This window comes from Schistocerca cancellata, chromosome 4 (genome assembly GCF_023864275.1).
Source record: "Schistocerca cancellata isolate TAMUIC-IGC-003103 chromosome 4, iqSchCanc2.1, whole genome shotgun sequence".
NCBI classification, from domain to species: Eukaryota; Metazoa; Arthropoda; class Insecta; order Orthoptera; family Acrididae; genus Schistocerca; species Schistocerca cancellata.
In genome coordinates, this window is record NC_064629.1 from 407,918,443 (window position 1) to 408,062,621 (window position 144,179).

Genomic DNA, 144,179 nt, shown 5'->3' on the forward strand with positions numbered 1-144,179 from the left:
GGCTGCAGTCTAAGGACACATGGAAAGTGGTCACTCAAGTGTGTATCATCAAGGGCGAACCATTCGAAGCGCCGAGCTAGCGGAACAGTACCGACCGCAAGGTCCAAATGAGATAAATTTGTCGTGGAGGCAGCCACAAATGTAGGGACCCCAGTGTTGAGGCAAACTAGATCCGCTTGGTGGAAGACTTCTAGCAATAGTGAGCCACGTGGACAAGGATGTGGAGATCCCCTAAGCGGGTGGTGGGCATTGAAGTCCCCAACCAGCAAATAGGGGGGTGGAAGCTGACCAAGAAGATGAAGGAGATCAGCTCGTGCCATTGGTGTAGACGATGGAATGTATACAGTACAAAGAGAGAGGGTGGATCCAGAAAGGGAAAGACGGACAGTGACAGCTTGGAAGGAAGTGTTTAAGGGGATTGGGTGATAATGGAGAGTATCATGGAGAAGAATCATGAGTCCTCCATGGGCTGGAGTGCCTTCAACAGAGGGGAGATCATATCGGACAGACTGAAAATGAGGGAGAACCAAGAGGTCATGGGGACGCAGCTTTGTTTCCTGAAGACAGAAGATGACCGGCGAGTAGGATCGTAAGAGGATAGACAATTCATCCCGATTGGCTCGAATGCCGCGGATATTCCAGTGGACAATAGGCATAGGGTGAACAGAAAATGGAGGAATGTGACCAAGGGTGCTGTCAACTCAACGACTGCTCAGATCTTGCGACCGACAGCATGGAATGGCATTCAGCCGAAGGCAGAAGATCCTGATCAATAGGTTGTTCAGGAGCAGCTCCCGCCACCAGTGATTGGCCGGTTGATCGGCCGCCAGCATTGCGCCTCGGCGACACAGAAGATGGCCGAGGGCGCTTTCCGCCAGGTGGTGCTGTAGATGGGACACGCCTTGGCGGAGGAGATGAACTGGGTTTCTTTGTAGCCTTCTTGGAAATATGATGTTTAGATGAAGGAGGAACCGATGGTTGTGAAGTTGGGGTACGTAAAAAATCTTCACGAGTATGCTCTTTTTTCAAAGTCTTTGTGTCTGACTTTTGGGCTCGAGATTTAGCAGAACCCGATGAAGGGTGAGCCATAGAGTGGGCAGGCGAAAGTCGAAAGTGGTGATGTTGAACGGGCGATATTTGCGCTGGCCGATCTGACGATCGTGGCACTAAAGGCGAGGTCTCAATTCTGCGTGGCCGCCTCCTTTGTTGGCCGAGGAGGAGCATGGACAGCGCTGTATTTACCTGTCTGAGGCACGGTGGGCTGTCGACTGGCGAATAATTTTCGAGCAGCAAAGGTAGACACCTTTTCCTTCACTCGGATTTCCTGGATGAACTTTTCGTCCTTAAAAATGGGGCAATCTCAAGAGGAAGCAGCGTGGTCACCCATACAGTTGATGCAGCGAGGGGATGGAGGTGGACAAGCACCCTCATGGGCATCCTTGCCACATGTAACACATTTGGCCGGATTGGAACAGGACTGGCTGGTGTGATTGATCCGCTGACATCGATAGCAACGCGTAGGGTTTGGGACGTAAGGGCGAACGGAAATTATCTCACAGCCTGCTTTAATTTTCGATGGGAGTTGAACTTTGTCAAATGTCAAGAAGACAGTGCGGGTTGGAATGATGTTCATGTCAACCCTTTTCATAACTATGAACAGCCATTACGCCCTGGTCAGACAGGTAGTGCTGAATTTCGTCGTCAGACAATCCATCGAGGGAGAGTGTATAAACGACTCCACGTGAGGAATTTAAAATACAGTGCAGTTCCACCTGGACAGGGAAGGTGTGTAGCAGTGAAGTACGCAGCAATTTTTGTGCCTGGAGGGCACCGACTGTTTCTAACAACAAGGTGCCATTCCATAATCTGCAACAAGACTTGACAGGACCTGCAATTGCGTCGACACCTTTCTGAATACTGAAAGGGTTGACCATGGAGAAGTTGTGTCCATCAGACCGAGGAACAACAAGGAACTGTGGCAACGATTGAAGAACTGTCTGTGGCTGAGACTCAGTGAACTTATGCTTGTGAGCAGATGTAGTGGAAGGTGAGGAAACCATTGCAGAAGAATCCTCCATGATTACCTGGCGTCTCCGATGGCGCGCTCCTCCCTTTTGGGGGCCTCTCTGAGGGCACTTCCGCCTTAGGTGATTGTTCACACCTCAGGTCACACCTCCCGACAAACGGACGGAGGGACCAATCGGCACTTTCGGAAGGTATCAGCTCAGGTAATCACCCCTCCCTGGGCCTGGCCGTTACCAGGGGGTACGTACGTGTCCTACCTGTCTACCCGGGGCGGGGAGTTACGCGTTACCCCATCACCGGCTAGGCACAAAAATGCGGGGGTCGGCCTTCAGACACGCACAGGGAGGAAGAAAGAGAAAGGAAAGAAGAGAGGTCTCAAACGCCACAGCGGAGAAAAGGGTAAGGAGGTAAGGAAAAGAGAAGGACAAAGGAAGGATGAAGACAGACAAGCAGAGAAGGCGAAGAATGCATTACATTTACGAGCGTCCGTCTCCGGACGTAGGCACAAACCATACTCCCAGATGGGGAGAAAGGGAAGGAAAGATCCTGAGGTGAGGGGAGGAGGGCGAAGATGGGGGACGGGGAAGGATGCGGAAAGGGAAGGTATGCAGCCTGGAAAGGAAGGAAGGCGACATTAGCTCGGGGTCCCGTGGTTGCTACGCACGTATCCACAAAAGAGTTGTGGACCCCCTGGGGGGGCCATTCTTCCTATGTCCCTCCACCACAGATAGCAGTAGGCGTCTTCTTTGTCATACGGCGCTGTCTGACTGTACGCAGAGATTGTGGTTGTAGGACTACCCGGCGAACACTACTCCGTCCGCCTCGTGCCCTGATTTCACTGCTGGCGTGGTTGTCCGTTGACCGGAATGCCATGTTTCCCACAGAATACGATCGTACGGGCGTCTGTTGACAGATTGTATCATTATATCGTGAATTAGACAGGACGGAGAAACAGCGGCTTGTTGCTTTGATTTTGGACACCGTTGTATACAGAGTTTTGTCTGAAGACAGTTATTAGGCAGAACATTGTAACTACTGCCCGCTGTGAGGATTAATCCTGCCTTTTGACACAGAACTTTTCATGGTAAGGAAAGAGTGTAATCAGAGCCGAAACAATTTTATGAACTTCCTAGTGACGATAAGGCCGTAAATGGGGAATCCACTGGCATAAGCATGTTTGACCAATTAAGATTTTTATGGCCCAGCACATGGGAATTAGCATGTGCTAAATGGCGAAGCTGGCCGGTTGTTCATGTGCTACCGTAGTAAGCATTTCTAGATAATGATTGAATGGCAGTGAAACCGCGAGTGGGTGACGGTCTTTGGCGTCCACATCTAATAACATGAAACTCTGAAGCTACCCCGCTTTATAAAGCAGGATAGACGGCGATCTCTGGTACATGACGTCAGACAAATGCTGATGCAGGTTGAAGTGGGTCAGTGAGCACTGTTCAGCGCAAGTTTTTCACCATAGGTTTCTGCAGCAGTTTATTTCATTACGTTTCCGCCATCCAGCTGAATGGCTGCTCGAAACATGCATCACACCACAGACACAGACTAGACGGGCGTATTATGCTACAGGGGACTCACCTTTGCTCACACGGAACCTGTTTTAACTAAGCACCATGAAAATGGACTACATGCCTATTGTGGATCACCTGCATCCCTTCATACAGGATGTCTGGTCTGAAGGCCAAGACATCATCCAGCAGGGTCCCTCTCCGTGTCAGTTCCAGAATTTTGTTATAGTGGTTTCAGGAGTATGTGACGAAGATAACGATGAAAGATCAGCCAAAGATAACATGATTGAATCTGATTACACTTCTGGGCCACTACCAGGCGTTAGCTCCACACCTACGAACCACCTGCCCATTATTACCAGAATTGCGTGATTTGTGTACAGATACTTTGCGACACACAACCTACACGTTACCAGGGACTTATCGAATCCATGCCACGCATAGTAGCTGCTGTATTGCATGCCAAAGCAGGACCAGATTATCAATGAGTTTGTCTTTATGTTTTAGTCATCAGCGAAAGTAACACTTATTCCATTTCATTGTGATAGAAATAAGAGTACATTGCAATATCCCCAAGCTATCGTCTGCAACTGCAACTACCGGCACTACAGATGCGACCAGCGCCTCACAGCACAGTCTGGACTTGTACTAACAACGACTCACCAAAATATGCTGGTCTCTTTCAGAGTTAGACTTAACGGAAGCGTGCAGCGCCAGCTTTGTCAGCAACAGCATTAGACTTGCAACACTACTCGCCTCTGCCTACCACATGTCCCGTGGAACGTAGGGCAGGTATTTATCTTCTGATAATGTACTTTCAGGATGCCTTGTCACAAATCGACTAGTTCAGATCACTGAGCCGCAGTTTGACCTCACCACGTTCTCGGTTGTTCCAAATACAGCACCCCTCCCCCTAACATGGCAACAGCACAACGCCAACAGAACGTCGACCCCACCCTCTCGTCCACAGTTTCATAACAGTCGTTACCGGAACTATCACCTCCACAGACCTCAGCAGACATTGCTCCTTGTATGGTATTTCTGATTGTACTTTGACCGACCGAAATAACTATTAGTGCCCGACATCCGGCCATACAATCCACGTCTGGCCGATCTGCACACAGACTGAAGTGAACTTAGTGACTTACCATTTTTCTTGCAGATCCTCTCCAGAATATATATTTGTGTTGCCTTCAGACTTTATTGAAGTTGCGTCCCTGACGACATTTAATTGTGGATTACTTACATTTTCCGTGTTTGGTATGAAGTGTGTTATTTGATACCCATAGAAATCATTTAGCCTACGCTCAGGCTGCTTCTTCGAACACTTCAGTAGTGAAAGTTGGTAATTCGTTCAGAAATTTCGTGCCACAGTTAATGGCGACAAACGTATTGGGACAATTTTACATATATTCATAGTGTAGTTAGCAAATACATTTTCGGAACTTTAGTGCGATGTGGCTCAGTTTCGAAATATCAAGTTTTCTTATTTCAGTATGGCAACGTACAAGCTGGACATACGCCGCTACACTTTCCTTTCAGCACCTTCTGTGGAAACAAATGGTTGTTCTAAAAACTTGCCCACCTCTTACCCTACCCCAAGCGAGGATTTTATTGCTTTTACCATTTCAAGACTTCACTGAAGTGTTGCAGTTTATGCCTATTATGCTTCACATAAAATTGTCAGTGCACGTTTACACAGGAAACAGACATCTCCGACGTTACACGTCTCGCAACCAGTCGCTCATACTGATCAGCAAACTCATGGCCCAAACCAATCATCACAACAAGGCTTATTCCCACTCTCTGGACACAAAATACCTGTTTCCACTACTATATGCCGTCACAATAACATTTATTCAACACTTGTCCCTCTCAGTATCTATTACCTAACAATCATATTACTAATAATCAAATCTATCAATCCTAATGACTTATTTTCTACATCAATCATATTTTCATACAGCGTCCACTGCACACACTAGTAGTTGACTCCACTCCTTTAGTAGTATCAACCGTGGGTTCGCCTTACTGCCAGATGTCGGTGAGTCTGGACCTCACCTGATGATGGTAACACCATAGTCCCCATCTGAGTACGTTCAAAATGCATCTTCCATTGAATCATCAATCTTAAATAACTGTACGATGTGGGATGTGTAGGAAGCAATGTCCGAGAGTACATCGAACACATACAGCCTTTCAGGTCACAGCATTCAGCAGACTTCTCTGGGCTATTAGATATCACTGAGGTCATTTTCAGTGTTGACAGGTGGTGATATGGATTAAAGTCTTTATACTACAGCAGTGAGCTGTACCATACAGGTACCAGAACTTGTGCTTTACAATACTGCAGATTAATTGGATCCTCTGAGGAGACTATTACCAACATCGTATGAAACAACTGGTGCGTTCCATTTCTGCAAAACGGATTCTGCAAACTTCAGGTTGTGCTGTTACAGAACACCATAATTTGGATGCAGCTGATCATTTGTCAATCGTTGAAAGTGACGGTCCCTATCTTTTTTATATTTCAGGTTCAGCCCCGAGATATGTAAACATTTGTACATTAACACTGCCGAAAAGGTAGACTCGCTGCAACTGCTACTGTTCATCGGGGACTGTACAGAGGCCAGGGAAAACCATTGACGGTTCCAAAGGGGTCAGCTAGGCTGTCTTAGTGTTGACACTGTCTCGCGCGAGGCACCTTTGCGATCTGCTACAGGCTGCTGCTGCTACTCCTGTACCTCTCCAATTTTCACATTGACGCCAGGCAGTGAGACATGCGTGTTGTTCCGATTTAGTGGTACCCTCTTGTGGAAGAAATGCTCTTCTTACACCATTTAACTACAGTTACGTGTCAAACTGAAGGACAGAAGTAACTTTCGCTTGTTTGGTCACTGGCAAGTAACAAAACTAACCATTCAAAGGAAGAAATGATACAGTGGAATGCAGAAGGTAACTGGAAACTGCATGCAACGAGCAACAGAAATGACACTTATTCACAGACCGAAATTACACGGAAGTCACTGCCATGTACGACTGGTCCTGGGTATTACGAAACACGTATATGGTTCTTAAGAGAGTTATCGCCACGCACGGCATTGCATTGCATTCTATGCAACGTGCACCCACGCTGGCCGCGAGGTTGGGAAGGAGCTCTCGCGATGGGGCATTCCATTCCTCCGAAAGCACAGTTGGTAACAGTTGGTAGTCAGTGTACGAACGTGCAGCAATACGTCTCAACAAAGCACCCCATATGTGCTCGATTTGATGTACGTTCAGAGAAAAGGCAGCGCAATCCATTTAACACCCTCTAGTTGAAAGAGCTTCACTTGGGTCCATTGCGATCGCTTCTTAAACGAAAATGAAGTCAGGGCTGAAACCACATTTTAAAAGTGGTATCTGGGTAAGGAGCAGTGTCACAATGACTCATTAGTATACCACGAACTAACATTTATAGGTCAGTAGGCCCATGCAATATTATGACTAAACTCCCACACCTGGACACCAAACCTATGATGTTCGACAACGCTGGACGTACTCTCATATGAGGAGAGATGGGAATACACAGTGCTGCCAGAAACAATGTCAAATCTGATCGTTTTTGTGCTCCAGGTGTTACAGCATGGAGAAGCTTAATGTTGCACTGGCGTGCTGATCACATTTGAACACTGTACACTCGCCAGTCAACATTATGACACTTTCTCTGTCTACATTATTTCAGGGAGCATTCGGCCTTTATTTCATTTTTACGAGTGACAATGCGCGACTGCATCTAACAGCGCTGGTGGAGCAGCTCTTTGAATGGGAGGACATGCGGTGAGACTATCGTGCCCGTTCCCGCGATTTATACCCGATTATGTGTGGGATGCATTGAGGATACTTACTGCAGCACGTGAACACGCACGAGCGACATTACAGCAGTCCTCAACCACGCTGATGAATGAACGGAACGTCCTACTACAAAACTCGTTACCAATCTTTTGTCAGCACGGACGCATGATGCATATAATGCAGTGCCGTCCGTGGTGATCTCTCACGCTTAAGAATCATGTCCAGCAGTTTCTAATGGCAGGGGGAACAATCATAAAACGCGGTTGCTTAGTTGAAATTATTGTATGAGTAAGTGCCTTGCTGTTCATGTCACTGCGTATGTCTTCCAGTTACCTTTTGCACTATACCGTATCAGTTATTTCTGTGTATGATCCTAGTTTTACCGAGCTAGGTTCTTGGAAGTGACAACATACGAAAATAGTAGTTGTCCGTAAGCTCTTTGCACCTGTGTATTTTCAGAGAGAGATCTATGAAAGAGCACGACATGTGACTCAACTCCATGGAACACCTATCTGCCCGAATCCAAGATTCTTTAGTTTGATGGTCGCACAGTTGACCATCGGGAATGGTCAGTCCTTGACAAAGTTCGTATTGCACAATGTTGCGGCGTTCTTTAATTTCAGATCTGACCTGAACAGTACCCATCCAGGCCTGCCCCAGCTTTCGCGGCCACTTCCTGAACGACCGGTGAATAGACAGATGGCTCCTCAAGGTCACACGTCCGCATGTCCAGGAGCAAAGCCACGGCTGCCTAGGGCACCCACAGCCACAGACATCTCCGAGGACACTGGCGCCTCATCCAGGTGGACGTCCCTGTCAACACAGATCTAAGTCATCGACGTGGCGCTGCCACGTCTCCAGTAGTGGTGGAGGGATTCTGGATCATTAGGCGCCAACAGGGCTCTGCCACCTCGCCCTTACGGGAGGAGGGAGACGTGCAGGCTATCGCCTGCTACTACAGTTCTACACTACTGATGCGACCATGGGGTTGCTGTATCTTACAGCCCCCACTGGCCTTAGGACGCAGTCTGGACTGTAACTCAAACGGACTTGCCTGTTTTGTTCATCTGCTGTGTTAGTACGCTCCAGCCGACTTCATAGAAATGTATGGTGCCAGTTTCATCATAGCACTTGCGTCGCCACAGGTGGCAACACTACTTGCCTCTGCGTATCACAAGTCCGATGGAGAAGAGCGCTGGTATCAATCATACACGCTGGTACGTGGAAGACCGTCGGCCACAGGGAGACCAGTTAAGTTCGCTATGCTTCAATGGCTTTACTACTCGCAAAATGCCCAACAGTCCCAGCTGCAGCACTAACGGAGGATTGTCACAGTGGCACCGCACCGAGCAGCCAGTTGTTACTTCTGGAGCGTTCACGGATCTCGGCCTTACGAGACATTTCTGTTTGGACGTTGTATAACGCCTGAACTTACGCTTTGTAATTGTGTGAAGTAATTATCAGCGCCAGATCTGAGATCAGACTTAGAATGAAGCAGATGTGGCCAGCCTCTACATACAAATTGAAGTAAACTCAGTTACGATTTCTATTGTGGATCCTATCTAGGAGGATTGTGCGTTTTGTCCATACCACCTTTGAATTTGGTCTTTGTGTACATTTACGAGGGTTGGTACTTTAAAAGTGGCAACTATTTATTTACGGCTCCTGCAAAATCTATACGTCTTTCAAAGTTTTATTGACCTTCAAAGTAGTCACCAACATTGTGTATAACCCGTTGCCAGCGATGTGGAAGTAGGATGATACTCTTAGCACTGCCAGTTGTGTTGACAATTCGAGTGGCGTGCTCATTGCCCGACGAATTTGTAGCAGTTCTGAAGTGAATGCCGTGAAGTGTTTCCTTCAGTTTAGAAATCGAGTTGAACTCACGAGGGCTTAAGTTAGGGCAGTTCAGTGGGTGGTATAGCACTTAGCAGCACAATCAGTCAAATCAGCAGCAGCTTGCACTGTACGTGCTTTAGCATTGTCCTGCAAAACGATAGTCAGGTCCTGCAGAAAGTGTCCACTTCTGTGTCTATGCTGTTCACTTTTGGAACACAACCTGCGACCAGTTATTGGAATGCCGATCTCTACAAACGATTTACGCGTAGCGTGTTTGGCCAGCCTGTCAGCAAGTTCGTTGCTTGGGATTCCAACGTGTCCTGAGGTCCACATGACCACCACTGAACGACCGGACCGTTCCAGGGCATAGACGGACTCCTGGATGGTCGCTACCAAAGGATGACGAGAGTAGTACCGGCCGATAGCTTGTAGGCTACTCAAGGAATCAGTACACAGAACAAACGACTCCCTGGGGCATGAACGGATGGGCTCAGGAGCAAGAGATATAGCCACCAGCTCTGCAGCCATCTGGCAAAGAATGCTTCTCAATGTCTCTTTCATGGACATAGGCGAAGTCGACGTGACCATCAGCCATCGAGCCGTCGGTGTAAATCACTTCATGGCCTCGGTACATGTAAAGAATCAAGATGAAGTGACAACGGAGGGCTGCAGGGTGAACCGAGTCCTTTGGGCCATGTGAAAGGTCCAGGTGAAGCCACGGCCTAGGGGTACATCATAGAGGTGCACGCGATTGGACCTAGAGTTTAGCTGGTGAAGGCAAGGACTCCAGTTCAGATAGAGATGTGACGCAAACTTCAATCGTAAGCCCTGACCTGGGCCGCCGATGCGGAAGATTGACTGCCGAGGGCGGTAAAGGAGACTAATTCGGATGTTCAGGAGAACTACGAATGTGTTCAGCGTAACTGGTGAAACTGGCAAGCAGCTGTGCACGTCTGATCTGCAATGGAGGGACCCCAGCCTCCACCAGTACGCTGGTCACTGGACTCGTCCTAAAAGCTCCTGTCGCTAGTCGAACCCCGCAGTGGTGCACAGGGTCGAGTAAACGCAACATTGAGGGCGCTGCCGAACCATAAACCACACTCCCACAGTCAATTCGGCATTGGACAAGGGGTCTGTAGAGCCCCTACAGCATAGAGCTATCTGAAACCCAATTGGCGTTGCTCAGCCAACGGAAGGCATTGAGATGCTGCCAGCACGTCTGCTTAAGCCGACGAAGATGAAGCCAAGTCAATCGAGCGTCGAAAACCAGTCCTAAGAATCGATGTGTGTCCACCACGGTTAGGGGACCGTCCTTAACGTAAATTTCTGGTTCTGGATGAGCGGTACCACACCGACAGAACTGCATAAAGCATGACTGCGGCCGAAAACCGAAAGCCGTGGGGTAAAGCCCATTATTGCGCCTTGTGGATGGCTTCCTGTAGGTGCCGCTCATCAACACCAGTACTGGTGTAGCAGTACAGAATGCAGAAGTCGTTTGCATACAGAGAAGGTGAGACGGACGGCACTACAGCTGCTGCTGCTGCTGCTGCTGCTACACCGTTAATGGCCACTAGAAATATAGAGACTCAATACGGAGCCCTGTGGGACCCCACCCTCCCGGATATTGGGGGGAGGGGACTATGGGAGATACCAACTTTGGCACGGGAAGTACGAAGAGACAGGAAATCTTTGATAAAAATCTGGAGTGGGCCTCAGAGACCCCCCACTCGTATAATTTGGCAAGGATATGATGTCCCAAGGTCGTGTCATACGGTTTTCGTTAGTCAAAAGAGACAGCAACCAGGTGTTTGTGTCTGGGAAAGGATATTCAGATGGCATACTCGAGGGAGACAATATTATCTGTGGCCAGCGACCCTGGCGGAAGCCGCCCTGACATGGAGCCAGTAGGCCACGTGACTCCAGGACCCAACCCAACCGCCGACGCACGCCATACGTTCCAGTAGCTTACACAGAACGTCGGTGTGGCTGATAGACCAATAGCTATCCACATGAAGCGAATTTTTGGCGGATTTCAGCACTGGTATTATGGTGCTCTCCCGCCAGTGCGATCGAAGGACGCCATGGCAGCAGATCCGGTTGGAAATCACGAGACGTCGCTTGGAGTCAGATGAGAGATGTTTAATCATCTCACTGTGGATCCGATTGGACCCAGGAGCTGTGTCTGGGCAATGTGGAAGGGTACTGAGGAGCACCCACTATAAATAGCGTATTTTAGGGTTCACTGTAACGTGTAGTAAACGAGAGTACTTTCCCTTCCAGCCGCTGTTAGAGTACAAAAGGCTGGCGGTAACTCTCCGACGCAGAGGCTCGAGCACAGAGCTCAGAGAAGTGCTCTGAAATCGCGTTTGCGTTTGTAGATAACACGCCGGGAACTTGTTGGGGTCTGTTCCCAAATTCTCGTTTGACCTTTACCCAGGCTTGAGAAGGTGACGTATGGCACCCTATGGTCGAGAAATGTGTCTCCCAACACTCCTGCTTCCGTCTCTTGACAAGCTGGCGAACTTGAGCACGGAGCCACGTACAGCCTATGGGGTGCTCCAAGGAAGGTTGCCAATTATGCCACTGTTGACCTCGTCGACATTCCTTAATTTCTTCAGCGACTTCCGGCGACCACCAAGGGTCCACCTTACGCCGGGGGCACCCAAAAGAGCCAGGGATCACGTTTTCTGCCGCAGTAACGGTTGTCACCTGCTGAACCATCACATCGATATTACAATGTGGGGGAGAGTCAGCGGTGACCGCAGAGATGCAGGTTTCACGGTCCGCCTTGTTTAAAGCCCATCTGGATAGACGTCCATGGGCCTGACGTCGGGGCAGTGACAGGAAGGTGGGGAAGTGGTCACTAACACACAGGTCGTCATGTGCTCTCTAGTGGGTAGATGGGAGAAGTCCTGGGCTGCAAATGGATAAATCAATGGCCGACTAACTACCACAAGCCACACTGATGTGTGTGGCTGCCCCCGTATGTAGGAGACAGAGGTCGAAATGAGACACCAAAGTTTCGACATCTCTGGCTCGGCCAGTAAGCAATGTGCCATCCAAAAATAGTTATGGTCATTAAAACCTCCCAAAAGCAGGAAAGGTTTAGCTAATACATTCGGGGATGCTGCACTATCTGGAAGAAGATATACTTTACAGGCAGTTATTTCCTATGCCGTCATTCTGACAGCCACAATTTTCTAATGCTGCAACTTCTGTATTGAGAACAACATGCTGTGTTCTGTTTGCTAAAAACTCTTCAATCCAGCCACACAGCTGGTCTGATATTCCGTAGGTTCTTACTTTGTTTATCAGGCGACAGTGCGGAACTGTATCGAACGCCTTCCGGAAGTCAAGGAAAATAGCATCTACCTGGGAGCGTGTATCTAATATTTCCTGGATCACATGAACAAATAAAGCGAGTTGGGTCTCTCACGATCGCTGTTTCCGGAATCAATATTGATTCCTACAGAGTAGATTCTGGGTTTCCAGAAACGACATGATACTCGAGCAAAAAACATGTTCTAAAATTCTACAACAGATCGACGTCAGAGATATAGGTCTATAGTTTTGCGCATCTGCTCGATGACCCTTCTTGAAGACTGGGACTACCTGTGCTCTTTTCCAATCATTTGGAACCTTCCGTTCCTCTAGAGACTTGCGGTACACGGCTGTTCGAAGGGGGGGGCAAGTTCTTTCGCGTACTCTGTGTGGAGTCGAATTGGTATCCCGTCAGGTCCAGTGGACTGGGAGGGGGGGCTGCGCTCGTAAGGTAGGTGGTAGAGGAGCAACGGGGTGGAAGTGCCCCCACCATCAAAGGGGTAGGTGTAGCCTTCTGGCTCAGAGCAGACTGAATTCGCGGAACTGATGGGGCTACAATTTTTTTCGTAGCGGCAGCGTATGAGGTGGTCATAGCCATAGGATGTAGGCGCTCATATTTTCTCTTGGCCTCACTGTAGGTCAGTCGGTCCACGGTCTTTTATTCAATGATTTTCCTCTCTTTCTGTAAAATCCTGCAGTCTCGCGAGGAAGTTTAACAATGCTTCCGCAGTTGACACAAATGGGAGGCGGGGCACGTGGATTATTGGGATGTGATGAACGTCCACAATCTCGACATGTGATTGAAGTACAGCGGGAAGAAATATAACCGAACTTCCAGCACTTAAAGCACTGCATCGGGGAGGGATATATCGCTTGACATCACAGCAGTAGACCATCACCTTACCTCCTTGGGTAAGTGTCCCCATCGAAGGCCAAGATGAAGGCCCCGATGGCAACTTTATTATCCCTTGGACCCCGATGGACGTGCCACACGCAATAAACACCTCGCCGCACTACAATGGCGCGCAGTTCGTCGTCAGACTGCAAAAGAATGTCCCTGTGCAAAGTAATACCCTGGACCATATTTAGTCTTTTATGTGGCCTGGTGGTAACAAACATCCTGAACTTGTTACAAGTGAGTAAAGTCCGTGACTGGGCAGAGGATGCTGTTTGATCAGCACTGACCGACATCCCATATTGCACAAGCCCTCCACCTCCCCAAACTTGTCCTCTAAATGCTCTACAAAAAACTTTGGCTTCATCGAAACAAAGCAGTCCCAATCAGCTCTCGTATATACGAGGTACCGGGGTGAATAAGGTTCGCTGCCATCCTTCGCCAGGCGTTCCTCCCATGGTGTAGCTAGGGAGGGAAATGATTTAGGGTCGTACTTTCTTACGTTGTACTGAAACTTGGAACGCTTAATGACTGCTGGTGTTTGATCACTAGCAAGTGATTATGTGGTACGCCTCATCGCGCGTAACCCGCCTGATGCTATCCATTCCGACCAGGGACCTTCCCCACAGGCGCCACCCAGCCGCAGAGAAGGCCACCTGGCAGTATTGCAATTGCTGGGAGTCAAGATGCCCCAGGATGATTGGCATCTACTCCTTAGCATACGCGAGGAGTTAACCGCGCAGGAATCAGCAGAGCGATCCCTGTGTTGTCAGGGGGCTACAACCAACAAGGTACATGGTGGCCCCACTGCAACGGAATGGCTGCCGTGCTGGATATCAGGCGCAAAGAAGTCCATCGTCATTGTCGGCGCAAAAAGCGACACTGCATAGTGCGTGATGGAAAACGCACCCAGGAAGGCGTCCTCGCCCAAGAGATGGAGAATGAGCTGAACTGCAGTGCGACGACGAGAAAGTGGGCTAAAGATCTGAAGGCACGATGGACACGATGCACCATGAAGACGCATTGGCTCGCTCTTCGGGAAAATTTTGAAGAATGGAGAGCAAACCCTACAGCGGACCATTACATGAAGGCCGAAACGGGTGAAACTCCTTTTAGTCGCCTCTTACGACAGGCAGGAATACCTCAGGCCTATTGTAATCCCAGACCCGCAAGGGGAGTTCACATCAGGTTTATTTTTATGATGGAGTATAGTAAGTGGTGTAACTTATCCAGGCGATATGAAATAATTATCTTGCTCTTTAATTATCTGGTTTTAATTTAGGTAAACCACAGTATTCGAAACAATTTTCTTCAGAAGAAACAGTCTGCCTTCCAGTGAAACGTCACAAAACCATATTTCCTTTTAATAAGAAAGTGAAATGGGCTGGTCGAGGACAATGAAACAAGCATATAATAAACGTATCTCCCTAAACTGATCGTTTCCCCGATACGGCATAATGCTACTGAGTCCGCGAACTGGAAGTCCTAGAGGATCCTAATTACAGATATGCACTGAAGGACAAGTATCCACATGGCTCTCGTTTACGTGAAGGTGGCATTCAGTACGTCTCATAGAAGCCAGTAGATGGCAGAGAATAACCAGTCGTGTCCCGGGTGCTTTAACAACCATCCACAATGCCTTCCCAGAATTTATGGACACTGTCACCAAGGGCTGGAACACATCAAACTTAAATATTTCACATAAAACCCTGGCAGGCCAAGATATTTTCCTGCTAGCATTAGACACTAGGAGTCTTGTAATAGGTGCATTATATGCATTTTTCATTGTCCTCTACTCTCCCCTTTCGTTTCTACGTATGAGGGAACACCCTTTATATTTAGGTCACGTTAATACTTGTTTAGGCAGCGTAAATCTGTCTTACAAACTATTTTATTCATGATTAAGTCAATATATCCTTATTGGAGAAGAACAATTCTAAATTTGTGTTTACTGCAATATAATTACATTCGACACATCGTAAAATTCGAACACTCGAAAACGAACTTTGCATTATGTTTATATTTTTAATTACTCATTTTGACTCAGAAAATACGTTTCATCAATAGCAACGTATTGAGTATTATTAAGTCACTTACTGCTGTAGCCAGTCCGTAATCTGTTTTGCTGCTAGGCGCCCAGTTCTCCACAAGAGATTTCTGGCGTGCAATCTCCAGCTCTCTGAGGAATTCTTCGGTGTCAGATGGTGGAGTGCTCCAGCCAACCTCTTTCTTTCCCTAGAGAAATGAAATTTATGTGATCTCATGGCGAAAGAAGAGGTTTATAGTAGTTTGAGAGATGGACTGTTTTGCAAATTTTGAACTATTTTCACAAAACAGACCCAGATTCTGCATCAGCATCAATAATCTACAAGTATTGTGAAGTGCAGGGAAGAGGGTATTTTCCACAGTACTTGGTATAAGGGTTTCTTCCCGTCCCATTCGCGTATGGATAGTGATTTGTTTAACGCGTCACCCAGCGATCTTACAATATGATTATTTCCGTTTAAAGCTGCAGCGTTCCCACGCTCAGTACCTTTGAAATGGGTGCATTGTTGAAGACCCGTTTATAGGTAACGTCAGTTTAACAGCTAAACAGAGCAGCAGGACGTTGAAGTGATTTGGGGTATAACTGTCCACCACGGGCCTATCTACGTAACAATTTCTGAAGGTAGGTTTTTTAAACATTTCATACCTAATTCGTTTTAAGTACAATTTTTAAAATTTTTATTACTCTGAATAAAGTAACTATGTTAACTGAAGTGGTTACTTATGCAGTCTTCAACATGCACTACAATTTACAGAAACAAACATTTCATTTTAGTGATGTCAGATCCGAAGGAAAGTGTGAATGTGTCTTCCGACTCTGAAGTGTGGATGAGTTGGCTAGAAGAAGATGCAGATAGTGACGAAAGTGACGTATTTCATTGTGAAGAATTTATTCAAACGATGATCAACTAATGGAAAGATCATGATACTGAAACTGAACAGTCTAAAGATGACTACGATAATAAGGACGGTGGGTAGTATTTCTTATCTTGGGAAGGACAGTTGAACTTTTCCTAAAAGAAACGTAAGAAAAAGTTAATATCCAAGATGCAAGTATCAGCAATACTTTCTGAAGGAAAGTTATTAGATCTTTTCTTAGACAGCAGTGTTTACTGAGTTATAGTAAACTGCACAAATATTTATGTAAGAAATTTAAAAAGCAAATTTCGGAGACACAGATTCTAGATTTACTGGTAAGACTGAAATAAGCACTTTTCGGTATACTCTACTCAATAGAAACACTAAGCAGCTCTAGAAAGAACACTACCATGCTCTGGGAAAACTAGAGGAAACGACTTAGAAGCCTGTTACCTAACTATTAGTGAAAAAAAGATTTAAATTTCATCTGATATGTGTAAGTGTTGATGACGTAAGGAACTGAAGCCTTCGAAAAGAAATTGATAAATTAGCCCCAATTAGAGACTCTTGGAGACTCTTTCATAATTTTTCAGAACACTTTATTCCAAGTGAATATTTGACTGTCTACGAACAGTTACTTTCTTTTCGAAGAAAAAGTTCAGGCAGTATCTTCCTAAAAAGCCCGCCAAATGAGACATTAAGACCTTTGCTTTGGTAGGTGCAAAAACTGCTTATACTCTCAGCTCACAAACTTATGCTAGCACTCAGCCAGAGGGTCCTTTCAAGCACAGTAATTCTGCTACAGATGTAATGACTCACCGTAACATTATTGATTACAAGTGGTTCAGCAGTATACCACTGTAAGAAGCTACTGAAAGACAAGGGACTGACACGTTGGAGCGCTCCGGATAAACAAGAAGGAAATCCTAAGTTTTTACCTAGTAAGCAAGGACCTCAGTATTCTAAGTTTCGTTTCATTGAGAATTGTACGCTAGTTTCATACCGTCCTGAAGTTAATCAAGCTGCTGTTCTGATATCTATATTACATTATGGTACCATTGGTAAAGATGCGAGACTCATTGAAACCAGAAATTTTTAACTTTTTGCAATGTGACAGTCTGGAGTTGATTTACTTGATCAACTAAATGTTGCGAAACACTTGTTGGTGGCCTACGAAAAGAATGAAGTTTCTGCAGAAGTTGGCCTGGGAAATTTTGAAACCTCAAGTTCAGTACAGATCTGGTGTCCCCCAAATTCCCATTGTTCTGCTAGGGGGGGCATAAATTCAACAGTTACACCACAAAACAATCCCAGGAGGTGGTTCCGAAGGCCGTTGCTACGAGTATGGAAGGCAGAAAGACAAGTCAATTAGAAAACGGTTTCATAAATGTAAAAGATGAGTATGTGCCTCATTTGCATACCGCATGTGTTAACTGTCCCTGAAATAAATTATTGAAATACACTCCTGGAAATGGAAAAAAGAACACATTGACACCGGTATGTCAAACCCACCATACTTGCTCCGGACACTGCGAGAGGGCTGTACAAGCAATGATCACACGCACGGCACAGCGGACACACCAGAAACCGCGGTGTTGGCCGTCGAATGGCGCTAGCTGCGCAGCATTTGTGCACCGCCGCCGTCAGTGTCAGCCAGTTTGCCTTGGCATACAGAGCTCCATCGCAGTCTTTAACACTGGTAGCATGCCGCGACAGCGTGGACGTGAACCGTATGTGCAGTTGACGGACTTTGAGCGAGGGCGTATAGTGGGCATGCGGGAGGCCGGGTGGACGTACCGCCGAATTGCTCAACACGTGGGGCGTGAGGTCTCCACAGTACATCGATGTTGTCGCCAGTGGTCGGCGGAAGGTGCACGTGCCCGTCGACCTGGGACCGGACCGCAGCGACGCACGGATGCACGCCAAGACCGTAGGATCCTACGCAGTGCCGTAGGGGACCGCACCGCCACTTCCCAGCAAATTAGGGACACTGTTGCTCCTGGGGTATCGGCGAGGACCATTCGCAACCGTCTCCATGAAGCTGGGCTACGGTCCCGCACACCGTTAGGCCGTCTTCCGCTCACGCCCCAACATCGTGCAGCCCGCCTCCAGTGGTGTCGCGACAGGCGTGAATGGAGGGACGAATGGAGACGTGTCGTCTTCAGCGATGAGAGTCGCTTCTGCCTTGGTGCCAATGATGGTCGTATGCGTGTTTGGCGCCGTGCAGGTGAGCGCCACAATCAGGACTGCATACGACCGAGGCACACAGGGCCAATACCCGGCATCATGGTGTGGGGAGCGATCTCCTACACTGGCCGTACACCACTGGTGATCGTCGAGGGGACACTGAATAGTGCACGGTACATCCAAACCGTCATCGAACCCATCGTTCTACCATTCCTAGACCGGCAAGGGAACTTGCTGTTCCAACAGGACAATGCACGTCCGCATGTATCCCGTGCCACCCAACGTGCTCTGGAAAGTGTAAGTCAACTACCCTGGCCAGCAAGATCTCCGGATCTGTCCCCCATTCAGCATGTTTGGGACTGGATGAAGCGTCGTCTCACGCGGTCTGCACGTCCAGCACGAACGCTGGTCCAACTGAGGCGCCAGGTGGAAATGGCATGGCAAGCCGTTCCACAGGACTACATCCAGCATCTCTACGATCGTCTCCATGGGAGAATAGCAGCCTGCATTGCTGCGAAAGGTGGATATACACTGTACTAGTGCCGACATTGTGCATGCTCTGTTGCCTGTGTCTATGTGCCTGTGGTTCTGTCAGTGTGATCATGTGATGTATCTGACCCCAGGAATGTGTCAATAAAGTTTCCTCTTCCTGGGACAATGATTTCACGGTGTTCTTATTTCAATTTCCAGGAGTGTATTTTTTTGGAAATTTGTTTTATTTCCATCCCTATACTTAAATGTAGAAAAAGCAACTAAACAACATTCGATAATCATTTAACAAGTAATTAAGGAACGAATGTGGGGCGGACAGGAGTCCATCACACTCATGACCCCGTAACGATAAAGCACGCGCCTACTGCATGGTTAAAGAGAATGAACTACTGGTGCATCAGTCCATTTCGTGAGAAACACACAAAAAGGCAAAAAGCGGGAAAGTGAGGACACACACACACACACACACACACAAACACACAAACACACAAACACACAAACACAGAAACACACACACACACACACAGAAACACACACACACACACACACACAGAAACACACACACACACACACACAGAAACACACACACACACACACACAGAAACACACACACACACACACACACACAGAAACACACACACACACACACACAGAAACACACACACACACACACACACACAGAAACACACACACACACACACACAGAAACACACACACACACACACACACACAGAAACACACACACACACACACACACACAGAAACACACACACACACACACACAGAAACACACACACACACACACACAGAAACACACACACACACACACACACAGAAACACACACACACACACACACACAGAAACACACACACACACACACACAGAAACACACACACACACACACAGAAACACACACACACACACACACAGAAACACACACACACACACACACAGAAACACACACACACACACACACACACACACACACACACACAGAAACACACACACACACACACACACACACACACACAGAAACACACACACAGAAACACACACACAGAAACACACACACACACACACACACACAGAAACACACAGAAACACACACACACACAGAAACACACAGAAACACACACACACACAGAAACACACACACACACAAACACAGAAACACACACACACACAAACACAGAAACACACACACACAGAAACACACAGAAACACACACACACACAGAAACACACACACACACAAACACACACACACACAGAAACACACACACACAAACACACACACACACAGAAACACACACACACACACACACACACACAGAAACACACACACACACACACACACACACACACACTCACAGAAACACACACACACACTCACTCACAGAAACACACACACACACTCACTCACAGAAACACACACACACACTCACTCACAGAAACACACACACACACTCACTCACAGAAACACACACACACACTCACAGAAACACACACACACACTCACAGAAACACACACACACACTCACAGAAACACACACACACACTCACAGAAACACACACACACACTCACAGAAACACACACACACACTCACAGAAACACACACACACACTCACAGAAACACACACACACACTCACAGAAACACACACACACACTCACAGAAACACACACACACACTCACAGAAACACACACACACTCACAGAAACACACACACACTCACAGAAACACACACTCACAGAAACACACACTCACAGAAACACACACTCACAGAAACACACACTCACAGAAACACACACTCACAGAAACACACACTCACAGAAACACACACTCACAGAAACACACACTCACAGAAACACACACTCACAGAAACACACACTCACAGAAACACACACTCACAGAAACACACACTCACAGAAACACACACTCACAGAAACACACACTCACACACCTCTAACACCAAAGTGGAGTCTTATTATTTTTGTGTAAAATCCGCTCTCTCCTCCCTGGAAATGAAACGCTTTGGTAGTGGCTGTCTTGTCATCTGCAAGAATTTGACGTGGCCACAGTGCACTCTACAAGAACACGCACAATCGTCAGTTGACTATAGCAGATGCAAATAGGACACTCACAACGAAGAAGGAATCGTGGGTGAGTCGTGTGTAGGCGGCACAACATAATGGCATCTTTCCGAGAGTGGTCGAAAGATGTTCGCCACATGTCAGTGGACCCATTAATCGCTCTTACCTTTTTTTGCGTAGTAGTAGCAGTCGCTCCAATTCCCAGAGCATCAAAATATTGCAAAAAAAAATGGTTCAAATGGCTCTGAGCACGAAGGGACTCAACTTCTGTGGTCATAAGTCCCCTAGAACTTAGAACTACTTAAACCTAACTAACCTAAGGACAGCACACAACACCCAGCCTTCACGAGGCAGAGAAAATCCCTGACCCCTCCGGGAATCGAACCCGGGAACCCGGGCGTGGGAAGCGAGCAAAATATTGCATCAAAGTTATAATCTTAAGTCTGTGCCCTGTATTTCGACGTCAAGTTGCGTAGTAGCGTCTTTGGTTAGACGGTCGGCAATTTTCATTTCTGGAGTGCCTATGTGGCTCAGTGTCCAGATGAAGGTCACTAAATTTCCAGCTGTCCTGGATGTTTGCTACCGAAAGATTTTTAGGCTAACAGGGATATGCCTTTTTTAATAACTTAGGGATTCGCTGCAGATCAGTAAGTTTATCGTAGCCAGGGATTTGACGTACTGCAAAGCCTGACACATGGCCACCGTTCTGCATTGTATACATTGCTGGTACTCTGGAGGGTGCTTCCCATGTCCCCTTGCATGTGCAAAAACGTAACCAACGCTGTCTTTTACTTTCGATCCGTCCGTATAGATGGACACCGAATTAGAACAATCGCGGAGGATCGAACGAAACATGTTTGAGAAGGGTAGGATCATCGTCGTCCTGGGGGCCACAAAATAGGTCCACCCGTACCACAAGGCAGGATACAGACCACAAGAGGTGTCGAGAGGGAGCCCTAGAAACAAAGCCTGAAAGAGGCTTTTATAGGTCATTCAATAGATTATCGAGTTAGATGCCAGTTGGTCTACTCAGTTTTGAGCGATGCGCAAACTGACTGAACTGTTTCTTATGGAAAAGAGTTAAGTGACATGGGTGAGTACTCATCCGACAGATTGTGACTGCGTAGTAAGTCATAAGCTGATGTCTAACCCGCAGTGGTTAGACGTCGGCTTCCGCCACAAGACTGTCCACAGGGCTCGTACGGGAGGCCCCTGTTGCCAAACGCACGTCCATGGGGTGAATAGTTTAGAGCAAGCTGCCGATCCATTAGGTAACACTTCCGTAGTGCAAGCGGGATCAAAATCAGCACTTCGTAAATTCTCTGAAGTACTACGTGGTCTGCGCCCCTCGAGGGTTTCCTAAGAAAACAGACTTATGACCATAGATGTTAAGTCCCATAGTGCTCAGAGCCATTTTGAACTAAGAAAACAGAGCATTTAGTGTCCTCATTCAAGTTGCCTTAGGCCAGCAGACATGCAGCAGGAAAGTTAGCTTGTTGTCAAATGCAATACGTAAGAATTGCAAAGTTTCAACGACTTCAAGTAACTTGGCGCCAATATAAATTTCTGGGTGTGGATACACAGGCTAGAGTCGGCAAAAATGCACAATTCGTGATTTAGCAAGAGAAAATTGATAGCTGCGATTTAGGGCCCAATCATGTACTCTACAGACTGCCCCCTGAAGTTGGTACTCAGCAGGGCAGTGATGCGGAGGCATAGTACAGGCAGAGATCATCCACATATAGCGACGCAGAGACTGTGGGGCCAACTGCATTTACGATACCGTTTATGGCGATAGCGAACAGCATTGCGCTCAGAACCGATCCCTGAGGGACTCAAGTTTCCTGTCTATGTTGGTTGCTTGGAGTCGAACCTATCTAGACCACCATGAAGTCGGAGTGAGGAAATTCTGGATAACAAAGGGTAAACTGCGCACGAGACCCCCACTCATGCAGTGAGTATGTGATGTCGCCAGGTGGTATCGAATGCCTTCTCCTATAGGTCAGAACACACAGCAATAAGATGCTGGTGATGGACTAAAGCATTGCCTGCTACAGATTTCAGGTGAATCATTATCTGTGACAGGCTGGAAAGCAGGAAAGCCACTTTGGAATCGGGACATTTGTCTTCCAGCTGGAAGGCACCAACAAAGACTGCGGTTGACCATTCGTTCAAACAGCTTACACAGCTGCTCGTCAGCGATTGGCCAGCAGTTAAAAATGTGGGTCGTTTCCCAGTTGCAGGAGAGGAATAATAATTACCTCGCGTTGTTGAGGGAAATTCTCCTTCCTCCAAATACGATTGAAAGGCCAAAGCATAAATTTCATGCTGTCGGCACGAAGATGTTTCAGCATTTGGCTGTGGATTTTGTCGAGTCCAGGGGTCCGTATTTATACGCGCTGCCAAAGAGCTGCAAAACTCCCTTCACTGAAAGGGGGATTGTATGACAGAACCGTGTACATGAAAGGATAGTGGCAGGCGTTCGGAGAGAGGTTTCTGGGTCAGGAAATGAAGATGGTAATAACTGCAAGCGGACCAATCAGCGAAGTGTGTTGCTAAACATTCTGCAAGTACCACACGATCAGTGCAGATGTTACCATTGACAAGGATGCCAGGAACTGCCGTGAATGGTGGATTGAACAGATGCGATAGGGTTTAGTCCATACTTGGGACGATGGGGTGTGCGAGCGCACAGGGGACATTGCTTCGGAAACACTTGCTTCTTTTTCTTTATTAAAACCGCTCTTACGCCTAGGGTCTCACGAATGCTATTAAATTACACTTAGAGAGACGGCGCTTGTGCCGTTTAAGCACCCTCCAGTGTTGCCTGATAGCGGTGGCTGTATCTTTGAACCACCATGACACCAGCAGTCGTCGAGATGCGGTGGAGTACACTATTGATGCTACGGCAGCATTAATAATAGTACCAACAGTATCCTGTACCACTTTGTCGATATCCGACACATGTATGGCTTCAGAAGTGACTTTAGAGGAGAAAGCCTGCTTGTCAGCTTTCTGAAGCGACAAAAGTGGAGCATGTTCCAGATGTCTCAGCTGCAAACCGCGAGAACAACAGTTTAGTGTTCCGTGGGCCACACTTCAACGTCTTTTAGCTCCAGTATTGAGTAGGCAGACGTCCAGCTCTGAAAGGAGGGGCTCTAGTACCCGGATCTCTGCTAGACAGTGTTGACGTTCCACAAAGGATTATAGGCACTAAAGTCGCGCAAGTAAGAGGAACGGGGAGCTGTTCCACTAACAGCAAGTGATAATGGGAAGATCCATCTAGAAGTAGATGAACATCACGAATTGTTATCCTAACTGACGGACACTAACAGCCACGGCCTCTAGTGCAGTGGTAAGGGATACCTAGTCGCTGAAAATAGAGCGTACGAGAGAACAGACCCTGCCAGACGCTCTCTCAACATTAGCGCTGTTGGTACAGTAGGATTTGTAGTTTTTGTGAACAGTGAGATGTGTTCCAGCGAACAGTGTTTCCTGAAGTGCTATGCCAATCACGGAACATGCAGCCAGTAAAAGACGGAGTTAGGTCAGATGGTGATAGTAGCCATTACAGTTCCATTGAAAGAGCGTTTTAGTCAGGTCTGAGAAAGTGGCGGATAGAAAAGATGGGTGGGATTTCTTCGCTACTAGGTCACAGTCCGCCAGATTGTGAGATACATCGTGAAGACGCATAGACTACCTGTTGAGGAGTGGGCGACGAAATATTCGAAGACTCAAAGAAGTTTATCTTTCTGCTTACTTTTTTTATCCTTGCAAGACTTCAATTTCTTTGAAGATTTTCCCATATTGTCTTCCTGGAGGGAAGATGACCGTACTTTTCTTTGGTCCACAGCCTGTTGGTTTAAAAGAGTGTTGGGGGGAGGGGGAGGGACCAAACTACGAGGTCATCCATCCCTTGTTCCGAAGGAAACAATGCCAAAAGGGTGAGAATGAGAAAATGAGACTTCCAACATGAAACAGAATGAAACGAAGAACCACAACGACGACTGAAGGGCAACAAAAAATGGTCAAGAGGGGACAAGAAAACCACAAAGACGCAAGAAACAGGTGGAATAGGTTAAAACAAGTAAGCAGGTACACATGGGTGGCTGACCATGAGGATAAAAAGGAAAAGCCACCCACTCTGCAACACATTAAAACTTCCACCCTGAAAGCGTAGGTGTGGAGGACACACTGGGACAAAGGACATATGCTAAAACTTAGAGCAAATGGTAAAACTTACCCTCACGAATAAAACTTAAAACTAAAGCTGCTGTTGAGGCACTGTAGTCCAACACTGAAGGTAGGGTGCTGGGAAAGTTAAAAGTGGTTTTCGTGATGAACAGTCCAAGCAAGAGATGGACGACAGTCATTCGTGAGCCACAGTAACACCGAGGGGCGTCTTCACAACTTAGGTGTTTTGTTTTGTTTTGGTTTTAGGGCGCAAAACTGCTATGGTCATTAGCGACCGGTCCGTGACTTAGGAAACAGTAAAAAACCTGAAATGGAAACCAGCAGAAATGGGAGCGAAAGTCATAAAATTGGAGAAACTAAAAACAGAAGGAAGGCTTAAAAATCCTCTACAGAAGGGGTTGGTTGTCCCCAAAGAAAGCTTCAAATGACTGACGTCATTTCACTGGCACTAATAAACTCGAGAACGCGATCGGCTGAGCGCGTGTCATCTGCTAAAATCGACGATATATCAGGCGACAGCTGTAGACAGGAGCGTAACTGATTAAAATAGGGGCACTCAATTAACAGGTGTCTTACCGTCCACAACTGAGAGCAGTGGAGAGAGTGGGGGAGGATCGCCGCTTAAAAGATTTCGATGGCTAAAGACAATGCCCTATCCGGAGTCTAGTTAAAATTACCTCCTCCCGACGACGCGTTCGGGAGGAAGAGGTCCAAGCACAAGGAAGAGCTTTCACGTCCCGCAATTTATTATGGGGAAGTGTCTACCAATGTGCGTGCCATAAAAGAACAACACGACGACATAAAACGCTCCGTAGATCGGCGAAGGGAATCGATTGAATAGCTGGCCGAAGAAGAGAGACTGCAGCCTTGGCCGCAATATCGGCCGCCTCATTTCCACAGATACCAACATGTCCCGGAAGCCAGAGGAACGGCACCGAGACGCCCCCCAGGTGGAGCAAGCGCAGACAGTCCTGAATCCGGTGGACCAGAGGGTGGACAGGGTAAAGAGCTTGGATACTGAGGAGAGAGCTGAGATAATCTGAGCAGATAACATACTGCATCCGCTGATGGCGGCGGATGTAGTGGACAGCCTGGAGAACAGCGGGAAGCTTCGCAGTACAAACCGAACAATGGTCGGGAAGCTGAAAGTGATTTGGGGTGTCGCCAACAATATAGGCACTCCCTACACCTAACGATGTTTTCGAGCCATCAGTGTAAATGAATGTGGCTTCCTTCATTTGTGCACATAAAGCAGCGAATGCCCGACGATAGACAAGTGAAGGGGTGCCATCCCTGGGAAATTGACAAAGGTCACGGAGCAGGCAGATCCGGGGACGGAGCCAAGGCGGTGCTGTACCCCAAGTTGTCAAGAAGGTTTACAAAAGCGGAAGGAAAGATAATGGAGCAGTTGACGGAAGCGGACTCACGGTGGTAGTAGGGAGGAGGGGCGGCCTGCATACCCTACATCAAAGGAGGCGTTGAAAAAATCTCATGGGCTCGATTAGCAGGCATCGAAGACATGGCTAGCATAACGACTCAGAAGGACTGCTCGCCGATTGGACAGCGGAGGTTCAGCAGTCTCAGCATAAAAGCTTTCCACAGGGCTGGTGTAAAAAGCTCGACACACTAAACGTAATCCACGGTGGTGGATAGAGTCGAGACGCCGAAGAATAGACGGCCGAGCAGAGGAGTAGACTATGCTTCCATAGTCCAATTTCGAGCGCACTAAGGCGCGATAGAGGCGGAGAAGGACCACTCGGTCTGCTCCCCAGGGGGTACCATTCAGGACACGGAGAGTGTTGAGGGATCGCAGACAGCGGGCCGAAAGATAGGAAACGTGGGAGGACCAGCACAGTTTTCTGTCAAACATAAGACCCAAGAATTTAGCGACGTCCGAAAACGGAAGGTTGACAGGTCCTAGATGTAAGGAAGGTGGAAGAAACTCCTTACGTCGCCAAAAATTAACACAAACTGTCTTACTGGGAGAAAAACGGAAGCCCGATTCGATGCTCCAAGAGTGGAGGCGATAGAGACATCCTTTAAGACGTCGTTCAAGAAGGCTGGTCCTTTTAGAGCTGTAGTAGATCGCAAAATCGTCCACAATGAGGGAGCCCGAAACATCAGGGAGGAGACAATCCATAATTGGATTTATGGCAATGGAGAACAGTACAACACTTAGCACGGAGCCCTGGGGTACCCCGTTTTCTTGGGAGAAGGTACAGGAGAGAGTAGTGTTCACCTGCACCCTAAATATGCGCTCAGCCACAAATTCGCGAAGAAAAAGGGGCAGCCGACTTCGAAAGCCCCAAGAGAATAGTGTGCGGAGGATGCCTGTCCTCCAACAGGTATCGTATGCTCTCTCCAGATCAAAAAATATTGCTACTGTTTGGCGTTTCCGAAGAAAATTGTTAATGATATAAGTGGAGAGAGCAACAAGTTGGTCAACTGCAGAACGATGCTTTCGGAGTCCGCATTGGGCAGGTGTTAAACGACTGCGGGACTCCAGCCACCAAGCTAAACGGCAATTCACCAGACGCTCCAGAACCTTACATACACTACTTGTGAGAGAAATGGGGCGATAGCTAGAGCGGAGATGTTTGTCCTTTCCAGGTTTCGGAACAAGAACGACGAATGCTTCCCGCCATCGTCTAGGAAAAGTACTTTCGGTCCAAATTCGATTATTAATGCGAAGGAGGTAACGCAGACTATGGGTTGATAAATGCAGCAACATTTGGATGTGGATACCATCCGGTACTGGGGCGGAGGAGCGAGAAGAAGAGAGTGCATGTTGGAGTTCTCGCATGGAGAAAACAGCATTATAGCTTTCGCGATTTTGAGAGAAGAAAGAAATAGGTTGCACTTCCGCTGCACGTTTCTTCGAGAGAAACTCTGGCGGGTAATTTGAAGAGATCGAAATCTCAGCAAAGTGTTTACCCAAGGAGTTAGAAATTGCGACAGTGTCCACTAACGTATCACGCGCGACAGTTAGCCCAGAGACCGGGGAGAGACTAGGCGCGCCTGATAACTGTCGAAGACGACTCCAAACTTCCGAGGAGGGGGTGAAGGTGTTAAATTAGCTAATAAAGAACTTCCAGCTTGCCTTCTTGCTATCGCGGATGACGCGACGGCTTCGCGCACGGAACTGCTTATAGCGGATACAGTTGGCCAAAGTACGATGGTGTCTGAAAACACGAAGAGCACGTCGCCGCTCACGTATTGCGTCACGGCATGCCTCGTTCCACCAAGGAACTGGGGGGGGGGGGGGCGCCGGGACAATTCGGAGGTGCGTGGTATTGAACGTTCCGCAGCTGTAAGAATAACGTCGGTAATACGTGTGAACACATCGTCGATGCTAGGAAAGTGTCATCGAAATTCGCTAGAGACGAAAAAAGTGTCCAATCGGCTTGGGCAAAGTTCCAGTGTCGCAGGCGCAAATATGGCAGTTGTGGCTGCAATCTAAGGACACGTGGAAAGTGGTCACTCGAATGCGTATCAGCAAGGGCGAACCATTCGAAGCGCCGAGCTAGCGGAACAGTACCGACCGAAAGGTCCAAATGAGAGAAATTTTTCATGGAGGCAGACAAAAATGTAAGGACCCCAGTGTCGAGGCAAACGAGATCCGCTTGGTGGAAGACGTCTAGCAATAGTGAGCCACGTGGGTAAGGATGTGCAGATCCCCAAAGCGGGTGGTGGGCATTGAGGTCCCCAACCAGCAAATAGGGGGATGGAAGCTGACCAAGATAATGAAGGATATCACCTCGTGCCATTGGCGTGGACGATGGAATGTATACAGTACAAAGAGAGAAGGTGCCTCTAGAAAGGGAAAGACGGACGGCGACGGCTTGGAAGGAAGTGTTTAAGGGGATTGGGTGATAATGGAGAGTATCATGGAGAAGAATCATGAGTCCTCCATGTGCTGGAGTGCCTTCAACAGAGGGGAGATCAAATCGGACTGACTGAAAATGGGGGAAAACAAAGAGGTCGTGGGGATGCAGCTTTGTTTCCGTAAGCCAGAAGATGACCGGCGAGATGGAACGTAAGAGGATCGACAATTCATCCCGATTGGCTCGAATGCTGCGGATATTCCAGTGGATAATGGACATAGGGTGAACAGAAAATGGAGGAATGTGACCAAGGGTGCCGTCAACTCAACGACTGCTCAGAGGTTGCGACCGACAGCATGGAATGGCATTCAGCTTAAGGCAGAATATCCTGATCCATAGGTTGTTCGGGAGCAGCTCCTGCCACCAGCGATCGGCCGGTTGATCGGCCGCCAGCAGTGCGCCTCGGCGACACAGAAGACGGCCGAGGGCGATTTCCGCCAGGTGGTGCTGTAGATAGATCACGCCTTGGCGGAGGAGATGTACTCGGTTTCTTATTAGCCTTCTTGGAAGCATGATGATTAGATGGAGGAACCGATGGTTGTGAAGTTGGGGTACGTAAAAAATCTTCACGAGTATATTCTTTTTTCGAAGTCTGTGTCTGATTTTTGGGCTCGAGATTTAGCAAAACCCGATGAAGGGTGGGCCATAGATGGGGCAGGCGAAAGTGGTGAGGTTGAACAGACGATCTTTGCGCTGGCTGGTCTGACGATCGTGGCACTAAAGGTGAGGTCGCAAGTCTGTGTGGCCGCCTCCTTTGTTGGCCGAGGAGGAGCATGGACAGCGCTGTATTTACCTGTCTGAGGCACGGTGGGCTGTCGACTGGCGAATAATTTTCGAGCGGCGAAGATCGACACCTTTTCCGTCACTCTGATTTCCTGGATGAGCTTCTCGTCTTTAAAAGTGGGGCAATCTCGAGAGGAAGCAGCATGGTAACCCATACAGTTGATGCAGCGAGGGGATGGAGGTGGACAAGCACCCTCATGGGCATCCTTGCCACACTTAACACATTTGGCCGGATTGTAACAGGACTGGCTGGTGTGACTGAACCGCTGGCACTGATAGCAACGCGTAGGGTTTGGGACGTAAGGGCGAACGGAAATTCTCATAGCCTGCTTTGATTTTGGATGGGAGTTGAACTTTGTCAAATGTCAAGAAGACAGTGCGGGTTGGAATGATGTTCATGTCAACCCTTTTCATAACTATGAACAGCCATTACGCCCTGGTCAGACAGGTAGTGCTGAATTTCGTCGTCAGACAATCCATCGAGGGAGAGTGTATAAACGACTCCACGTGAGGAATTTAAAATACAGTGCAGTTCCACCTGGACAGGGAAGGTGTGGAGCAGTGAAGTACGCAGCAATTTTTGTGCCTGGAGGGCACTGACTGTTTCTAACAACAAGGTGCCATTCCGTAATCTGGATCAAGACTTGACAGGACCTGCAATTGCGTCGACACCTTTCTGAATACTGAAAGGGTTGACCATGGAGAAGTTGTGTCCATCAGACCGAGGAACAACAAGGAACTGTGGCAACGATGGTAGAACTGTCTGTGGCTGAGACTCAGTGAACTTATGCTTGTGAGCAGACGTAGTGGAAGGTGAGGAAACCATTGCAGAAGAATCCCCATGATTACCGGCGTCTCCGATGGCGCGCTACTCCCTTGTGGGGGCCCTCTCTGAGGGCACTCCCGCCTTAGGTGATTGTTCACACCTCAGGTCACACCTCCCGACAAACGGACGGAGGGACCAATAGGCACTTTTGGAAGGTATCAGCTCGGGTAATCACCCCTCCCTGGGCCTGGCCGTTACCAGGGGGTACGTAAGTGTCCTACCTGTCTACCCGGGGCGGGGAATTACGCGTTACCCCATCACCAGCTACGCACGAAAATGCGTCGGTCGGCCTTCAGACACGCACAGGGAGAAAAAGAGAAAAACAAAGAAAGGGAAAGGAAAGGAAAGAAGAGGGGTCTCAAACGCCGTAGTGGAGAAAAGGGTAAAGAGAAGAGGTAAGGAAAAGCGAAGAACAAAGGAAGGATGAAGACAGACAAGCAGAGATGGCGAAGAATGAGTTACATTTATGAGCATCCATCTCCGGACGTAGGCACAAACCATACTTCCAGAGGGGGAGAAAGGGAAGGAAAGAGCCAGAGGTGAGGGGTGGGGGGCGAAGATGGGGGATAGGGAAGGATGCGGAAAAGGAAGGTATGCAGCCCGGAAAGGAAGGAGGGCCACATTAGCTCGGCGTCCCGTGCTCGCTATGCACGTATACACAAAAGAGTTGTGGACCCCCTGGGGGGATTTCAGGAATGTATCTTCCGGCCTGCTTCAGAGAGCCAACCAACTCCAGAGCACTGCGGTACTCGGGAATCAGGATACACGACCGAAATATTAGAAAAACAAGAAGAAATTATGCGGCTGAAGTCCCCAAATTTCGGAATCAGATGGAATCTGGTGTTTTCTATTTTCTGTTCCATAATGAAATTTATACTGGTCATTTTTGTATACCATACGCTAAAAGCACAATTTAATTAGGTTTTTAAATTTGACATAAGACAAAATTTTCTGCACATTGAGCACACTAATAGTATTAAACAGTTACACCCTAGGAACAGTACAGTACGCTGTAAATTATCTTTCTTCATGCAAGCGTTACGTTTCAGAAGTTGGCATTACAAATAAATCAGTTTTGTTTATGGCACTAGTTAGTATAAAAATATTATCCTAGTCAGAATTTTTACCGTGTACTTGCATGTACTGCCCGTTTGTGTGTAAAATGGCTAAGCGTAAATGTATATTTAAAAAAGGCAAATTTGTGGTTAATATTTGAGACCTGAATTTGCGTTTGAACTTTCATAAAACACATCTGCGAAGAGTGAAGTATGCTGGATTAAATGGTTGAGTTCTGTCGTAAGCTGCTTTGAGAAGTATTTAATTCTCAAGTGTGACTAACTTCAGATATCAATGTCCATTTTCAAACCATCCGCACATTACGTGTGACAATACAGGCGATCGCCTATGTACAAGAACTGCCCCTGCAGTGATCAGAGCGACACTATGACCGACTCATCAGTTAACGTATCACATAGTATGGACATTAGAACTACCTGCTAGTGAAGTACCAGCTCCAGGATGTCGGGACGATTACTAAATGGTGCAACCCAGGAGAGGCGCTAGAGACGTAATAGCAGAGAGAGCAGATTGATGGATTCACTGTGGCACAGGTGACTAGTTCTGCATATCTGAGCCATAGGTGTGGCTTAGGTAATAGGAACCAATTCTGTATGAAAACAAGGACAGGCAAAGTCAATGTAAATACTAGTCATTTTTAGCAAAGTTTATCTCAGTCTGCCAGCCACCAGTTCCCACAGGGCGGTTGGGGGGGGGGGGGGGGGGGGGGTTGTCCATGACAGTCTACGAATCGACATGGATCGCTTAGTCTCCACCTACGGACTTCTAATGCTAGCTGCCGCCCTGCTGCTCGCGCAAAGTCCGATACTCTGGACTTTGCTACCTACAACTGGCAGGCTACCTGTGGATCTACTACAGGCGCCGCTTGAAGCTAACCGGCCACCTACTTGCTTCTGTGCCTCCCACAGGCCGTGTACAACTTACGTCCTGGGGATTTTGACTGAGCATCATCACGATTCTTGTTTGCGAAGTAATGAATTTTCCATATTGATGTGTCATACGACTACTGAGCATAGACACGCCACTCCAGCACTCCTCCACCCAAGCTGTAGGACTACTGGCTTCCCGACACTAAGTTCCACCACCCACTTCAGTGGCCATCTATTGCCAGCCATTAGATATCTAATCCATGCATCTTTTGGCTGAAAAGCATTTTGATCAGCAGCCAGCGCTCTCCTTCATGGAGGAAATCCAAATAAAAGCTGTCACGACAGCTGCCTGCTCTTTAAGACGACAGTGGAAATTTTCGAAAGCTCGACTGTTTATCTAGAATTGACACAGTAAGGCGGTTGAGAATTTTATACATGACTATCCGTATGAGAAACTTCGTTCTCAACCTTAGACTGATTTGCACTTGTTCAGTAGTTTTGTTACTTATAAGCAAATCGGGAGATGCCAAATGAAATGCGTTAGGAAATAAGACAGCATGTATGAGAGGAGTTTTGATATATAAGCAGGAAAACAATTCTTAATAGCGGAAGTATCGAGGATGTAATATACCAGATGACAATATAAAGAACAGCGATACTGAAGAAGAATTTGTTAACATCGAATGTACGTTTAAATGGTAGTTCTTGTGACCTGTACAGACGTGAACTATGGATAATTAGAAATTCATACAAGGGAATAGAAACTTTTGACATGTGAGAAGAATATTGGAAATTGTATGTAGACAAAATAGGTAATGAATGTAAACAGTGAAAAAGAATTGGGGCACAAGTTGATTAAACTACGCATGCATTGACAAAGCTGCTTATGTCACTAAGGAGTCCTCGAATTGTGAAAGGGTGGAAATGTGGAGGGTATAAACCGTGGCGGGACACTAAGGTTCTAATGAGGTAAACATTCAAATGGACTTCGGTTTGCCGTAATTATGCGGAGATTAATAAGCTTGCGCAAGAGTGGCATGCATTGAGAACTGCGCAAAACTTATCTCCGGTCTCGAGACGCGAACCGTACAGAAATAATTTAGCCGCAAATTTGCGGCTATCTAACGTTGCTCACCCGCTGTGGCTGTGGCACTTTGTCTTCGGGATCCGGGTGGAGCAGCGCCTCGCGGGCTGGACGCGGTGGCAGCGCAGGGCTGCGCTGCAGCGGCTTCTTGTTGCTCGGCTTTTGGCTGTGGCGGTGAGAAGGCACCTCTTTACCATTCCGCTCGCTGTGATCCTTCTCGGGACGCTGCCTTCTCGGCACCTTCTTCACCGCGCCTTCGCCGACCGGGCAGCGAGGGATATTGTCTACGTCAAAATCGTCGCTATGTGGCGAAGCGCTCGTATCCCCTCCGCAGTTTTCACTCGACACTCCCGCATTCTCTCGGCAGCTTCCAGCTGAAACGCGCTGCGCCCAAGTTCTACCCTGTGACAGCCTTTGCAGAACCTGCAACATTTTTCATTGTTTAACAGCCTGTTCTGTGGTAAGTACTCTGAACATTGTTTAAGTTCGGGTAGTTCGAAAATATTTAATCACTTTCACAAAACAGGTGGCTACACAGAAGTTTCAAGTCAGATTGGAAAGGGAGGAAGAACTTGTTGCTATCTTATAGATATGACCATTTTAGAAGCCGCAATCTTGCGTGTAACTTAAATATGAAATGGAAACATGTCATGTGACTTACTGGTTTATCAGCGTAATCTTCGCCATTTATGGCTCAGATTAACGATGAAGCTTACGTGTGTTTTCCGTTGACATTGTTTTCTGTTTGTAAACAGTACAGAGATCTTACGTTTTATGAGTGTTTAGGAGTCAAACTTACACGCGTCAAGTCATTACCACGAGTCAATTTTCGCAGTAAATAAGCCGGGCATTTGCTGTTTCATTTTATACCCACTGGCAAGTAACCATTGACTTATCTTCTCTCAGCAATGTAATCTTTGAATATGCGTACTGCTGACTTTACCATGACATGCTGTATAGCTACTCGTTGATATTACAAAACTTGAGACAGTTAAAATTAAAGATTTATGGCACCACTTCATGTGGCGTTTTCTTGATATGGCTTTCGTCAGTAGCACCATATACTTCAGCCAAATTAATATTTGGCATCAAGTCTGGTGGAGGCTACTGTTTGTCATTGCAGGGCATGTTCGGGTAAGAAATATGTTCGTAAAACAGAAGAGCAAATAAAGTATCTATACAAATCGTACGTGCCAAAAAAATAAGTAGGGGCTGCACGTATACCTGCAAAGGGAACATCAAGGTGGTCTGTATTGACTGAGGAGACCTGTACTTAACAGATGTACTAGACGTGTGGTGGTCTACTTCGTAAGCAACAGGAACCGTTATGGCCGCACTGAATTAGCCGCTGCAGCCATGGACTGGGTGGCTGGTCCTGGCGGAGGTTCGAGTCCTCGTGTGTGTGTGTGTGTGTGTGTGTGTGTGTGTGTGTGTCCATAGGATGATTTAGGTTAAGTGTGTAATCTTAGCGACTGACGACCTTAGCAGTTAAGTCCCATAAGATTTCACACATTTTTTGAGGAACCGTTATGCAGAGTGCCAAAGAAAGAAAAATCCTTCATTTAATCCTTTGTTTATCTGTGAAATCACAAAATACTGTAGGACGCGTTCTGAAAGTACTTATGTTCATTTGATGTGTACTTGATTGTACGTATGTTAATTCCAACAAAGCTTTTATTGCTGATTAACACACAGTTACAGGCATAGTTCAGCACACACATGCAACAAACACCGAGGACCCTTACTGCTGTTCATGCGCACTGCCAGCAAGCCTGAAATTGCTCAACGCCATAACATTGGCTGGTAATTAAGTGCAGTAATGTACCCAATGTACATTTCGGCCATCAACCCTCTAAGTAACGACCACAGAGGAAAGCGTTGCAATTCATCATTAACCAAATTTGTTGTTTTTAGATACTTACTTTCTACTGTTCAGAGTGAGTTATTTACACACTTTACGAAGGTTAGCTGCTGTCAGTTGATCTGTAGTTTAAAACGATTACTCGTAACGAAATAAGGCAAATTTTAACAAATTGCACATATATAAAACAGCTTTTCAAGCTGGATAACTAATTCATTACCTCACGAAAGTTTCTCGACGCGTACTGAAGTTTCAGTAGTAATTTTCAGTCTGTTGATTCTATGTCCTTTGTCAATACCGGTGTTTTATTGTCTACTTTCATCTTAATTTGAAGGAAAGCAGAGACTGTAATGCGTTCGAAGGAAGTGTCAGCTAGTGAAGTTCAGTTATTATTTTGACGTAAGGGACAAATTTACAAAGATACCAGAAAATTTGTAATATATGAATTCAAAATTTTTTATATGTGAAACGATTTTGCTAAATATTAAAAAAGTCTCGACTAAGAACCTAACCAGAAGCTTGTGCAATAGAAAATGGGGACACACCAATCTACAGAATTTCACGATACTACTGAAGAGGAGCACTAGCAGCAGAAAGGAAAACATACTTGAACATTACAAAAAAGAACTGAAGCTTTGCAGAGAAGAGCGAGATTAAGAAAATATTAAGTGTAGCCGATGACGTTTACACAAAGTTATGTCAAGTCCACAACTCTTAGTCTACTGATTAGCTGCGGTACCTCTGGGCCGCAAGGTCTTTGATTAGATTCCCAGCCTGGTACGACATTGCCTTCGGTCTGGGATTTGGTGTGTGCTGTGCGTCTTTGTGATGAAGTTAATATGAAATAAGGGCAAGTCCTCTAAATGGTGACAAACAGAAAGACGCACCACGGGACCGAACAGATCCAGACGCGCTCTCCTGTCCAGTACCAGTATACGATATTTTCAATATAACGTAAGATCGGACGATCAAGCATACAGAATAGGCAATCGCTGCCAAACTGGAGCATTGTGAATGAAAGAAGCAGGACACCCGCAAATAGGTCAACTCCTGTAGACGTGCAGTCACAATCATACATGCCCTGCAGAAATGCAAACCTGAAAGTCGTTTTAGAAATATCGAGGCACATCTTCCAGTTAAAGGTATCATTAAGGCATATAAGATGATTCAGCCTATAAAGCGAAAGAGTTACTATGTGATATACAGTGGAGAAAGTATTATGACTTCTCTGAAAGGGTCATCGTACTGGAGTATCTCGATGCAAACATCTGTGGAACATATGAATGGTGGGCTACATGTGGTTCCCAAGTCGTGCAGCGACCGTTTTACAAAATAATCATGTTTTATTTATTGACCTTTGCAAATCGATTGCAGCTGATTAACAGCCATCATCGGTACTTTCAACGAGTATGTGCCGTGAGTAGTAATACTGTCTTCACAGTATTACTACTCAGGGCACGTATTCGTTGAAAGCACCGATTATGGCTGTTAATCAGTTGAAATCTATTTGCAAAGGTTAATAAATAAAACATGTTTTTGCGACTGGTTGCTGCTTGTTTGGTAATCTGTGGAACAATCTTTTACAATCAGAATGCAGTACGTCTAGGCCGAACTGTCAAGCTGCAATAAAAGGGGCACATTTTTTATGTTACAGTCAGATACGAGACAGTATTAAAAGACATTAGATCATTACAAGACCCTAACACGTGTAATAGTTTCCATAAAAGTAATACATAAGAACATAAGAGGGTTGAAAACGATAGGTCTTATGATATGCGTAGAAGATGTGGAAAATTCCTAATTAATAGATGTTCTGTGTGTGTCTCTGAACACCATATAACCACAGAGACGGAAAAGTTAAGCATCGAGGAAGAAGTTATGTATCAGGAGATATAGACATGCGTAATTTTTATGTAGAGTTAACAAGGAGAAGGGCGGAGTTGTGTAACTTTTACATATATTATAAAGTAAAATATTTTAACTAATAGTTGTGTTAATCGCTACCTAGAAGTATGTGCTTGAGAGTTTTTACTGCAGAGTACATCTGACAATTTTAAAACAGTCTACAAAGCCCTCATAAAAACTTTCAGATTATATATAACCTACATGCATTATTCAGCTCCCTGCCAGACAAAGAAAATTTGTTGTGATTCCGATAAAGATTTCTTAAAAGAATTTGACAGGAAAAATTAACTAGACTCTTAATTTCAAGTGTTAGTTTCAGTAGCCAATTTTGCAACTCGTGTGCAGAAAAATAGGACACTGTTTCAGCCTGAGTACCGTGTACAAGTTATCAGTATTTACACAATTGCTAATGGACAATTTCATCATGCTGCACAATTAATGAAATGAACAGCACGAAACCTTACAACCGTGAGGCAGGTTCACACTGAAGAGTGAGGCTGGTTAATGAGGAAAGGTAAACTGCTTCGAGTTCGAGTTAGAGAGAGAGAGAGAGAGAGAGAGAGAGAGAGAGAGAGAGAGAGAGAGAGAGAGAGAGAGAGAGAATGAGGTACATGTAGAAAGATGTCAAATTCATTCCACAGTAAATGTCAATATTTCGAAGTTGCTTTCCTAAAGAATTGTCCAGAAGTTAACTGAATAATGGAATTAAAATCTCATTTAAGAGGAAATTCATGTAAAGGCCTGAGTAAGCCACAATCCAACATTACCCGCATACTAAAAAAAAAACTATAGCATTTCAAGGAAAGTCATTAACGTGCCCATTAGTATGCATCTCCTGACATAATGCAGGTAAACTACGAGTATGTAGGACATTTTCGAACACCGAAAACACGACAGCTAGACGATGTACAAGAGTCCCTAAACTAAATGAATGATGATTCATAAGCTGCAAGTACTTTTAACGATCACTTTCTACATGTAGCAGCAAACATAGGATTAAACGGTTCAATTGAACAAGCAAGATACTTTATTAAAAACTACATTCCATACAACATTAAGCAACTAGAAGTAACACCAACATCCTTCATTGAAATTAAGACAATTATAAATATTCTGGAAAGTTAAAGCTTATGTGAGTTCATCGAATTTCAAATAATTCTGAAGAATTGTTTAAACGTAATAGGTAACGTCCTTAGTAACATGCAATATATCACTACAATACCGAATATTTCCAGCACAGGTTAAAATGTCATTGTTAACCACTTCATGAAGATGAAAAGTCAATTATCGTCCAGTTCCCTTACGACATCTTTTTCCAAAATATTCGAAAATGTTATGTACTCTATACCAGTTTCACAGTTAAGTGGAAACGATTTAGTCTATCATCATTTGGATTCCAGAAAGGTTGCTCAACAATACTGTTTATACGCTCATTCAAACAGTACAAGCCTTAATGCATCGCCAGGTTATGACTTGTGAGTTGCGACTTTTACAATACATTTAATGGTGTAGATCATGTTACTACCTCAGAAAAAAAAGTTGTGTAATTTATGGATTTACACACGGCTCACTTATCTTTCCTATCTGGCCACCCTCGGCCAACTCTTGTTCTTTTCCGACCCTGACGCTATTAGGTTTCGAGGGCTAGGGGTCTCATTTTCCAACCTATACTTCTCATGCAGCGTCTGACCCGGAGCGGGCGGCTGCAAAAGGCGTCTGTATCCCATGTTAGGGGCGGCCTCCAGAACTGCGGAAGGCAACGGAATACCACCGCAGATTATCTTCCCTGCATAATGCAGCCTCCATTTTATGCACAAAAAAAATCGCTTCCTCTCATGTTAAATCAGTGTCCGGAGGTAAAATAGTCCCCCATTCGGATCTCCGGGGGAGGGGGGGGGACAACTTTAAAGGAGGCAAAAAATCAAAAACGAGAATTGGTACCTGGAATGTCAGAACTCTGCTACAAGCAGGAAAACTAGAAAACCTTAAAAGAGAGATGGGAAAGAATCATATGGACCTCGTAGGAGTTGCTGAGGTAAGATGGAATGGACATGGAGAGTTGCAGTCAGATGAATATATATTCTACTACTCAGGAGGAGAAGTAAAAGGAATTAATGGAGTAGGAATGATTATGTCAAAGGAATTGGCTAAATGTATGGAATATGTAGACTATGCAAATGACCGGGTTATTGGTGTAAGGCTGAAAGGAGCACAAAAAGATTTACTGATTGTCCAGGTGTATATGCCAACTTCAGAACATGACGACCAAATTGCAGAGGAAACGTAAAATGTAATAGAGAGAATAATGGACGAAAATAAAAAATGCTGCAAAATAGTAATGGGAGACTGGAACGCCATTGTGGGAGAAGGGAAACATAGTAGGCAGTCATGGTCTTGGAAAGAGAAATGACTAAGGTGAATGGCTAATTGATTTCTGCAGGGAAAGGCAGCTGATAGCGGCAAACACATGGTTCAAGAACCATAAGAGGAGGCTCTACACTTGGAAATCACCAGGGGATAAATACAGAAACCAAATCGATTTTATACTGGTAGAAGAAAGATACAGGAATGGAATCAAGAAGGTGCACACATTACCAGGTGCAGATATTAATAGTGACCACAACTTACTTATGGTAGAAATAGAAATAATGAAAAACTGAAAAAGGCGACAATGGTGAAGTGGGATCTAGAGAAGATAAGGTTCAACAAAGAACAAATTACAGAAATGCTGTCTCTGGACTTTCTAAACACATTACGAGACAAAGAAGCACCTGATAATGCCAACGAGTACTGGAATATGCTGAAAGAAGGAATCATTAAAGCAGGACAGCAAAATATAGGATATGTAAAAGGGGAAAGGTCAAAAAACCATGGGTCACACAAGAAATGATTTCCAAGATGGAGGAGAGAAGAAAATTGAAAAACAAGAACACTGAAGATGCAAGAAATATACCGAATGTTAAATAATGAACTGCGAAGAGAAACAGAGCAGGCTAGGAAAAAAATGGCTGAGAGAGGAATGTGATGAAATTTAACTGGACAGGAAGGGAAAATACGACTTACTATACAACAGAGTAAAGACTATGACATGGGAACAAAACAGAGCAGGAAGTGCTACTATGGAAATTTTGAGTAAAGACGAAGAGGTAGTGTACAGAGATCGTGACGATGTCCTCCAGAGATGGGAAGAATATATAAAAGAGCTATATGACACAAATAGCAAACCAGAAACTCTGGAACTTTAATCACACAACAGTGTAAGTGATGAAGAGAAAGGACCCACCATCATAATGGAAGAAGTAAAATCTGCCATTGCTGCAATAAAAAATGGCAAAGCAGTAGGTACAGATACAATACCGGGAGAAATACTAAAATACTTGAACCACAATGGAATAAGAGAAATATTGAGGTTATGTAATAAAATATATGACAGTGGTGAATGGCCTGAGGACTTCGACAACAGTAATGATTCCATTACCGAAAAAACAAGGAACCAAGAAATGCAGCGAGCACAGGACAATCAGCCTCATTTCACATGCAGCCAAAGTGATGTTAAGAATAATTAATAAGAGACTTGAAAAAGTAATAGAAGAGAATCTCGGCGAGGAGCAATTTGGCTTTAGACGGAATACGGGCACCAGAGATGCAATAGGGCTCCTACGAATCTTGGAAGAAAGGTTTATTGAAAAAGGGAGAGACCTATATATGTGCTTCATCGATTTAGAAAAGGCATTTGACAATGTGGTTTGGGACAAGCTGGCGACTATTATGAGAGAAAAGAGAGTGGACTGGAAAACCAGAAGACTTATAAACTCATTATACCTTAAAAAGTTTCAGTTGAAGTGAGAGGAGAAAGTACAAATTGGATCAGACTAGGGAAAGGAGTAAGACAAGGATGATTATCACCTACTCTTTTCAACCTGTACTTGGAAAATTTGATTGACCAATGCTCATTAGATGACAAAGGAGTAGAAATTGGAGGAAGAAGAGTAGGGTGCTTGAGATTTGCTGATGACATTGTCCTTCTAGACATAGGGGAAAAGAATTACAGGATTTGGTGGACACCATTGCAACTAACGGAAAAAAATATGGAATGAAAATTAACACAAATAAAAGTATTGGCAATAGGAGGAAATAAGGAAATAAAAATTGTGCTGAATGGAGAAACACTAGAACAGGTGCAAAATTTTAAGTATCTTGGAAGCAGGATAGACACCGACTGGAAGTGCACCACAGAAATTAAAACAAGGATAGCAATGGCAAAGAGGCGTTTTATAAGAAAAGGAGAATCTTCTGCAGCGGTCTGGACAGAGAACTCAGAAAGAGACTCATAAAATGTCTTGTATGGAGTGTTGTTCTATATGGCGCTGACACTGACTATGAGGAAAAAAGACAAAGGCTGGAGGCTTTTGAGATCTGGACATGGCGGAAGATGGGAAGAATAAGTTGGATGGACAGAGTAAGAAATGAAGAGGTACTGAGAAAAGTGGGAGAGGAAAGACAGTTACTACATGTAATAAAGAGAAGAAAAAGAAATTGGATTGCGCATATATTAAGAAAGAATGACGGACTGATAAAAACAGTTTTAGAAGGTTATTTAGAAGGGAAAAGGTAGCGAGAAAGGAAGAGATTCCAGATACTGGATGACATGATGGACGGTACAACATACAGCAGCCTTAAGAAGGAAGCAATGGATCACAGAAAATGGAGAGGCAAAGGACCTGCTAATATAGCAGATAACGGATGATGGTTTGAATTTTACTTAAACAGAAGTCAAAAGGTTGTGCTGAATAATTCAGGGTTTCAGAAAGATTGAAATTTTTAGTGACTGCAGAAAATTAAGTCAAAGGGTGTGCCAAACGATTCAATTTTTGGTCCACTCTTGTCCTTACATAGGTGAATGACCTTCCTTGTAACGCTCAACAAGCTAAATTTTTGTACTTTTTGCAGATGATATTGGTGTTATAAACACTATTAGAAGGAGCAACAGAAGAGTTAGTGAATGATATGTTCCAAAGAATTATAAATAGTGCCTGAAAACTGAGTCCCTAAATTTTGATAAACATTACATTCATTTCTGTACAACAAATGGTCGTAGTTTACATAGCACGTGAGCAAGAGTCAGTAAGTACAGTATAATAAATTGTTGGGTGTACTGATGAAAACTTTAAAGGGAAGAATCTTATTAGTGAGCTTCTCAAGTAAGTTCAGCTACTTTTGCTCTTCTACATAATTGCTAAACTTTGAAAGAAATGTATCAACCAATTGATGTTGCAGAAACAACTAAACAAACATGCCAAATTTAAACAGATGCAAAATCCTCAAGATTGGCAATCTTTCACAGAATCTCTAAAATTAGCGCGGACTTCAATGCGAGATGCTTATAACAGTTTCCACAACGAAACTGTCTCGAAACCTGGCAGAAAATCCAAAGCGATTCTGGTCGCATGTGAAGTACGTTAGCGGCAAGAAACAATCAACGCCTTCTCTGCAAGATAGCAATGGAGATACTACAGAAGACAGTGCTGTCAAAGCAGAGTTACTAAACAGTCAAACACAAAAGACTACGAATTAAATACTCCAGAATTCGAATCAAGAACATCTGCCAACATGAGTAACGTAGAAGTAAATATCCTCTGAGTAGTGAAGCAACTTTAATCACTTGATAAAAGCAAGTCTTCTGGTCCAGACTGTATACTAATTAGGTTCCTTTCGGAGTATGCTGATACAGTAGCCCCATACTTAATCATATACAACCGTTCGCTCGACGAAAGATCAGTACCCGAAGACTGAAAAGTTGCACAGGTAACATCAATATTCAAGAAAGGTAGGAGTAAGCCACTAAATTACAGGCCCATATCGTTAACGTCGATATGCAGCAGGATTTTAGAACATGTGTGTTCTAACATAATGAATTACCTCTAAGAAAATTGTCTATTAACACACAGTCAACATGGGTTTAGAAAACATCGCTCCTGTGAAACAACTAGCTCTTTATTCACATGAAGTGCTGAGTGCTATTGACAAGGGATTTCAGATCGATTCCGTATTTCTGGATTTCCAGAAAGCTTTTGACACTGTACCACACAAACATCTCGTAGTGAAATTGCGTACTTATGGAATATCGTCTCAGTTATGTGACTGGATCTGTGATTTCCCGTCAGAAGTGGCAGTTCGTTGTAATTTACGGAAAGTCATCGAGTAAAACAGAAGTGATTTCTGGCGTCCCCCAAAGGTAGTGTTATAGGCCCTTTGTTCCTTATCTATATAAACTATTTGGGAGACAATCTGAGCAGCCGTCTTCGGTTATTTGCAGATGACGCTGTCGTTTATCGACTAAAAGTCATCAGAAGATTAAAACGAACTGCAAAATGATTTAGGCAAAATATCTGAATGGTGCGAAAAGTGGCAGTCGACCCTGAATAACTAAAAGTGTGAGGTCATCCACATGACTGCTAGAAGGAATTCGTTAAACTCCTGTTACACGATAAATCAGTCTAATCTAAAAGCCACAAATTCAACTGAATACCTAGGTATTACAGTTACGAAGAATTTAAATTGGAAGGAGCACACAGAAAATGCTGTGGGGAAGACTAACCAAAGACTGCGTTTTATTGGCAGGACACTTAGAAAATTTAACAGACCTACTAAGGAGACTGCCTACACAACGCTTGTCCGTCCACTTTTAGACTACTGTCGCGCGGTGTGGGCTCCTTATCAAATAGGACTGAATGAGTACATCGAAAGAGTACAAAGAAAGGCAGCACGTTTTGTATTATCGCGAAATATTGGAGAGAGAGTCACAGAAATGATACAGGATTTGGGATGGACATCATTAACAGAAAGGCGTTTTTCGTTTCGACGGAATCTTCTCACGAAATTCGAATCACCAACTTTCTCCTCCGAATGCGGAAATATTTTGTTGACATCGGCCTACATAGGGAGGAACGATCAGAGCTCGTACGGAAAGATATAGGTGTTCATTCTTCCCGCGCGCTTTACGAGGATGGAATAATAGAGAATTGTGAAGGTGGTTCGATGAACCCTCTGCCAGGCACTTAAATGTGATTTGCAGAGTATCCATGTAGATGTAAATGTATTTCCACCCAGTGTCTTATGGAATAATTTTCTGGGGTAACTCATAACTGAGGAAGTATTGATTGCACAAAAGAGAACAGTAAGAATGCGTGTTCACTCACAGACGTTATGTAGGTATATTTTTAAGACCTGGGCATTTTAACTGCAACGTCACAATACTTATATTCGCTAATGAATAGCGTCATAAATAATTCATTACGATTTGAGAACAGTTATGTCCACGCCCATAACACTGAAGGGGGAAATGACTTTTACCCATTGTTAAGAAAGCTGTCAGTGCCTCTAAGCAGCTCAGTTTGCAGCAACAAAAACTTTTGATCATTTTCCCCAACATAAAATTACAGATAGCACACACACACACACACACACACACACACACACACACACACACACACACGATTTATTACTATCCAGAGGTTTGAAACCGAGTACGAATAGATGAAACTGCTATCATTGAGGTTTCTGGCATAGTGAATTATTTTGTTTGTGAAATTTAAGTACGTGGGGGCACGTTCATAGAATACGTTATAGATACTTACAAGTAACAGAATTAGCACTAAACTCTTAGCACATAATTATTTTCCTGTTTAACAATGAGTTATGCAATGCTGAGTAATATTTAAGAAAGCATACCTTAATTTGGAACGAATATCAATTTTTACCTTTTTCTCAGGTGTTGCACCATTGCGGAGGGAAGTTTGAGCCAGGTTCTGCTTGAGGACATCAACCTCCTGGCGTTTAAGGTCTGCACGAATTTCGGTGCTCACAGGGTCGTCCTTAGAAAGCGCAACTGGTCTGCTCACCTCGACCTGAATCTCTTTCTGCAAAAAGATGATTCTAGTTTACCCTCAGTAGGTTAACGCATAATCTTAGTCCGTTCTTTCCAATCAAACTAAAATTTACGTTTATGAGGCTACCTAGATAAATAAATCTAATCTACGTGTTTTCTAGATAGAGACGAACAGTACCGAATGCTCTTAACGTACCTTCCTGTCAGGTAAACCAAGCTAGCCTAATCAATATTGAAGTCTCGTCGACGCAATATAAGACTACCACAATGGAGGTAGTCTTCGCAGTTCAAAACTTGAAGACAAGGGTAGGAGAAATGACACCACACCAAACATATTCTGGGAATAAACGTGAATAGACAATTGCAGTCTATAATTATCTGTAACTGCCGCGAGATTCCAGTCCACTCAAATGTTTCCTACACATTCAGTCGGAAGGATGACGACCGCTAAACGAAAGGCTTTTTCTTTGCTACAATTTCCAAAAAGGTTTGACTGCAGTTCAGCGTATCTTTCATCGGTGTTTTGGTATTGCGCCCGCTAATAGTGAAAAAACATTTGTCGTTTGCATCGTCAGTTTGGTAAGACAGGATGTCTGGGCTACTCGAACAGTCCACGTCTCCCTCAGTTCCAATTAACTAGTGGAGAGCATTTGGCAGCGTTTTTATTTGAGCCCACGAGAGCCGCGCTACCAGGAAACTAAATTCCCAATCCAGCTTGCTGGCGACAGTGGAAGGTACATTTGGTCTGCCCGTCCAGCTAGCCGTGCGGTCTAAGGCGATGCTTTCCGAGCGGGAAGGAGTGCCGGTTCACGGCGGATTCGTGTCGAGGTCCGGTGTGCTGACCAGCCTGTGGATGGTTTTAAGGTGGTTTTCCATCTGCCTCTGCGAATGCTTATGGTTCCCTTATTCCGCCTCAGTTACACAATGTCGGCGATTGCTGCACAAACACTGTCTCCACGTAAGCATACACCATGATTACTCTATCACACAAATATTTTTGTTTACACTCGTCTGGTATGAGACGTTCGTGGCTGGGGGGAGGGGGGGGGGCGAACCGCACAATAACCCTGGGTCCGGTGTAGGGCGGCTGGACTGCTGTGGCCTGTTGTGAACCACTGAGGGCTATGACAGGACGAAGCCCTCCGTCGTTTCTAGGTCCCCGGTTTAATACACAATACAATACTCATATTTGATAAACGAAGTATACCGACTACAATTAGTGGAGAACCATGTATAAGTCAAAAACGCTCTCTTAGGAGCTGGAAAATAATTTCTATAACGGTGAATTAACTTACTTGGCAACATTTCATATTAGCTTTCAAGTTAACAAGCGTAATGGGTGTAACAGGACTCCAGAAACCTCTGAAAATCTTTGAACATGAAATAAATTCGACTAAAATTAACGCGTTTTGTATCATCCCCTATGGAAATTGCGTGCGAGCCATTCTTGAAAAGACACTGGCTGGAAGAAGCAATCTGTAAGTGCTAGAAACTTTTCTACAGCTTCAAGATGGCTCATGAGTTCTTATTCTAACAGTATGGACCCACTACACTTTCACAACGTACAAATAGTTTCGAAGTGTCAACACACAGTGCACAGGAACAGTTCTTGATGAACATCTTCAGACATGACTCCCATACAACTGTCTTGGGAAAACAACGTCACGAATATGTTTTCGTTCCACTTTAACTTTCGACAAATGACCACAATAATAGAACAGCGGCAGCAGTGTTGGTTGTTGGGAGACCGAACAGCTTCGTCATTTGACCTGTGATCTAAGACAGCAGAAATCAAGGGAGGAAAAAACAGCTGTGTCCAGGCAAGGGGAAGGATAACGAGCCAACAGATGGAAAATGGACATCAGGATGGCAGACAGAAAAGAACACAAGGGGGAGTGGGTGGGAACAGAGCAGGGGCGCCCCCAGAAACGCAACGCACAGTGGGGCACCAGCACCGCCACCGACCCGTCCTGACACCCTCACCATACTATGATCACGACAGTGTGACAATATCAGGGGAAGAAGAAAAAAGGAGAAAATGTTTCACAACTGACCACACAAAATTTAACGAAGACGAGAGGAAAACTTGGCCAGTGTGGAGGCGACATCAAGGCCTCCATAACCAATCCCTACGCTGACTCCAGTTACAGAGGAAAATATAAGGGTCTGAACTGAGAAACCGCTTTCGCGAAGAAAACCGAGGGCAGATTTAACCATATAAGTGTCGTCCTCTAACGCCCAAGATAATGTGGGAGGGCATAATTAGTATTAAGGGTGAAAAGGTGAGCGCAGTCCAGCAAAATATGGATCGTTGTGAGGGGAGCCCTGCAACTACAAATAGAGGCGGCTGATTCTGGAGTAAGGATCCATGAATCAACCTTTGTAGCCATTACGAGGATGGCTAAGGATAGTAGATACCTGCTGGGGGGGGGGGAGGAGGGAGAGAGAGAACGTCACATGATGGAAGTATCTGTGATGGCATGTAGTTTATTAGAGGGTCAGCCCACTATTGAGCAAAAACATTTTATGTAAGGCCGCAAATCCGCCTCTGGAGGGGTCACATAATAGGGAGAAAGTGGTCACCCCCAGTCAGATGATCAAGTACATTACCGAGGATACCTACATGGCCAGGAACCCAAATGAAGTCAACTAAACAAGCAGCATCACCAAGAGGTACTGTGGAGGACTGAAGCGTTTAAGAAATTTATTACAGATGGAATCATGGCCAGGAGTTTAATCGGGGAAAGGAAACAGCCACAAGAACCTTCCACTCAGTGAAAGGTGCATTGAAGGATTACACTTGATGATGGGAAAACATAAGCAGAAGTTTCAGGTCACTGTTTCCAGAGAAATGAGGTGGCTGGGTAAGAGGCTAACTCAGATGCCATCTCAAAATTGGTTGCGAGATGTTAAGCAAGAACTGATGCAGCTGCATGAAGGCCACCTGGAAGGTCAAGGCCCAGAAGGGAAGACTACACTAACAACCTTTGAGGGTGTGGGCAGCAACTCACACAAAGGCACAGAAGACTCTAGAGAAGAGGAAGCATTCGCAACACACTTGCCCTGTTTAAGTAATGGACTTTGGCACTGATATGTTTAATGGTAGTAAGACCAGAAGAAAGCTAACGGCACTTTAGATGTTGCAAGGCGTGACAACGGTAACAGATAGCACTGGCAATACCCATTCACCACAAATCTGGTCGACAGTGAATGGGGCTTGTCAACAGAGTAACAGCAATGGCGGTAGTGAGGATTTTCTTATTAGACAGACCATGGACAACCTCCTTTAAACAACTTGATGAAGGTGTAAACACGAACTGGGAGGCTGAGAGGTGGCAGATGGCCCCTCTCATATTTCTATCTTACTCTGAGTAATTCGATTTACCCCTCTAATTGCATGTGGTGAAAAGTTGCTATTCCTTCACACACGGACTTCCCACGCAGTGTCTCTCGTCACCCGGGTGGTCCAGTGACAGGCGGGCTATGCTGATCTTGCAAGGGTTAAGCCAACGGGTGTGAGGGAGTCGAGTGAATGCTTTCCAGACGCCGACATTGTCATAACAGCGGCGGGGAGACGCCCGCAGGGGCTTGAAGGAGCGGCTGGGCTAGAGATTCCGTTACTTTGCAGAAACTTAGCGAAAACACTTTCTGGCGGGCTACCAGCGAGGCGTGGGAATGACTTTTGTTCCCAGGCAGTCTTGACGGGAAAATTCCCGCTTTTTCTGCAAAATCGTAACTGTGATTGGCTTGCTCAGGGCATAGCTCTGTGACGTAGCAAAATCGGCGCAGAAATTGGCGCCAAGAATCTCCATTGGTGGAATGGTAGTGCTTTGGCAATAGAGTGGAATTTTCCGTCGGTTTTCGAGTTGCTGATTGGAACATTTAACCACAGCCACTGTCGTAGGGGCGGGAATGTTCTGTGTTCGGCTTGTACGGGTGCTCTTGAGAGGGTCAGCTCTTGCCTTTCAGTCGGAGTAGGTTACAAGACTCAGCTCTCGCTCTCTGGACAGCCTGCCTTCCGTTGGCTGTCTAATATACTTTTATTTAATTGTAACTGTTTGACGAAGTTGCTGAAGTTTCGACTTCAACGTAACTTTCCGAGTACAGTTGGCAATTGAGCGTTCTGCGTACAGGCGGCCTATGTTGTCTGTCTTGAGCAGTTTTGACTAAAGTTCACTGTATCTGAGTTACTGTATGACTTCGCTTGTTAAAATCAATCATTGTACCGTCAGTGATTGTGTGGCGAGCCTTTTCGTCTCCCTCAGAGGCGCATTTGTATTGATATGAAGTCTTTAGTCTGGGACAACCAGACCAGGATAATTAGTTTCAGGCTATACTCGCTACATCATCATCACCACGACAGGACGTCGAAGCAACCAGCCATCGCTTCCGGTACGCCAGATGTGTTCTTGCAGTTAAGACAGCTTGGTAATCTATGTCCGCAGCACCGGCAGCTTAGGGAATTTTGGTAGGTGATAATCAGAGCTCAGCAGAGCGCGCCTGTTCGTCTTTTCTAACTTTGTTCTGTCTTGAGTGTTCATTGTCAGTTCTCACTACTGTAGCAGCAATTAATGTTGGGTTGGCTATGTGTTTCTCTTAAGATTGGAGTTGCAAGGAACTGGCTCCACATACCACTTCGTCATAAATGTCACAATCCAGTTTATGGACAACTTCACCTTCACAGCATTTATTTGAGTATCCAATTTGATGTAAATGTTTCATGTGTTTTGTTTATTATTTTGAGTTTCGTCATAATAAATCCAATTGTTATTTTGGACAGAACTTTCATTCTGTTAATCGGTAGAGCAACCCTTTCATTTCTCACTACGTTAATGAAACTTCCCTTAATTTCTATCCAATAAAATTATTGCAGGTGCCAAACTCTTCTACTCCACTTGCAGGGTCGATTACAGTCAGTTCGCGTTTCTCCTTAATCCATGTGCAACAGCAAAAGTAGGAGTTAGAAAAGGGGGGCTTAAATCATCATTTCCATATGAAGATTCGAGAATTTGGTGTTAAATACACTGCTAGCCCTGGCACATCGCAAGGCATATAGAAAACAATCAGTACGATGGAAAACCCAGGGGTAACCATGTCATTGGGAGAAGGAAAGGGAATGAGAGAATCAATGGGAAGTGGTCACTATCACAGACATCGTGTAGGGACCAGCGTAAGGAAGAGGGAGAGTGAAAGATTAATGGCAGATGAAGTGCCATATGTGGCACTAAAATGAAAGGGTAACCTCCAATCGAAAGAGACAGGTCGTGGTCTGCAAGAACTTTGTCAATGAGAAGCACCTGACTAGAAATAAGTGCTTCCCCATAAAATGTGATGGTTATTAAAATTCCAAAGGAGGAGGAAGTGGGGGGGGGTTGTTTAAATATGGCAGATAGGGCAGAAGATTTAGGTGGCAACTGCTTCCAATGTGGTATGAAGAGGGATCCTCATACTAATAATACCCACACTGACCAACATGCAAAACCACCAGAAGCCCTGGAAGGTGGAACTCTTCAGGCAAAGCACAGAATCCCCGAAGGGGTGGTGAGTGAGCATCAGTGAAATAAGATTCCTGGAGAACAACGAACTACGAAGTTAATGGCAATAAGATATTGCAGCTCTGGGTGGTAATAGTAGCATCCATTATAGTTCCATTGAATAAGCATGGAGCAGATATCGAAATGGGGTGTGAACAGCCTGGAATTAGTCACTGCCTGGTCACCATCTGTCCCTAATGAGGACAGGGTGACATACATAAGTAAGACCTCACACCCTGGTAGTGAGAGGGAAGACTACCTCCATAGGCTCTGGAGGAGGGGGGAGGGGCGTGCGTGGGTTGCCCTAGGACAGGTTTTTTGTACTCTTTCATAGGTTGAGGAGGGCAGGGCAAAGATGGAGAGCAGGCATCCGCAAGAGCTGGGAACAAAAGGGAAAGGGCAACCTTGAGGCGCACAGACTATGTCCTGTGGTCGATTTTTGGTTGCAGGCCTCCAGCCTGAGACATGCCAGGGAGAGGGGTCCAAGGAAGAACACTTCAGATGGAGAGGTGGAGTGACATAGGAACTGCTGGGAAGGGGGAGAGGAGAGGGGGATGGGACAGGGTTAAGGAAGAGGAAGGATGGGGAGAGGATGCAAGAGGCGAAAGTAGAAGCCATTCACACAGGATGAAGTCTGTCATTTTTTATGAGCCTCAGTTAAGGTAAACGATCAAGGGACTTTTACTCCAACTTTTCACAACAGGGAATCTTCTGGCTGTGGAGAGTGATGGTCATAAGACACAGATAGTTAAATACAGGGGATTGCTTCATGAAGTGGGTGTCTATGTTCACCACAGACGGTCCACCGTATATCGGGAAGATGTGCCCAAAATGAAATCACTAAAAGCGCCTCATGGATTGCGGGATGTATCACTTCATCACACTGGTAACGCACAACCTTGACCTCCAGGAGGATATCACCCTCAAAAGCCAGAATAAAGGCGCAATTATCCTTACGACATTTCTGTACAGACTGGACAAAATGAACTCCGTTTCTCTCCAGACTAAACTGGAGTTGTTCAGTTTGAAGGATGAGGTCACCATGAGAAAGAGCTCCCTAAACCACATTCGAGGGCTGGTGATGTGTCTCGACATAAGGATGTCGCAAAGATGAGCTGCAGATGTTCTGATCAACAGACACCAACTGCATCTTACTGCGACTCCACTACGCCAAACTTGACTTCAATGTTTTCCACACAAAAATAACTGCTTTGAGGCGTTTAATATATCTCAGTACATGCTAGCACATACCAGGTAGTGGGGAAAGTGTTTCACAAGAAGCTAGCAAGCCTGGCCTCCTCCTAGGGTGTAGTCAGGCAGGGGAAGGCAGCAGGGATGTTAAGAAGCTTCATTCAATGATCCATTACCAAATGAAGAAATGGCTGAAGGACAGCCTGTTTCTTTGGAGCTTGATACGTTTCGTATGTAAACCATCCACCCTGATACCACCACTCCAATCAGGGTCTCTCTCCATGAGCGCCACCCAGCCACACCGGAAACCATCCAGCATGACGTCTATTGCCAGGTGTTTTAATGCTACAGAACGACAAGCAACTACTGCTAGGCATACGTCAGGTGACAAGAGCTCAGTTATCGAAAGTGTGGTCCCTATCTTGACACGGGGCACAGCCAGATGGGTACATAACAGCCCCACGACATGGCCTGTCTACACATGCTTGTGACCTACCTGGTCAGACAGGGTGTACAGCTGGAAAACGGAAAGGGGAGAGGGAGGGAGACAGGGAGAGGGAGGGAGACAGGGAGAGGGACAAGTATCCAGGTCGTAGGTGCTGGGTAAAGGGGGGAGGGTCTTCCTTAAATAGTTCACACTATGGAGACGAATTTAAGTGGGTGTCATACACCAAATGTAGACCAAAAATGCTAAGAACGAAGGAGAAGAAACTAAATCCAACACAACCGCAAGTCTCAGGACACCAGGTGGATAGCTAGGTCGACGTTACTAAAAACACCGAGTTAGGGGGAGGGGGCAGTGGGGAAGAATTGTGGGGCACAGCGAAGGAAAGGCAGCTAAGGAAGAGGAGCTACTAAAACTCAGGACCCCGTAGATGCCACGCACTATCTCATGAAAGAACGTTGAGTACTGAGGGAGGTGGCAGCAGTGCTTTTTCTTTAAGGAATATTTTGTAAATTGTCACGCATTTTCCATTTGGTTTTCGTTTTGTTTTGCTTTATAGTGCAGAAACAACTGGGGTCATATGCCCCAAGCCAAAACTATAGAACACGAAGATGGTAGTTTAAAAAACGACTACACGTCAGTCCCAATTGGCATAAAAGAAGACAACTAGAAACATGCACGAGGAGAAAGAGCTGAAAGAGACCATATAGAAATCGAGGTAAAACTAAAAATTAAATGGCCTTCACCATAGTGCTTTGGCGGATAAAAAGTAAAACGCGGTAAACCAGCCCACATGTCATTTGCTAAAACGGTCGATAACTCAGACGGCAAATCCGAAAGAGAACCTAGGTCAAAAAAATGGACATCCCATCAGAAAGAAGGGAACAGTTAAAACTTCAGCGCAATGTGTACAAAGTGATGGGGTAGCGCCACTTATCAAATGGAGATGGCTACAAAGGCCCAATACAAAGCCTAGTTAAAATGAGCACCTCCCGGCGGAAGCGCTGAGAGGCGGTCGGCCAAGTAGCTGGGAGAGGCTTAATAAGCTGGAGCTTATTCCGTGAAGGGTGGGCCATTGGCGATGACAGAGACACCACAACCTGGCAGACGGCAACACTGATCAGTGGGGATGTAAGAACTCGTGGGCTGAGATACGAGTGAGAGGTGGCCATTGTCTTCGGCAATGGCAACTCTCACTTAGATTCCTAATAATGGAACAATATTTAGTGCAATTGATCGTGTTGTTCTGAGACGAGTTTGATCGTAAAAATATCATTTACTTTATTTAACACATACTTACTGTGTGACTGCAAACCAACACCAAGTTATAAAAAGAATGACCATAGGTATCTTATTGATTGAACGAGTTAAGAATGTCCTTTATTTCCTTATCCTACTGAGTCCACAGCAGGAGGGAGAAAAATGAATATATGAAAATAATTGCAGGGAGAATGTTTAGTGAGAGAATAAGTATCTAACGACATTTAGCGATTGTGGGTGTACGATAGGGAACAATACTCAATAGGCAGCGATTATGTAAGCTCTGAAACTTCAGTCTTTGGCTGTAGTGAGGTGTAGGAAGGTTGGATAGTCTGCAAAACACGTTGCAGTCTTTGGGAGGCAAAGGGCGGTATCTTTCCCATTGTGTAGAAGGGAGGTTTGACCGCAAATTTAAACCGGGGAAATACTGAACTGATGATTGGTTGGGAGTCGCCCCCACCATGAGCGGTCAGGTGACCAGAACAGTAGCGTTTGTCAGAGTCATTGACTGCTGCTGAAGACTTGGGTCGAGCGATGTTTGATTTAAGTGTGGGAAATGTGCTATATTTATGATTAATGGTTTCACATTAGGTTAACAACCCTCTTTCTGCAGCTAGACCTAATGTAATAATATTTTGGGGGAACTATATTTAGGTAGGTAATGTGCAATAGTAAGTGATGTAGAAATGTTGCTTTGCTTTGTGATAGTAATTCGCAATTTTGGGGTTTTATAACAATTACCCAATGAATAATCTTTATTTGTTGAGAAAGAAAGTTAATTAGGAAAAATTAATATTTCAAGTACGTGTGGCAATTTAGTTTTACACCTGGCACTCACCACGTGGGGCTGATCAAGAATCATAACTAGTGGAGGCACGAGTGCTATGGACCTATACAATGTAAGCAGGGAGCGTGCTATTACAATAAATATGCGTGTGGAATTAAGCACTGTTATAATTTTTCAATTTTCTTACGTATCTGCAATCTTTATTAACGCGAATCCTTTGTGAAGGACACGTGGTATCTCGTGTCAAGGCGTGTGTCGAATTTTAGGAAACCAAGTGAAGATAATGCTTGCTTATTCATGTTTATTAAAATGTAGAGTCACGTGGGGAAATTTTCTGAATAATTAATATTGCAAAGCGGGGAAAGATTAGTAAACTGGTAACGTAGCCATGAACTCTGGCTGCAACAAAGTAAGCAGTTCAACTTGAGTGTGCGTATTTTGTGTAATTATGGAAGGGTTTTCATATTTCAATAGGTGATAGGTCGGGAGTAGGCAGCAGTACAATAGTGGCTATTAAAGAGAATGATTAAATAGGTGCGAATTATGTGATAATTTTGGTTTTCGGTGGGATAATTTTGAGTAGAGAGAGTTACTGAATGGTGAATATCGTAACTGCTAACAGCTCGATCCATACGTTTCTCCTGTGCATACGTTGGTGCAGTAATTGTGTGCATGTTGATTAATGGATACAGTGGTGGAATACCCTTTTCTTCCGATCCAAAAGTGGGCATTTGTGGTAATAAGAGATACCATTCTGTAGGATACCACAGTTTTAGTAAGAAAGAGATGCGTTAAGATTTGCTTAAAGATGAAAATTTCTTATAATGATCTGAAATGCTTAATTAAAAAACCAGTTTGTTATATGTAATTCAAATTTGAGCCGGAAGATTCTTTCTATAGCAGTAGACAAAGCTTTCATTACTTTATTTCATTATCTGTTGACAAAGAAATTTTTATTTAATGATTTTACTGTATGTTTGAATGTCAATCATTGGGCCAAGCAAAATTGACAGCTTTAAAGTTAGGGCATTTATGCAAAGGTCCAGCAAATAAATTCCTTGCACGTAGTGTTAAACTGAAGTAGCAGAGGTAACTTTTCACGAGGACTGCAGCCTTGGCTGCAGCGTCAGCAGCCTCGTTTCCTGGCAGTCCGACATGACAAGGAACCCACAGAAATATCACACTGGCTCCACCAATAGCGAGCAACTGACTGTTTTCCTGAGCCCGCTGCAGTAGGGGATGGGTGGTGTATAGTGCAGACACTGAAGGGCGCCGGGTGAGTGCATAGGACAATTGAAAAGGCTGTCACCGGACTTACTCCATCCCGGGATACAAGAAGTAAAGCTCGGCTGTAAATACTGAGGAACGTGCCGGAAGCCGATGTCGAAAGACACTGGTGGCAATGAAGGCACACCCGACCCCACGGTCAGTCCGAGAGCCATCAGTGTATACAAAGATACTATCGCTAAGTTCCATGTGAAGGTCGCGAAACTGAAAGCGATGCATCGAGGCTGGAGTAGTGTCCTTAGAAAGCGAACGACGGCCAACATTAACACGGGACACTTCACTTCACGGCGCCAAAGTAGTCAAGGATTCACACCCACTGAGACAGTTGAGGTAGTGTGAAGTTGAGCAAGTGGCTAAAGTGGACTCCAGGGGGTAATAGAAGAGGGACGCGCCCCATACTGGCGATAAATCATCCAAGAAGGCGGCATAGGATGGGTGGCCATGCATGGCAGACAAACGGCATGCATGCCTGCTGAGCAGAAAGTTACAGCGGTAGGACTAGTAGCTCAGCAGCTTCAGCAAACACTCAACTGAGCTTGTGTAGAAGGCACAAGTGGCCAAACAGATGCTACGATGGTGGATAGTGTGGAGACAGCGTAATAGGAATGAACATGCAGAAGCATAAAGAAAGCACCCATAGCCGAGTTTAGAACGGACAAGGGACCGGTACAAACAAACGGAGGAGGAGGAGGAAGAGGAGGAGGAGGAGGTAGTTCGATCGGTACCCCTGGAAGTACCATTGAGGACACGTAGGACATTGAGGAATCGGGTGACGTGGGCTGCCAGGTAAGACACATGAGAGGACTAAGTGTTTTCTATCGAGCATGAGCCCCATGAATTTCGTAGATTCAACGAACGGAAGGGCAACAGAACTAAGACGTAAAGATGGTGGGAAAACTGTTTGCGTAGCCAGAAATTCATGCAGACGGTTCTGTCAGTGGAAAAGCGAAAGTAATTGTTGATGCTCCAGGAGTAAAGACTCAAGACATAGCTGATGACGCCGCTCAGTGAGACAGGTCCGTGAAGAACTGCAATAGACAGCAAAATCGTAAACAAAAAGGAAGCCAGAGATGCCCGGCAGTAGACAGACTATTATAGGGTTAATGCCGATAGCAAAAAGGACGACGCTCAGGACGGAATCCTGAGGAACACCGTTTTAGTCCGACAAGGCAGAACCCACACGCATCTTTAAAACTCACTGTATAAATTCCTGTAGGAAACAGCAGGCGGCCACGGAAGCCCCATGTGTAAATACTACAGAGCATACCAGTTCTCCAGCAGGTGTCTTACGTCTCCCCCAAATGGAAAAAGCACGGGCACAGTCTTGGATGTCCGCAGAAAACAATTCATTACATGGGTGGACAAAGTAACAAGATGGTCAACTGCAGAACGCCTTGCTCGAAATCACACTGCATTGGTCAGTAAACTGCGAGACTCTAATCAACATACCATCTGGGGATGAATCATACGTGCCATCATCTTGCAAACGCAGCTGGTAAGAGATGGGACAGTAGCTAGAAGGAAGGTTTGCGTCCTTACCGGTCTTAGGTATGGGTATGACTGGCTTCACACCGACGTCCGGGAAATGTGCCCTCTGCCCACATGCGGTTGTACATGTGAAGCAGAAAGTACTTGCCAGCAAGAGCGAGGTGCTGCACCATCTGAATGTGGGCTGCGTCTGGCCCTGGGGGCGGAGGATCAGGATTAACAGAGCATGATCTAGCTCCCTCATAGTAAAGGAGGCGTTGTAACACGATTCGGAGCAGAGAGGGGTATCACGCGAGCCGCCTCCGCTCGTTAACGATTGATGAAGGCAGGGTGATAGTGGGAAGACCTCGAAATTTTCACAAAATGGTGGCCCAAGGTGTTTGATGGTTGGTTGGTTGTTTGAGGTTTAAGGCACCAAACAGCAAGGTCATCAGTCCCTTGTTTCAAATAGGCTCCATTCCGCTAATGTGACATCTCAGTAAAGTCAGAAAAATAAAACGGAAAAAGGAAAAACGTAAAAGGGCAGTATATTGTCATTGGTAAAAACAAAATGAGGGAAGTCGCAAGAGAACGAACCCAACACTATGCTGAAGCAGCTTAGGCAAGACCACCTGTGACGTAAAAGGTACAGCAGCCAGAATGTAGAAAGTACGTATGGGAATAGAAAGACTAACCAAGCCTTAAAAAAAAAGGGGGTAAAAACAGATTAAAAGGGGAAGAAAAGAGGATTTCGGTCAGGGAGGGGAATCGGGAATCTCCGAACACTGCTTACAGTGGGAGACACCCAAACACTCACCGCCCTACCCAAACACCAGTAAGATTAAAACCTTAAAACTGAGAATAAAAACCACTTTCCCGGAGGAAACCGAAAACCAGAGAGACCATCTGGGAATCGTCAGCCAACATCAAAGGTAAAGTGCGGGGAGTCTGCACTTAGCACGCAGAGCCAAAAGATGGGGCATTCAACCAAAATGTGGGCTACTGACTGGAAGGCTCCACAACCACAAAGTGGGGGTGGCTCGTCACGCAAAAGGAAACCATGGGTCAGCCTGGTATGGCCAATGCGGAGACGACACAGTGTGGTCGAGTCCTTTCGGGAGAGGCGGAAGGAAGAACTCCACGGGCCTGGTGTCACCTTAATTGCACGAAGTTTATTAGACAGGTGAGTAGCCTCCCAAGAATTGGCCCATGACTGTGCGAAGTGGGATTTGATGTGAAGCCGTAAATCCGCTGCAGGAGGGGTTACAGAAAACGGGGGGTAAGTGACTGCTCCCCCAGCCAAACGATCAGCGAGCTCATTACCCGGGATACCCACATGGCCAGGGACCCAAAGGAAGTCAATGGAACAAGCAGCACGGTGAATATCAGCGATTTTTTTTTTTTTTGGTTGGGTTTAAGGGCGCTCAACTGCTGAGGTCATTAGCGCCCAGTCACTGTTGTTTGAGCACATGGAATCTGGTAAAACTCAAGGGGATGGAGGGGACACCAGAAGGACCCGACAAAGATGCAGACAAAATAAGTAAAAAGATTAAATGTCCTTGGACAAGCCAGTTAAAGTTATAAAACGCAGAATACGAGCAGCTGCTCGAGCGTCATCAGCTAAAACATCCGGTAAAGTAGATGGCAGGGACAGGACAACACGAAATTGACTAAAGCGGGGACACGACAATAAAACATGGCGCACTGTTAATGCCTGACCACAAGGGCACTGCGGGGCTGGGTCACCGGAGAGCAGGTAGCGGTGGCTAAACCGGCAATGCCCAATCCGCAACCTGGTCAGAAGGACCTCCTCGCGCCGAGATGGTCGGGAGGATGTTGTCCAAGCAGTTGGTAGCGGTTTTACTGCCCGGAGCTTGTTTCCTTGGAGGGATGACCAAGCATCCCACCACAACGACACAAGCCTCTTACATACATCCCCACGAACGTCGGATGACGGGACACAATGGGAGGCTGGCCGAGGCAGGAGGACTGCAGCCCTGGCTGCAGCATCCGCAGCCTCATTCCCAGGCACTCCCACATGTCCGGGAACCCACAGAAAGCTGACAGAACCACCATTATCAGCCAAAGAATGGAGGGACTGCTGTATCCGTTGTATCAAGGGATGGACCGGATAGGGAGCTCCAAGGCTCTGAAGAGCACTGAGTGAATCAGAGCACAGTACATATGATGAATGGTGGTGGCGGCGGGCATACTGAACGGCCTGATGGAGAGCAAAAAGCTCGGCCGTAAAGCTGGAACACTGGTCGAGGAGCCTGTATTTAAATGTGGCGGCCCCGACGACAAAGGCACAGCCGACACCATCGTCAGTTTTGGAGCCATCGGTGTAAATAAAGGTGTGACCGGCAAGTCGAGCACGAAGTTCGGCAAACCGTGAGCAATACATTGCAGCCGGAGTACCATCCTTCGGGAGTGAGCTGAGGTCGAGATAAATATGAACCGGAGCCTGGAGCCAAGGTGGTGTCGGGCTCTCACCCTCTCTGAAGGTGGTAGGGAGGGCAAAATCCAATTGTCGAAGCAGGCGACGGAAGCGGACTCCGGGGGGCAGCAGGGCAGACACATACAACCCGTACTGACGGTCGAGAGAATCGGCGAAGAAGGACTTGTAAGTGGGGTGGTCGGGCATAGACGACAGCCGGCAGGCATACCGACACAGCAGTACGTCGCGCCGGTAGGTCAACGGTAACTCGGCAGCTTCAGCATAAAGACTCTCGACAGGACTAGTGTAGAAGGCTCCGGTCGCAAGACGTAACCCCCGATGGTGGATGGAGTTGAGCCGGCGTAAGAGGGACGGCCGAGCGGACGAGTAGACGAAGCTCCCATAATCCAGCTTCGATCGGACTATGGACCGATACAAGCGAAGCAGGACAGTGCGATCCGCTCCCCAAGATGAACCGCTAAGAACTCTGAGGACATTAAGGGAACGTGTACAACGGGCCGCCAAATAAGAGACGTGTGGAGACCAACACAGTTTCCTGTCCAACGTGAGCCCTAGAAACTTAGTTGTGTCCACGAATCGGAGAACAACGGGACCGAGATGTAAGGATGGCGGAAGGAACGCTTTATATCGCCAAAAGTTGATACAAACCGTCTTTTCTTCGGAGAACCGGAAGCCATTTGCCACGCTCCATGAGTAGAGGCTGTCTAGACAACGCTGAAGGCAGCGCTCCAGGAGGCATGTTCTCTGGGCACTGCAGTAGATCGCGAAGTCATCGACAAAGAGAGAGCCTGAGACATTAGGTGGAATGCAATCCATAACGGGATTGATCGCGATGGCAAAAAGGGCTACGCTCAAGACGGAGCCCTGAGGCACTCCGTTCTCCTGGAGGAAGACGTCGGACAATACGGAGCCCACACGTACCCTAAACATTCGTTCCGTTAAAAAAGAATCAATAAAAAGGGGCAGGCGACCGCGTAGGCCCCACCTGTGCATAGTGCGGAGGATACCTCCTCTCCAACAGGTGTCATAAGCCTTCTCCAAGTCGAAGAACACGGCTACCGTTTGGCGCCTTCGCAAAAAGTTGTTCATGATGAATGTCGACAAGGTCACGAGGTGGTCAACAGCGGAGCGGCGGCGACGAAAGCCACATTGGACATTAGTAAGGAGCCGTCGAGATTCAAGAATCCAGACTAACCGAGCATTAACCATGCGCTCCATCACCTTACAGACACAGCTTGTAAGAGAAATGGGGCGGTAACTAGAAGGAAGGTGTCTATCCTTCCCGGGTTTGGGTATAGGAACAACAACGGCGTCACGCCAACGCATGGGGACTTGACCTTCGGTCCAGACGCGATTGTAGGTACGGAGAAGGAAGCTTTTGCCCGCCGGAGAAAGGTGTGCCAGCATCTGAACGTGAATGGCATCCGGCCCCGGAGCAGAGGACCGGGACAGTGCAAGCGCACGTTCGAGTTCCCGCATAGTAAAGGGGGCATTATAGGTTTCCAGATTCAGCGAGTGGAAGGAAGGTCGCCGAGCCTCTTCAGCCTCTTTCCTGGGAAGGAAGGCAGGATGGTAATGGGCGGAGCTTGAAACCTCCTCGAAAAAGCGGCCAAAAGCGTTGGCGACAGCCACCGGATCAACAAGGACCGCATTACCTGAGGTCAGGCCAGGTACCGAGGAGTGGGCCTTAATGCCCGACAGCCGGCGCAGGCTACCCCAAACGACGGAAGAAGGAGTAAAACTGTTAAAGGAGCCGGTGAAAGAGGCCCAACAAGCTTTTTTGCTGTCTTTGATGACTCTACGGCATTGCGCTCGGAGTCGTTTGTATTCAATACAATTCGCCAACGTAGGATGGCGGCGAAAGGTGCGTAAAGCACGTCGTCGAGCACGGATAGCGTCCCTACAAGCCTCGTTCCACCAGGGGACGGAAACGCGACGTGAAGAAGTAGTACGAGGAATGGAACGTTCGGCAGCATGGATGATAACAGCCGAGAGGTATTCGACCTGACTGTCAAAACTGGGAAAATCGTGGTCCGGAAAGGTTGCCAGGGATGAGTAAAGTCCCCAGTCAGCTTTCAGTATGTTCCAGCTCGAAGGACGTGGGGATGGGGTGTGGTGCAGGAGACGAACGACACAGGGGAAGTGGTCGCTCGAATAGGTGTCAGAAAGGACATACCACTCGAACCGACGGGCAAGAGTGGTAGAACATATTGAGAGGTCCAAGTGGGAGAAGGTATGAGTGGAGTCCGAGAGGAAAGTCGGGGCGCCGGTATTGAGGCAGACAAGATTGAGATGGTTGAAGACATCTGCCAAGAGTGAGCCTCTTGGACAGGATGCAGGAGAGCCCCAAAGGGGATGATGGGCATTGAAGTCGCCAAACAATAAAAACGGCGGGGGAAGCTGAACGATCAGGTGCATCATGTCAGCCCGACTAACGGCAGACGACGGTGGAGTGTAGATGGTACAAACTGAAAAAGTAAAAGCAGAAAGAGTAAGGCGGACAGCTATTGCTTGGAGTGGGGTGGTCAATGGGATGGGATGGTAATAGACGTCGTCCCGAATGAGCAACATGACCCCACCATGAGCTGGGACACCGTCCACAGGGGTAAGGTCATACCGCTCCGAGGTATAGTGGGTAAAGGCAATACAGTCAGTCGGGCGTAACTTGGTTTCCTGGAGTCCAAGGACGAGCGGACAGTGCAGGCGGAGGAGCAGTTGTAATTCCTCCCGATGAGATCGAATACCTCTTATGTTCCAATGAAACAACGCCATCGCTAGTCAAAAAGTTGTGGGAACGAGACGGGGGAAGAGCTGGTCACCTCGACGGCCGCGGAGGGCCAGGTTGCGAGGGAACAACGCTACAACCGACGGGAGGCGGATCCGGTTCCATCGACTGGTCGCCAGCTGCGGCCGCTGTCCCTGGTTGTGTAGGAGGGGCAGCATCATTTGCCGACGAAAGGCCAGCTGAGCGCCTGGCAGCAGAGCGTCCCGGCGAAACTGAGGACGGCCGGGAGCGGCGACTCACGGATGGAGCGTCAGTCGAAACGCGCCGGGGTGGAGAGGGGGATAAAGATTTCTTCTTGGAGGCCTTCTTGGAAGGCCGAGGAGGCACAGGGACGGTGGGCTGGACCCGAAGAAGGTCCTCACGCGCGGGGTCCGTTTTGGAACGCCGGACCTCGGAAGCCGGGGTCCGGAACGTTTCCCCGATGGACGCCTGAGAAGAGGATCGCTTCTCAGGTGGCGTGTGGGGGGAAGGAGGAGGAAGGATGGCCCCTGGGGCAGAGGGGGTGGGGGCCACGGGGGAGGAGGATTTGGAAGGGAGGGATTTGGGAGGCGGAGGCAGAGCCCCCTGATGGGCGGAGGAGGCGGAGGGGGGATAGGAGAGGGGTGAGGATACCGCGGAAGGAGTGGACACAACTGAGGCAAATGAAGTGGTCAATGGCACGGGATGGAGGCGGTCGTACTTCTTCCTGGCCTCAGAATAAGACAGCCGATCCAAAGTTTTGATTTCTTGTATTTTCTTCTCCTTCTGATATGCGGGGCAGTCTGAGGATCTAGGCGAGTGGACGCCAGGACAATTAACGCACCGAGGTGGTGGGGTGCATGTATGTTCCTCACGAAGAGGACGGCCACAATCGCCACAGAGGGGCTCAGCCTCACACCGTGACGACATGTGCCCAAAGCGCAAACACCGAAAACAGCGCATAGGAGGCGGAACGTAGGGTCGCACGTCACACCGGTAGCACATTACCTTTACCTTCTCTGGGAGAACGTCCCCCTCGAAGGCGAGGATAAAGGCCCCAGTGTCGATGCGACGGTCTTTGGGGCCGCGCTGGACTCGCCGGACGAAATGCACGCCTCGGCGCTCCAGGTTGGCCCTGAGCTCCTCATCAGATTGTAGCAGGAGGTCACGATGAAAAATAACCCCCTGCGTCCTATTGAGTGCCAGATGTGGGACAATGGAGACTGGGATGTCCCCTAGGCGGTCGCACGCCTGGAGCGCCGCCGACTGTGTGGCGGACGTGGTCTTGATAAGTACGGACCCTGAACGCATCTTGCTGAGAGCCTCGATTTCCCCGAAGATGTCCTCAATGTGCTGAACAAAGAACATGGGCTTGGAGGTGGCGAATGTCCCCCCATCGGTCCGAGAACAGACTAAATAGCGGGGGAAGTACTTCGCTCCAAGCCGGCGGGCCTGTCCCTCCTCCCATGGAGTGGCCAAGGGGGAAGGGGCAGGAGAACCAGAACCAGAAACGGTACTTTTTCTTTTAAAAGACTCGGCCGCAGAGCGACCCGATACGTGGTGACGTTTCATCTGCGAAACGTCCGCCCCGATACCACCCACTCCGACCAGGGGCTCTCCCCACGGGCGCCACCCAGCCGCAGCAAGGGCCACCTGGCAGGATGACCATTGCCGGGAGTCCTGATGCCCCAAGGAGACGGGCATCTACTCCTTGGCCAACGTGGGGAGGGTGCAGCTCAGGTATCGGCAGTACGATCCCTGTGTTGTCAGGGGGCTACAACCTAGAGGGTACATGACGACCCCACCACAACGGGCTGGCTACCGTGCTGGATTTCTGGTGCCATGGAAAGTCCATCATGATCGCTGGTGCAGATGGAGACGCACTATGGGCGTAACTGGGACAACCCAAAAGGCGTTTAGGCCCAATTTGAGCAATAGTGGGTATGGTTACAACGCCGGTGCAATGCTGAGTGCCAAGGTCTGAGTGCACTTAGGACCAGTGGTACACCACGTAAGGTGTCCTTCCCCAAAAGGCTCGTACTTCTGTAGAAATTTAGAAAAATGGAGGTCAAACCCCAAGGGGGACCATCACATGGAAGGCCGAAACGGTTGAACTCCTTTTAGTCGCCTCGTACGACAGGCAGGAATACCTCGGGCCTATTCTTACCCCGGACCCGCAGGGGGGGAATATCAGCGAGATAGTCATGGATGGCAGAGACCAAGGGATGGCGCGAAAAAACACTGGTCAATAGCAAGAAAGCCTCTCATCGAGTCCGTACATGACAAAACGCGGTTGTGTTGGGACTATTTAATAAAGGTAAGGGCCTGGGAAATTGCCATCAATTCCGCAGGAAACACCCCACATGTAGGTGGCAGCAGATGATTTTCCGTTCCAACAGAGGACGTGAAGGCATACCCAACATGATAAGCAGTCATCAGTGTAAAAAACAGCATCCCGAAACTCCCATAAAATCTGGCGGAAAAAGGAACGGAACACCACCGGGGAGATGGAATCTTTCGGACCTCGGCGGAGATCCATCCGAATTCGAGGCCGAGGAACTAACCAAGGAGGGGTAGAGGGTAGGGAGCGAGGAAGACAGGACAAAGAAGGAAGCTGAAAATCACGGCAAAGAGACGCAAGGCTCAGCCCAACCGATAAACCCGCCCGAGGGCGGGAGTCGGGTGGGTGACGTCCATGGTCTGGGAACAGGATAGAATAGGAAGGATGAGTGGGAGAGGAACGTATAGTGAGTGCATAAGACACCAGAAGCTGGGACCGCCGAACAGAAAGGGGGGGGGGGATCCCAGCTTCAACCAGGAGACTATCAACAGAGCTAATAGGGAAGGCACCAGTGGCCAAACGGATACCACGATGGTGGACTGGATCCATCACGTGCAGTGTCGAAGGAGCAGCTGAACCATAAACTTGACAACCATACTCCAAGCGAGACAGAACTAGAGCACAATAAAGATGGAGGAGGGAATGGTCCGCACCCGAAGAGGAGTGGGCAAGGAAACGAAGGACATTGAGTTTACGGAAACATCCTACCTTCAGGAGTCTGATATGAGCTTGTTGTCGAAAACAAGACCCAAGAAACGAAACTGTGGGACCACAGGCAATCTTTGTGCAGCGAGATAGAGCTCTGGATCAGGGTGGATCGTAGTACAGCGACAGAAGTGGACCACTCGCGATTTTAAAGGAGAGAACTGAAACCCATGTGAGAGGGTCCATGCAGAGGCACGCCGTATAGCTACCTGGAACTGCCGTTCTGCAGATGCCATCGAGGAGGAACTAACCCAAATGCAGAAATCATCCACATACAGGGCAGGGGCGACCAAGGGACCGACAGAGGCCCCGAAGTCCATCGATAGCAATGAGGAAAAAAGACACTCAAGACAGAACCCTGTGGGATGCCCGTCTCCTGGGTCTGTGGAGAACTAAAAACAGTACAAACTCGAACTCTGAATGACCGATGGAAGAGGAACTGGTGGATAAAAATCTAGAGTGGGCCCCGAAGACCCCACTGATGAACGGTAAGGAAGATGTAATGGCGCCAGGCTGTGTCATAGGCCTAGCGAAGGTCAAAAAACACTGCAACCAAATGGCGGCGCTGGGAAAAAGCCTGCCGAACTGCGGATTCCAAGCGAAGTAAATGATCGATTGGAGACCGTCCCTCTCGAAAGTCACACTGGTAAGGGGACAATAGATCACGAGATTCAAGGACCCAATTGAGCCAATGGGCTACCATCCGTTCAAGTAACTTACAAACAACATTGGTTAAACTAATTGGCCGATAGCTGTCAACAGATAGGGGGTTCTTACCAGGCTTAAGGACAGGAACCACAAGCCAGATACGGTTAAACACCCGAAGATGATGTTGCCGTTGTGGAGCACTGAGATGTTGAAGCAGTTGGTTATGAATGGAATCTGGGCCAGGGACCCAATCATTAAAAGATATAGCAGAAAGAAATTCCCATTCAGTAAAAGTTTCGTTGTAAGATTCTGACTCACAAGGGGTGAAACATAAGGTGGAAGCTTCAGCCCGCTGTTTTTGATGAAGGAAAACAGCTGGATAGGAGGCTGATGCTGATGCCACTGCAAAATGGGTCGGTAGATGTTCTGCAAGAACTAATGGGTCCATACAAATGCCATCTGGGAGGGGAAGGCCTGCGAAGGTGGACTGCCAATGGCAACCTTTGAGAGAGCGTAGTGTAGCCCATACCCAGGACAGTTAGACAGTAGAACCAAGGGAAGAAACAAATCGTTCCCAACATATCCGCTTGCTCTGTTTGATTAAATAACGGGCTTTAGCGCGAAGGCGTTTAAAGGTAGTAAGGCTGGCTATGGATGGGTGCCTCTTAAAGTGTTGCAAAGCTCGACGGCGATCACCGATGGCAATGGCAATAGCCGTACTCCACCACGGGACTTGCTGACGACGAAATGGTCCAGATGAGCGCGGGACAGCAAGGCTAGCTGCGCGAACAATCGCGTCAGACACGTCACGTAGGACGTCATCAATAGAACCCGACAAAGAGGGAGAAAACGCAACCTGTGCAGTGTATAGAGGCCAATCGGCGCGTTGGAAAGACCAACGAGGTAACCTGTCCATCGGGGAGCGGGAAGGGAGCGAGATAATCAACGGTAAATTGTCGCTATCACAAAGGTCGGGGTGTGGCGACCAGTGTAATGAAGGGAAGAGAGAGGGAGAAGAAAGAGAAAGATCAATGGCAGAAAGGTACCATGACTGGCACTGAAATGAGTAGGGGAGCCATCATTAAGAAGGCACAGGTCGGGGTCTGCAATAAATTGGTCTATAAGACGACCTCGTCTAGATGGAAAGGCACTGCCCCAAAAAGGATGATGAGCATTAAAATTCCCAAGGAGGAGGAAGTTGCTGAAGAAGGGCGGTTAAGGTAGCAGGTGTGAGTCCTGTCAGGAGGGAGATAAAGATTGTGAACTGTGACCGCAGAGTCTAGGTGGACCCTAACAGCAACCGATTCCAACGTAGTTTGAAGAAGAATCCACATGCTAGCAATGTCTGTACGGACCAACGTACAAACGCCACCAGAAGCCCGCAGGGGTCCGACCCGATTTCGACAGAAAACACGGAACCCACGGAGGGTCAGTGAGTGAGGATCAGTAAAATGAGATTCCTGGAGAACCACACAAGCTGCAGACTAAGACGAAAGAAGGGATTTCAATTCCGGAAGGTGACTATAGTATCCATTACAATTCCATTGGAGAACAACAGAACGATGGTTTAAATGGGGGCTGAACACGCTACATCCAGTCATACCGCCAGGTCCCCACCCGTCACCGACAAGGAGGGGGCGACATCCATGAACGACGGGTCAGAATCCGGTTGTGAAGTCGGGGAAGGGACCTCCGGTGACACCAAAGGCTCTTTGTCCCGGGACTTACGTTTCTTCTTCCGTTCAGGCTGAGATCGAGGAGGGCTGTGTGGCATGAAGGAGCTAGCTGCAGCAAGATCAGGAACGGAAAGAGACCGGGCGACCTGGGAGCCGACAGACCGTGGCTCTCGCGGTCGTCGCACAGCAGCAGACCTTTGGGCTGGAAGGTGCCAGGAAGGGGCATCCTGGAGAGGCGCCCTTGACCGGCAGACGCCGAAGGAGTGGTACACTTCTCCGGCTGGGGGGGGGGGGCGGAAGGGGGCGGAAGGGGGCGGAAGGGGGCGGAAGGGGGCGGAAGGGGGCGGAAGGGGGCGGAAGGGGGCGGAAGGGGGCGGAAGGGGGCGGAAGGGGGCGGAAGGGGGCGGAAGGGGGCGGAAGGGGGCGGAAGGGGGCGGAAGGGGGCGGAAGGGGGCGGAAGGGGGCGGAAGGGGGCGGAAGGGGGCGGAAGGGGGCGGAAGGGGGCGGAAGGGGGCGGAGATGTAACCAAGGCATAACTAGATGTCATGTACACAGGGTGGAGTCGTGCATATTTCTTACAGGCCTCTGTGTAGGTTACACGATCGAGGGACTTATACTCCTGTATCTTCTTTTCCTTATATACTGGGCAATCTGGTGAATGTGGGGGGGTAATGGACACAGGTATTATGCCAAGATGGGTACAGGCACGAAGGGCTGCAGATTGGGCAGCTGAAGCAGTTTTTATCAGCAACGAACCCGACCAGAACTTGCTCAGGGAGTCCACTTCGCCAAACTTGTCTTCAATGTGTTCCACAAAGAATAAAGGTTTGGTATTGGTGAAAGTTTCTCCATCAGTCCTGGTGCAAACTAGATAATGCGGGGAAAGGTTTCGCCCCTAGCCGGCGAGCCTGACCCTCTTCTCAGGGAGTAGCCATGGAAGGGAAGGCCGAAGGGGGCAAGAGAAGTAGCACTTGAAGAATCAGTTCCACGCAGAGAGACAGCAACAGAAGAACGGACAGTTCTGGACCCGTATGCGTTTCATTTGCATAGCGTCCGCCCTGATACCACCCACTCGGATCAGGGGCTCTCCTCAGGCGCCACGCAGCCACAGCATGGGCAGTCTGGCACGGCGGCCATTGCTGGGAGTTCCGATGCTCCAGGATGACGAGCAACCACTCCAAGGCATGCATGAGGTCACAGCTCAGGTATCAGAAGTGTGATCCCTGTGTGTTCAGGGGGCTCAACCAAAAGGGTACATAGCGACACCAACACACGGGCTGGCTACCGTGCTGGCTATGCACCCTAGCATCAGACAACGACATGAAAGAAAAGGTGGAATGTACTAGGAGGGCGCATGTCGGAGACACTAGGTAAGGTGCTCTTCCCCAAATGGCTCACACTACGGAGGAGAAATTTTGTAATGGAGGTCAAACCCCACAGTGGGACCAAGGAATTCCAAAAGGAGGGGATGATTATGCAACAAAGCCGAATTGGAAACCAACAGAATCAGGAGGATAGCGGAGGCCAACATAAGCAAGGACACCAGGAGAGGGCGAGGGGGAAAGGAGCATGGAGGGGCATGGAGGGGAGGGGAAAGGAGCATGGTGGGGAGGGGGAAGGAGCATGGTGGGGAGGGGGAAGGAGCATGGTGGGGAGGGGGAAGGAGCATGGTGGGGAGGGGGAAGGAGCATGGTGGGGAGGGGGAAGGAGCATGGTGGGGAGGGGGAAGGAGCATGGTGGGGAGGGGGAAGGAGCATGGTGGGGAGGGGGAAGGAGCATGGTGGGGAGGGGGAAGGAGCATGGTGGGGAGGGGGAAGGAGCATGGTGGGGAGGGGGAAGGAGCATGGTGGGGAGGGGGAAGGAGCATGGTGGGGAGGGGGAAGGAGCATGGTGGGGAGGGGGAAGGAGCATGGTGGGGAGGGGGAAGGAGCATGGTGGGGAGGGGGAAGGAGCATGGTGGGGAGGGGGAAGGAGCATGGTGGGGAGGGGGAAGGAGCATGGTGGGGAGGGGGAAGGAGCATGGTGGGGAGGGGGAAGGAGCATGGTGGGGAGGGGGAAGGAGCATGGTGGGGAGGGGGAAGGAGCATGGTGGGGAGGGGGAAGGAGCATGGTGGGGAGGGGGAAGGAGCATGGTGGGGAGGGGGAAGGAGCATGGTGGGGAGGGGGAAGGAGCATGGTGGGGAGGGGGAAGGAGCATGGTGGGGAGGGGGAAGGAGCATGGTGGGGAGGGGGAAGGAGCATGGTGGGGAGGGGGAAGGAGCATGGTGGGGAGGGGGAAGGAGCATGGTGGGGAGGGGGAAGGAGCATGGTGGGGAGGGGGAAGGAGCATGGTGGGGAGGGGGAAGGAGCATGGTGGGGAGGGGGAAGGAGCATGGAGGGGAGGGGGAAGGAGCATGGAGGGGAGGGGGAAGGAGCATGGAGGGGAGGGGGAAGGAGCATGGAGGGGAGGGGGAAGGAGCATGGAGGGGAGGGGGAAGGAGCATGGAGGGGAGGGGGAAGGAGCATGGAGGGGAGGGGGAAGGAGCATGGAGGGGAGGGGGAAGGAGCATGGAGGGGAGGGGGAAGGAGCATGGAGGGGAGGGGGAAGGAGCATGGAGGGGAGGGGGAAGGAGCATGGAGGGGAGGGGGAAGGAGCATGGAGGGGAGGGGGAAGGAGCATGGAGGGGAGGGGGAAGGAGCATGGAGGGGAGGGGGAAGGAGCATGGAGGGGAGGGGGAAGGAGCATGGAGGGGAGGGGGAAGGAGCATGGAGGGGAGGGGGAAGGAGCATGGAGGGGAGGGGGAAGGAGCATGGAGGGGAGGGGGAAGGAGCATGGAGGGGAGGGGGAAGGAGCATGGAGGGGAGGGGGAAGGAGCATGGAGGGGAGGGGGAAGGAGCATGGAGGGGAGGGGGAAGGAGCATGGAGGGGAGGGGGAAGGAGCATGGAGGGGAGGGGGAAGGAGCATGGAGGGGAGGGGGAAGGAGCATGGAGGGGAGGGGGAAGGAGCATGGAGGGGAGGGGGAAGGAGCATGGAGGGGAGGGGGAAGGAGCATGGAGGGGAGGGGGAAGGAGCATGGAGGGGAGGGGGAAGGAGCATGGAGGGGAGGGGGAAGGAGCATGGAGGGGAGGGGGAAGGAGCATGGAGGGGAGGGGGAAGGAGCATGGAGGGGAGGGGGAAGGAGCATGGAGGGGAGGGGGAAGGAGCATGGAGGGGAGGGGGAAGGAGCATGGAGGGGAGGGGGAAGGAGCATGGAGGGGAAAGGAGCATGGAGGGGAAAGGAGCATGGAGGGGAAAGGAGCATGGAGGGGAAAGGAGCATGGAGGGGAAAGGAGCATGGAGGGGAAAGGAGCATGGAGGGGAAAGGAGCATGGAGGGGAAAGGAGCATGGAGGGGAAAGGAGGGGAAGGGAAAGGAAATGCAGCCCTGGAGAGAATGAAGGCTGCAATGGCTCGGGGCCCCGTGCTCGCCACGCACGTATCCACAAAAGAGTTGTGGACCCCCTGGGGGGCCAAGGTGTTTGAGATAGCAATAGGGTCCACGATAACATCGTCTGCTAGTGTGGGGCTGGAAATTGGGAAATGGATGGTGGTCCCAGAGAGCAGCTGGAGGTTGGCCCCACACGACAGAGGATGGGGTGGAACTGTTAGGAGAACTAGTGAATGAAATCCAGCTAGCTCTTTTGCTATCCCAAACAACGCGACGACACTTTGTATGCATCTGTTTATAATTAACGCAGTTTGCCATCGTAGGATGGCAGTTAAAAACGCGGAGATCACATATCTGCGCGAATTGCATCGTGGCATGCTTCAGTCCACCACATGACTGGGACATGGTGCGGTGAAGAGGAAGTCCAAGGAATGGAACGTTCTGCACCAGTAAGGAGAAATTTTGGGATATTCCACCTGGTCATCAGAACTGGGGAAATCTTTCTTTGAAGGTCACCAGCGAGGAGAAAATCTGATAGTCTGCCATAGTAAAATGTCATTTGGGTGTGCATGTAGATGGGGTAGGAGTCAGCAAACGGACAGCAAATGGGAAATCATCCCTCTAGTAGTTGTCGTAAAGGACAGAACACTGAAGACTATGGGGAAGCTGGGCAGTGTAAGGATATTTCCAGATGGGAATAGGCGTGCGATGATTCAGAAAGGGAAGTGGGTGCTCCAGTGTTAAGGCAGAAGAGGTTAAGTTGATGAAGGTCAGCCTAAAGCGCACCTCTAACAGGTTCTGGGAGAACCCCAAATGGGATGATACACATTGAAGTCACCATATAGCAAAAATGGGGCAGGTAGCTGCCCAGTAAGCTGAAGGAAGTCTGCTCTGGTGACATCAAATGATGGCGGGACATAGATGGTACAGAGGGAAAATGTCAGGTAGGGAAGGAAAAGGCGAACTGCAAGAGCTTTGAGATTGGTAGTCAGGGAGTTGGGTTGACAGTCATCCTGTAAGAGGCATGACACCCCCATGAGATTGAATTCCGACCTCAGGGGGAAGGTCAAAGCAAATCGTTAAGAAAGAGGAACGCTCTAAACGGTCTTGAGGATGCAATTTCGTTTCCTAAAGGCAGAGTACAAAGGATGCTGCGATGCTAAAAGCAGCTGTAAATCCTCTTTGTAGGGCTGTAGGCAGGCTACGTTCCATTGGAGGAGAGTCATGAAGAGAAAGATTTAGGGGTGTCGACTCAGCGGCTGTCTCTACTACAAAGGCACAGAAGCAAGAGGATCCTGCTCTTAGGGTCCACAGAAGCATCGGCTTGCTTATGAAGTCAGTCTGTCGCGTCCAACGCTGAAAAACCGTTGGTGGTGGTGGTGGTGGTGTGCACTGGCAATGCAGAGGCCAGCCGGGCTAAGATATCATGTGGCGACACCGTCTAAGGGGATCTGGGAGTCTGAAGGGGAAGGTAGTTTGCCTTTGGTGGACTACTTCTAGCCTTTCCAGTTGGAGGAAAACTGGAAGGTTCGAGTGTTGGATGTAGGAAGTATTCATAGTAGAGCTGCTCCTGTCCTTTCCAGCATACCTGTTGTAGAGCTGGTGGCTTCGTCCCTTGATCCGAGAGTCTGATGGCTTGTTACAGAGCTGGACACGGAGGCAGGGGGGGGGGGGGGGGAGAGATGGCGATGCTACCTCTACACCTCAACGTCAGAACTGAATTGGAGGGCGCATGTCTGTATGGCCATATCCTTCATGGAGAGAAGGTTAGCAAGAACAGAACTATAGGTGCCAAATGGGAGAACACAAGGTTTGCGACTAACGAGTAACTTGCGAGCGACTGGGTGAGTCTTTCCTTTACCCAGATCTCTGACAGTCCGCTTATCAAGATACATGGGACAATCCATAGGGGAGGCGGCATGGCCGCCATTGCAGTTTATACAGCGGGGAGGAGGTGGTGGACAATCGCCCTCGTGCACATCCCAGGATACATGCTTGACTGGGTGCGACAACACGTTGTAGTCTGGTTGAAACGATGACACTGGTAGCAGCGCATCGGGTTCGGAATGTATGGCTGGACTGTGGTAATTTCACAGCCTGCTTTGATCTTGGATGGAAGCACCGCTCTTAAAGGTCAGGAAAAGAGTGTGGGTTGACACTAAAGAGGAACCTATTTATTTCATCACTCAATGGACGACACTGACAACCTGATCAGAGAGAAGATTGGATCACAGCCACAGCCGGACTGTGGAGCAGCCTAGTGTAAATAACGCCACAAGAAGAATTCTGAGTTCTATGGGCATCGACACGAAAGGGGTAACCATGGAGAAGCGAGGCGGCAAGCAGTTATTCTGCTTGAGAATCCGAAGTCTCCAAAAGTGAAGTGCCGCCGCACGCCAAATAACAACGCATCGTTTCCACACTATCTTGGATGAATCGTTGGCATGAACACTTCCCTATTTCCCATCGTGTCCCAGTAGCCAGTAAACTACCACCCCTTTGCCTTTGTTGGATCTACTTTAGTACAGGTGACTGCCTGATTATCTTTTCTACTAGAGACATTTGTAGCACACATCTTACGACAGTGTCAGAACTCACGGTACACTTCCAACGGCCATGGCTTATCTGCGCCTTCACGACTCCTTACTCCTTTGAATCTGTTGTTCTGAAGGTCAACTCCGATGACACCATCAGAAAATGCGTAACAGCTGAGTGTCCCCTGGTCAGACCCATATGCATAACAATCTTAATGTATTCTTATTATTGAAAACGTCAACTTTCAGAAACGCCGTCTTTAGTAAGAGGTTTCCTTTGGTAAGCTTTAAAGTACCGGGTCTCTGGAGGTACTAAGCCTGCAGTTTGTTCCATTTCATACACATTACGAAATACTTTCGAGTTCAGATATCATGGCCACTCAGTGTGTAAAGGTTTGCAATAATCGGCCCTTTATATTTTTTACCGACTTTCATACATTACATTTTTTAGAGCGGTATCTTATAGCACTCAGGCATCCTAACTTGAGGCCGTTCACACGGGAGAAAACGGAGAATTGGCTTCAGTCAATCAGCTTCAAGTATAAATATAACAATCTGAAAGTGAACGTCACGATTTTTATTTATTATAAACTTAAGGTGACGGCAGCCCTGAATTCCCTTTATTAATGGTAACTAGCCTCAACCTTGCAAGGCCACAGATCAACCGTTGTATGAGCAACGTCATAATTGCAACACGGAATGGATAGGAGACAACACTCATGAGGTTAATTCAAGGACACACTAACCTCACCCTGCCTCCCTCAATGAAACAGTTTTGCCCTGTGCATTCAACTGGGAAGCATATGTTTCTAATTAACAATGTTGGGCAGCTAGGCGCCAGAGGAAAATAACGCTGTGGAGTCTAGCTTTTCGAAATACGCTCCAAAAGTGACCAAAAAGTGCCCTGCTTTATTTGTTTCAGCGAACTCTCAGATCCACATTTTAGTTATTTACTGCGGTGAGAAATATCCTCCGTTTAGCAGCGATTTGCAGTTTAATTAAATAAAATTCAGCTATGCAGGAGAGTGCGCTGCTATTTAACTTGAAGACGGTGCAGCAGACCGACGCCAAATATTTCTGCCACCACATTAGCTAAGGTGGTTTTCAGATTATTAGGTGGTGGTGGCCATATATTGCAAGACCATTTGCACAGTAGAATTCGTGTAAGATGCAATTTACATGCAAAATAACTGCCTGTGGTTTACAGTGAGGATTATAATTTCAGTTTTGTTTTAATGAACTCCAGTTAATCCCTATATTATTCTCATGCGGTTTGTGTAAGTCCTTCCCCATTTCGAAACACATTCAGATTTCGATTGCGTTTGCGTTTACTGACATGGCTCAGATTTTATATGAAGGGGCGTAACGTTTCAGGACAAAAACCGTAAAAGTCGCTTATAAACTAAGGTACAAGAGTAAGTAGGAGGGCAGCCTTTCAAAGCGTTTGTCATAAAATACTTCAGTCTCTTATGCATGTTTTGAAATGTATAGCAACCTTCCACCTGGACTCATGAACTGTTCAAATCACATTCTTTTTGGAACATCCAGTAATTGCTAAACGTAGTTTCCTAGAAATCCATAAAAATAAGTCTACGACTATTTCTACTGTGAACTGAAAGAATGTAATCGACGTTATTTTCCCACACACTATGACCTGTAAGTACTGAATCTTATTACGCCTGATTCGTATGATCTCATGCTGCCTCATTTTTTTAATTTCAAGAAATGCCTAACACTTTCTCTACACCAGACCCTAGTTTCCCATATTAACTTTTCACATGCCCTAAGATCAGACTGGACATTGTTTTGATTTTTCTATGTAACAGAACCTCTAATCTCTTAGTTTGCGTAAGGCCAGATTACAACTTATTTCGCGTCATGTCAGTTTAAATCTTTAACAACCACCGTGTCATACGACAATGGGGTAAAAGCAAAATCACTTCTTGTTTCGGATGACGCTCCATCCAGGATAACATTCTACTTACTATTTACCTATAAATACTGTGCATTCCAAAACTGGTGAACTTCGGTTTGTTTAAACAGGCGTCTGTAAATACAGGAACTGAAGGTTTCTAACAAGTCTCGCCAAACAGACTTCCTGGCGTTGAAATAGTCTCAGTTTACAGAACGGTGCCAAGGTCTTTGGGGAAGCATTTTTATATAAAAAAAGAGGATTGCAGGTATATACAGAAACTCACCAATGTCCACTCAAGCGAGTCACTGAAGTCCCTCATGCTCTGCTCCTGCAGAGACAGCTCCAGAGCAGTCTCAAGGTCCCTCCTGAAACGCTCATCTTCTTCTTCGAGTGAATAGTCGCCACAGGATTCGTCCACATGCTGTAGCACAAAAATATTTTTTTCAGTTTGCACCAACTGATAAGCTAATTTTCCTTAACATAGAATGATTTAAACTGCTGATTTTAGAAATAATGACCCTTATTTTTTATTTCCCAAATTTTCTTTAATAGGTTTCAAAACGGTCAATATTTTTAGCCGTCAAAACCACTAAAAATAGATCCTTCTAACCAAAAGCTATCTGGTGTTTACCATACTTCATGTTCCAGCGAAAGGATTACATCCGAATAACGGAACTGTCAAAGTGCTTGAGAAAACGTAAGACGAAGTGGAAATCAGCTGCGGCAAATTACGTTTTAAGTAGGTGCTGATAACACATTTACGATCTATGGGACAAATCTTAGCTGACAAATTGATGCACACGCCAGTCTCAACAACAACGAACCTAAAAGAAGAAAGGGTGGCCAAATTAATTTCAGTTCCACCGCTAACGAATAGAAGATGATTTAACTGATTCAGGATGAAAGCCAGCCTATCGTGGAATCCAAACCTACCGATCATGTCGAGGCGCTAAAATGTAAATACAAATGAGGTCCACATCATTCTGTTTTTGTTTTGAACGGCCAGTGTCGGTTGATCAGTCAGTGTGCTCCCTGCCGCCGTTGGATAAGCAGCTGCAGCAGCAAGTCGTATACTCCTAGCTCACTCATTTGTTACATAGTTTAATTCTTAATTTCTTTGCGTGTTTTTGGTACTTGCATTGTTAAATTCATAAATTTCGGGCGTATTATAGTATTTGAGAGTTGTAGCATCGCGTTTTAGTACCTGAATAGTGTAAATTCGCGTAGTCTCCTTCCGCCGCCGAGCAGTGTGTCAGCAGTGCACAAGTTACTGCATTTACTAGGCAATCTCGTATTTTAATAACCGTTTAAATTTTGTGTCGATTTGTTTGCGCTCTCTGTAGATTAGTTCAGACGTTCTTTGCACAACAGTTTTTAGCATGGATAGGGACTGCAACTGCTGTGTTCGGATGCAGGCTGAGTTGGCGTCCCTTCGCTCCCAGCTTCAGGCAGTGTTTGCTTCAGTCACACAGCTTGAGGCTGTTGCCAATGGGCATCACTGTGGGGGTCCGGATGGGGGTTTGTCGGGGACGGCCAGCTCGTCCCACGCATCCCCCGATCGGGCTACGACTGTGGTTGCCCGGGATACTGCCCACATTGAGGCTGATCCCTCACCTGTGGTAGAGTGGGAGGTCGTCTCAAGGTGTGGCAGGGGGCGAAAGACATTCCGGAGGGCTGAACGGAAGGCCTCTCCAGTTTGTCTGACGAACCGGTTTCAGGCTCTGTCTCAGGCTGATACTGATCTTCGGCCTGACATTGCTGCCTGTCCTGTTCCAGAGGTTGCCCCTCAGTCTGCAAGATCCGGGCAGTCGCAGAGGGTGGGCTTACTGGTAGTTGGGAGCTCCAACGTCAGGCGCGTAATGGGGCCCCTTAGGGATATGGCAGCAAGGGAGGGGAAGAAGACCAAACTGCACTCCGTGTGCATACCGGGGGGAGTCATTCCAGATGTGGAAAGGGTCCTTCCGGATGCCATGAAGGGTACAGGGTGCACCCATCTGCAGGTGGTCGCTCATGTCGGCACCAATGATGTGTGTCGCTATGGATCGGAGGAAATCCTCTCTGGCTTCCGGCGGCTATCTGATTTGAGACTGCCAGTCTCGCTAGCGGGATGAAAGCAGAGCTCACAATCTGCAGCATCGTCGACAGGACTGACTGCGGACCTTTGGTACAGAGCCGAGTGGAGGGTCTGAATCAGAGGCTGAGACGGTTCTGCGACCTTGTGGGCTGCAGATTCCTCGACTTGCGCCATAGGGTGGTGGGGTTTCGGGTTCCGCTGGATAGGTCATGAGTCCACTACACGCAACAAGCGGCTACACGGGTAGCAGGGGTTGTGTGGCGTGGGCTGGGCGGTTTTTTAGGTTAGATGGCCTCAGGCAAGTGCAGAAAGGGCAACAGCCTCAACGGGTGCGGGGCAAAGTCAGAACATGCGGGGACCAAGCAGCAATCGGTATTGTAATTGTAAACTGTCGAAGCTGCGTTGGTAAAGTACCGGAACTTCAAGCGCTGATAGAAAGCACTGAAGCTGAAATCGTTATAGGTACAGAAAGCTGGCTGAAGCCAGAGATAAATTCTGCCGAAATTTTTACAAAGGTACAGACGGTGTTTAGAAAGGATAGATTGCATGCAACCGGTGGTGGAGTGTTCGTCGCTGTTAGTAGTAGTTTATCCTGTAGTGAAGTAGAAGTGGATAGTTCCTGTGAATTATTATGGGTGGAGGTTATACTCAACAACCTAGCTAGGTTAACAATTGGCTCCTTTTACCGACCCCCGACTCAGCAGCATTAGTGGCAGAACAACTGAGAGAAAATTTGGAATGCATTTCACATAAATTTTCTCAGCATGTTATAGTCTTAGGTGGAGATTTCAATTTACCAGATATAGACTGGGACACTCAGATGTTTAGGACGGGTGGTAGGGACAGAGCATCGAGTGACATACTGAGTGCACTATCCGAAAATTACCTCGAGCAATTAAACAGAGAACCGACTCGTGGAGATAACATCTTGGACCTACTGATAACAAACAGACCCGAACTTTTCGACTCTGTATGTGCAGAACAGGGAATCAGTGATCATAAGGTCGTTGCAGCATCCCTGAATTTGGAAGTTAATAGGAATATAAAAAAAAGGGCGGAAGGTTTATCTGTTTAGCAAGAGTAATAGAAGGCAGATTTCAGACTACCTAACAGATCAAAACGAAAATTTCTGTTCCGACACTGACAATGTTGAGTGTTTATGGAAAAAGTTCAAGGCAATCGTAAAATGCGTTTTAGACAGGTACGTGCCGTGTAAAACTGTGAGGGACGGGAAAAACCCACCGTGGTACAACAACAAAGTTAGGAAACTACTGCGAAAGCAGAGAGCTTCACTCCAAGTTTAAACGCAGCCAAAACCTCTCAGACAATCAGAAGCTAAACGATGTCAAAGTTAGCGTAAGGAGGGCTATGCGTGAAGCGTTCAGTGAATTCGAATGTAAAATTCTATGTACCGACTTGACAGAAAATCCTAGGAAGTTCTGGTCTTACGTTAAATCAGTAAGTGGCTCGAAACAGCATATCCAGACACTCCGGGATGATGGCATTGAAACAGAGGATGACAAGCGTGAAGCTGAAATACTAAACACCTTTTTCCAAAGCTGTTTCACAGACGAAGACCGCACTGCAGTTCCTTCTCTAAATCCTCGCACAAACGAAAAAATGGCTGACATCGAAATAAGTGTCCAAGGAATAGAAAAGCAACTGGAATCGCTCAACAGAGGAAAGTCCACTGGACCTGACGGGATACCAATTCGATTCCACACAGAGTACGCGAAAGAACTTGCCCCCCTTCTAACAGCCGTGTACCGCAAGTCTCTAGAGGAACGGAAGGTTCCAAATGATTGGAAAAGAGCACAGGTAGTCCCAGTCTTCAAGAAGGGTCGTCGAGCAGATGCGCAAAACTATAGACCTATATCTCTGACGTCGATCTGTTCTGGAATTTTAGAACATGTTTTTTGCTCGAATATCATGTCGTTTTTGGAAACTCAGAATCTACTATGTAGGAATCAACATGGATTCCGGAAACAGCGATCGTGTGAGACCCAACTCACTTTATTTGTTCATGAGACCCAGAAAATATTAGATACAGGCTCCCAGGTAGATGCTATTTTTCTTGACTTCCGGAAGGCGTTCGATACAGTTCCGCACTGTCGCCTGATAATCAAAGTAAGAGCCTACGGAATATCAGACCAATTGTGTGGCTGGATTGAAGAGTTTTTAGCAAACAGAACACAGCATGTTGTTATCAACGGAGAGACGTCTACAGACGTTAAAGTAACCTCTGGTGTGCCACAGGGGAGTGTTACGGGACCATTGCTTTTCACAATATATATAAATGACCTAGTAGATAGTGTCGGAAGTTTCATGCGGCTTTTCGCGGATGATGCTGTAGTATACAGAGAAGTTTCAGCATTAGAAAATTGTAGCGAAATGCAGGAAGATCTGCAGCGGATAGGCACTTGGTGCAAGGAGTGGCAACTGACCCTTAACATAGACAAATGTAATGTATTGCGAATACATAGAAAGAAGGATCCTTTATTGTATGATTATATGATAGCGGAACAAACACTGGTAGCAGTTACTTCCGTAAAATATCTGGGAGTATGCGTGCGGAACGATTTGAAGTGGAATGATCATATAAAATTAATTGTTGGTAAGGCGGGTACCAGGTTGAGATTCATTGGGAGAGTCCTTAGAAAATGTAGTCCATCAACAAAGGAGGTGGCTTACAAAACACTCGTTCGACCTATACTTGAGTATTGCTCATCAGTGTGGGATCCGTACCAGATCGGGTTGACGGAGGAGATAGAGAAGATTCAAAGAAGAGCGGCGCGTTTCGTCACAGGGTTATTTGGTAACCGTGATAGCGTTACGGAGATGTTTAACAAACTCAAGTGGCAGACTCTGCAAGAGAGGCGCTCTGCATCGCGGTGTAGCTTGCTCGCCAGGTTTCGAGAGGGTGCGTTTCTGGATGAGGTATCTAATATATTGCTTCCCCCTACTTATACCTCCCGAGGAGATCACGAATGTAAAATTAGAGAGATTAGAGCGCGCACAGAGGCTTTCAGACAGTCGTTCTTCCCGCGAACCATACGCGACTGGAACAGGAAAGGGAGGTAATGACAGTGGCACGTAAAGTGCCCTCCGCCACACACCGTTGGGTGGCTTGCGGAGAATAAATGTAGATGTAGATGAGTGACTGTAGGGGGATACAAGATGACTTGGACAGGATTTGTGATTGGTGTACAGAATGGAAGTTAACTCTAAGTATAGATAAATGTAAATTAATGCAGATGAATAGGAAAAAGAATCCCACAATGTTTGAATACTCCATTAGTAGTGTAGCGCTTAACACAGTCACATCGATTAAATATTTGGGCGTAACATTGCAGAGCGATATGAAGTGGGACAAGCATGTAATGGCAGTTGTGGGGAAGGCGGATAGTCGTCTTCGGTTCATTGGTAGAATTTTGGGAAGATGTGGTTCATCTGTAAAGGAGACCGCTTATAAAACACTAATACGACCAATTCTTGAGTACTGCTTGAGTGTTTGGGATCCGTATCAGGTCGGATTGAGGGAGGACATAAAAGCAATTCAGAGGCGGGCTGCTAGATTTGTTACTGGTAGGTTTGATCATCATACGAGTGTTACGGAAATGCTTCAGGAACTGGGTGGGAGTCTCTAGAGAAGAGGAGGTGTTCTTTTCATGAATTGCTACTGAGGAAATTTAGAGAACCAGCATTTGAGGCTGACCGTAGTACAATTTTACTGCCGCCGACTTACATTTCGCGGAAAGAGCACAAAGATAAGAGAGATTAGGGCTCATACAGAGGCATATAGGCAGTCATTTTTCCCTCGTTCTGTTTGGGAGTGGAACAGCGAAAGAAGATGCTAGTTGTGGTACGAGGTACCCTCCGCCACACACCGTATGGTGGATTGCGGAGTATGTATGTAGATGTAGATCATAGGAGAAAGAACTATGTAGATTGAGAGGGTGAAGGGTGCTGGGGAATGGGAACTGGCAGTTGTCAAGAAGGCAGCTGGGGGGAGGTGGTATTAAGACAGTTTTACTTTGTGTATATGCGGCATGTTTGACAAACTATCAGTTGAGTGGACCCCCTCGTAGCTGTAGGAAACGTGCAGCAGATAGGAAGCCTAAGTCAGCTGCAAAGTCTAACAGGAAGATGATTCTGCTGCTAGGTAGTTCGCACAGTAGAGGTGTGGGCCAGCAGTTGTATGAAGTGTTGGGGAGGAGTACCATGTCACCAACATTGTGAAACCTATTGCAGGGTTGGCGCAGATGATAGCATAGGGGAGTTGTGTAGTAATTTTAAGAAAGAGGATCAGGTAGTGATTGTGGGTGGAGCTGGAAATACTCTTGTTAGGGACGAGGAATATGACGTAGGTGGTAACCTGGTAAGGATAGCTACTCAAACTGGTGGCATGAATATGCATTTCAGAAAACTTTTTCAGCGTCATGATCGACCCGATCTTAAAGCTGCTGTTAGGCGTGTTAACATGGGGATGGAGAAGGCACCGATGGCAGACGGCATGGCTCACAGTACTGTGGTGGCTGTTGAGTCTATCAATAGATAAGGTTTCACTAGGCAGGCCTGCACCTCAATAGGTATTGGAAGGTGAAGCTGGCAAAGCTTATAGGTGACAGTATAATGGATGATTGATGGATCACTAATGGAAAAGTTCCTTCAGTAGGTGGTATTAGAGCTGAACCTCTTTTAGATTGAAGTCAGATGATAGATATACCTGCTTAAAGGAAATCCCTCTAACAAAGGAAATCACCTTCAGAAAATGTCAGGTATCCACGTAGAGAAGGAACCAGCAAACGTCATCAAAATATTAGCGGTACTTGAGATAAAATTAGTGAACTGCTTATAGATGTTGACTGACTTTACTGGTATATCGGAGCACCACTTAATTTGACAATTCAAAGGCTTCCTTTAGAATGATATAGATTAGCTGGCTACTTTTCCTAGGAGTTCTTTGAGGAGTGGAGGAGTGAAAATTTACAGTATTCTATTTGAGTCCATAGACTTATCACGACACTGCACTGAACAGGTATTTCAATGTTGTGCAGGGGCAGTTGCATTTAGTGAAACGAATTGTCATTGTTTATAGGTCCCCTAACTGACTTTAAAGCATTTCTGTTCAAGCTGGAGAGGGTTCTTGGTTCACTTTATAGAACGTACCCAAAATTATATGTGGTTACTTCAATATTAATTTTGTATATGACTGTGCAAGAAAAAGGATGTTGATAGATCTAAGTTCATAATATCTGATGCAGACTTTTTCAACCAAGGTACAGGGGAACAGTAGCATAGCCATAGACAATACCTTTACTCATTTTTCATTAGTAGATGGACAATGGTAGTAAAAGGGTGAGTGTGTCAGACCATGCTCCACAGATTTCCACTAAAAGGCTTTTGTGCTCAAATGCCACAACTACGAACTATGTAGGAAAGCTAATCTAACAGCAATAGTGTTTTTTACACCTCATTAAGTAACAAGAGTAGCGGAATGTTTATAGTGCCGATAACATAGATGACAATGCTTTCCTAAACACATTTTTCATGCTCTTTGGAAGTTGCTTTCCATTAGAACATTGTAAACGAGATACTAGCAGTAAAAGGCAGCCTGGGTGGCTGATTAGTGGGATAGGATATTATGTTCAAAGAAGTGGGACTTATATCTAAGTGCTTAGTATTCAATCAAGATACAGTAGCCCATTACCAACAGTATTTTAAGGTGCTTAAAAATATTATTAGAGTATGTGGTACGCAAACAGATTAGCTAATTCACACGATAAAATTAAAACCATATATTCAGTTTTAACGGGAGTGTGTGGTCAGCAGCAAAAAACTTCGATGTGAAGTCAGTTCGTAGTTAATACACTCCTGGAAATGGAAAAAAGAACATATTGACACCGGTGTGTCAGACCCACCATACTTGCTCCGGACACTGCGAGAGGGCTGTACAAGCAATGATCACACGCACGGCACAGCGGACACACCAGGAACCGTGGTGTTGGCCGTCGAATGGCGCTAGCTGCGCAGCATTTGTGCACCGCCGCCGTCAGTGTCAGCCAGTTTGCCGTGGCATACGGAGCTCCATCGCAGTCTTTAACACTGGTAGCATGCCGCGACAGCGTGGACGTGAACCGTATGTGCAGTTGACGGACTGAGCGAGGGCGTATAGTGGGCATGCGGGAGGCCGGGTGGACGTACCGCCGAATTGCTCAACACGTGGGGCGTGAGGTCTCCACAGTACATCGATGTTGTCGCCAGTGGTCGGCGGAAGGTGCACGTGCCCGTCGACCTGGGACCGGACCGCAGCGACGCACGGATGCATGCCAAGACCGTAATATCCTACGCAGTGCCGTAGGGGACCGCACCGCCACTTCCCAGCAAATTAGGGACACTGTTGCTCCTGGGGAATCGGCGAGGACCATTCGCAACCGTCTCCATGAAGCTGGGCTACGGTCCCGCACACCGTTAGGCCGTGTTCCGCTCACGCCCCAACATCGTGCAGCCCGCCTCCAGTGGTGTCGCGACAGGCGTGAATGGAGGGACGAATGGAGACGTGTCGTCTTCAGCGATGAGAGTCGCTTCTGCCTTGGTGCCAATGATGGTCGTATGCGTGTTTGGCGCCGTGCAGGTGAGCGCCACAATCAGGACTGCATACGACCGAGGCACACAGGGCCAACACCCGGCATCATGGTGTGGGGAGCGATCTCCTACACTGGCCGTACACCACTGGTGATCGTCGAGGGGACACTGAATAGTGCACGGTACATCCAAACCGTCATCGAACCCATCGTTCTACCATTCCTAGACCGGCAAGGGAACGTGCTGTTCCAACAGGACAATGCACGTCCGCATGTATCCCGTGCCACCCAACGTGCTCTAGAAGGTGTAAGTCAACTACCCTGGCCAGCAAGATCTCCAGATCTGTCCCCCATTGAGCATGTTTGGGACTGGATGAAGCGTCGTCTCACGCGGTCTGCACGTCCAGCACGAACGCTGGTCCATCTGAGGCGCCAGGTGGAAATGGCATGGCAAGCCGTTCCACAGGACTACATCCAGCATCTCTACGATCGTCTCCATGGGAGAATAGCAGCCTGCATTGCTGCGAAAGGTGGATATACACTGTACTAGTGCCGACATTGTGCATGCTCTGTTGCCTGTGTCTATGTGCCTGTGGTTCTGTCAGTGTGATCATGTGATGTATCTGACCCCAGGAATGTGTCAATAAAGTTTCCCCTTCCTGGGACAATGAATTCACGGTGTTCTTATTTCAATTTACAGGAGTGTATTTCTGTTACTGGGAACGTCAGTCATTTTCTGAGCATTGGTGGTGAATTAAATGAAAGCTTTTCTACAGGGAATCTTAGAACTCTTGGAAAATGCCTTTCAGAGATTGATGTCGGAAATACTTCTCTGTGATGCTGACAAGGGGGAGACTGAGTCAATAATTAAATCTGAGGACTAAGGACTCATTGATATGGCTCTGAGCAGTATGGGACTTATCAGAGGTAATTAGTCCCCTAGAACTTAAACCTAACTAACCGAAGGACATCATACACATCCATGCCCTAGGCAGAATTCGAACCTGCGACCTTAGCGGTCGCGTGGTTCTAGACTGAAGCACCTAGAACCGCTCGGCCACACCGGCCGGCGGACTCATGGATATGATGGAGTGCCTAGCAGAATATTAAAGTTCTGTCCTGTAAATGTTGGCGCTATACTTAATCATATTTGTAATTTTTCCTTTAAGAATGGTCAGTTTCCTCAATGATTAAATTACTCAGTAGTAAAGCTGCTTTATAAGAAGGGAGGCAGGGGTAATGTAGACAATTTTAGACCTATTTCTATGCCATCAGTGTTTGGTGAAGTTATTGAAAAGGCAGTGTACGTAATGTATCATTTTATATCACATAATTTGCTGTCTTATGTTCAGTCTGGCTTTAGAAGTTTTAACAACTGAAAATGCTATTTTCTCTTTCTGTGAGATACTGGATGGATTAAACAAATGGTTTCAAATGCTAGACACTTTTTATTTAACTAAGGCGTTTGATTGCATATCACAAAATGTTGTTCCAGAAGTTAGAGCATTATGGAATATGGGGAGTAGCTCACAGATGGTGCACGCGCCCAACGCGCCCAACTCCAATCTGCATTTGGATTCCACTTAACTCTTGTGCAGAAATGTGTGGAGTATACTGCTGTATCTATCTTCTAAAAGCTATCAAGAATTTAGTAATGTTAGCAGTAATCCGTGCCAATTCTGCTGAGTTCCTTGAAAAATTAAGCAAATTCGTATGTTATATTGTTTATTGAGTTTACTTAAGCTTAAGGATTGACTTTTCTTGGGCTCATGAACATTTTATTTTATCTGTTATTACGTTTACATTGCTATTTCATGTAGTGACAGGTTCAATGACCTTTGAGATTTGCCCCTCAATTTGGTCCTACAGAACTAGACTAGTGAGTAAATAACCAGTGATAAGTAACTCTTGTAAACGGTACACATTTACTGGAGGAACGTCCGTAGAAAAAAAAAGTGTAGACAAAAGCCAACATGCCAGTTTATCAGCTGCCTCGAGTATTCTACAATCGACGGCTGCTGGACTGGATTGATGTGGTCAAAGCGACTACGAGGTCATTGGTCCGTCCACCACAAACATGACGACCGTAACAGCCCTCAGAGGAAAGCCGCAGAAAAAAATTCTGATGAACCCAGTTACAACCAAAGATCAACAAATCCAGAAACAGAAGTAGGATAAAGGAGGTGAGAAGGTGTAATGTGGGTCAATTACTCCTCCCAGAGGAGACGCAGACTGCATTTGATCACTGTTTCCTCAACCTTCATTAACACGAGGGAACTATCAATGCTAACAAATTGATAAAATTTCAGGAAAGTGAATGACAAGACATCAAAACAACCACAATTGTGAAAGAACAGGATAAAAAGGTAAGGGCAGGAGCCATGCTGGACCACCTAGAAAGGGAAGCCATGGGCTCGATGTGTCAGATCAAGTGACAGGCGCTCTCTGGGACCCTATTCCTTTTTGTGTTTGGGTATGGGGGTTCTGTTTAGGCACGAATTTTAACCCAGAAAGCGTGGTATGTCAATTTCCGATTACAAATATGGAGCAGGCCCCCAGGTATTCCACTCCTGCCGCGTAATGAAGATATGATACATGTGGTGTTTTAAGATTTTGCAAGTCTAGGAAGATGGCAACTAGATGTTGACGCCAGGCAATAGCTAACCTGATGGCAGACCAAATTATCAGCACTAGAGTATCCTTTGTGTAAACTGCCACGGGAGAGCGCCAGAAGACCACAAGACAAAATACCAGCTCAGCAGCTAGCTCACCATACATTCTAACAACTGAGAACATTAGACTAATTGGGCGATAGCAGTCCAGCTCAGAGGTGTTTATCCAGTTTCAGTACTGGGACGATTACGCTTTCTCACCTCTGAGATGAACACTTGCTCTCGCTCAAGATGCAGTTGCCTATTACTAGGCTATGACGTTAGGAATCCACAGGTGCTCTAGCATTTGACTATGGAAGCAATGTGGCCCTGAATCTATTTCAGGGCGAAGGGCTAGGGCACTGATTATTTCCCATTCACTGAATGAGCCATTTTATGGCTCCAGGTGGCAGGCAGTTGAAGGTAAGTGAATTCGCTCCACCTGCTGTTTGAGGACATGAAATGCAGGCTGATAAATCTCAGACACAGAGGCTGGCACGTAATGCAAAGCAAAATGTTCGGTGACAGTGTTTGGATCAGTGCAGACAGCACCATTCTAGGAGATACGAGGTACACCTGTGGAGACTAGCATCTGTAGAGGTCTAATCTGCCCAAATCTGAGAACGAGTACATAGTCCAATAGCAGTAACACTTCCCAGCATTCTTGTTTATGTCGTTTTACTAGGTAGCAGACCCATGCACGTACAGTTCCAAGACAGTGAGATGCTCCATCGATGGATGTGGCTTTTGGCACTGGAAAGCCTATTTTGCGATCACTGATGGCCATGACAATTTCGGAGGTCTAACAACGTACTGTCTTCCGATAGGGGGATCCTGAGTAATAAGAGAATGCTAAGTCAGCTGCCAATAGACTGAATGCAGTTGTGCCTTGTTCAATGACATTGATACCTCTGTGTGGCGGGGGTGCTAAGGGCAATGGCAGAGGTTAAGGTGTTTTAGTCAGCCTTGTGGGCATCCACCCAGATGCGCTACCCACGAGAAATGGTGAGGGAAGGACAGGATGATTTGGGAGTGATCACTGTTACACAGTTCATCATGGACTCCTCAACGATGGAAGGGAACACTAGGGCTGCAAATAGAAAAGAACTATGGACAAATAAAAGCCGTATGCCACACTTAAGTGTGGGTGCACCAGTATTCAAGTCACAAGGAGAGAGCTCTAAGTAATTTTTCGATAATTTTGCTGCAGTCAGTGGATATGGTTCTACCCCACAAGGGAGTTGGAAAGGTGGAGGAAGCTGACAGCAGTGCAAACAACAGATCCAACACGTTCTGACTCCATCAGGACGGAGAGACAGCCATAGCCTTCGAAGATGTATAGAGTGGCACATGTTCACTGTAAACATAGTTTAAAATGTACGCAAACTCTTCGCAACATTGCCAGGACAATTCTTAAAACAGTTCCCATAGACGTGGAGGGTAGGGGTCCACATAGCTACGAATGAAGTTTTCCAGAGGGTGTTACAAGAATCAGGGGAAATGCACGAGAGGTAACAGTGAGGTCGTGGTGAACACCGCTATAGTTCCACTGGAGAATAACGCTGTCAGTACCTGGTGGGGGCACGAAGGGACCGAGGGAGCAGGTCACACCCAAGGTCACTTGCTCCCAATCGTTGCAAGGAGATGGTATCAATACACGTGTTTTCTGTATCAGGTTATGTGGGACGATCCAGTGCGCTGGAGCCACCAGACAGAGGCAGAACACGCCAGTTCTGGTGGACTGGGACCACCAGAGTCTCCTTTAACGACTATTACTTGTTCTTAGATTTAGATATCTGCAAACACTTATTTGTAGATTGAAACTTGGGAAGGGAGCATACTTAACAGATCTTGTCCTGGCGAGATGCAAGAAGATGATTATTCTTCAAAAGCTGTGGGTTGGGGGATTTGCATCCCTAACCAGATGGGAGACAACATGCCAGAAGCGTATGTGGGGGAAGTAGAAGGGTTCCCAAACCGCCAGTCGAGTGAATGTAGTCTAGTGATCCTAAGGGAAAATGATGGACTGGGCTTGCAGCACAGAAACAAGAGCCGCTGCAAGTGATAGAGGGTCTTGTTTCGGACAAGCACATACAGTAATTGTGAGCCCTCCCTGGATGCATGGGGGAGGGGAGTTGAGGTGGTTCCGATTCCCATGAATAAATTTAAGATTTTTACTTATTACATTACTATTACAGAGTTATAAAAAACGTGGCAAAATGACGTTGGCTGAATTAAACGTGTCACAAGTGGTATTGGAAATGTGGTAGAGAATTTGTCATTTTGCACTGCAGACCTGTATGAAACGCTAACGATGGTTTAAGAAACATTTTAAGACTTACCAGTTTGTTAAAACCACAACTAGTGCTAACGAAGACGGCACAATTCTCGGACTCAAAAAGAAAAACAGTGCAAGATTAAAGGGAAACGAATGAATCATATCTGGAGAACAACATTTTGAACACTATAAACCTTGACAGCTGAAACCAAGGTAGAAGCTACATTCGTCACTTTTTCGAAAACATGCAACTATTGTATGGTGCGTAACACTGCTGTCTGTAATGTTTTATTTTGCTACCGGTTTTAGTTCTGAACCACCATCGACGGCAACTGTACAACACACGAAAATGGACAATGTGACAATACAAAACGAAATGCCGATGAATCTAAATACGAAAATCAGATGTATCCCATGTCTTACACGCTTTAACTTATCATAGAAAAAATTCACAAGAAAAATTAGAAATTGTGACAAGATTTTTCCCATTGTATCACTGGTTTTTTCACTTCAAAATATATTCATATGATATCTGTATTTCGATTTTATAATTGAGTGTCTCTTCCTTTATTAATTATTGTCTGTGTGCTAGTTGGTCTTTATTTTGGCTTATGACAATGTAGTAATGTTGACATTTTTATTCAATGTGTTTAAGTGTAGATTCATACCTTATATCTATTAATTTTGATCTGTACGAAACTTAATTTCCTGATTGTGTAGACATTTAGATGAAATTTTTCTAACCAAAGTCACGTGCATAACTTAAGCTGATAATCACAGAAGTATTTAATGGCAACTTCTTTGTATTCAGTCATGACTGTCATCTTCGTCTTTGTAGTTCTTTGACTTTTTGATGCTCATCGATGTTTGTCACATTTTAATCTTTTGACAATTTTGGATTTGTCTTGGCAGTTATGGTTTGTGGTAACTTCTGTCAAAGTATATGACATGTAGCATGTGGCAATTTTCGTGAGTATTTCGATCGATTTAATTTCTCTTTTCTTCGTATTTCGTTTGCCACTGTCCCACTGTCCACTTTATGTTTTACAGCTGCTCCTTATGATGGTTCAGAACCGAAACCGGCAGCAAAATAAAATAAAATCATTACAGACAGCACAGTATGATACATTTTGTAAAATTTGTTCATGGTTTTGACAATTTCCGAAGCAAGATATTCTATTATATGGCTTATTGTGATGGATTCCTCTTGGATAAAATAATCCCCCATTCAGAGTTCCAAGTGGGGTCTTCTAAAGAAGACGTCTCCAGAAAAAACTGAACTGATATTCTACAGGTCGGAGTATAGAATGTGATGTTAGATCCCTTAATCGGGTATGCAGGTTAGACAGTTTAAAAAGGAATGGATTTGTTGAAGCCCGTAAGAATAAGTGCAGTTCAGTGGCATGAACACAAATACTTTCATCACGTCAGTGCAAGTTTATCAACATAAAATCGAATAGAAGTAATCCAGAAGTAGGCCAAAAAACGAATACGAAACTAAGAGTATGGGCCAGCTACCATGAATAGAGTGAACACATCATAACCAAGATAGAAACCGTAGCAGTCCAAGTTTTATCTCAACAAGCTCGAAAGATAAGAGAAAATACACTCCTGGAAATTGAAATAAGAACACTGTGAATTCATTGTCCCAGGAAGGAGAAACTTTATTGATACATTCCTTGGGTCAGATACATCACATGATCACACTGACAGAACCACAGGCACATAGACACAGGCAACAGAGCATGCACAATGTCGGCACTAGTACAGTGTATATCCACCTTTCGCAGCAATGCAGGCTGCTATTCTCCCATGGAGACGATCGTAGAGATGCTGGATGTAGTCCTGTGGAACGGCTTGCCATGCCATTTCCACCTGGCGCCTCAGCTGGACCAGCGTTCGTGCTGGACGTGCAGACCGCGTGAGACGACGCTTCATCCAGTCCCAAACATGCTCAATGGGGGACAGATCAGGAGATCTTGCTGGCCAGGGTAGTTGACTTACACCTTCTAGAGCACGTTGGGTGGCACGGGATACATGCGGACGTGCATTGTCTTGTTGGAAAAGCAAGTTCCCTTGCCGGTCTAGGAATGGTAGAACGATGGGTTCCATGACGGTTTGGATGTACCGTGCACTATTCAGTGTCCCCTCGACGATCACCAGTGGTGTACGGCCAGTGTAGGAGATAGCTCCCCACACCATGATGCCGGGTGTTGGCCCTGTGTGCCTCGGTCGTATGCAGTCCTGATTGTGGCGCTCACCTGCACGGCGCCAAACACGCATACGACCATCATTGGCACCAAGGCAGAAGCGACTCTCATCACTGAAGACGACACGTCTCCATTCGTCCCTCCATTCACGCCTGTCGCGACACCACTGGAGGCGGGCTGCACGATGTTGGGGCGTGAGCGGAAGACGGCCTAACGGTGTGCGGGACCGTAGCCCAGCTTCATGGAGACGGTTGCGAATGGTCCTCGCCGATACCCCAGGAGCAACAGTGTCCCTAATTTGCTGGGAAGTGGCGGTGCGGTCCCCTACGGCACTGCGTAGGATCCTACGGTCTTGGCATGCATCCGTGCGTCGCTGCGGTCCGGTCCCAGGTCGACGGGCACGTGCACCTTCCGCCGACCACTGGCGACAACATCGATGTACTGTGGAGACCTCACGCCCCACGTGTTTAGCAATTCGGCGGTACGTCCACCCGGCCTCCCGCATGCCCACTATACGCCCTCGCTCAAAGTCCGTCAACTGCGCATACGGTTCACGTCCACGCTGTCGCGGCATGCTACCAGTGTTAAAGACTGCGATGGAGCTCCGTATGCCACGGCAAACTGGCTGACACTGACGGCGGCGGTGCACAAATGCTGCGCAGCTAGCGCCATTCGACGGCCAACACCGCGGTTCCTGGTGTGTCCGCTGTGCCGTGCGTGTGATCATTGCTTGTACAGCCCTCTCGCAGTGTCCGGAGCAAGTATGGTGGGTCTGACACACCGGTGTCAATGTGTTCTTTTTTCCATTTCCAGGAGTGTATATTATGAAATTTTTCCAAATAGTCAAGGTACACGAAAATTCAATTTAAATAGGTGATTATAAATTCGATAGTAGGAAAATGAGGGAAATGGAAACAGGAAACGCCTGGTAGTTTTTGTACACAGCATGATTTAACCATCGCTAACACTAAGAATCATGACAGAAGACCTGGGGACACCAGAAGATGTCTGATGGTTTGCATAATATTTCGTAAGCAGGTTCTGAATTAAGACATTGACAGTGGCATTTGTGGGCTGACAATGTATTGGTTAGTAACTGCAAATTAAATCTGATATTGCAAATAGGTATGAAAGTAAGAAAATGGGGCCCGAATAAATTTGAAGAACCAGAGAGTGTTGGTTTCGGAAGAACCATTAGAAAATGTTGGACTGAAACAGGAGAAAGGGAGACAACACAAACTTATAGCTTTGAGAAGTGAAATGTGGAAGCAACAGATGATTGCACAGATAAAAAGGCGAAGTCTAGTAGGAATCCCTGGAAATCACAGGGGATAGTTAATGTATGAAAGGATAAAACAAAAATTTACGACATGAAGCAGGCTAAATGCAATAAATATATTTAAAATGTAATAAAGATGAAAATGGCTAAGCAGGAACGACTAGACAAATTCTAGGCTGTAGAAGTACGCATTAATAGGGGAGGGTATGGTCCGCCTATAAGAAAATTGTAACGTCTTAGGAGAAAGAACTAAATGGTTCAAATGGCTCTGAGCACTATGTGACTTAACATCTATGGTCATCAGTCCCCTAGAACTTAGAACTACTTAAACCTAACTAACCTAAGGACAGCACACAACACCCAGCCATCACGAGGCAGAGAAAATCCCTGACCCCGCCGGGAATCGAACCCGGGAACCCGGGCGTGGGAAGCGAGAACGCTACCGCACGACCACGAGATGCGGGCTAAAAGAACTAAATGATTATCAAGAATTCAGGTGGCAAGCTAGTACACATCAAAGGGGAAGGTGGAAGGAATACACTATGTATAAAGGGAAAAAACTTGATGGCTCTATTACCGAACGGGAAGTCCAAGTAACTGAACGTGCGATCTGTGACAATAGTACGAGAAGAATTTGACAGAGCGCTAAAAGCAATGTAAACATGACCCCTTGAATAGACAACATTCCTCAGAATTGGTATCCTTTGGAGAGCCAACCATGACAAAATTACTCTATTTGGTGTGCAACATGTATAAGAGGCGAAATACCCTCAGATTTAAAGATTGTACTAATTCCTGTTCCAAGGAAGACAGGTGTGAGCAATAGCGAGCTATCAGTTTAGTAACTCATGGTTGCAAAATACTGACACGAATTATTTACAGAAGAATGGTAGAACTGGTAAAAGCCGACTTTGGGAAAGTACCGTTTGGGTTCTGGAGAAATGCTTGAACATCGAATACTGACCCTACGTGTACTACAAGATAAGTTGCATCCGAAATACGTTTATAGCAATCCTAGGATCAGAGAAAGTGACAATGTCGACTTGAATACACTTTAAAATTTGGAAGGTACCAACAATAACACACAGAACATATGCAGATAAAAATTATATATAACTTGTACAGAAACCAGATGGCAGTCTTAACGGTAAGGACATGAAAGGGAAGCAGTGATTGAGAAGGGAGAGAGGCAGTGTTGGTCATATCTTTGATCTTATAAATCCGTACGTTGAGCAAGCAGTGAAGGAAACCAACGAATAGTTTGGAGAAGAAACAACTTCAGGGTGAAGAAATAGTAGCTGAGGTTTAGAAGTGACACACTTATTGTCACAGACAGCAGAAGACTGAAGGGCAATTAAACGGAGTGTATAGCGCCTGGTAAACAGATCAAAGTGGACATTAACGAATGTCAATCAACGGAAAGGGAATTTAGTCAAATCTGGCTATGCAGAGGGAATGAGATTGAGAAACGAAACGCTAAGAGAATTTTTGCTATTTGTGAAGGAAGCAACTGATATTGGCTAAAGCAGAGTGAACATATAAGGCAGACTGGTAACACGAAGAAAACCATTTCCGAAATAGAGAATTTGTTTACACGTAATAATTTAAGGGTAAGGTAGTCTTTTCTGACTCTGTAGTGTGGCCTTGTGTGGTAAGGAAACGTGAGATTTCAAACACGACAATAAATGCATTTAAATGTGGTGCTATGGCAAAATGCTCAAAATTAGATGGGCATATCGCGTAACTAGCTGGTATTTAATCGAACTGAGGGGAGAAAAATCCATGTCCCAACTTGATTAAAAGAAGGGATCGATTGATAGGACTCCAAGAATCAAGGAATCGTCAATTTGGTATTGAAAGTAAGTGGTTGTGTGTTTTTTGTTTTTGGTTTTAGGGCGCAAAACTTCTATGGTCATTAGCGCCCAGCCCGCGACTTAAGACAATAAAAAACCGAAATTGAAAACCAGCAGCAATGGGAACAAAGTCATAAAATTGGAGAAACTAAAAATAGAAGGAATGCTTAAAAATCCACTACAGAAATGGGGTGGTTGTCCCCAAAAAAAGTTTCAAATGACTGACGTCATTTCACTGTCACTAATAAACTGGAGAACGCGGTCGGCTGAGCGCGTGTCATCTGCTAAAATCGACGATAGATCAGGCGATAGCTGTAGACGGGAGCATAACGGATTAAAATGGGGCATTCAATTAAAAGGTGTCTTACCGTCCACAGCTGAAAGCAGTGGGGACAGAGTGGGGGAGGATTGCCGCTTAAAAGATGTCGATGGCTAAAAAGACAGTGCCCTATCCGGAGTCTAGCTAAAATTACCTCCTCCCGACGACGCGTTCGGGAGGAAGAGGTCCAAGCGCAAAGAAGAGCTTTCACTTCCCGCAATTTATTATGGGGAAGTGTTGACCAATGCGCATGCCATAAATGAGCAACTTTGCGACATAAACGGCTCCGTAGATCGGTGAAGGGAAGCGACTGAATAGCTGGCCGAGGAAGAGACTGCAGCCTTGGCCGCTATATCGGCCGCCTCATTCCCACAGATACCAGCGTGTCCCGGGAACAAGAGAAACGCCACCGAGACGCCCCCAGGTGGAGCAAGCGCAGACAGTCCTGAATCCGGTGGACCAGAGGGTGCACAGGGTAAAGAGCTTGCAGACTGAGGAGAGAGCTGAGAGAATCTGAGCAGATAACGTACTGTATCCGCTAATGGCGGCGGATGTAGTGGACAGCCTGGAGAACAGCGTAAAGCTCCGCAGTATAAACCGAACACTGGTCGGGAAGCCGAAAGCGATTTGGGGTGTCGCCAACAATATAGGCACTCCCTACACCTAACGATGTTTTCGAGCCGTCGGTGTAAATAAATGTGGCGTCCGTCATTTGTGCACATAAAGCAGCAAATGCCCGACGATAAACAAGTGTAGGGGTACCATCCTTCGGAAATTGACAAAGGTCACGGAGCAGGCAGATCCGGGGACGGAGCCAAGGCGGTGCTGTACCCCAAGTTGTCAAGAAGGTTTTAGGAAAGCGGAAGGAAAGAGAATGGAGCAGTTGACGGAAGCGGACTCCCGGGGGTAGTAGGGAGGAAGAGCGGCCTGCATACCCTACATCAAAGGAGGCGTCGAAAAAAAGGTCATGGGCTGGATTAGCAGGCATGGAAGACAGATGGCTAGCGTAACGACTCAGGAGGACTGCTCGCCGATTGGACAGCGGAGGTTCAGCAGTCTCAGCATAAAAGCTTTCCACAGGGCTAGTGTAAAAAGCTCCAGACACTAAACGTAATCCACGGTGGTGGATAGAGTCGAGACGCCGAAGAATAGACGGCCGAGCAGAGGAGTAGACTATGCTTCCATAATCCAATTTCGAGCGCACTAAGGCGCGATAGAGGCGGAGAAGGACCACTCGGTCCGCTACCCAGGAGGTACCATTCAGGACACGAAGGGTGTTAAGCGATCGCAGACAGCGAGCCGAAAGACAGGAAACGTCGGAGGACCAGCACAGTTTTCTGTCAAACATAAGAACCAAGAATTTAGCGACGTCTGAAAACGGAAGGTTGACAGGACCTAGATGTAAGGAGGGCGGAAGAAACTCCTTACGTCGCCAAAAATTGACACAAACGGTCTTACTGGGTGAGAAACGGAAGCCGATTTCGATGCTCCACGAGTGGAGGCGATCGAGACATCCTTGAAGACGTCGTTCAAGAAGGCTGGTCCGTTGAGAGCTGTAGTAGATCGCAAAATCGTCCACAAAGAAGGAGCCCGAGACATCAGGAAGGAGACAATCCATAATTGGATTGATGGCGATGGCAAACAGTACAACACTCAGCACGGATCCCTGGGGTACCCCGTTTTCTTGAGAGTAAGTACGGGAGAGAGTAGTGTTCACCCGCACCCTAAAAGTGCGCTCTGCCATAAATTCGCGAAGAAAAAGGGGCAGCCGGCCTCGAAAGCCCCAAGATAACAGTGTGCGGAGGATGCCTGTCCTCCAACAGGTATCGTATGCTCTCTCCAGATCAAAAAATATTGCTACTGTTTGGCGTTTCCGAAGAAAATTGTTAATGATGTAAGTGGAGAGAGCAACAAGATGGTCAACTGCAGAACGATGCTTCCGAAATCCGCATTGGGCTGGTGTTAAAAGACTGCGGGATTCCAGCCACCAAGCTAAACGGTAATTCACCATACGCTCCAAAACCTTACAGACACTACTCGTGAGAGAAATGGGGCGATAGCTAGAGGGGAGATGTTTGTCCTTTCCAGGTTTCGGAACGGGAACGACAACAGCTTCCCGCCACCGTGTGGGAAAGGTACTGTCGGTCCAAATTCGATTATAAAGACGAAGGAGGTAACGCAGACTATGGGTTGATAAATGCAGCAACATTTGGACATGGATACCATCCGATCCTGGGGCGGAGGAGCGAGAAGAAGAGAGGGCATGTTGGAGTTCCCGCATGGAGAAAACTGTATTGTAGCTTTCATGATTTTGAGAGGAGAAAGCAAGATGTCGCACTTCCGCTGCACGTTTCTTCGGGAGAAACACTGGCGGGTAATTTGAAGAGCTCGAAATCTCAGCAAAGTGCTGACCCAACGAGTTAGAAATTGCGACAGTGTCCACTAACTTATCACGCGCGACAGTGAGCCCAGAGACCGGGGAGAGACTAGGCGCGCCTGATAACTGTCGAAGCCGACTCCAAACTTCCGAGGAGGGAGTGAAGGTGTTAAATGAGCTAATAAAGAATTTCCAGCTTGCCTTCTTGCTATCGCGGATGACGCGACGGCATCGCGCACGGAGCTGCTTATAGCGGATACAGTTGGCCAAAGTAGGATGGTGACGGAAAATGCGAAGAGCACGTCGCCGCTCACGTATTGCGTCACGGCATGCCTCGTTCCACCAAGGAACCGGGGGGCGCCGGGGCAATTCGGAGGTGCGTGGTATTGAACGTTCCGCAGCTGTGAGAATAACGTCGGTAATATGTGTGACCTCATCGTCGACGCTGGGAAAGCGACGGTCATCGAATGTCGCTAAAGACGAAAAAAGCGTCCAATCGGCTTGGGCAAATTTCCAGCGTCGCGAGCGCATATATGGCAGTGGAGGCTGCAGTCTAAGGACACATGGAAAGTGGTCACTCAAGTGTGTATCATCAAGGGCGAACCATTCGAAGCGCCGAGCTAGCGGAACAGTACCGACCGCAAGCTCCAAATGAGATAAATTTGTCGTGGAGGCAGACAAAAATGTGGGGACCCCAGTGTTGAGGCAAACTAGATCCGCTTGGTGGAAGACGTCTAGCAATAGAGAGCCACGTGGACAAGGATGTGGAGATCCCCAAAGCGGGTGGTGGGAATTGAAGTCCCCAACCAGCAAATAGGGGGGTGGAAGCTGACCAAGAAGATGAAGGAGATCAGCTCGTGCCATTGGTGTGGATGATGGAATGTATACAGTACAAAGAGAGAACGTGTATCCAGAAAGGGAAAGACGGACGGCGACAGCTTGGAAGGAACTGTTTAAGGGGATTGGGTGATAATGGAGAGTATCATGGAGAAGAATCGTGAGTCCTCCATGGGCTGGAGTGCCTTCAACAGAGGGGAGGTCATATCGGACGGACTGAAAAGGAGGGAGAACAAAGCGGTCATGGGGACGCAGCTTTGTTTCCTGAAGACAGAAGATGACCGGCGAGTAGGATCGTGAGAGGACCGACAATTCATCCCGATTGGCTCGAATGCCGCGGATATTCCAGTGGATAATGGACATAGGGTGAACAGAAAATGGAGGAATGTGACCAAGGGTGCTGTCAACTCAACGACTGCTCAGAGCTTGCGACCGACAGCATGGAATGGCATTCAGCCAAAGGCAGAAGATCCTGATCCATAGGTTGGTCAGGAGCAGCCCCTGCCACCAGCGATCGGCCAGTTGACCGGCCACCAGCAGTGCGCCTCGGCGACACAGAAGACGGCCGAGGGCGATTTCCGCCAGGTGGTTCTGTAGATAGGACACGCCTTGGCAGAGAAGGAGAGGAACTGGGTTTCTTTGTAGCCATCTTGGAAGTATGATGTTTAGATGAAGGAGGAACCGAAGGTTGTGAAGTTGCGGTACGTAAAAAATCTTCACGAGTATGCTCTTTTTTCGAAGACTTGGCGTCTGACTTTTGGGCTCGAGATTTAGCAGAACCCGACGAAGTGTGAGCCATAGAGGGGGCAGGCGAAAGTGGTGAGGTTGAACGGGCGATCTTTGCGCTGGCCGATCTGACGACCGTGGTACTAAAGGTGAGGTCGCAAGTCTGCGTGGCCGCCTCCTTTGTTGGCCGAGGGGTAGCAAGGACAGTGCTGTATTCTCCTGTCTGAGGTACGGTGGGCTGTCGACTGGCGAATAATTTTCGAGCAGCAAAGGTCGACACCTTTTCCTTCACTCTGATTTCCTGGATGAGCTTTTCGTCCTTAAAAACGGGGCAATCTTGAGAGGTAGCAGGGTGGTCACCCATACAGTTGATGCAGCGAGGGGATGGAGGTGGACAAGCACCCTCATGGGCATCCTTGCCACATGTAACACATTTGGCCGGATTGGAACAGGACTGGCTGGTGTGATTGATCCGCTGACATCGATAGCAACGCGTAGGGTTTGGGACGTAAGGGCGAACGGAAATTATCTCACAGCCTGCTTTAATTTTCGATGGGAGTTGAACTTTGTCAAATGTCAAGAAGACAGTGCGGGTTGGAATGATGTTCGTGTCAACTCGTTTCATAACTCGATGAACAGCCGTTACGCCCTGGTCAGACAGATAGTGCTGAACTTCTTCGTCAGACAATCCATCGAGGGAGCGTGTATAAACGACTCCACGCGAGGAATTTAAGGTACTGTGCGGTTCCACCCGGACAGGGAGGTGTGGAGCAGAGAAGTACGCAGCAATTTTTGTGCCTGGAGAGCACTGTGTGTTTCTAACAACAGGGTGCCATTCCGTAATCTGGAACAAGACTTTACAGGACCTGCAATTGCGTCGACACCTTTCTGAATAATGAAAGGGTTGACCGTGGAGAAGTCGTGACCTTCGTTAGACCGAGAAACAACAAGGAACTGTGGCAACGATGGAAGAACTGTCTGTGGCTGAGACTCAGTATACTTACGTTTGTGAGCAGACATAATGGAAGGTGAGGAAACCATTGCGGAAGAATCCCCATGATTACCGGCGTCTCCGATGGCGCGCTCCTCCCTTGTGGGGGCCCTCTCTGTAGGCACTCCCGCCTTAGGTGATTGTTCACACCTCAGGTCACACCTCCCGACAAACGGACGGAGGGACCAATCGGCACTTTTGGAAGGTATCAGCTCGGGTAATCACCCCTCCCTGGGCCTAGCCGTTACCAGGGGGTACGTACGTGTCCTACCTGTCTACCCGGGGCGGGGAATTACGCGTTACCCCGTCACCGGCTACGCACAAAAGGCGTGGGTCGGCCTTCAGACACACACAGGGAGGAAGAAAGAGAAAGGGAAAGGAAAGAAGAAAGGTCTCAAACGCCGCAGCGGAGAAAAGGGTAAAGAGAAGAGGTAAGGAAAAGAGAAGGACAAAGGAAGGAAGAAGACAGAAAAGCAAGGAAGGCGAAGAATGCAGTACACTTACGAGCGTCCGTCTGCGGACGTAGGCACAAACCATACTCCCAGATGGGGAGAAAGGGAAGGAAAGACCCAGAGGTGAGGGGAGGAGGGGCGAAGATAGGGATGGGGAAGGATGCGGAAAGGGGAGGTATGCAGCCCAGAAAGAAAGGAAGGCCACATTAGCTCGGGGTCCCGTGCTCGCTACGCACGTATCCACAAAAGAGTTGTGGACCCCCTGGGGGGAAGTGGTTGTGTGTGGGGGTGTGGGGCGGTTTACAGGGAGACCAAGGGTACATAGTAAGCAAGTCCAAATCGATATAGGTCGTAGTACTTAGACGGAAACGTTGCACAGGATAGACTAGCACAGAGAGCTACATCAAACCAGTCTTCAGACTGAAGATCACAAAAACAGTCCGATCGAGTTTTCGAAAATATTCGTCGTTTTCATAGGAGTAGACATTGCGTCAATGAACCTTTACAAATTGTTCCAAGTAAGTATTACTGGTTTGTTCGTTATTGTTTACTGACAAGCTGCTTTTCCCCGCGTTTGCTAGAAACTGAAAATTGTTTACTGCTCGTCTAAGTTTTCTGGGTCACTTCTGTGCATTGAAAATTTAACTTCAGTAATCTGAATCTCACCGCAAACCATTTGAACGTTTTCGTGATAGCTACAGATCATAACTCGACGCCGTAAGACTAACTTACAGAGTGTTGAACTGACCTCAGTCCTGCAAGATTTACAGCAGAAGGAAAAAATGCCTGTTTGCTAAGAATATTTCACTATAATATCCCGACATAATTGACGTCATTGCCTTTTCAAATCCGACCTATTCAAACACTTATGTTCAACAGTATATTAGTGTTCTCAATTCAAATAAATTGAGTACAACTGAAACTGGAATTTTACACTCTTCCTGGTACATTAGAACTGTGTGCCTCAACATGTCCGGAATTTGACTTTCTGGACAAGTCGTCTACCAACTGGGCTACCCGCCCACGACTCACATTCCGTGCTCACAGCTTTTGCTTTGGCCAATTTCCCTCTTCCTGCCTTCATACAATCACTTACACGTAGGTTTACCAGACAAGCTTCGAATCAACGCCGCCGTCACCCCATGCAGACGGGAAATTCATTATGGAGGTTTTTTCAAAATTATGTACACTGACCAAAACTATTATAAGCTGTTAAATAGAAAAGCGAGTTTTACATTTATATGCTGTTTGACACTGCACTCACCTCATCCATTATCGGAGATTCACCGTTTATTGAAGGAAACCTGAAACAAAAATGGAAAATATTAACCAATAAAACATAGAAAAACTAGTTACACAAGTGGAGGCTTCGCGCTGTATCACTACCTTCACTTGTGTTTGGATAGAAACTGCAGGTAGGTAGATAGGAGGATGGAGCTGTCAGCCTTCTGTTTTTGTCAAAAGATAATTTGTATTGAAGAACTCTTCAAAAATTTGGGTATTTGGACTTCAGAGCGATTAGAAAGGCAATTTAAATGGTACTTATACCTTTAGAATGAATGGGAATAAAACGTCAGAATTTCTAATTCGGAAGTGTGTAGAATGTTCGGTAGGATCCATGGATATGGATTCCTCGGAGGATGTCGTCGTCGTCGTCGTCGTCGTCGTCGTCGTCGTCGTCGTCGTCGTCTTCATCCTGAGACTGGTTTGATGCAACTCTCCATGCTACTCTATCCTGTGCAAGCTTCATCTCCCAGTACCTACTGCAACCTACATCCTTCTGAATCTGCTTAGTGTATTCATCTCTTGGTCTCCCTCTACGAGTTTTACCCTCCACGCTGCCCTCCAATACTAAATTGGTGATCCCTTGATGCCTCAGAACATGTCCTACCAACCGATCCCTTCTTCTGGTCAAGTTGTGCCACAAACTTCTCTTCTCCCCAATCCTATTCAATACTTCCTCAGTAGTTATGTGATCTACCCATCTAATCTTCAGCATTCTTCTGTAGCACCACATTTCGAAAGCTTCTATTCTCTTCTTGTCCAAACTATTTGTCGTCCATGTTTCACTTCCATACATGGCTACACTCCATCCAAATACTTTCAGAAATGACTTCCTGACACTTAAATCTATACTCAATGTTAACAAATTTCTCTTCTTCAGAAAGGCTTTCCTTGCCATTGCCAGTCTACATTTTATATCCTCTACTTTGACCATCAGTTATTTTGCTCCCCAAATAGCAAAACTCCTTTACTACTTTAAGTGTCATTTCCTAATCTAATTCCCTCAGCATCACCTGACTTAATTCGACTACATTCCATTATCCTCGTTTTGCTTTTGTTGATGTTCATCTTATATACGCCTTTCAAGACACTGTCCATTCCGTTCAACTGCTCTTCCAAGTCCTTTGCTGTCTCTGACAGAATTACAATGTCATCGGCGAACCTCAAAGGTTTTATTTCTTCTACATGGATTTTAATACCTACTCCGAATTTTTCTTTTGTTTCCTTTACTGCTTGCTCAATATACAGATTGAATAACATCGGGGATAGGCTACAACCCTCTCTCACTCCCTTCCCAACCGCTGCTTCCCTCCCATGCCCCTCGACTCGTAACTGCCATCTGGTTTCTATACAAATTGTGAATAGCCCTTCGCTCCCTGTATTTTACCCCTGCCACCTTTAGAATTTGAAGGAGTCAACATTGTCAAAAGCTTTCTCTAAGTCTACAAATGCTAGAAACGTAGGTTTGCCTTTCCTTAATCTTTCTTCTAAGATAAGTCGTAAGGTCAGTATTGCCTCACGTGTTTCAGTATTTCTACGGAATCCAAACTGATCTTCCCAGAGGTCGGCTTCTTCTGGTTTTTCCATTCGTCTGTAAAGAATTCGTGTTAATATTTTGCGGCTGTGGCTTATTAAACTCATTGCTCGGTAATTTTCACATCTGTCAACACCTGCTTTTTTTGGGATTGGAATTATTATATTCTTCTTCAAGTCTGAGGGTATTTCGCCTGTTTCATAACTCTTGCTCACCAGATGGTAGAGTTGTCAGGACTGGCTCTCCCAAGGCCGTCAGTAGTTCCAATGGAATGTTGTCTACTCCGGGGGCCTTGTTCCGACTCAGGTCTTTCAGTGCTCTGTCAGACTCTTCACGCAGTATCATATCTCCCATTTCATCTTCATCCTCTTCAATTTCCATAATATTGTCCTCAAGAACATCGCTCCTGTATAGACCCTCTATATACTCCTTCCACCTTTCTACTTTCCCTTCTTTGCTTAGAACTGGGTTTCCATCTGAGCTCTTGATATTCATACAAGTGGTTCTCTGATCTCCAAAGGTCTAATTTTCCTGTAGGCAATATCTATCTTACCCCTAGTGAGATAAGCCTCTACATCCTTACATTTGTCCTCTACATATCCCTGCGTAGCCATTTAGCACTCCTCGGAAGATGGAACTGCTATAATGGGATGGAAAGGTTTGAGACTCACTGATTGCAATATAACAGGACCATTTTTTTCACTTTCAAAGAAGGAAAAAAACAAGCACGTCGTATTCGATGTGGGCAATTAGAAACAAGTATTTTACTGCCGAAGATAAAGTTCGTCAGTCATTTCCGCATAGGAAGAAAGGTAGGTTCTATTTGTAAAGCTGCTACACATATGACCTGTAGTATGGTTTTAACACAGCACTTTTTTGAAGTATGGTCTCGCTGGAGATGGGATACCCTTGCCTAATACATATACATGACTATGCAAATCACATTATGTGATTGACAGAGGGTTCATTAAACCCCTTTCCTACCAAACAAAATTAAAGCAATAACAGCCCTCGGTCGCAAAAGAAGTCTTGACCTAGGTTTTGGCGCTATGTATGCCTTCATCAGAAGGCAAACATTCAAACTGGCATGTCACGTATAAAAATATCAAGCGATAAAGCTTTAGTCACAAAATTTTTGAAATATTGCACAGCAGTACTCTAGCAGACGCGGACAAACGTAGGGTACGCAGTATTCAATAGGTTTGTTGCATCTTCTAAGCATGCGCCCTATAGAACGTAGTATTTTGTCTGAGAACGTTCCAATTTTAAGTTGCTCGTAATTTTAATTCTTAGGTATTTGAATGGACAGCCTTTAAATTTGTGCTATTTGTTGTGTAATCTAAACTTAACATATGATATTTAGCTGTGGGTACCTTTACTTTTCATTGTTCACCGTCACTTGCCACTTTTCCGAGTGCACGGATTTAACTGGCTGGTCCCGCTCCGATCAAATGACAACCTGACCCGTTCGCTCCAGCCGGTCTTTAATTTCCTCATCTCGCCTACAGTACTACCATAGGAACAGTATTCGCACTTTTCGCAAAATCCGACTCACTCGTCAGTTAACTTTATCTGCTGACCAGCTATAAACACCGACAGCAGCAACTGAACGTACACTACTTTTTTACATATACATAGGTCATCAACAAGAAGCTACAAGATTTGTATATTCCTTTTCCAGTGTAGCTCTAACGTTAAAGGCGTCATCTACATACACATGTATATACAGGGTGTTTCAAAAATGACCGGTATATTTGAAACGGAAATAAAAACTAAACGAGCAGCGATAGAAATACACCGTTTGTTGCAATATGCTTGGGACAACATTACATTTTCAGGCACACAAACTTTCGAAATTACAGTAGTTACAATTTTCAACAACAGATGGCGCTGCGGTCTGGGAAACTCTATAGTACGATATTTTCGACATATCCACCATGCGTAGCAATAATATGGCGTGGTCTCTGAATGAAATTACCCGAAACCTTTGACAACGTGTCTGGCGGAATGGCTTCACATGCAGATGAGATGTACTGCTTCAGCTGTTCAATGGTTTCTGGATTCTGGCGGTACACCTGGTCTTTCAAGTATCCCCACATCTTAGAAGAAAGATTAAGGAAAGGCAAACCTACGTTTCTAGCATTTGTAGACTTAGAGAAAGCTTTTGACAATGTTGACTCCTTCAAATTCTAAAGGTGGCAGGGGTAAAATACAGGGAGCGAAGGGCTATTCACAATTTGTATAGAAACCAGATGGCAGTTAAGAGTCGAGGGGCATGGGAGGGAAGCAGCGGTTGGGAAGGGAGTGAGAGAGGGTTGTAGCCTATCCCCGATGTTATTCAATCTGTATATTGAGCAAGCAGTAAAGAAAACAAAAGAAAAATTCGGAGTAGGTATTAAAATCCATGTAGAAGAAATAAAACCTTTGAGGTTCGCCGATGACATTGTAATTCTGTCAGAGAGGGAGAGTGTCCTGGGGACGCTGTCGGACGTGTCTCGCGCGCGCTCCCGCAACTACGGTCTTTTTGTCGGTTCTATCGGGAACAATCACGCCAGTGAACGAAAAAACAGTGATCAGTGATGGATAATAGTGAATTGAAGCAGTCCTACAAAATTTTCTCGTGTTTAGACTAGAGAAATAGTGCATTAGTGACTTCGCGGGCACATTTACAGCATGTCGGACCTCAAAGGTATTTCACTACAACTAACATCCAAAAACACTTCTAATACGATTAGCAACGCTTGACATTACTAACATTACTAACCGCAGTGCTGTGAAAGTGTTAAAAACAATATGAAAGGAAAGTTACCGTGTGACGAATCATCAAAGTAACGTATGGTAGGATTTTTCTCCGTAATTAGACGTTAAATATCCACCAAACTCACGATAACATGTTAGAACAGTGAAGGGTAGCTTCCAAAAGTGTCCCGAATAAAGAACTGATAATAACGGACTTAGACTAAAAACGAAGACTAACATATGGTAGCAAATCTCGCAGAAAAGACTAGCTTAATATGAAGAAAACCAGTGTGAACAATACCCATACAGTGAAGGGAAACGATCGTAATCCTGAATTATAGACAAATTACAGGTAAAAGTCAAACTGTCGATAGTGAAGAAAATTGATTACGAGTAACGTAAAGCGATACGCCGAGCGACAGAACGCAAAGTTCCGAGAGTAGGTCGCAGTGCGCCAGCTGACACGCACTACGCGTGAGTTTCGCAAGTAGGCCAAACTGCGCTGGCCACAGCAAACCTGTGTTGCTAAGCACGACTCGTGTTTCCGCGCCCAACTGCGGGAGTCAGCAGCTTACGCGAGCTCACAGTCCCCACCTGGTTCCGCGAAGCACGTGGCCGGCTGACGTGCGGAGCTGACCGCGGCGCTCGGTGTCGATTGGACATCGCCGGCGAAGCCACCCAGCCCACATTCGGCCTCGTTCTGTGACGTATCGCTTTTGGGACTTACGTATCCCAATGTGGTGCCGCACACGCAACACCTACCAAATAACGGTCACTCTTTAAGAACAATAACACAGATCCGCAATCCTGGATCGAGCACGCCAACTAAGTGGTGCCAACACCACACCCAAGTCCACGAAAGGGACGCTTAGTAGAGCGCAGAGCAGCACCAGTTGCAAAGTATCGCCTATAGGCATGGCTTCTGGTGTCCACGAATATGCCGTCATGTCACCGAGCCAGAAGATCGCTGCAATTGACGAGCTATTAAATGACATTGGGGCGGAATTAAAGGCCAAACACGTATCGAGTAGCGTACTGAATACGATAAGGAATAAAATATTCCCTTTGGCTTTCCAACTCACGTCAGCAGAAGCAAAGGTCGAGCTGCTGCAAGAGCAGAACAAAGATCTACTGCGCGAACTTCAGCACTCAGCTGACCCAGTTAAGGACCTTAGAATTGAGTCTCTCACAGAACAGGTCAACAAACTCTAGGAAGACAATACAAAACTCGCTGAAATAAACCAAGAGCTCAGGGACCAAATTAGGGATCTGACAGGAAAGGTTACTGAACAGGCACAGCAACAGGCCAAGACACTAACATACGCTGCGGCACTCTCCACCGCACCCAAAGAACATAAACGCATTGAGGTGGCAAAAGCCAAGCAGGCAACCACTCTCTTCATAAAGTCTACCAACAACCAAGACACGAAAACAATAAAACAAACGTTGACAAAAAACATCAACCCAAGACGAGACAACCTACACATTAAGTCAATAAGAAACACGAAGACAGCTGTGATTGTCGAAGCAGCAACACAGGAGGACTATAGGAAAATAATAGAAAAGACGAAAGATATTGAGAATATCGCGTGTGAGGGGCCCAGAAAGCGGCAACCTTTGGTGATAGTCTATCGAGTGACAGACACTATCTCGGATAGAGAATTTCTTGAGTGTTTATACGACCAAAATCTTAGTGACGATTTCACAAAAGACGAATTCGACAAAGACGTGAAAATCAGATTCCGCACAGGGCCCAAAGGAAAGGGATACAACCACCAAGTGTTGGAAGTCACACCAAGAATTTATTGGTACCTCACCAAAAAAGGAAGGGTGTACATAGACTTCCAATCCCTATCTGTCAAAGACTTTACGTCAGTGAGCCAGTGTTACAACTGTTGCGACCTTGGCCATACAACCAAAGCCTGCGCAGACACAGGTACGACCTGTTCAAGGTGTGGCAAAAAGGGCCACAAACGCGCGGACTGTCGAGCATCAGAGCCCATCGATTGCATTCCCTGCAGGAACAGAAACCGAATTTGCAATAAGAGCAGGGGTGGCGTCTGCCAGACCTACAAACAGCTGCTTGATAGACTAATTGACAGTACTGACTATGACAACTGAACACCCCGCTGAGTCGACCAACATGCTCCATATATCAACCGCTGAAAAAACAAGATCATACAAATCACCATCCACCAGACACCGAAACCATCTACGTGCAATACTCTGGCGTAAGAGGCAAAAACTATTACCTGACGACTACCCCAACAATGGTCACATTCCAGGCTTGATACACAATACAAACCTGGAGGACAGCCATCATGCAATCAATGAATACATAGACGACCTAAAACTCACAGGACAAATGTCACCATAAGCCGCCAAACTAATCAAAAGACAAATAATGTACTGGATGACATTCCAGACGACCCTTATGAACAGGATAGACGAACTCGAAGACGAACTACTGAGAATAGACATGATAACCCCAAATCCTGATACCGACAGACCAGAAAACCATACCACACATGACCAACCAAAGCAAATGCACAAAACAGCGTTGCTAACCACTCAAGACCACCCATCCACTCCAGCACAACGACGCACATACGACACTACAAAATGCGAAGGACGCATCAAACCAATCAAATTCATACAAGGTGAGACCTTGAACCCAACGGTGCTAAACACAACCGTAACGCAAGCAAGCACAACTGGAATCCAAACGGAAAACATGGACAAATCAGACACCTCAGACTGTAATCAAATCAAACGCAAAATAACTCTGACTCACTGACAGAGGAAGAAGACGACGTCTATTATTGCCCTTACGCCAGAGATTGTAGTGTTCATAACAATGATATTCGAAACCGTAATACCGACCTTGAACAGGCCACAGCGCCGGCAGACACCACGAATGCCATACAAAAAGCCGCAGCAACAACCGCAACAAAAGTTTGCGGAGGGTCTGGCAACAGAGGCGACAGTGGGCATAACATACCAAAAGCTGTTATGTCTGTCACAGGTAGCGCAGACGAGCAGTCAAGTGGGAACCAAATCACGTCAAATCAATGCAGAATGGAGGCACAAACAACCAACACATCTGATACACATCAAGACTGCACAAACGAAACACACACAAAAAACAAACGAATCATCGCAGCCTTTAGGAAACTAAAACCGCATAGAAAACCCTAACAGCCTAAGAGTCCCGAAAGTGAAAGCGTGTGACGACCAATCTCGGCAATCGCAGGCTGCCTCAAAACCTAGTGATACGAAAGTGCATACCCCTGATGATACCAACACCTTCGCAACCCCCCAACCAACAGCCTCAATGCCGACGCCCAAGGAAACCCCCACAACAACCAACGAGGAAGCCAATCCAGCGCCTCCGGCAGAGGTGCACAACAACGCCACTACATCACGACACGTCACGGCTGCAGAGACGCCAACACACGCCATCGACACCGATAGTTTTAGTTACGACAAGCTAGATATAAATGTAAAATTAAGTAGGCTAGAAAAAAGAGACATCTTAGAGACGGCACAGCGGATGCTCATCCGCACCCTACACCCGTGCGGCCAATCTGTTTGTTTCCGTACATCAGAGCAAACCGATAGAGTGATTCTCAAAACGGAGAACATTCCAACAGATCCAGACAGCCTACTAGACCTGCTCATGCAGGTGTGCGCCCGCAGGGAGGAACCATTCGATATGGACAAGCTTTACAAGGATCACGTAAGGGCTCATGGGAGAACATACTTCGATTACAGTCAAACTGGCAGCAAGTGCTACGCCACAGTTAAACACCCAAACTGCTAATAGCACAGCTTAATGCTATGCGGAGTATACTTATAAATTCGGAGCTCCCACGGGTCCTGCGTGAACTAAAAAGTGACATTCTGTGCATACAGGAGCCCTACACTAGACAAGGGCATATCCCCAACTTTCCTCCAAGTGCGGTGACGGTTGCGGAGGGGACAGGCTGCATGGCATCTGTCATAATCCTAAACAAAGAAATACATCCAGTCAAAATTACAGAACTCTGTTCCGAGCACCTAGTTACAGTTGAAGTCACACACAAGGGGGATACTTGGATCATCGCGTCGCTTTACGCCGAATTCTGTCATTGCATCAAATCATACGCAGACCTCAGAGATGTTGCGCAATACGCTGGCAACAAAAAACTTCTCATCTCTGCAGACATAAATGCCAGATCAACCCTGTGGCATTCAGACAGACAGACAGACAGAGGTAGAATAATAAATGACATCATCCAAGAAAACAGACTACACGTACTCAACAAGGAAGGACATCACCCGACTCACATCGGACACAACGGTCATTCATCAAACAGACATCACCCTCGTTAATAACGCCGCCATCAACCACGTACGAGACTGGACCGTACATGACCAGATCACTGCTAGCGACCACAACATTATCACACTAACCTTAAGTGGCACACCAAACGTCAACACAGAAACACTACCAAAAAGACTTATTTGACAAAACAGACTGGGACAGGGTCAGACAAAAAATACATGAGCACATACCGCAAGACATCACCGGCAGTGTTGATTACAGAGCACACATGCTGACAGATATCATCACACACACACAGAACACCTGCATACCCACACAAAGAATGACAAAACAAAATATTCCCTGGACTACACAATTAACACGACTCAAACAAGACTCAAAACGTAAACGTAATCTTTACCAACGAGCAATTTCAGATAGAGAAAGACAATTACGACTACACGACTACCGGCTTGCCAAGGATAAATATAAACTTGAGCTGAATAAGACCAGGAAAGACCATTGGAACAGCCATGTAGCAGCACAAACACAACTAAACATTTGGGGGGAACCATACAAAATCGTGACAGAGAAAATTAGGAGCCCACTGGTTCTGGGAACGCTGCGACAGGAGGATGGTGAGATGACTAAGGGCTGGAGACGCACAGCGGAGTTCCTGCTGAGCAAACTCCTGCCTGACGACATCGCAGACACAGACACACCACAACATGCAGCACTGAGACGCGAAGTAGACACAGTATACACCACACCAACCGTCACCTGTCCATTTGCGCAGGAAGAAGTGGCGACAGCGATCTCAGAACTCAAAAACAAAAAGGCGCCTGGACCGGATGGTATCCACTCTGAGGTACTGAAACAAATTGCACCGCAGATCATCCCGTTTCTCACAACGTTGTTAAACGATGCATTAAGGCTGGGCCGTGTGCCTGCAGTGTGGAAGACCTCGAAGACGGTTATCATCAAAAAGGCTCCAGACAAAGACACATCAGACCCCCAAGTCACACAGACCAATTTGCCTTATCAATACACTCGGTAAAGTACAAGAAAAACTACTCTGCAAAAGACTACAAGCACATCGAACACTACGGGGACTGACACCACACCAATATGGCTTCAGGGAAGGGAAATCTATAGACGACGCAATTAACAGAGCACTCCAAATAGTATACGACACACCCTCCAAATACACACTTGCAATTATGATAGACATCTCAGGTGCCTTCGACAACCTCTGGTGGCCAGCCTTGTTCAAGATGCTCAGACACCTGCAGGTATCGGAGTCTCATGGACTATTGCAGAGACAGAACGGTAGTTTGGCAAATGGACAACCAGAAAGTGATTAAACGAATTACAAAAGGCTGTCCACAAGTGTCGATCTGCGGCCCCATCTTCTGGGACATAGCTATAGAACCGCTCCTACAGTTACTAGAGGAGCACATCTTGGCAGATGGAGTTGTCGCTTATGCTGATAATCTACTCGCTGTAGTTTCAGCAAACAACCGTGCCCAGTTAGAAGAAAGAGCCAATGGAACACTTAGGACAATAACCCAATGGTGCACAGATAATAAATTAAAGATAGCAGGAAACAAAACTTATACATTGCTAAAAGGTATCCTGCGCAGGAACCCAATAGTCAAAATCGGGGACACTAACATAAAAAGACTAGCAGTCACACGCTATCTAGGAGTATACATTGATGAACGATTGAACTTCCACGAACACATGCGAATATGCACAAACAAAGCAGAAAAGATACTACACAAACTGGCTAGGCTAAATTCGGAACAATTCAGACTACCCCTGTCAGTGACACGAACATACCATTGCGCTCTCTTCGAGTCAGTACTATGCTTTGCTGCCAGTACGTGGGCCCACAGGTTAAATCTCTCAACCAACAGAACCATTGTACGTCGAGGCCAAAGAAGTGTTCTACTTCGACTAACAGGGGCATTTAACACAACATCAAATGACGCACTATGTGTCGTCATGGGAATTTTCCCCATAGATATCACCATCAGGTACCGCGCAGCAATGTACTGGCTTAGGATGGGGAGAATAGACCAGGTTCGGCAGATCACTGGTGTACCGATTGAGACAACACGCCAACTCAGAGCATGGCGAGTGGATACCTGGCAGAGCGAGTGGGCCAACAGCGATAAGGGCCGCCGTGTATACAACTTCTTCCCTGACATCCGGGAAAGACTAAAACTAAAACATATTGATCCCAGCCGCGGTATGGTACATTTCATCACAGGACATGACCCTTATCCCACGCACCTGTACCGCGTGAGTCTGCAGCAGACTAATAGATGCACATGCGGGGAAGAAGGTTCCCCTGAACATACTGTCTTCTGCGGACAACGCACGAACATAAGACACACAGTACACATAAATCGCCTGAACACACAGAACGAACTACATGCCATAATTCGCGACCCGGAAAGGTGGACTGAACTCAACAAACTAACGGACGAAATCTCTAAGATCCAACAAATAGAATACTTGCGCAACAGACCCTACCGAAGGCAAGTCGGTCCAAACAGACGTCACGATGCCCAGGGGGGCACAGATATGATTAGCACCACGAGTGATGAAGAAGAAACAGATACAGACCAGGACACCAACACAGATATTGAAGCGTCCAGCGCGGATGATCCATAGTGTCAACCAAGTTAAATTCAAAGAATAGAGTGGAACAACCGACAAGAGGTGCACAAGTCACACACAATCCTAAAAACAGATTGCACCTTATATATAAACAGTTAACAGCATCTCCATGTTCAATAAGAGCTTAAAGCTAGGTACCTCTTCAAGGGACGGCCTTCCGTTAAGAGGCAGCGCACAGTCTGTATGGAAGGATCTTAATTGTGGTCCCTCTCTTTTGAGCCCAACCCGACGGATACCCATGGTAGATCGGGGAAAACCACCGCTCAGGCTGTGTTGCTGGCGGGGCCGGAAGGTGCTAACTGCCACACCACGTATCATTGTAAGTCTCATTGGCTCAATGTGAACTGTTTGTACAACTAACCTACACAGCCTATACCTCAACCTCCACTATACTAAGAACTTCTCATGTGAAGCTTAAAGTTGGGCACCTCTTCAAGGGACCCACGCCCCCCTGGTAAGAGGCGGCGCACGTCCTGGATGGAAGGATCTTAATTGTGGTTCCTCTCTTTTGAGCCCAACCCGACGGATACCTATGGTAGATCGGGAAAAACCACCGTTCAGGTCGTGTTGTCGGCGGGGCCGGGAGGTGCTTGCGCCTGGTGTACTCTACTAGGAGCCTTGTAGGCTCAACACAAACCGTTAGCGTCATTACCTTATTACTTTTACTACGAGTACCCTTTCATTAGCAACTTTGAGCCAAGCACAAAATCAGTTACCTCTCTATTGTATATCGTAAATAGTTTAGTAGACTGGACATGGAGGTCTTAGTCTTAGTTTCTAGCTTTAACGTACCCTAATCTCTTCTAGTTACGGTAGTTTTTAGGATAGTGGATGTTAAAGGCATGGTGAGCAACGGCCAGCGTCTTGAGGCTCATTCCAAGACTCGGGCCGCCGCCCACAACCAGGTGACGGGCAATATTATACCTATAACTTCTTTATTCAGTTCTCTTCCTTCTTTCTAAATATTTAATTTCGTTTTGTTTATTAATATCGTACTTGATTTTGTATTAGTTATACGTTTTTCTAATGCTGCACAAAAAAAGATATCACATGGATCTAAACAGAGCCCGCCTCCACGTGGCGGGACACGGGCAACGGTGTGAGTGGGGACGGGAGCCGGTGTGGTGTTACTTTCAGTCACTGCGGACCCCGGACCCAGTCACAGCGGCTAAGTGGCAATATACGACCCACCATAAGAAATTAGACGGTGGGTCATAAAATATAAGCAGCTAGTGAAAAAAAAAAAGTATCCCCACAGAAAGAAGTCACAGGGGTTCATGTCTGGCGAATAGGGAGGCCAATCCACGCCACCTCCTGTATGTTTCGGATAGCCCAAAGCAATCACACGATCATCGAAATATTCATTCAGGAAATTAAAGACGTCGGCCGTGCGATGTGGCCGGGCACCATCTTGCATAAACCACGAGGTGTTCGCAGTGTCGTCTAAGGCAGTTTGTACCGCCACAAATTCACGAATAATGTCCAGATAGCGTGATGCAGTAATCGTTTCGGATCTGAAAAATGGGCCACTGATTCCTTTGGAAGAAATGGCGGCCCAGACCAGTACTTTCTGAGGATGCAGGGACGATGGGACTGCAACATTGGGCTTTTCGGTTCCCCATATGTGCCAGTTCTGTTTATTGACGTAGCCGTCCAGGTAAAAATAAGCTTCGTCAGTAAACCAAATGCTGCCCACACGCATATCGCCGTCATCAATCCTGTGCACTATATCGTTAGCGAATGTCTCTCGTGCAGCAATGGTAGCAGTGCTGAGGGGTTGCCGCATTTGAATTTTGTACAGATAGAGGTGTAAACTCTGGCGCATGAGACGATATGTGGACGTTGGCGTCATTTGGACCGCAGCTGCAACACGGCGAACGGAAACCCGGGGCCGCTGTCGGATCACGTGCTGCACTAGCTGCGCGTTGCCCTCTGTGGCCAGCCGCGGTGGTCTAGCAGTTCTGGCGCTGCAGTCCGGAACTGCGGGACTGCTACGGTCGCAGGTTCGAATCCTGCCTCGGGCATGGGTGTGTGTGATGTCCTTAGGTTAGTTAGGTTTAAGTAGTTCTAAGTTCTAGGGGACTTATGACCTAAGATGTTGAGTCCCATAGTGCTCAGAGCCATTTGAACCATTTGCCCTCTGTGGTTGCCGTATGCGGTCGCCCTACCTTTCCAGCACGTTCATCCGTCACGTTCCCAGTCCGTTGAAATTTTTCGAACAGGTCCTTTATTGTATCGCTTTTCGGTCCTTTGGTTACATTAAACCTCCGTTGAAAACTTCGTCTTGTTGAAACAACACTGTGTTCTAGGCGGTGGAATTCCAACACCAGAAAAATCCTCTGTTCTAAGGAATAAACCATGTTGTCTACAGCACACTTGCACGTTGTGAACAGCACACGCTTACAGCAGAAAGACGACGTACAGAATGGCGCACCCACAGACTGTGTTGTCTTCTATATCTTTCACATCACTTGCAGCGCCATCTGTTGTTGAAAATTGTAACTACTGTAATTTCGAAAGTTTGTCCGCCTGAAAATGTACTGTTGTCCCAAGCATATTGCAACAAACGGTGTATTTCTATCGCTGCTCGTTTAGTTTTTATTGCCGTTTCAAATATACCGGTCATTTTTGAAACACCCTGTATATACTACGCCAGCCACCACACGATGCATGGCGTAGGGGTACCTTTTATCATAGCTGGTCATTCTATCCTGTTTCACTACTTACGATCAGTTTAGAAGCGAAGTGGTAGCTGAAACTAGTGTCGTCTCACACTAACGAGAACGACTCCTTTAAGCACACTGCACAACCAATGTTATTCGTTGAAAGATTGAGTATTATGGCAGCATGTGTTACGGAAGCTTGCTCGCACTGTGCAGTCTTCATTCAGTAACTTTTTAAAGTAGTTTTTATGTATTTTGTACGCCTGAGTATGTATTTCAAGTTCTGCTTGTTCATCAAATGCTTATGGGTAGATAGCTGAGTGGGTTGTTATGCACCTCCAGTGAACTTTCTGCGAGCAATTGCCTTAACTATTAAGCTATTGGAACAGGCCTCCACGTCGTCCTCAGACTTTACCGTCAGCTATGTTTCCTCTTGCTAACACTTTATCCACGAAACTCTTTAGAAACTGCTACGGCTGTTTCTGTGGGTAAGCAATTCGTTTCCAAATCGATGGAGTGTTATGGCGCTCTTAATGTAACTACTTCCCATCGGTCGGAAGTAACCTGCAGCCTTGCGGCACAGTGACTGCCAAAGGCTCGTGAAAAAAAAAAATCACCGCAAATAACCCTTTGATGAACGACAAAATCTGAGCTGGTCTCCCAAGTAAGTATATTACATTCACGTACACAGCTTTTCAAGAAATTTCGCGACTGGTCATTTGCCTTCTAGAGGTTTCCACTCTAGCCTTAGGTCTTCTACAAACAGTATCTCCATTTTTTCATTAACTCTCAACCTTATACGATAATTTACTGCTGTTTACCACCCTATTTGTGAGTAGTACACAGCGTCTAAATTACAAGAAATCCAACGTGCAAGTAATAAGTGCCCAATATGCACTAGTCTAGGAAAGAACCAGAAATATCAAGGAGAAACGTGGGTTGGTGGTTATGAATTTGTTCGCCATAGGAACTGTCTTCCTATAAACCAATCCAACAGGTATACGTAAAAGGACCACCATCTGTGATGAAGCATTGTCATCTATCGATCGGTGGTTCACGATAGGATACACTGATCCATTTTTATGGTGAAACTTTGAAGCATCCGTCACGTCAAATGTCCCCAAAAATTAAGGTCACATGAAACATGTGCACACAGCCATTCAATACAAGCTAAGTAGTCGATATTGATTATATGAAACACCAAGTACCTAACCCTGTAGTCAAAGAGTTAAATATCTATTGTTCAACATAGCACTACCTCAAACCATATATAGTTTAGTACGAAGAGAAAGGGCATTTAAAAACAAAACTAAGAGGGATGGAAGAGAGATCTCATTAACGATGGGGGTCAGTGGCCCCAAAAACCCAGCATTCAGCGCTAAATGCCTTAATTACATTTTCCTGCCCCAATGGTACATTGAAACATTTGAAAATAAAAACCACTTTCTGAGGTAACAGGACCAGTTCACCCATCCGTTAATAGACTGCCAATATTTGAGGCAAATAATTCTGAAGGCCACTTTCAGCATGGAGGGCCAGAATGAAGTTGCATTCCACAAGGATGCAAGCTACTGTCTGTAAGGCTCCACAACTACAATGTGGGAGTGGCTCACTATACAAAATAGAACTATGGGTTAGCTTCGTATGACCAATATGAAGGCGACATAAGACGATGGACACCTGGAAGGAACGAAAGGAAGAACGCCATGCATCATCAGTAGTATTTACAGCATGGAGTTTCTTAGACAGGGCAGTACCCCATCTGATTTATGTCTCTCTACGAGTAGGCAGAGGACTTATTTGAACCCTCAAATCCTCACCTTGGATCGTAAAAGCAGGCAGCAGACGAGTAATCTCTTATCTAACCGAACAGCAACTTCAATTCCTGCGATTCTTATGACTAAGTTCGCCGAGAAGTTCCTGAATAACAGATACCACCAGGTAAGAATAACGTCAATGGCCTGCATACTTGATTTAGTCACTACACAATAAAACTTGAGAGGTCCGTTTATTAAAACGGGGGGCTCTTCACGGCCTTCAACTTCGCCATAAGAAGACTACATGTTCCTGGCAACAAGTGGTGCTCCTTATTGGCAGGAGATGTAAAAACTTTTTTTGTGGTTTTAGGGCGCACAACTTCAATGGTCATTAGCGCCCTGACTACTCTAAGAATGCACCGCGAGGCACAAGTTGACAACAACAACTAAAAGGGAAAACACGATAAAAGACAGACTGACAGGCATAGGATTAAAAAACAGCATCATCAAATGTCCTGAGAGAGGTTTGTCAAATTGATAAAACGAAGAACACGAGCAACTGCTCGTGGGTCATCCGCTAAAATGGCATCGAAAGTACTTGGAAAGTTAAGATCTAGACGCAGTGTGTTAAAATCTGGACAGGACATTAAAATGTGTCTAACCGTCAGCAAGTGCCCACATGAGCAGAACGGCGCCGGCGCAGCCGTCAGCAGATGGCGATGGCTGAACCGGCAGTGCCCAATTCTTAACCGGGCCAAAACTACCTCCTCTCGCCGAGAAGGGCGTGAGGAGGACGTCCAAGCCACGGGAAGAGGTTTTAAGGCCCGAAGCTTGTTGTCTGTAAGTGCAGCCCAATCGGCATGCCACAGCGACACAATGCGCCGACAAATGACCCTGCTAAAATCGGACGAAGGGACACAACAAGAAGCTGTCCGAGGCTGGAGGACCGCAGCCTTGGCCGCGGCATCTGCAGCTTCGTTCCCTGGGATACCGACATGGCCAGGAACCCACATAAAGCTAACCGGAGAACCGACGTCCACCAGCTGCTGAAGAGAGCGTTGGATCCGGTGTACAAAAGGGTGAACCGGGTACGGATCACTGAGGCTCTGGATGGCGCTCAGGGAGTCGGAGCAGATGACATAAGCAGAATGTCGGTGGCGGCAGATGTAAAGAACAGCCTGGTAGAGGGCAAAGAGCTCAGCTGTGAAGACCGAACAATGGCCATGGAGCCGGTATTTGAAACTTTGTGCCCCGACAATAAAGGAACACCCGACCCCGTCATTGGTCTTAGAGCCATCTGTATAAATGAAAGTCATGTTGATGAACTTCGAACGAAGTTCCAAAAAACGGGAGTGGTAGACCGAACCGGGGGTAACCTCTTTTGGGAGCGAGCTGAGGTCAAGGTGAACGCGGACCTGAGCCTGGAGCCAAGGTGGCGTGTGGCTCTCGCCCACTCTAAAGGTTGCAGGGAGTGAAAAATTAAGGTGTTGAAGGAGGCGACGAAAGCGAACTCCAGGGGGTAGCAGGGCAGAGACATACAACCCGTATTGACGGTCGAGAGAGTCGTCAAAAAAGGAACGATAAGACGGATGGTCGAGCATTGACAGTAGCCGACAGGCATACCGACAAAGCAGTATATCGCGCCAGTAGGTGAGTGGCAATTCGCCAGCGTCAGCATGAAGACTCTCTACGGGACTAGTATAAAATGCTCCGATCGCAAGTCGTAAACCCCGATGTTGTATGGAGTTGAGGCGGCGTAAGATGGATGGCCGTGCAGAGGAGTATACGAAGCTCCCATAATCCAGCTTGGAGCGGACGATCGACCGATATAGACGAAGTAGGACAGTTCGATCCGCTCCCCACGACATACCACTGAGAACACGGAGGACATTTAAAGAACGGGTACAACGGGCGGCCAAATATGACATATGTCGAGACCAGCTAAGTTTCCTGTGAAATGTAAGGCCTAAAAATTTGGTTGTCTCCACGATTGGGAGAGCAACGGGACCGAGTCGTAAGGACGGTGGGAGAAACTCTTTGTAGCGCCAGAAGTTAATACAGACCGTCTTCTCGGCAGAAAAACGGAAGCCATTGGCGACACTCCAGGAGTAAAGACTGTCAAGAGAACGCTGAAGACAGCGCTCCAGGACACGTGTACACTGAGCGCTGCAATAGATGGTAAAATCGTCCACAAAAAGGGAGCCTGATACATCAGCTGGGAGGCAATCCATTATTGGATTGATCGCGATGGCGAAGAGAGCGACGCTCAAAACTGAGCCCTGTGGCACCCCATTCTCCTGGCGAAAGGTGTCGGACAGGGCAGAACCCACACGTACCCTGAACTGTCGATCCATTAAAAAGGAACGAATAAAAAGAGGGAGGCGACCGCGAAGGCCCCATGTATGCATGGTGCGGAGAATGCCCGCCCTCCAACAGGTGTCGTAAGCCTTCTCCAAATCAAAGAACACAGCCGCGGTCGGGCGCTTCCGCAAGAAGTTATTCATAATGAAGGTCGACAAGGTAACCAGATGGTCAACAGCAGAGCGGCGCCTACGAAATCCACATTGTACATTGGTAAGTAGGCGTCGAGACTCGAGCAGCCAAGCCAATCGAGAGTTAACCATTCGCTCCATCACTTTACAGACACAGCTGGTAAGCGAGATAGGTAGATAACTGGAAGGCAAGTGCTTGTCCTTCCCCGGCTTAGGAATCGGGACAATAGACTCGCGCCAGCATGTGGGAACATGTCCCTCAATCCAGATGCGATTGTATGTACGAAGAAGAAAACCTTTACCCGCAGGAGAAAGGTTCTTCAGCATCTGAATATGAATAGAATCAGGCCCTGGAGCGGAGGACCGTGATCGGCCAAGGGCGTTTTCGAGTTCCCGCATGGTGAATGGGGCATTATAACTTTCACAATTCGAGGAGCGGAAGTTAGGTGGCCTAGCCTCCTCTGCCTGTTTGCGGGGGAGGAAGGCAGGGTGGTAATGAGCAGAGCTCGAAACCTCTGCGAAAAAGCGGCCGAAGGCATTGGAGACAGCCTCAGGGGCCACAAGGACGTCATTCGCGACCTTCAAGCCAGAAACTGGTGAGTGGACCTTAGTGCCAGATAGCCGGCGCAGGCTACCCCAGACAACAGAAGAAGGAGTAAAACTGTTGAAGGTGCTTGTGAAAGCAGCCCAGCTGGCTTTCTTGCTTTCTTTGATAATACGACGACACTGAGCCCGTAATCGTTTATAATTGATAGAATTCGCCACTGTAGGGTGGCGTTTAAATGTGCGTAAAGCACGTCGACGAGCACGTAAAGCGTCTCGACATGCTGCGGTCCACCAGGGGACCGGTACGCGACGTGGAGAAGTAGGGTGAGGGATGGAATATTCAGCAGCAGCGAGAATGACTTCCGTGAGGTGTGCGACCTGACGATCGCAGCTTGTGAAGGTTTGATCCTGAAAGGTCGCCCTGGAAGAGAAGAGTCCCCAGTCTGCCTTGGAGATGGTCCAACTAGAGGAGCACGGAGAGGGGGTATGCTGCAGGAGATGGAGAACACACGGGAAGTGGTCGCTCGAATATGTATCAGAAAGTGCATACCACTCAAACCAGCGTGCAAGTTGGGGAGTACATAGAGAGAGGTCTAAATGGGAATAGGTGTGAGATGTGGCCGAAAGAAAAGTAGGGGCGCCAGTATTGAGGCAGACAAGATTGAGCTGGTTGAAAAGGTCTGCTAACAAGGAGCCCCTCGGGCAGGATGCTGGAGAGCCCCAAAGGGGATGGTGGGCATTGAAGTCTCCAGTTAACAAAAATGGTGCAGGTAGCTGAGCAATAAGTTGCATCATGTCTGCCCTGGTAACGGCAGATGACGATGGAGTGTAAACGGTACAAAAGGAAAACGTAAAAGTGGGGAGAGTAATGCGGATGGCAGCTGCCTGCAGGCCGGTGTGCAACGTGATGGGATCGTAGTAAATATTATCCCGGACCAGCAACATAACCCCTCCATGAGCTGGGACACCTACCACAGGGGGTAGGTCAAAACGCACAGAGGTGTAGTGTGCCAAGGCAATTTGATCGCATGGGCGTAGCTTCGTTTCCTGGAGGGCTACGACGAGCGGACGGTGCAAGCGGAGCAGCAACTTCAAGTCCTCTCGGTTGGAGCGAATGCTGCGAATATTCCAGTGAGTAAGTGCCATCGTAAGAAAAGGAAGATGAAAAAAGGGGTCACCTCGAAGGCCGCTGAGGGCATGGCTTCGAGCGAGCACCGCCGCCGCTATCAGTAGGCGGACAGTCATCGTCCATTGGGTCCATAGGTTCATAGGTTCATCGGCCATCTCGGGAGGATGGCCGGGAGGGGAAGCTTCCTCCGCCGGTGAACGGCCAGATGTACGGCTACCAGCGGTGCGGCCAGGCGAAACGGATGACGGCCTGGGGCGGCAACCGCTGGGTGGCGCAGGAGAAGAAATGCGCCGTGGCGGAGAAGGAGAACTGTGCTTCCTATGAGCCTTTTTGGAAGGACGTTTGGTGGAAGTACCGGTCGAAAGCTGGGAGGTCGAGGAACGTAGGAAGTCTGCACGGGATGGTTCCTTCTTGAAGGCCCGTGCATCTGACTTCGGGGTCTTCGTCTTAGCAGAAGCTGATGAAGAGGCTGGTGTTTGTGGGGTGATGGGAGGAAGAGGAGACGTCGACCGCGCGATCTTAGCACTGGCCGAACGGACGACCGTGGTGCTGAAGGTCAGATCGCATGTCTGGGTTGCTACCTCCCTGGTAGTCCGAGGAGAGGCGAGGACAGTACTGTATTTCCCCGCTGGGAGCAGCGCGGGCTTCCTACTAGCCAATAGCTTGCGAGCGGCCGAGGTGGACACTTTCTCTTTGACCCGAATTTCTTGGATACAGCGTTCTTCCTTATAGACAGGACAGTCGCGGGAGGATGCGGCATGGTCACCCTGACAGTTCACACAACGAGGAGACGGAGGTGGACAGTCACCCTCATGGGCATCCCTGCCACAAGTGACACATTTAGCCGCATTGGAACAAGACTGTCGAGTGTGATTGAAACGCTGACACTGGTAGCAGCGCGTAGGTGTCGGGACATAGGGGCGAACAGAAATAACCTCGTGGCCCGCCTTGATGCGCGATGGCAGCTTAACACTATCGAATGTCAAGAAAAGTGTCCGGGTCGGTACAAGGTCATTGTTGACCTTTTTCATGACCCTATGGACAGCCGTCACGCCCTGCTCAGCGAGGAAAGATTGAATCTCCTCGTCAGTCAATCCGTCGAGGGAGCTAGTATAGACTACACCACGAGACGAATTCAAAGTTCGGTGGGCCTCCACCCGGACAGGGAACGTGTACAGGAGTGTGGCCCGAAACACTTTTTGTGCCTGAAAGGCACTCTCAGTTTCTAGTAATAAGGTACCGTTACGCAACCTGGTACAAGATTTGACAGATCCGGCTATGGCATCTACGCCCTTCTGGATAACGAAAGGGTTGACAGAGGAAAAATCCTTTCCGTCCTCAGATCGAGAAACGACGAGGAACTGTGGGGCAGGCGGTAGTACTTTTGTCACTGGTGGCTGGTCACGTTTCCGTTTTTGGGCAGAAGTGGAGAGAGATGGAGTAGAATCCATTGCGGAGGAATCCCCCATGATTACCAGCGTCTCCGATGGCGCGCTCCTTCCTTGTGGGGACCCTCTCAGAGGGCACTCCCGCCTTAGGTGAATGTTTACACCTCAGGTCACACCTCCCAAGAAACAGACGGAGGGACCAATCGGCATGGTCAGAAGGTATCAGCTCAGGCAATCACCCCTCCTCGGGCCTGGCCTTTACCAGGGGGTACGCGCGTGCCTTACATGTCTACCCAGGGCGGGGACTTACGCGTTACCCCGTCACCGGCTACGCGTGCGAACGCGTGGGTCGGCCTTCAGGCACGCACAGGGAGGAAGGAAGAAGAGGAAAAAGAAGAGAGAGAGGGAGAAAGAAGACAGACTGTCTCAAACGCCGAGGCGGAGACCAGAGAAGGCAAGGAGAAGAAGGCAATGAGAAGGCAAGGAGAAAAAGGCAATGAGAAGGCAAGGAGAAAAAGGCAATGAGAAGGCAAGGAGAAAAAGGCAATGAGAAGGCAAGGAGAAAAAGGCAATGAGAAGGCAAGGAGAAAAAGGCAATGAGAAGGCAAGGAGAAAAAGGCAATGAGAAGGCAAGGAGAAAAAGGCAATGAGAAGGCAAGGAGAAAAAGGCAATGAGAAGGCAAGGAGAAAAAGGCAATGAGAAGGCAAGGAGAAAAAGGCAATGAGAAGGCAAGGAGAAAAAGGCAATGAGAAGGCAAGGAGAAAAAGGCAATGAGAAGGCAAGGAGAAAAAGGCAATGAGAAGGCAAGGAGAAAAAGGCAATGAGAAGGCAAGGAGAAAAAGGCAATGAGAAGGCAAGGAGAAAAAGGCAATGAGAAGGCAAGGAGAAAAAGGCAATGAGAAGGCAAGGAGAAAAAGGCAATGAGAAGGCAAGGAGAAAAAGGCAATGAGAAGGCAAGGAGAAAAAGGCAATGAGAAGGCAAGGAGAAAAAGGCAATGAGAAGGCAAGGAGAAAAAGGCAATGAGAAGGCAAGGAGAAAAAGGCAATGAGAAGGCAAGGAGAAAAAGGCAATGAGAAGGCAAGGAGAAAAAGGCAATGAGAAGGCAAGGAGAAAAAGGCAATGAGAAGGCAAGGAGAAAAAGGCAATGAGAAGGCAAGGAGAAAAAGGCAATGAGAAGGCAAGGAGAAAAAGGCAATGAGAAGGCAAGGAGAAAAAGGCAATGAGAAGGCAAGGAGAAAAAGGCAATGAGAAGGCAAGGAGAAAAAGGCAATGAGAAGGCAAGGAGAAAAAGGCAATGAGAAGGCAAGGAGAAAAAGGCAATGAGAAGGCAAGGAGAAAAAGGCAATGAGAAGGCAAGGAGAAAAAGGCAATGAGAAGGCAAGGAGAAAAAGGCAATGAGAAGGCAAGGAGAAAAAGGCAATGAGAAGGCAAGGAGAAAAAGGCAATGAGAAGGCAAGGAGAAGTCAAGGGAAAGAGTAAGGAAGACAGTGAGGTGGAGAAGAGCAAAGAAAGGAACCAACAAAAGGAAGGAAGAAACGAGAAGTGAAAAACCAGAAAGACCACAATTATAGGTCGTGGAACCGTCCGTCTCCGGACGCAGGCGCTAACTACCCCCGTGAGGGGGATGGTTGGTTGGTTGGTTGGTTTGGGGGATGAAAGGGACCAGACTACTACGGTCATCGGTCCCTTTTTCCAAAGACAAAGAACATCCACAGAGAATAAAAACGAGGAACAGAATAGATCACAGACGATACAGAACAAGAGAAACGGAGACAAGGACAAGACAAAACGAACTAAAACCACACAGAGTGTGACAGTGGTTGGCCGACCATAGAAATAAAAAAGGAAAAGCCAACCACTTAGAAACACATTAAAAGATCAGTTTAAAATCATAGGCCAAAGGCCAGAATCAAAACAAAAAATAAAACGGAAACACTCAGATGAAAGAATAAAAACTCCCTGCCCTAATAAAACGTAAAACTAAGGCAGCCATAACAGGGTCATCGGATAAAACGGCAGGGAGCGTATCAGGCAGCGCAAATGTCTGCCTGACCACAGCTAAAAGGGGGCAGGCCAACAGAATGTGGGCCACCGTCAAAGCCGCCCCGCAGCGACATACAGGAGGGTCCTCCCGGCGCAGTAAATAACTGTGTGTTAGCCGGGAGTGGCCAATACGGAGCCGACAAAGGACGACTGAGTCCCTGCGGTTGGCTCGCATGGAGGACCGCCACACAGTCGTCGTCTCCTTAATGGCACGGAGTTTATTGGGTGTAATCCGATCGCGCCATTCAGCGTCCCAAAGCGCAAAAACTTTTCGGCGGAGGACCGCCCGCAAATCAGCCTCTGGGAGGCCAACATCCAGAGATGGTTTACTCGTGGCCTCTTTCGCCAGGCGGTCAACATGTTCATTGCCCGGGATACCGACATGACCGGGGGTCCACACAAAGACCACAGAGCGGCCGCAACGCGCAAGAGTATGCAGGGACTCATGGATAGCCATCACCAGACGAGAACGAGGAAAACACTGGTCGAGAGCTCGTAAACCGCTCAGGGAATCGCTACAGATAACGAAGGACTCACCTGAGCAGGAGCGGATATACTCTAGGGCTCTAAAGATGGCGACTAGCTCAGCAGTGTAAACGCTGCAGCCACCCGCCAAGGACCGTTGTTCGGAATGGTCCCCTAGAGTTAGCGCATACCCGACACGACCAGCAACCATCGAACCGTCGGTGTAAACAATTCCAGAGCCCTGATACGTGGCCAGGATGGAATAAAAGCGGCAGCGGAAGGCCTCTGGAGGGACCGAGTCCTTCGAGCCCTGTGTCAAGTCGAGCCGAAGGCAAGGGCGAGGAACACACCACGGGGGTGTACGCAGAGGCGCCCGGAAAGGAGGTGGAACAGGGAAAAACCCAAGCCCACAGAGAAGCTCCTTGACGCGTACGGCGATCGGACAACCCGACCGGGGCCGACGGTCTGGCAGATGGACGACTGACTGCGGGAACAGGACACGATAATTTGGATGCCCGGGCAAGCTTAGAACATGGGCCGCATAAGCGGCCAGCAAACGTTGGCGCCGGAACCGCAGTGGAGGTACACCTGCCTCCACTAGTACACTGTCCACAGGGCTGGTGCGGAAAGCACCAGTGGCAAGGCGTATCCCGCTGTGGAGAATTGGGTCCAGCACCCGCAACGCAGATGGGGATGCTGAGCCATAAGCTAGGCACCCATAATCCAGGCGAGACTGGATTAACGCCTGGTAGAGCCGCAACAGGGTAGAGCGGTCGGCGCCCCAGTGGGTGTGGCTCAAGCATCTCAGAGCGTTTAGATGCCGCCAACACGTCTGTTTAAGCTGCCGGATATGAGGCAGCCAAGTCAACCGGGCATCGAAAACCACCCCCAAAAACCTGTGGGTTTCCACCACAGCAAGGAGTTCGTCGCCAAGATAGAGCCGCGGCTCAGGATGGACTGTTCGGCGCCGGCAGAAATGCATAACGCGGGTCTTGGCTGCCGAAAACTGAAACCCATGCTCTACAGCCCAAGACTGCGCCTTACGGATAGCGCCCTGTAGCTGACGTTCAACAGCTGCAATGCCAGTAGAGCTGTAATAAAGGCAGAAGTCGTCAGCATACAGGGAAGCAGAGACAGAATTTCCCACGGCCGCAGCGAGCCCGTTAATGGCTATTAAAAACAGGCAGACACTTAAAACAGAACCCTGTGGCACACCGTTCTCCTGGACGTGGGTGGAACTATAGGAGGCTGCGACTTGCACGCGGAAGGTACGATACGACAGGAAATTGCGGATAAAGATCGGCAGAGGGCCCCGAAGACCCCATCCATGAAGCGTAGAAAGGATGTGATGACGCCATGTCGTATCGTACGCCTTCCGCATGTCGAAAAAGACAGCGACCAGGTGCTGACGGCGGGCAAAGGCAGTACGGATGGCCGACTCCAGGCTCACCAGATTGTCGGCGGCGGAGCGGCCTTTCCGGAACCCACCCTGAGACGGAGCCAGAAGGCCCCGAGACTCCAGTACCCAATTTAAGCGCCGGCTCACCATCCGTTCAAGCAACTTGCAAAGAACGTTGGTGAGACTAATGGGACGGTAGCTGTCCACCTCCAGAGGGTTCTTTCCAGGTTTCAAAATGGGGATGACAATACTTTCCCGCCATTGCGACGGAAACTCGCCCTCGACCCAGAGACGGTTGTAAAGGTCGAGGAGGCGTCGCTTGCAGTCCACTGAAAGGTGTTTCAGCATCTGACAGTGGATGCGATCTGGCCCGGGAGCGGTATCAGGGCAAGCGGCAAGGGCACTCTGAAATTCCCACGCACTGAATGGAGCGTTGTAGGGTTCAGAAGCGTCGGTGCGAAAAGAAAGGCTCCGACGTTCCATCCGCTCTTTAATGGAGCGGAAGGCCTGGGGGTAATTCGCAGAAGCGGAACTCATAGCAAAATGCTCTGCTAAGCGGTTTGCAATGACGTCGGAGTCAGTACAAACTGCTCCATTCAGTGAGAGCGCAGGGACGCTGGCAGGGGTCCGATAGCCGTAGACGCGTCGAATCTTGGCCCAGACCTGCGAAGGAGTGACATGGAGGCCAATGGTGGACACATACCGCTCCCAGCACTCCTCCTTGCCTTGGCGGATAAGGAGGCGGGCCCGCGCGCGCAGCCGTTTGAAGGCGATAAGGTGGTCTAAGGAGGGATGTCGCTTGTGACGCTGGAGCGCCCGCCGGCGATCTTTAATCGCTTCAGCGATCTCAGGCGACCACCAAGGCACAGCCTTCCGCCGAGGGGACCCAGAAGAACGGGGAATGGCAGATTCGGCGGCAGTAACGATGCCGGTGGTGACCGATTGAACCACCGCATCAATGTCATCACTAGAGAGGCTCAATAGCGGCAGTGGAGGAGAACAAGTCCCAGTCAGCCTTATTCATAGCCCATCTGCTAGGGCGCCCAGAAGAGTGACGCTGTGGTAGTGACAGAAAGATCGGAAAGTGGTCACTACCACACAGGTCGTCATGCACACTCCATTGGAGAGACGGTAAGAGGCTAGGGCTACATATTGAAAGGTCAATGGCGGAGTATGTGCCATGCGCCACACTGAAGTGTGTGAAGGCACCATCATTTAAAATAGAGAGATCGAGCTGCGACAATAAATGTTCAACGATGGCGCCTCGACCTGTTGCCACTGACCCACCCCACAGAGGGTTATGGGCGTTGAAGTCGCCCAATAGCAAGAAAGGTGGCGGCAATTGGGCTATCAGCGCAGCCAGGACATGCTGCGAGACATCACCATCCGGTGGAAGGTAAAGACTGCAGACGGTAACAGCCTGTGGCGTCCACACCCGAACAGCGACAGCCTCTAAAGGTGTGTGGAGAGGGACAGACTCGCTGTGCAGAGTGTGAAGGACATAGAGGCAGACGCCACCCGACACCCTGTCATACGCTGCCCTGTTCTTATAATAACCCCGATAGCCACGGAGGGCGGGGGTTCGCATTGCTGGAAACCAAGTTTCCTGAAGAGCTATGCAGAAGAAAGGGTGACGGCTGATAAGTTGTTGGAGCTCAGCTAGATGGTGGAAAAAACCGCCGCAGTTCCACTGGAGGATGATATTGTCCATGGCTGAGAAAGGCGTGAAGGGACTGGGAAGGCAATTTACGCCGCTTGTTCACTCACTGCCACCGATTCAGTACCCGTACGAGAGGCATCCATGGCGTCTGAGGGACCAGCGAGATCAAGGTCCTCAGCGGACGCTAGAATCTCGACTGCATCCTCAGACGCAGAGCGCGAAAGGTGCGGTGGGGTTGGCGCCACCGCAAGTTCTGTGGCCTTAGAGGTCTTTCTCTTGGACTTCTCTCGCTGAACCTTGGGTTGCACCGGCTGGGAAGGCTTCACCGATTCAGCCTCCGGGACAGAGGAGGATCGTGAAGCCCTACGCCCGGCCGCTGGTGAGGACTTATGCCACTGGCGGCCGTCATCCTTCCCGCTGGTGGAACCCTGGGAAGGGAGGGTCCCAAGGGAACTCTTACGGGCGAGAGTAGCCGAAGAAGTTAGACGCTTCTCCGGCTGAGAAGCGGGGACGGACGTCCCCGACGGGTGGGAGGAGGTTGCTCCTGAGGTAGGTGGTGCAGGAGCAACCGGTTGGGTAGAGCCCCCCACAGGCAAGGGGGCAGGAGGAGTCGTACTGCTTATCGAGCTGGCTGGAAGTCTCGAAACTGATGGGGCTAGCACAGTTGTCGTAGCAGCTGCATAAGAAGATGTCATTCTCACAGGATGGAGTCTGTCATATTTCCTTTTGGCCTCAGTATAGCTCAGCCGGTCCAGGGTCTTATATTCCATAATTTTGCGCTCTTTCTGAAAGACTTTGCAGTCAGGCGAGCAAGGTGAATGGTGCTCCCCGCAGTTGACACAGATGGGAGGCGGGGCACATGGAGTATCGGGATGAGATGGGCGTCCGCAATCTCGACATGTGAGGCTGGAAGTGCAGCGGGAAGACATATGGCCGAACTTCCAGCACTTGAAGCACCGCATCGGGGGAGGAATATAGGGCCTGACGTCACATCGGTAGACCATCACCTTGACCTTTTCCGGTAACGTATCACCCTCGAAGGCCAAGATGAAGGCACCGGTAGCAACCTGATTGTCCCTCGGACCCCGATGAACGCGCCGGACGAAATGAACACCTCTACGTTCTAAGTTGGCGCGCAGCTCGTCATCAGACTGCAAAAGGAGGTCCCTATGGAAAATAACACCCTGGACCATATTTAAGCTCTTATGTGGAGTAATAGTAACGTTAACATCCCCCAACTTGTCACAAGCAAGTAACCTGCGTGACTGGGCGGAGGATGCCGTTTGTATCAGTACTGAGCCAGAGCGCATTTTAGACAAGCCCTCCACCTCCCCAAACTTGTCCTCTAAATGCTCGACGAAGAACTGAGGCTTTGTGGAGAGAAAAGACTCCCCATCAGCTCTCGTACAAACCAAGAATCGGGGCGAATAACTATTACCTCCATCCTGAGACTTACGCTCCTCCCACGGCGTGGCCAGAGAGGGGAACGTTTTCGGATTGTACTTTTCAGCATTAAATTGAGCCCGAGAACGCTTAGAGACTGCTGGCGGCTGGCCGCCAGCGAGAGATGATGTACCACGCTTCATTGCGGGTCATCCGCCCTGATGCCACCTACTCCGACCAAGGGCCCTCCCCACGGGCGCCACCCAGCCGCAGCAATAGCCACCTGGCAGGATGTCCATTGCCGGGAGTCCTGATGCCCCAGGGAGACGGGCATCTACTCCTTGGCATACGTGGGGAGTTAACGGCGCAGGCGTCAGTAGAGCGATCCCTGTGTTGTCAGGGGGCTACAACCAAGAGGGTACATGGCGGCCCCACCACAACGGACTGGCTACCGTGCTGGATCTTAGGTGCAAAACTGTCCAAGGTCGTCGTCGCAGTTAAAATAAACACTGCAGAGTGCAGCGTGGGAATCGCATCCAGGGACGTATCCTCGCCCAAGAGATGGAAAACGAGCGGAACACTATTGCAACGACGAAAAAGCCGGCTAAAGGTCTCAATGCACGACGGATACAGTGCACCACGTAAGGCGCCCTTCCCCAATTGGCTCGCTCTTCGGAATAATTTAGAAAGATGGAGGTCAAACCCGAGAGGGGACCATCACATAAGGCCGAAACATGTGAGACTCCTTTTAGTCGCCTCTTACGACAGGCAGGAAGACCGCGGGCCTATTCTAACCCCCGAACCCGCAGGGGGATGAGGGGGATGGACTCCTTTTAGTCGCCTCTTACGACAGGCAGGAATACCTCAGGCCTATTCTAATCCCCGGACCCGCAGGGGGGAGGGAGAGAGAGAGAGAGAGAGAGAGAGAGAGAGAGAGAGAGAGAGAGAGAGTGTGTGTGTGAGTGTGTGTGTGTGAGTGTGTGTGTGTGTGTGTGTGTGTACTTCATGCAGTAGCATTTCAGTAATGCTTTAAGTAATGATCTTGAGTAGCTGTTATTAGTGTAGCTTTGTACAAATTTGTTTTCTATAATGACTGGTGTGCGTTGTTAACTGCTGCTACTTACAGCTCGAAGGGCGATATGTCAGTTTGTTTCCTGTGCACTATTCAAAGGGAAAGAGCAACCAAAGTAACTTTAATAACTAATGTTCAATATTCTTAGACATATTTGCAAATTAACGTGCCCAGTTGGGCTGGCGAACGTTTGTTTTCATTCACGTATTAATTTAACCACTTTCGTTAACTCCCAAGGTTAAAGTTTTGTTTAGTTTTTCTGTTAATTTCACCATATTCAAAATTATAGTCCGATACCTGCATCCATTAGATACCCACGCTGTTAAAATTAATTCCCTCTCAGAAGGTAACATTAGGTTGTTCCACAGCAAGTTAGTGTTTTAAGCGGTGCAGGTTGGTTGGTTGGTTGGTTTGGGGGATGAAAGGGACCAGACTGCTACGGTCATCGGTCCCTTTTTCCAAAGACAAAGAGCACACACAGAGAATAAAAAAGGAACAGAATAGATCACAGACGATACAGAACAGAAGAAACGGAGCCAGGGACAAGACAAAACGAACTAAAACCACACAGTGTGTGACAGTGGTTGGCCGACCATAGAAATAAAAAAGGAAAAGCCAACCACTTAGAAACACCTTAAAAGATCAGTTTAAAATCATAGGCCAAAGGCCAGAATCAGCACAAAAAATAAAATAAAACAAACACTCAGATGAAAGAATAAAAACTCCCTGCCCTAATAAAACGTAAAACTAAGGCAGCCATAACAGGGTCATCAGATAAAACGGCAGGGAGCGTATCAGGCAGCGCAAATGTCTGCCTGACCACAGCTAAAAGGGGGCAGGCCAACAGAATGTGGGCCACTGTCAAAGCCGCCCCGCAGCGACATACAGGAGGGTCCTCCCGGCGCAGTAAATAACTGTGTGTTAGCCGGGAGTGGCCAATGCGGAGCCGACAAAGGACGACTGAGTCCCTGCGGTTGGCTCGCATGGAGGACCGCCACACAGTCGTCGTCTCCTTAATGGCACGGAGTTTATTGGGTGTAATCCGATCGCGCCATTCAGCGTCCCAAAACGCAAAAACTTTTCGGCGGAGGACTGCCCGCAAATCAGCCTCTGGGAGGCCAACATCCAGAGATAGTTTACTCGTGGCGTCTTTCGCCAGGCGGTCAACATGTTCATTGCCTGGGATACCGACATGACCGGGGGTCCACACAAAGACCACAGAGCGGCCGCAACGCGCCAGAGTATGCAGGGACTCATGGATAGCCATCACCAGACGAGAACGAGGAAAACACTGGTCGAGAGCTCGTAAACCGCTCAGGGAATCGCTACAGATAACGAAGGACTCACCTGAGCAGGAGCGGATATACTCTAGGGCTCGAAAGATGGCGACGAGCTCAGCAGTGTAAACGCTGCAGCCAGCCGCCAAGGACCGTTGTTCGGAATGGTCCCCTAGAGTTAGCGCATACCCGACACGACCAGCAACCATCGAACCGTCGGTGTAAACAATTCCAGAGCCCTGATACGTGGCCAGGATGGAATAAAAGCGGCGGCGGAAGGCCTCTGGAGGGACCGAGTCCTTCGAGCCCTGTGCCAAGTCAAGCCGAAGGCAAGGGCGAGGAACACACCACGGGGGTGTACGCAGAGGCGCCCGGAAAGGAGGTGGAACAGGGAAAAACCCAAGCCCGCAGAGAAGCTCCTTGACGCGTACGGCGATCGGACAACCCGACCGGGGCCGACGGTCTGGCAGATGGACGACTGACTGCGGGAACAGGACACGATAATTTGGATGCCCGGGCAGACTTAGAACATGGGCAGCATAAGCGGCCAGCAAACGTTGGCGCCGGAACCGCAGTGGAGGTACACCTGCCTCCACTAGTACGCTGTCCACAGGGCTGGTGCGGAAAGCACCAGTGGCAAGGCGTATCCCGCTGTGGAGAATTGGGTCCAGCACCCGTAACGCAGATGGGGATGCTGAGCCATAAGCCAGGCTCCCATAATCCAGACGGGACTGGATTAACGCCCGGTAGAGCCGCAACAGGGTAGAGCGGTCGGCGCCCCAGCGGGTGTGGCTCAAGCATCTCAGAGCGTTTAGATGCCGCCAACATGTCTGTTTAAGCTGCCGGATATGAGGCAGCCAAGTCAACCGGGCATCGAAAACCACCCCCAAAAACCTGTGGGTCTCCACCACAGCAAGGAGTTCGTCGCCAAGATAAAGCCGCGGCTCAGGATGGACTGTTCGGCGCCGGCAGAAATGCATAACGCGGGTCTTGGCTGCCGAAAACTGAAACCCATGCGCTACAGCCCAAGACTGCGCCTTATGGATAGCTCCCTGTAGCTGACGTTCAACAGCTGCAATGCCAGTAGAGCTGTAATAAAGGCAGAAGTCGTCAGCATACAGGGAAGCAGAGACAGAAGTTCCCACGGCCGCAGCGAGCCCGTTAATGGCTATTAAAAACAGGCAGACACTTAAAACAGAACCCTGTGGCACACCGTTCTCCTGGACGTGGGTGGAACTATAGGAGGCTGCGACTTGCACGCGGAAGGTACGATACGACAGGAAATTGCGGATAAAGATCGGCAGAGGGCCCCGAAGACCCCATCCATGAAGCGTAGAAAGGATGTGATGACGCCATGTCGTATCGTACGCCTTCCGCATGTCGAAAAAGACAGCGACCAGGTGCTGACGGCAGGCAAAGGCAGTACGGATGGCCGACTCCAGGCTCACCAGATTGTCGGCGGCGGAGCGGCCTTTCCGGAACCCACCCTGAGACGGAGCCAGAAGGCCCCGAGACTCCAGTACCCAATTTAAGCGCCGGCTCACCATCCGTTCGAGAAGCTTACAAAGAACGTTGGTGAGGCTAATGGGGCGGTAGCTGTCCACCTCCAAAGGGGTCTTTCCAGGTTTCAAAACGGGGATGACAACGCCTTCCCGCCATTGCGACGGAAACTCCCCCTCGACCCAAAGACGGTTGTAAAGATCGAGAAGGCGCCGCTGGCAGTCCACTGAAAGGTGTTTCAGCATCTGACAGTGGATGCCATCTGGCCCAGGAGCGGTATCAGGGCAAGCAGCTAGGGCACTGCGAAATTCCCACTCACTGAATGGAGCATTGTAAGATTCTGGGTGGTTGGTGCGAAACGAAAGGCTCCGACGTTCCATCCGCTCTTTAACGGAGCGGAAGGCCTGGGGGTAATTCGCAGAAGCGGAACTCATAGCAAAATGCTCTGCTAAGCGATTGGCAATGACGTCGGAGTCAGTACAAATTGCTCCATTCAGTGAGAGCGCAGGGACGCTGGCAGGGGTCCGATAGCCATAGACGCGTCGAATCTTGGCCCAGACCTGCGAAGGAGTGACATGGAGGCCAATGGTGGACACATACCGCTCCCAGCACTCCTTCTTACCTTGGCGGATAAGGAGGCGGGCCCGCGCACGCAGCCGTTTGAAGGCGATAAGGTGGTCTAAGGAGGGATGTCGCTTGTGACGCTGGAGCGCCCGCCGGCGATCTTTAATCGCTTCAGCGATCTCAGGCGACCACCAAGGGACAGCCTTCCGCCGAGGGGACCCAGAAGAACGGGGAATGGCAGATTCGGCGGCAGTAACGATGCCGGTGGTGACCGATTGAACCACCGCATCAATGTCGGCATTAGAGAGAGACTCAAGAGCGGCAGTGGAGGAGAACAAGTCCCAGTCAGCCTTATTCATAGCCCATCTGCTAGGGCGCCCAGAAGAGTGACACTGTGGTAGTGACAGAAAGATCGGAAAGTGGTCACTACCACACAGGTCGTCATGCACACTCCATTGGACAGACGGTAAGAGGCTAGGGCTACATATTGAAAGGTCAATGGCGGAGTATGTGCCATGCGCCACACTGAAGTGTGTGAAGGCACCATCATTTAAAATCGAGAGATCGAGCTGCGACAATAAATGCTCAACGATGGCGCCTCGACCTGTTGCCACTGACCCACCCCACAGAGGGTTATGGGCGTTGAAGTCGCCCAATAGCAAGAAAGGTGGCGGCAATTGGGCTATCAGCGCAGCCAGGACATGCTGCGAGACATCACCATCCGGTGGAAGGTAAAGACTGCAGACGGTAACAGCCTGTGGCGTCCACACCCGAACAGCGACAGCCTCTAAAGGTGTGTGGAGAGGGACAGACTCGCTGTGCAGAGTGTGAAGGACATAGAGGCAGACGCCACCCGACACCCTTTCATATGCAGCCCGGTTCTTATAATAACCCCGATAGCCACGGAGGGCGGGGGTACGCATTGCTGGAAACCAAGTTTCCTGAAGAGCAATGCAGAAGAAAGGGTGAAGGCTGATAAGTTGTTGGAGCTCAGCTAGATGGTGGAAAAAACCGCCGCAGTTCCACTGGAGGATGATATTGTCCATGGCTGAGAAAGGCGTGAAAGGACTGGGAAGGCAATTTACGCCGCTTGTTCACTCACTGCCACCGATTCAGTACCCGTACGAGAGGCATCCATGGCGTCTGAGGGACCAGCGAGATCAAGGTCCTCAGCGGACGCTAGAATCTCGACTGCATCCTCAGACGCAGAGCGCGAAAGGTGCGGTGGGGTTGGCGCCACCGCAAGTTCTTTGGCCTTAGAGGTCTTTCTCTTGGACTTCTCTCGCTGAACCTTGGGTTGCACTGGCTGGGAAGGCGTCACAGATTCAGTCTCTGGGACAGAGGAGGATCGCGAAGCCCTACGCCCGGCCGCTGGTGAGGACTTATGCCACTGGCGGCCGTCATCCTTCCCGCTGGTGGAACCCTGGGAAGGGAGGGTCCCAAGGGAACACTTACGGGCGAGAGTAGCCGAAGAAGTTAGACGCTTCTCCGGCTGAGAAGCGGGGACGGACGTCCCCGACAGGTGGGAGGAGGTTGCTCCTGAGGTAGGTGGTGCAGGAGCAACCGGTTGGGTAGAGCCCCCCACAGGCAAGGGGGCAGGAGGAGTCTTACTGCTTATCGAGCTGGCTGGAAGTCTCGGAACTAATGGAGGGAGCACAGTTGTCGTAGCAGCTGCATAAGAATATGTCATTCTCACAGGATGGAGTCTGTCATATTTCCTTTTGGCCTCAGTATAGGTCAGCCGGTCCAGGGTCTTATATTCCATAATTTTGCGCTCTTTCTGAAAGACTTGGCAGTCAGGCGAGCAAGGTGAATGGTGCTCCCCGCAGTTGACACAGATGGGAGGCGGGGCACATGGAGTATCAGGATGAGACGGGCGTCCGCAATCTCGACATGTGAGGCTGGAAGTGCAGCGGGAAGACATATGGCCGAACTTCCAGCACTTGAAGCACCGCATCGGGGGAGGAATATAGGGCCTGACGTCACATCGGTAGACCATCACCTTGACCTTTTCCGGTAACGTATCACCCTCGAAGGCCAAGATGAAGGCACCGGTAGCTATCTGATTTTCCTTCGGACCCCGATGAACGCGCCGGACGAAATGTACACCCCTGCGCTCTAAGTTGGCGCGCAGCTCGTCATCAGACTGCAAAAGAAGGTCCTTATGGTAAATAACTCCCTGAACCATATTTAAACTCTTATGCGGCGTGATCGTAACAGCAACATCCCCCAGCTTGTCACAAGCAAGCAACCGTCGTGACTGGGCAGAGGATGCCGTTTGGATCAGGACCGATCCAGAGCGCATTTTTGACAAGCCCTCCACCTCCCCAAACTTGTCCTCTAAATGCTCGACGAAGAACTGAGGCTTTGTGGAGAGGAAAGACTCCCCATCGGCTCTCGTACAAACTAAAAATCGGGGCGAATAACTATTACCTCCATCCTGAGATTTACGCTCCTCCAACGGCGTGGCCAGAGAGGGGAACGTTTTCGGATTGTACTTGTCAGCATTAAAGTGAGCCCGAGAACGCTTAGAGACTGCTGGCGGCTGGCCGCCAGCGAGAGATGATGTACCACGCTTCATTGCGGGTCATCCGCCCTGATGCCACCTACTCCGACCAAGGGCCCTCCCCACGGGCGCCACCCAGCCGCAGCAATAGCCACCTGGCAGGATGGCCATTGCCGGGAGTCCTGATGCCCCAGGGAGACGGGCATCTACTCCTTGGCATACGTGGGGAGTTAACGGCGCAGGCATCAGTAGAGCGATCCCTGTGTTGTCAGGGGGCTACAACCAAGAGGGTACATGGCGGCCCCACCACAACGGACTGGCTACCGTGCTGGATCTTAGGTGCAAAACTGTTCAAGGTCGTCGTCGCAGTTAAAAGAAACACTGCCGAGTGCAGCGTGGGAATCGCACACAGGGACGTATCCTCGCCCAAGAGATGGAAAACGAGCGGGACACCATTGCAACGACGAAAAAGCCGGCTAAAGGTCTCAATGCACGACGGATACAGTGCACCACGTAAGGCGCCCTTCCCCAATTGGCTCGCTCTTCGGAATAATTTAGAAAGATGGAGGTCAAACCCGAAAGGGGACCATCACATAAGGCCGAAACATGTGAGACTCCTTTTAGTCGCCTCTTACGACAGGCAGGAATACCGCGGGCCTATTCTAACCCCCGAACCCGCAGGGGGCTAAGCGGTGCAGGGATCGTTGGATACTGGCAGTTGGTAGGATGGCTAGAAGAAGACTACCACTTCTGTTGTGGCTACCAGCAACGTGTTTCAGCTGCCAGAGTTGAAGAGGTGGAGCCTCAAGATGGTGTTTCAGTAAGATATTAGCAACAGACTGCCTCTGATTAGAAATAACGACGTTAGAATAGATTATTGCTGCTAGCTGTCATGGCAGAAGCGTGAGCTCTTCATTGCAGGAGCAATATCAGATTGCTAAGGTCACCATTCTCAAACCGTGTTCTGGGTGGGATCCATTGATTGGAATTTTAAGGCCTTTATGAGGATTTTACAGTAGGTCAGGTAGTGATATTGGGTGGGGGCAAGGAACAACATTAACAGGGACAGGGCATACAATGTAGGTGGTTACCTGAGAGGTAACTTCCCTAATGTGACCATGATAGAGCTGTTCCAGTTATTGGCAGTGCTGTAAAACGTGTCAGTACCGAACTAGAGATGGCGCTAATGACTGCTGGCCGGGTGGACATTTCACTGGTGACGATGGAGACTGTCAGGAGATGGTACAGTATGTAAGCAAGTTAGAAGGAATTTTGCATCGTAATTCGGGGTAACACAGGCACTGCAATACTCTATCCGCAGACGCCGGGCAAGCGACTTTCAAGTAAAATGTCTTCCATGTACGGTAATATACATAATGGATGTACGAGTCCGGGCTATCGACATACGGTTGACGACAAAGTTTGGGTCTGGCCGTAAATCTTGGACATACAGCTAAATGGTAAAGCGACTACTCACGATAAGCAGGAAATCCGCGTTCGAATCCTGACCCGACAAATTTTCGTTATTATGTTCAACTGATTTTAGTCCATATTCGCAACTGAATACATTTAATGTATCAAGAGATGGGGCTATACTAAGGATGGCCTCGACCTCAACATTTTGGGGAAAGGGGGGGCTAATGGAGCAGCACGATAATATACATTACAGAGCAGTGGTGTAGAGATTTGCAGCATATAGTGCTATCATATGAATGTTCCAAGTTGCTACTGTAGGGCTATCTTAAAGGGTGGGAGGGGGATGTAATTTATCTTATCAAGGGCGGCACACATTTTAAAGCTAGCGGTGATCTGCCCACAATTAGTCTCCATAAGCATTTTGAATTGTCAGCATTTGAAGTCACAAGGCTAGATGCCTATGAGAAATTATTCATTCTGTGTTTTTATGCTCAACTAACGGAATGTGGCCACAAATTAACAAATCCTGGAGAGCCCCCACAACTAGTGTCATATTTGAAGACGCGAATATTAACAAGTGTTGAAGGCGAAAAGAGTAATAATTTCCTAAATATTTTAAGCACTTCTTGTGACAAGGTTTTCGAGAAGTTGAGCTATTTTAGACCATGTACTTACAATTTTCTGTGTATCTGTATTTATAAGAGATCTTGGTATTTCGGATCATTACTGAAATAAAGCAGAAGACAGGCTCAGTGAAACTGGCAACAAATGGATTTTCCTAGATCATAAGATACTTAGTCTAGGGCATTGGCGAATCAAACCCTGGATGCAAATGTGAACGGAAGGCAACGCAGATGCTTAAGTTCTTTAAATTTTGCAATTTGTTTAAATTAGAGGTGACACTTCCAAACTTAGCCGAAAGCTCTGCACTAATCCAGTTCAAGTACTAATTGTACAGGAGAGTACTGCCTGTTGCAAAATATTCAATGGCTAATAGAGAACGCACAAAAGCAAAGTGATGTCTCTTGTTATAAACCAAGAAACTACGAAAGGCTGTCAAACATACGAGTGCAGCTTAAAGTACGTAATATAAATCCCGAATTAGCAAATTTTGTGAACTTTTTAATTCCTAGCAGATTATAACTGTACCGGACAGAGACCATCTCGGGACTTTTTCTCGGCAAAGTGCTCTTACAACTACCCAAGCACGACTCACGATCCGTCCTCACGTTTACTTCCGCCAGCACCTTTTATTTCTCTGCTATTGCGGAGAAGCTGCAGAAGAATCTTCGTAAATCCTAACACCGAAAATGACTTGCACAGCAAGCACAACGTTTCACAACAGAGCTTGAAGTTATGGGGGAGTACAACAAAAATTGACCAGGTGCGGGTAGGACTCGCGCACCAAGGCTCCCGTACAAAACTATGTATATAGATAGTTTGTCCATTCCGGAATAGAGGATACTTATTGTTTGTTATAGACATTGAAACTGACAAGACATCGGTCCCAGGGATTCCAAGACTTTCGACAAAGTCTTAAGTTCATGTTTGAAGTCTGATAAATGAGATTTTTCGTGCTGTATAATTACAACTTAACGATTTCTTAGTTTTCCATTTAGTTGTACTGTGGAGTCTTGCTTCTTGCCAAATTTCATTATTCTAGGTCAACGTCAAGTGCCCTACAGGTTTTGACGCGAGTTCTAGTATCAAAGCATATGACGAATGGTACCTTTTGACTGTCTTAGTGTAACATTTTTATACTGCCAAGGTACCAGAGACCTTAACGTGACAAATTTAAACTTGATACGTGTATTTGTTCATGAGGAAAATGGTTCCTAACAGACGGACTGCGGCGGACAAAGTGATCCTAGAAGGTTTTCATTTTATAGATTGAGACATGGAACCTATAAACTAAGCCAGCGGGCATATTGGGGTTCAAACAAATGAATGCTTTGTTTCATGTCTTTTCAAAGAGCACATAAAGTATGCACTAGTGGCGCCTTTACTAAAAGTAATGCGAAAACGTTTAAAACTGCAGGCCAGTTTCATTGCTGTCTTCATTCTCTATAGTAACTGACGCAATCATGAACGAGACAAGTTAAATGAGTAAATACAACCTCTTTATTGAAGCACAGTGATTTCAGAAGTGTAAGCAGTCCAGTATCTGCCATTTCTGACTTCACTAAAGTGGTAATTGAAGCTCTTGGCAGGAATGTGTGACAGGCATGTTCCGAGACTTACAAGGCTGACACTTTACCATAAAATACAAAAGAGCAAGCTTGAAGCGCTGGGTGTGACGAATAGCGAATGACTGGTTTCAGTCTTTCTTAGTGAACAGGATGAAGACTAGAGATTGTTGCACGTCTGCTGATACATTTCAAGTAAAACATTCGTCAAACAAATACATAAACGTAGATGTTCCTCAGGATAGTGTATTGGGTCCAATTTTTTATATATAGCGGCGTCAGTCAGGAGAATTTCCTCTGGCGTTTCAGCAGATATATGCCATTTCATTCTTGTAAATGTAGCTAGAGAGTGTCCAAATACTCCTCACCACGTCTTTCATGCGACGCCCAGGGTCGTAGGAAAGGGTCTGTTTCCCTTTATAAACAAAATTATTTTTGAAATAATTATACGTGGTCATTGGATACGGCGATTCCAAATTAGTCTAGTGCGATATCTATGCCATCGATATGTATTAATGACCGTAAAATCAAGAATAACCAATACTTCAGTAGTGACAATACTGCTTTGGCCCGTCCTTACTGCTTCCACCATGCAGTACCGCTTCTACTGCTGCAGCTGTCGCTCGTCGAGTACCAGTATTCTTCGTGTATTGCTGTTCCTGTTGATACAAATATTGCACTAGACTAATTTCGGTCCGCTGTATCGACTAAGCACGTCTAATTCCGCTTTAAAAGTTATTTTTCATAAGCTGCGACATTGTCGCGAACGAAACAGTGATTGGAATATAGAATAAATTTCCTTTGCGTTTATGGTCACAAACTCGTGAAAAAGTTTGTGACCATAGACGTAAAGTAAAGGAAAAATGATTTTATGTGTAGCGGGAAACAAATTAACTCTTTCCGTCGACACTTTGCGTCTTAGAAAAGGCGTGATGAGCTTTGTTTGGGCTTACTCCCGTTATACACTGGAAAAGCTGAATTTCAAATATATGCCGGAAACAGAAAATACATCTGACCGCTCTTAAGAGAGATCCTGTAAATAAACGACTTCTCAGAAAGTAGCACATGGAGAAAGTTCTTTGCCGATGTAAGCAACATCAGTCACTGACAGAACGTCTGAACTATTAGAGAAAGCGAACTAAACCCTCAAGGATGCTTACAACCGGGCAGTATGTAATTCATGTTAAACAAAAATAACCGTATGTACTTCAGCATAAAGAGAGGAAGAAACGGTCACTAAGCATCCATGATATCTAGATTGTGAAGCAAAAGTTTTTAGAGATGGCCATTTTCCGCTAACGTCGAGTAAACCAAGATACTGGGAAAAATTATAAGCATGCTATGGTATTAGGGTGTTAACAGAAGCCTGAAACAGCCAATATGTGGTGACATACTATGCCTACATACACTCCATTCTTAGCTATGAGATTCTATTCTGGGTACCGAAGAAAAAAGTTTTTAAACTGCAGATAAGCAGCCCAGCTAATTGTAAAGGGCATCCTTACGGCATCAGTTGAGTACATCTACAAATCTGGTGCATACCAGGGAAAAAATATTGCACTATTCATAATCATGGACCAAGAGACGGTTTGGGGTGATATTTACCGAAGCAAGACAAACTAACAGGATTTTTATCAGGCTATAAAATTTTATAACAAATTGCTAAAAGTGAAAATATTACTAAAATACGCGAGTTTAACAAGGCTAGTAAAACGCTCTTAAAGTTTAGATGACTCTGTAGCCGATAGTAATTGAGTAATTACAGCATCTTGTGACATTTCAGTATTTGATTATAGTTTACTGTCTTTACAAGGATCGTTTGTCAAGGTGTAAAACGCATGGTAGTAATTAATGTTCGTTGGCTTAGTTTGTCAGGTTGACAGTGGTACATAGTTTAACATGGAGTCCGCGATTGGGGCAAGGACACAGCAGCATCTTCACAATCTAGCAGTCATTGGTTGGTGGTGGTGTGTACGGCAGTGACATGCGGAACTGTTTTATAATGCAACTGATTGGAAATAGCCCAGGAGTCAGTGCGTATGGTAATTAACGAAACTATATTGCAAGTTGCCTGAAACAAAGTGTGTAAATCAAGGAACATTATACAATTGGGAACTACCGAATGAGCCAGTGCTGTTTAAAGACGGCCTCGTATCCGGTAGGATTGAGCTGCTCTGCATGGTTGATCTGATTTTGCTTCTCCGTGGTTTTCCTAGATCGCTAAGGCAAATGCCCAGATCGTTCCTTAATCAAGGCCGCAGCCGACCACCTATCTTATTCCTATAGGCTAAGTGTCTTGCCCTCAAAAGATGTTTTGTTTGAGTTTTATGTGTTGATCTATTTGCATTTTGTTACCTTGACAGGTCGTGCGTCATTGACCCTTTGATTAATAAATTTTTAATTACAGCAAGTAAAAAAGCAAGTCGTGTGGCACTCCCAACACAAAACTCATTCCACCCTCATGTTAAAGAGCAGGACTATCTATAGGAAAAACTTGTGTAAGTTATTCGTACAACCATATGCATCTGAAAATGTCTGCCAACACTAAAGAATCAGTCTTGGTAAAAATTTGTTGCAGCCATGAAGGAAAGTCATTGGAGAAAGAACGAACCTATTTAAAAAATATGAAAGCTAAATATACTGAATTTTCGTGTAAAGTGATCACAGGAAGATCCATTCAGATTGTGATGGTTCAATCCTAGGACGGGTATACCTCCAAGACGTCGAGGATGTGATTTTTAGAGGGGGGAACAGTACCTTTTTTTAAATTAAGAATTGGCGGTAAGATCATAAAAGAAATATCTATGTTTCAGCAGCGCAGAGCTTACACAGCTTTCAATTGCATCATTTGAGCCAGCCTTCATTACGTGTCTGTATCTTACGTATACCGTATGTCATACATGACATCTGCAATCACCAGTCTGAAAAACTAACCGGGGCTGAAGAACACTATCACAAGCGACACGAAAAACCGCAGAAGGATACTACTTTAACATTTTGTTTCATGTGAAGGGAGGCCATTTGGGACAACACAAACTGGAGTATGAAAGCAGGATAAGAGCAATGGCCTCTTCAAATGAACGGAAATGAGTTGTTTAAGAAAACTGCGTAAAATCAAAGTATAACCGAACGAGAATTTGTATTTTGTGTGCGAGCTGAATCCTCACTGCTACCTCTCTCTGTAAACCTTTTGAGCTAGTATGGCAAGTTACATCTGTACTCAAACTCGCCACTTGGTTTTTCAGTCCGAGTCTGAAGCTCAGAGACTTGCCCATTGCGGCTATCATTCCACCTATACATGAATGCTTCAAGCTGACGCAAATGGTGACCAGTCAGTTCAACGAGTGTTACCGGCACAAGGTGACCAGAAAATTTAAGGTTTCCGACAGAAGGCTCACTTTATACTTAGCAACATTAAAGTTAACAAGCATTACGTCACTTAGTCTTGAGAGCCTTCGAATGCCAATTACAGTTAAACTTGCTTCAACATATCGGTTGAAATTTTGATTCTTTATCTCAAACTGAATTACCTGTCAGCTGAATTTTATTCGTCGTAGCCCATGTTTCGATACCTGCAACCGCTCACGAAATTTTAGTCTCAAGATTCACCCTGCATGAAAATTTTCAAAACCGTCTTGTTTGCCTGTTCAGCAAGTTGGTTCACGGGTTC

At 47.4% G+C, this 144,179-nt stretch overlaps 1 protein-coding gene across 1 annotated transcript; it reads right to left on the minus strand.

Annotated features, from left to right (window-relative positions):
- Nucleotides 1–34,017: 34,017 nt before the first annotated feature.
- On the minus strand, nt 34,018–113,710 carry LOC126184227 (uncharacterized). Its single transcript, XM_049926596.1, has 6 exons — nt 113,592–113,710; nt 101,775–101,814; nt 76,163–76,300; nt 45,354–45,512; nt 34,082–34,250; nt 34,018–34,040 (listed from the first exon to the last, which is right to left on the minus strand). Exons 1-6 carry the CDS (start codon nt 113,708–113,710, stop codon nt 34,018–34,020), a joined length of 648 nt encoding a protein of 215 aa, XP_049782553.1.
- Nucleotides 113,711–144,179: the final 30,469 nt, after the last annotated feature.

Bases quoted from the DNA above. Each gene is read 5' to 3' on its own strand.
- LOC126184227 (XM_049926596.1), bottom strand. From the start codon at position 113,710: ATGACGCTAACGGTTTGTGTTGAGCCTACAAGGCTCCTAGTAGAGTAC. The intron at 101,815-113,591 runs GTATCCGTCGGG...TTTTTGTTTCAG, and splicing joins TTTTTCCCGATCTACCATAG to GTTTCCTTCAATAAACGGTG. The intron at 34,251-45,353 runs GTAAAAATTGAT...AAAATGTTGCAG, and splicing joins GTGCAACACCTGAGAAAAAG to GTTCTGCAAAGGCTGTCACA.